This window comes from Mercenaria mercenaria, chromosome 19, assembly GCF_021730395.1.
Source record: "Mercenaria mercenaria strain notata chromosome 19, MADL_Memer_1, whole genome shotgun sequence".
Taxonomy (NCBI): Eukaryota; Metazoa; Mollusca; class Bivalvia; order Venerida; family Veneridae; genus Mercenaria; species Mercenaria mercenaria.
Window position 1 is genome coordinate 38,638,974 of NC_069379.1, and position 122,956 is coordinate 38,761,929.

Genomic DNA, 122,956 nt, shown 5'->3' on the forward strand with positions numbered 1-122,956 from the left:
ATCTCATTACAAAAATATATTTAATTTATTATGTGAAAGTTAACTCATGGAAAACAAAATCGGTATGAATACGCTAAAACAATTTATCTACAAATAAATGTTTAATGATTAATTCTCAGAAATTTTACCAAAAAAAAAAAATAAAAATGTAAGTAATTTCAGCATCATTAAATTATTAAAAGCGTTTTTACAGTGCTTTAGGGTATACCGGATAGAGAATATGTAGACAATTGTAGCATTTAGACTTATTATGTTTTAAACATTGTTATCTCGTTGATTTACTTGCAGGTAGACGACATACTGGCATACATACTAATTTTGTTTTTGTTGAGTTATTTTTCATATGTAAACGGATGAATATTGAACGCCGCACCTGTATAAAGTTTGAATATTAAAATAGAAAAAGTGGAAACTCCACAGGTCGCTCAAACAAAAACGAAAACGTTGCAGGCTCAGTTTGATTGCGCATGTTCAAACATAGATAATAAACAAGTGAAGGGCTGAAAGAACACAGTTAAGTGATAACGTTATATAGCTTAAGTGTTAAAAGAATATTATTTACGCATCTTACCCTGCTAAATTTCTATTTATGTTTTATCATTTGAATATTCCCTTTTCAAGTATGTTCTCTACATCTTAACGACTATCATATAACTCAGAAGGAAAAAAGTACTTATATCCAGTTCAAATACCTTTAAATGCTAATACCAATTATCAAACTATTTATTATACAAATAATTATGACATTTTCTTTCCAAATAAATATAAATATTTAAATTTAATTTTAAGTAAAAAATAAATGTTGAAACTTCCAAAACATTGCATTCGCATTCAAGCAAATGATTTATTATAGCCTTTTATCCTAGTTGATTTTTACTAGTAATAAATATATTTCTGTTTGGCAATAACACAAAACCGCGTTATAGTATTCATAGATACAGCCAATACTGACAATCAAACTCAACTTGAATAAGCTAAAAATTGTACATACCACAATTTAACTATGATATAAATTAGACTTGTGTATTACATTAGTCGTATATGGAACGATCTTTCCTCAAAAAATTGATAAATGTACATGCAAAACGGGAGGAAGGTAAGTAAAATCCGCAGAATTAAAAAACTATTAATAACTAGAGTATTTATTCAAAACGTTTCTATACACATTTTGTATATATTCAATCACGCTGGATGTAGAGAACACACTCGAAAATACCAAAAAACTCGTCAAGTTATTGCTGTTCATGTAGATAGGTTTGAAGAAGAAACATCCAAAATCAATTTGTTACATTTTTAGGTGTTTAAACACGTTAAAACATCCGTTTTGTACTGACATTATCAACCAAAAGATCCTTAAAACCTGCTCTTACAAGGAAGTATATGTAATAGTACTGACCTAGAAAAATGGTTTGGACAGAAATCAGCATCTGATCAGTCAGGTAGTCCAGATAATCATAATTACCTTATTATAATTACAATAAGAATTCTGGACTATCAAAGTGTAAAATATATAAATGTTCAAGGTTGAGATAACAATAAAGTGTTGAAAACTGTCATAAAAACATAAATAATTCCATTAGACAAATTCCTCCGATGAAATATACCTTTCATTTATAATTGATTTTACAGAAAATAATTGTGTTGCTGATCTTTTAGAAATATCATGATCTTTTTAAAAAGCACAACACAATTCCTAAACTAACATTGGACTACGTTAAGCAACAGATCATAGAATAATGGAAAGAGCAATACAACTGATGTAGTTACTATGCGATAGCGTTGTTGTTCTCTTCGAATTACATACTTAATCTTTGAAAGAGGTAGTTACAACATTAAATTGGTGAGTTCCTCTATGTTGTGTAAGAGTGAAGTATATATCCACAGAAAATGTTGTGTTGGTCTACTTTTTTAAACTTAACCTTAGTGGTAGGCAGATACCCTGAAAAATAGGTATAGATCATTTGACCTAAGACAAACGTATATAGACATTATGCGATATTTCTGGGTTGCTCTGTGATCTGTATACTGAACAATAGCGTGGAATAGATAACCAATAACATTTGTGCGCTCCTTTTTATATGAAGCCTAACATTGGGGATTAAATCAGTCGAAACTATTGTGTTCCTTTGTGTTTTGTATACGTAACCTAGGAACCAGGTATATACTGTGCGAAATTGTATCATTACTCTATGTTTCTTATACATAACCTAAAACCGAGGTTCTAATCGTGCAATATTTGTTTCTCTTTGCTTTGTATACTAAACTTTAGGCGAAGGTAGTCATGAGGTAACATTGTTTTGTTGCTATATTTTTTTGGCTCTGTCAAAGAGCAAAGTACATACCTTTAATACTTTTCGCTATAAGTGTTGCATTGCTCTTGTTAAGTATACTTAACAAAAACCCTTGGTAGAAACCACACACAACTATTGTGTTGCATCAGGTTTGAAAACAATATAGTTAACCTAAGAGCATATTTGATATCATGCGGTAGTGTTCTATTGCTGTTTACGTTTTATAATAAACATAAGGGTGAGGACGACCCCTGTGAAATTGTTGGGTTGCTCTAGACTTTGCACACATTACCTAAAAGCAAGACATATACTCTGTGCTATTAGTTCAAGAATTTGTTATACAATACGATCAGTGTGCAAGATGCAGTTAATTTCATATACAGAAACAATAACGGATGAAGGAAAGTAGGATATATATTCAATCTCGCTGAAGCAGTTTCGTCTGGTGTAGAGAGCACACCAAAAAATTTTGTTTGTTTGTTTTGGGTTTAACACCGTTTTTCAACAGTATTTCAGTCATGTAACAGCGGGCAGTTAACTTAACCAGTGTTCCTGGATTCTGTACCAGTACAAACCTGTTCTCCGCAAGTAACTTCCAACTTCCCCACATGAATCAGAGGTGGAGGACTAATGGTATCGGCCCGGTACAATTTCTTTTTCTTTGCTGTATAGTAAAACAAGCACTTTTGGACATGGATTGTGAATTTCACAACAAAATTGCAGCATTGACTGCTCTGTATTTCTGAAGAGTAATACTATCCCAGTCAATTTATCACAGAAAAACATCACCATCAACGATGAACTTTTTTGCTACACATCAAAGTATCTAGTCCATGTTTAAATTTCCCACTGACATCTGTCATGGCCACCAGTCTGGTGTAGTTTTTTTAATCCTTCCGCACAGAAATGTCATCCTAAAAAACACACATAAAACAACTGTTAAAGACATCAGAAATGACAAAAAAATGTACACAGTATCAACAAATACATTTTGAATATAACATGTCAAAGTAGGGATAGCGTTAAATTGGGAACTTCAAAATTTCAAAGAACTACTTTCTAGGATACAACGACCCGGAAGTACTTCTATACCGGGGTGACACCTAATGATTTCAGATACAATGTCGTTTATCAAATAGTCACGGAGAACATACGCCCAGCCCAAGGATCGAACTCGCGACCCCGCGATCCGTAGACCGACGCTCTACCTGCTGAGCTAAGCGGGCGGACGCACACCCAAAACTACTACGGCTCCCCATCTATTACAATATGTTCATGCTGTTTCTGTAGATGGGTTAGTGGAAAATATATTCAAAATCCATTTGCTAATTTTGTTATTGCTCAAATATTTTTAAACAGTCTTAACATAGCGTATTAATGACATTATCTGAGTGGCAAAAAGATCCCAATAAAACGTTATTTTATCAACTGTCTTTAACAAGGAAGTCTTTTTAGTAGTATGCAATTAGATATATAGACTACTTGTTTGTTTCAGTGTGAGTTTGAATCATCTTTCGCGAGCGATCACCATATGCAAAATTTCAAGAGTGACATAACAGCTTATTTTCAATGAGTGTCTATAAAGCGACTCGTTCACACAAAATTATAGCGAGCATTTTTCACAAAATGTTGGTGCTGTGAAAGAGACTAGTGGCACAAACCATTTGACATGATTTTTTAAAATGAACAATTAAATAACCAATAATATAGTGCAGACGGGAGTTCACAGTTTTAACGTTTCAACGCTTTTGAAACAATAGAGGAAATCAATACTCTTCCTGTTGTTGTTTGTTTGTTTGTTTTTGGGATTAACGCCGTTTTTCAGCAGTACATGTACAATTGTTACTCGGTATCTCAAACTCGCTTACCTCGAAATTCCGCTTAAGTCGAAGAAATTTTCAAGTCCCGTCAAATTTCCTTCTTTATATATGTAATTCAACTTCGGTTACGTCAAAATTTGACTTACCGAGACTCCGGATGTGTCGAAAGGGATTTTCAGTCCCGTCAATAACATTTAAGTGCATTGTAAACTCGGTAAGTCGAAGTGAGAAAAATATGCGATAAAATTTCGCACATGTCATTAAATGTGGTTGGTTTTTAACACATGGCTATGTTTATTGCCTAACCAGAAAGCCGTGATGTCGACATATTTAAGGTGCGGCGATTATCAAAGTGAGATGACGTCATCCTTGTTTGCACTTGCCATAATGATAATTGTTTGATGTAAACATTAGATTTCTTTAATCAGCAGACATTTATTTTTGAGACGTTGTGAAAATTGCTTTTAATTAAAACTAATGAATTGATTGGTTTGACCAGTTGGGATATTTAATGTGGATTAAGAGGTAATCGCGACTTAAAACAATTAAGTAAAGTAAGAACTGACTTTTAAGATCGGTCGTAGAAATCTAGCGGTGTGCCGTAACCATGGAAACGGCTACAGAAGCTGGTAACCGCGGAAACTCAAAAAAATTTCTTTTGTCATATTTCAAAAGGTAGTAGCACTAGAAACTTGATTTATTCAAATTTTCATTAAGTTATGAATACCTATTGTTTGCAGTGATTATTTTCTAAATATCTTACTTAATTTCTTAATTTTCGTCAGCACGTGCAATTTTAGTAATAAGCATGTGCATTCAGTTGTAAACTAACAAGGTGTCTTTTTTTAATCAGAAAATGTTTTCTGGACTTAATTACAACTATTGCTGATTTTTGGCTTGAAAGTGTTGTATAATACGCATGCAATTAAAATTCTAAAAATTTTGATACCGTAACGTCAGTTTAACAGCATTTTATATATTAATGCAGCGGATTGCATTCCATACAGGCTATTAATTTTTATACCATGCAAGTAAAATCAGAAACTAAGTACATGTAAGATCTTCCGAAAAGCTATGTTCGTGTTGGAGTTGTCAGTTTGCTATAGACATTGTCCCGTCAAATTTCCTTCTTTATATATGTAATTCAACTTCGGTTACGTCAAAATTTGACTTACCGAGACTCCGGATGTGTCGAAAGGGATTTTCAGTCCCGTCAATAACATTTAAGTGCATTGTAAACTCGGTAAGTCGAAGTGAGAAAAATATGCGATAAAATTTCGCACATGTCATTAAATGTGGTTGGTTTTTAACACATGGCTATGTTTATTGCCTAACCAGAAAGCCGTGATGTCGACATATTTAAGGTGCGGCGATTATCAAAGTGAGATGACGTCATCCTTGTTTGCACTTGCCATAATGATAATTGTTTGATGTAAACATTAGATTTCTTTAATCAGCAGACATTTATTTTTGAGACGTTGTGAAAATTGCTTTTAATTAAAACTAATGAATTGATTGGTTTGACCAGTTGGGATATTTAATGTGGATTAAGAGGTAATCGCGATGAGACTGTATAAAAATTAACTTCTTAGGGGAAAGCATCATTCGTTCAGAATGTCAGATCGAAATGCTGTCAGTCCTCTGGGAAAGAATTATAGTACAATAAAGAAACTTGACTAAAAACATTTGAAAAACTTAAAAGTTTAATAAACACAAACTGTACGGAATCATGTACGCGTAAATTGCCGACAGCGTATACACGGCATCAAGGAAACAGTTCTGATTTTTCATTAAATCTGTTCGTAATGTGTACTCATTTCGTCCGTATACGTCCCTTCTCATAACTCGAATTTCGGTTATCTCGAAATAAAAAGCATGGTCCCTTGAAATTCGAGATACCGAGTTTCGACTGTACTTCTATTTTCCGAACGACTCTTTGTAGATTAATTATACGAGGAATCTTTCAAAATATATGCCATACTTAATTTACCCATCATACAAAACATTTTTACTATGATAAAACAACTAAGTAAAGTAAGAACTGACTTTTAAGATCGGTCGTAGAAATCTAGCGGTGTGCCGTAACCATGGAAACGGCTACAGAAGCTGGTAACCGCGGAAACTCAAAAAATTTTCTTTTGTCATATTTCAAAAGGTAGTAGCACTAGAAACTTGATTTTTTCAAATTTTCATTAAGTTATGAATACCTATTGTTTGCAGTGATTATTTTCTAAATATCTTACTTAATTTCTTAATTTTCGTCAGCACGTGCAATTTTAGTAATAAGCATGTGCATTCAGTTGTAAACTAACAAGGTGTCTTTTTTTAATCAGAAAATGTTTTCTGGACTTAATTACAACTATTGCTGATTTTTGGCTTGAAAGTGTTGTATAATACGCATGCAATTAAAATTCTAAAAATTTTGATACCGTAACGTCAGTTTAACAGCATTTTATATATTAATGCAGCGGATTGCATTCCATATAGGCTATTAATTTTTATACCATGCAAGTAAAATCAGAAACTAAGTACATGTAAGATCTTCCGAAAAGCTATGTTCGTGTTGGAGTTGTCAGTTTGCTATAGACATTGTAAAATGTTTAATGCAATAAATTTATTGTTGTTGTTATTAATTCGCTTCCTTTTTCAATACATATGGACAATGAAGTTAATTAATAATGCGTTAAATATCGGCTTGGAATATTTAATAGATATTATATGAAAAACAACAAAGTTTATTTAATTAAAGTTTATTTAATTAATTGTTGGAAAACATGCGGATAAATTGTTTTTGTGACATTGCCTTTTGTTAGCTGTCAGTATTGTATCGATACGCTTAACATATTATAATGCAAGCATAAAATTGTTCCCTTTTTCGTTGATATTTTTACTATTACTGTTACGAAATCAAGTATTTTAGTTTTGATACTTCTATTTCTTTAATAACTAACCATATTACCGGACTTCTCTCCATAATTCAGCGGAACCATTATGGGAGTAAACTAGGCTTAGAGTAAAGGCTTCCAGTGTGTGTTGAGCGGTTCTACCAAAGTGATGCTAATGTACATGTAGAAAGAATGTGCGATGAAATTTGAGAAATAATAATAATGTTTTGCGTATTTCTTTTTTTCGGGGTGGGTCAGTTATTGTTACTCTGTTGAAATCTCGTATTATGCAATACACTTTCCGGAGATATCAACACCATCGGTATGTTATCAAGTACTATATATTTTGTATATAGACCGGATGGAAAAATAAAAGGAAAATACGATGTTTTTGAAAGAGTATGTCTGTATTTCCTTCGTGCACATTTGTAGTAGCAATATACATCCTCTTCGTGCGGTTACAAAGAAAAAATACATATGTTAAAGTGACAGTTTGCAATGTTATCTTTATACATTTTCATTCCGGCTCCGTTGCTTCAATAAGTCGCATATTTCTAGTTATTTTTATATACAAAACACTTTACAGTTCATTGACGAATTGAAAAACAAAATGAAATCCAAATGATCGTTTTACTATGATGACTTACATTCTAAACATTGAAAAACATACACATACCATAATCTCGTTTTAAAAAGCAAACAGAACGTAAGTATAGGACTATGTGTAAGGACGAATTTCAAGTGTTAATGAATAACTGCGGATGGCCAAACCCCTGACCCCCACCCCCACGCACTACCACTTACTGAAATTGAGCAACCTGAATAAATCCTATACGTCTCAGTGCTAGGATTTATTCTTTATTGCAGCTTTGTACGACTGTTCCGGTACTTATCGATATGCACACTATATTAGAATCAATTTGCTTATAGGGAAAATACCGAAATGGTACAAGGTTACATTCTTCATTTGTTTTATATAAACAATTAAATCTTGAGACCTCATTTTCAGTGCTTTACAGCGTTTCAATGATATAAAAACACATATATAGCCATTAAATACAACATGTCTTCTCACCAAAAATGAAAAATATACATATTGAGATGTTAGGTTACATATATTAAAGAAACATTATCTGTCTGAAAAACATCACCATCTGAAAATACTCCCATGAAATTTGTCATTTAGCGATAACCCGTATACATGTAGACATGGAAATTCACAATGAAACTGATCTAAATCGTTTCTCAATACTATACAATAAGCAATACAGCTAAGCCAAAGCTATAACTGTCACATCCTTATCTGACTCATATACAAGATCTCATCAACAACAGGAACTACATTTTGAATTGCAAAAACAGATCATCATGCATGGCGGACTTCTCTATTCGTAACACTGGGGCTCATTGTCCCTGCACAGTTAGTGGGGACCGATGCGCTATGCTAACTGCCAAATGCTAAATAAGAAGTTGTTAATGCTAAATGTCAATAGCTTAATGTTAATGTCACATACTTAATGCTAAATGCTACATACAAAATACTAAATGCCGTATACAAAATGCTAAATGTCATAAAAACTCTACATGCAGCCACAGGAAAACATTGCAGCAATTACAAGGCAGAGACTGAAGCACTCATAAAGGCCGTTGAAGACTCGACAGAAGAAAGCTCCTCAGTCGTCTTTCTCACATATGCACTGTCTGTTATGGAAGTTCTGATCAAAAGTAAAGCTCCTCACTAGCCTGGAGAATGCAGAGCCTGAGTATAACCTGCAAAGTAGCACTTAAGTGGATTACATCCATTGTGGACATGCAGGCAATGAAGAGGCAGACCAACTGGCGAAGCTAGAAGCTCAGTCAGAACAACCAACAAAACCTGTGAGTTACAAGAAGAAAGTCACCATCATCAAGGCACTAACGAGACTAAGGATAGAGAAAGCTGCTTTTCATCTCCTTGAACAAGTCATGTTGGTCAGGCTTCGCTCGGGGCACATCAAGCTCAATGCTCACGTGTACAAGAAATACAGACTGGCACCATCGCCAACTTGTTCATTTGGTGAGGAAGATCAGACTGCGGAGCATATACTTCGGAGATGTAAAAAGGCATGACCATGAGCGAGCTGCGACTTGACCGATAGATACCTCAATGCACCAGAAAATGTATTGGGGCATTGAGGATCTGCGAAACCAGAAGTTTCGTCAAGGCTTCTGGTCTGACAATGTAGTTGCGAACGAGAAGAAGAAGATAAAAACAAATTCTTGTTGTCAAATGATAAATGGTAATTTTCAAATTATCAATCTTCTTTATCTTTATCTCTTCAACTAATGAATGTAACTTTTACTCATTTGGAAAAAAAGTGTTGCCTGTCTAATTTAAAGCAATAACGTTGCAGATGTTACAGGGGCATGGAACCGAAACATTTTGCTGTAAAATGTTTATCATATAATAGACTAAGATATGTAACAGAGAAAAAAGTTATGTAACAAAGGGCAATGAATATTTAACTGATATATTCAGCACTTTATTTCAATGGAAACTTAGCAACGAGCATTTTTACATATGTTGTTTTATCAAAAAAGCATTTATCATTGACAATTACCGTTCGAATTCGAATATTTGAAGTTAAGCAGTTCGTAAATAGCATTTTCATTTTGCATTAACTTTTTTGCTGTTACCATTGCGCATTGACCTTCCATAAGCATATCGCATTTGGCATGTTGCATTTTATATAAGTATTTGGCATTTTGCATTAAGTGATTGACATTTAGCATTAAGTATTTGGGGTTTAGCATTAAATTATTGGCATTTTGCATTAAATAACTGTCATTTAACATTTGGCTATATTCATGGCGCACTGGCCTTCAATACATATCAAATGCCATATGCTATATCCTTTGTGCTAAATGCCTATAATTATTGCCAAATGACAAATACTACTCGTCAAATGCTTTAACTTTATGAGTTAATAATCTGTATCCCTTACACTAATGTGTTACTTTTAATCACGTGAAAACATATGGAGTTCTATCAGCCTGATCTGAAGCAATAACATGTTCGTAGTGTTATGAGATGACATGATCGAAACTTTTCACTCTAAAATATTAAGAAATAGTTTTAATAGAGACAAAGTTTTGTTACAAAGGCCAATGACTATTTACAGGATGCATTTATACACTGATATATTCAGTTCTTTATCTGAATAAGTACTTAGCAATACGCATTTGGCATTTATTGTTTCGTATTTGCAATTAACAATTATCATTTATTGTTTGACAATTACAAATGTACCATTTCATAGGCAATATTTGACATTAGGCATATAGCAAGTAGTGTTTTGCAATAACTGTTTGTCATTTAGCATTTGGCAATTAGCATTGCACACCGGCTTTTCATAGCCTTCCATGATAGTACTTAATAAATGTAATTTCGTTTTCAAAACATTTTGCATAAGGTGTTTGGCAGTCAGCATTGTTATCTAATATTTAGCAATTGACAAATTACATGGCGCACCAGGTTTCCATATAAGCATGTACGTTAGCATCACCTTGGTAGAACCGTTCTACACACACTGGAAGTCTTTACTCTGGGCCTAGTTAACTCCCAATATTGTACCCCTAAATTATGGAGAGAAGTCCGGTGATATGATTACTTATTAAAGTGATAGAAGTATAAAATCTAAAATACATGAGTTCGTTACAGTAATAGTAAAATTATCAACAAAAATAAGAACAATTTTATGCATGCATTATATGTTAAGCGTATCTATACAATACTGATAGGTAACAATGCCACAAAAAAAAAAAAAAAAAAAAAAAAAAAAGACAACAAGAATTTATTCACATGTTTTATATATGTTAAATATTCCAAGCCGAGTTTCAACGAGTTTTTCCCTAACTTCATTGTCTATGTGTATTGAAAAAGGAAGCGAATGAATAACGTATATGGCATGCATTTGCAATCCGCTGCATTGATATATGAAATGGTGTTAAACAGACGTATCAAAATTATTAGAATTTTTATTGCATGCGTATTATACAACATTTTCAAGCCAAAAATCAGCCATAGTTGTAATTAAGTCCAGACAACATTTTCTGATTAAAAGAGGCACCTTCTTGGTTTACAACTGAATGCACGTGCTTATTACTAAATTTGCACGTGCTGGCGATAATTAAGAAATTTAATAAGATATTTAGATTATAATCACTGCAAACAATAGGTATTCATAACTTAATAGAAATATGAAAAACTCAAGTTTCTAATACCAGTGCTTTTTGAAATATGACAAAAGAAAGTTTTTTAGTTTCCGCGATTATCAGCTTCTGTAGCCGTTTCCATGGTTACGGCACACCGCTAGATTTCTACGACCGATCTTAAAACCTCCATTTGTTGCCGAACTGTATTCTTATATAGGTTAAAAAGTTTTGTATGTTGGGTAAATTAAAATCCTTACGGAGGGCCCGTACACACGAAAGCTTCTTCAGATAAATCTAAATAATAATGCATGTGAATCTTTTATATTGTAAAAAATGGAAAATGTTCTCATGCTGATTATGTCTTTTGCAGGCCATTTAAAACCATACAAACATCTTAAAATATATGAAAAAGTCGTTACTTTGATGCTGGAACATTTTAATATCTAAATAGATACATGTAGTTTACTACATTCTGACAATAGTTTTGGTTATTCACTTTATGCATTTTGAGAGAAGGATCTGTTTCATACCGTAAGGTGAATTACATGAAATAATCTGCTTTGTACGTTTGCTAGTTTGTTTGTTTGTTTTTTTTTTTTTTTTTTTCGTTTTTTTTTGAAAAACATGATGCGGTGACATACCCGAAAAAATATTTATACTTCATGGTTTTACGACATGTTCAGGACATATCTAAAAACATACTTTTAATATTAATATTTAAGAACTTGCCTAAGTAATGAAAACCCGTGGTAATGCTCCTTTTTTCTTTGTTTGTCTTTATCCAACATACACAACGGACCTCAATTAAAGTCGAATGAAATGCACTATATATAGAGCAATATTACGTAATGAGCTAATAACAAGTTTTATCATTTGAATATTCTCTTTTCTATTAATCTATCTATATCTTACCAAGTGTTGTTATAACTTGGCATTCAAGAAATACTGACAGCAATTTCAAACACTTTTGACAGTTAAAACGCATGTTGCATAATTAAATTTGATATCAGATAACTTACTATATAAATAATCATGAGTTTTTGTTTCCTAGTTAATATCTAAATTTAGTTTTACGTTAAAAATAGATGTTGGAAATTCCAATACGTTGTATTATGTAAGGCGTAAACGTATAGCTTTTATACGTGAAAAATACTTGAATATCCTTCATGTTTTACTTTTTGTTCATGTATATCATACATATATTACTATTACACAACACCACATTTTTTTCTTTTCAGTGTTCTGAGATAACACAACCCGAGCTATTTCTTGGGTTGACCTTCTTATGTAGCTAGCTAGGAATATTAATGAGGTGGGCGTAGTCAGGTGAAGCGTTTCAAACCACTAATTCAGTTAATTGTTGACGAGCATATATATTTGTTTACATTAACCTCATAATTATACACAGGATCTCATTATAAAACATATTTACGTTATTATGTGAAAGTTCACTCTTGGAAAACAAAAATCGAAACTTGTACAGAACACAATTTATCTACAAAGAAATAGGTTTGTGTATTACCTAATGCGTATACATGTCTAAAGGTCATTTCTCAGAAATTTGACAAAGAAAAAGCTATCAAAATGTTAGTAATATCAGCATCATTAAATCTAATTATTAAATTTAAGCGTTTTGACAGTGCTTAAATGTATACCGGATAGAGAATATGTAGACAATTCTAGCTATGTTGTAGAAATTTGTATCTCGTTGATTTACATGCTTGCAGACTGACATACTGACATACATTTCAAATCTTTTTTTGTTCAGTTATTTTTCACATGTACGCGGATGAATACGGAACACCGCACCTGTCTTATATCGGAATATTTCATGTTATCATGTCAGATAAGATCACATGGTATTTTGACATGAGCGTGCTTATGTTAAAAATGATGTTATCTTGTCAAAGTTTTGTGCTAACTTGTCAAACCTGAGGCCTATTATGTTCATAAGCTATGTTATGTCAGAGAGTGATTTCAAATTGTATCTTATTATGTTAACTAGGCATGTTATCATGCCAAAGTGTGGTGTCAAATCAGTGATTTATTATGTTACAAAGCTATGTCATCTTGTTTTGTCTGCAGAGCAACACCCTTTGGGAGATGCAGATATGGACCTCTGCTGAGAGGTTTTGCTCTATAAAGGTTAAATTGATGATAAATTTCAGCTATGGGAAATTTTGATGATGCTGTTGTGGAGAGGTTTTTGTTATAGAGAGGGCCTCTCTGGAGAGGTTGCACTGTACTAGCCTTTTTAGCACAATAACACGCTCTCTAGATAATATCACAATGTACTTTGACATATTACATGTAACATAGCTTTTTGACATAATCTGACATCAAGTCGACGTCTCACTTTAACATAATATCATATATATATATATATATATATATATATATATATATATATATATATATATATATATATATATATATATATATAAATTAAAAAAGTCAGTAAAATCCTTGTGCAGTTATAAAACATATAAAAGTTCAATTTGCAAGGAATTAACAGCAGTAGACCTCTGCTGTTTTGTTTGTTTTTTTTTTCAATTATTTTAATTCTTCACTGCAAGCGCTTTCAAACTAATTGCCTAAACTAATAACGATGAACTACGTATTCTGAAAGTAAATAAACATATCCATGAATGCTCTGGTGGGAAGTTTAAAATATTCCCTCTTTACACAAATCTGACTAACAGTGATGAGAAGGAACCACTGGCACAAGATCAGAAAGAAAATGCCTCCGTACGTGTTATACCCTACCCCTAGGTATTCTATAAGAACGTACCATGGTCGTGAACGGGAAAATATTCTAACCCGTTTCAATCGCGTATTTCATACCTAAAACACGCAGTGGGGTAAATGTGTACTATGGATATCAAACAAGTGGTAATTTATCTTCCATTGTGTACCGGTCACATTTTTTCAATACATCTTATCTTAGAAAAACAAGACGTAGTTTATAGTAATTTCAACATTACACATAAAAAACTTGCTTGAACTTCCCTGGTGAAGTTCCTTTCTAGATTACTAAACCATTCTGATTGGCTGTTGTAGAAATGTATGTCAATTGTCATTTTACTACACGTGTTCGCTAAAATGTGAAAATGCAGCAAAATGTGCAAAATGAATAAAATATACAGAATAGATGCAGACCAATGTACGATTTCAAATTAAAGATCATATACAAGATGAATTTCATTCATCATTTCGAGTGTTAGTGTAAAATTGTGATTTTTTTTTTAAATCTGTTTTTGTTTGTTTACGTTTCGCCAAACATGTGCGCACTGCCGTGACTTCTAGACCGGATGTTCATTAGGGAAGTTCAAGCAAGTTTTTTCTGTAACGTTGACGAAAGCATAAAATATGTTGATAATCCCAGCAATATGGAATATTGAGACAATGTGACTGGTGCACGATGGAAGATAAATTATCGCTTGTTCAATATACTAGTTACCCATTCACCGAACTGCGCGTTTAAGTTGAGAAATGTACGATTGAAACGGGTTAGTGCACTTTCCTGTTCATGACCATGGTTCCTATAGAATACCTAGGGGTAGGGTATAACACGTACGGAGGCATTTTCTTTCTGATCTGGTGCCAGTGGAAGGAACTACATTTTATAAATATTTTGAAACCGGAACTTTATAGCATTTGTCAATAGTTGTTCAGGCCCGCTTGCATAGCGAGAATTCGAATCTCCTTTTTATATATGCTTGCTCATTTATCTTAACACAGAGAATAATACTGGTCATAATTGTTTAAAAATTAATATTATCAACTGTGTACACTTAACGTTCTACCACTGCTTTGTTCTTTGAATTAAATTTGTATCTCTTTTCTTTCCTGTAATACAGTTTTATCTTTAAATTTTAATACCTCCCTTTAATTTTTGATGCTATTTCTATAGTTGATTATACCACTTTTGTCATAAAGAACAAGTGGGTTATTAGAGTAATTCTTTCTTTTTACAGTATCCATAATTGATTTTGAAGCTATTATTACTTTTTAAGTAATCAACTTGATATTATTTCTTAACTTATATATCGAGCATAAATATATTTTAACAACAGTTATTAACTCCCCTTTTTAAATGGTACAATATCTGTTTCTGCCAAGTTTTGTGTGCATGTACACATGGTATTCTTGAGTGTATTATACATTTTTCTTGAAGTTTGCCTTCCCGTAATTTTTGTTATGACGTGACGTCATTGTATTATTTCAAAATGTAAACTGCCTGAAGATATGTGTACAATTGAAAGCGCTTGCTGTGAAGAATTAAAATAATTGAAAAAAAAACACAGAAGTCTACTGCTGTTACTTCCTTGCAAATTAAACTTATATATATGTATATACTATATATATATATATATATATATATAGTAGTGACAATTTATACGAACTAAATCACCACCACAATATACCAGACCAATTACGGCAAAGCACATAGCAGTACAAACGAACACGCACATGCCACAGCAAGTCCACTAACCCAATAAGATTAGTTTCGATGTTGTTTTATATACGAGCCCGAATTGTACTACACATTCGTACTGGTTCAACATTTGCAAATATATACTCAAATCTCTGTTTTCATGTCTCACAAATCAGTAATGACATTTTAGTCTTTATAACTGATTGGGACCAGAGAAGCTATATTTTCTCTCTCTGAAAGTTAACTGGATATTTATAATAAATCACGCTGAGACAATATTAACCAGAGCATACCTTCGAGTAATTATAAGTATCAGGGAAGTCAATATAGTAGTATTCAACTAGATATAAAGAATATTTGTTTATTTCTGTTGTAAAGGAGGCAGTAAACAGTTTTCTGTGCTTCTCGGCCTACAGTCGCCTACCCAAATTCAAAACCTCACACAAAAGTCTGTAACCACACACCTGAAATAAAGATATTGCAACATTAACATCACTGCATGTCTATCGTTACAAACCATCTGCAATACATCTCTAATATCTAGTTTTCTGTTTACAAGACCTGAATTTTGTGCTCTCTCGGTCGCGGAAACTGATGACGAAAAAAGCTAAATTTGCCAATTTTCAAATCGCTGTAGAAAATTCCCTGCAAATGATAGCCCCAACTGCTACACTGTTTCATACTTCGTAAACACTGTAAAATCTGAAAATAAGCTAAAATATATGTGCCATCCGTACCGTGTTTTCACTATTCCAATTTTCAGAGGCCCCTGCTAAAATGACAACCCCACTTTAAGCTAGCTTAGAGGAAGCATGTATACGCACCTGCAAGTCATTAAGTCATACTATTAAGATCAAGGCTACTCAACTGGTTTTATTTAAATAAGTGAAACTCAATTCTAGCCGCTGAAACTTCAATTCTAGCAATTATATTATTTTAAACTTCAAATATCCACTTCAATCCGTAAATTGCCCCTTATTTGTAAATTTAACCCTGGCCAATTCGACACTAACAGCTGAAAACTGTTTACTGCCTCCAAAGTAATAGTTTACACAAACGATATTGTGTTGTGAACCCCTGAGTAAGATGACAACAATAATGTGTTGTATTCTAACGTGTACTAGCATTCGGAACTCTTGGTCCTTATCGTTGGTTAAATGTCGATAGAAAATTCTGCCAAATAAAAGTGTAAATCTTGAGAATTTCTCTGCTTATTGTATTCCCAGAGGTGCATTTACAAAACCTGCAGTGTAAGATTAAAACATTTTTCACGAGTGAACACCAGATGTAATGTTTTCTTGACATAGCTACGAGTGAATATGTAAGATATGGAGAACATGAATGAAAGAAATTTTGATCTTACATGTAAAACAATCACATTTTCCTTTCATTTTATGTTTTGACTAGTTTCTTAACACTAAAAAACACATTTGATATTTTTCACTGCGAAAAGAGATAAGTCAGATAAATATCACTCTAATATTTCAACAATTCACTGGTAAAACATGAATAAAATGTATATAACATCAATCAAGACAATTAGTATATCATTGCTTGTGTGCATATCAATACATAGATAACGAACAAAAACAGGACTGAAAGAAGACAATTTAGTTAAAACGTTATACAAGTTCGGTTTTACAAGAATATTAACGTATTCTACTAGTTTTACAACATGGAATGATAAATCAACTTACTGTACTTTCAAAAGTTGCTTCTTATAATGAAAACAAGTATAATAACAAGATCTAACCCTACTAGTGTGCTTCAAAAGGAAAACAATTTAATAAAGATAATAGGGTTATTATAACAGTAGATTGATCTGGGATGCAGTATTCGGCTCGAGTGGATTTTGCCAGATCGGATCTCACGAGGCGCGCAAGCGCCGAGTGTGATCCGATCTTGCAAAATCCACGAGAGCCGAATACAAAGTCCCAGATGTAACTACTGTTATAATGACCCTTTTATTATATACCTTTATCATTTTGATTCTTGTTTTGTTCTTGAACGAAATCTTCAATGTTTATCGAAATTAAATGGAACTTAGTGAAGTTTTTATATGCACTATTTATTGAAATGTGTCGGGTCATGCATGTTTATGAAAATAGTCCGGCAGCATACAATACGGAAGGTACAATACGGAATTTAAAAGGTACAATGCGGAATTTTAGTCTGTCTGTTCATATTTAATTGTGAAATACTAGCCGCTTTTTTTACAGAATTGATATAGGTATATAATAACTACATTTATTATATACCTGTATCAATTCTGTAATAAATCTGCTTGTATTTCACAATAAATATGAACAGACAGACAAACATTCCGTATTGTACATTTCGTATTGTATGCTGCCGAACTATTTTTATTAATATGCATGACCTGATTCAGTTCTATCAATAGCGCACATAAAACTTCACTAAGTTCCATTTAATATCGATAAGCATTGAAGATTTCTTTCAAGAACAAAACAAGAATCAAAATGATAAAGGTATATAATAAAAGGGTCATTATAACAGTAGCTGGTTCTGGGACTTTGTACTCGGCTCGAGTGGATTTTGCAATGTCGGATCACGCTCGGCGCTTGCGCGCCTAGTGAGATCCAACCTGGCAAAATCCACTCGAGCCGAATACTGTATCCCAGATCAAGCTACTGCTATAATAACCCTATTATCCATTAGAATAACATTTATATGATATAAATATATACAATTATTTCTTTACATATTTATAGCAAGAATCGTTGTATTAGCATACAGACACTTCAAACCTTGTAAAATACTAAACATTAGTACTGAATACATGTTTAAAGACATTTAATACTAAGGATTAGATGCATTTAAACTAGGATATCCCATAACGCACAGAAGCTTATTAGTCGCCGGTTGGACCGGCTGGAACCGGCGACTATATTTGATACGCTTTAGGATTTTGCCACTGGTATAGAGAAGTTATTAAAATGTGACAGTGAAAAAATGATAATGTAAATTAAAAAAATATATATATATGGCAATTATTGAAATGCTTACATTAAGGAATTAGGAGCTGAAAACTGCAGAAGATTTTTATCATTTCAAAAGGTACCAGTTTTAGGAAAATAGGAAAAATGTATAAAGAACTTATCCCTATGAATAAATCAACGACTGCTCTAGAGGTTTCAAGCAAGCAATGATTGGCTGAGTCTTAACCTGTGTCTACGTCACGCTCATATCATGTTGGGCGAGTAGCTTTAATGACAAATAAAGTGCAATAATAAAACTGAATTGAAAAAAAGGTATAAAAATAAAATTTTGAAGCTATTAGATTCAAAACGTTTCTATTTCATATTTAGATCACAATTGATAAAATATATGTTTCTTCAATAACGATACAACTGATGGCATTGGAAGGGTAAATTTTCTTGTTTAGGGTAGGCAGTAGATAAAATTCCCTACCTAGAATGGATTGAAGTTATGTGCAAATAAAGTTTGTTCGGACAAAAACGTAAGGACATATTAAATAAGGTAAATGTCTACTTTAGTCAAAAAAGACATTGTAGCCAGGTCAGTGAACAAACTGTCTCCCGGATCGGCCCCAGCTACAGCCTCTATAAACCTGATAACAGATTTTTTTTTCAGCTATAAATTTCTTTTACACTTTTTGTTCATTTTTATTTCAATATTCTTTATTCGGGTTTTAGTATCCAGCATGTGCAACGGACCTATCCATCACTACTAGCATTCAAGTTTATATATTATCTTGCAAAGCGTAACGCAAAACACGAACTTTAATATTTAATATGAACTCAAGGAAGTAATGTTATGATATTTAGATATTAGCGTCTCTACCTGATGACATCGAACAAATTCATGATTAGTTATTAATTCTGGACATATAATAGATTATGTCAGTAAATTATTTGTCATATTTTAAATTCATATGACCTAAATGCTGTTGCAACAATTCATAATTATCAAATTTGTTGATCCATAACATTCTCATTGTACTTGCAGATGCAATGATTGGCTGTTTGTTTGTTCGTAAATTTATTTATACTATTAAGTGAAATTTAATACATGGATATAAATAGTTTTGAATATGTCAATACAAATAAAAGGCTATGCAAGATTTAATCAAGCCAAACGGGTAGTAATATATAGCGGATAGTTGTTTGTTTTAAATGAATTTGAATTATATATCTCTCTAAGAAAGCAGAAAATTTCAAATATTTTCTCGAGCGCGTAGCGCAAGTGAAAATGTAAAAAAAAATGTCCTCACTTTGAGGTGAGATATATTCCATATTCACTCAAAACAAACAAATTCTCTTTTTATTTTATGCATATTTAATTACGTTGAGATTTGCATTTTGCAATTAATTTTAACCTCAGGTTGGGAAACAGACGCGCGTAAACAGACATGACGTCAGACGTGCTGTGACGTTAGAAAGACGCACAAAACGTAAAGTTTTATTTCATTTTATCTTTTTGCTGAATATTGTTTTGAAATTCTCATTAAGTAAAATAATTTGAATCAAGAAATATACTATAAAGAACAAAATGCGGCTACAATTTTCATCCTGTTTTAAGCAAATGATTTAAGATTCCTACACAATGTAAATCGGCATTTACAGTGAGTGATGACTAAGAAGAAATATGTTTCACGACAATAAGGTCCCTGTTTAATAATCAGATTAATCGCATGAACAGTGTAAAATTAAATGTTACCATTTTACCATATGGTCGGTCTTAGGACAAATTTTAAGATATTAATATGTAAAAAAGATCCAGAATTTATATTTATAACAGGGCAAACTTGTGAACTGATAGTCTTATTAACCTTTTACAATGCACGTACTCATGTTTCGTTAAACGGCTTCACATTGGCTGTATGGCATCAAATGTTGATACGTTGTTCCCAATCACACAACACGGTTTCAGTATGCATTAGACGGCACCAAGCTTTAATCAAGTTTTTATACAACGCTTTTAATTACACAAAGCGGTTTCAGATAATTTTCTTTTACACTGCACGTACCCATAAAACGGCTGCACATTGAGCTGCATGGTATCATGTTTTGTTGGATGATTACATGAATCGTAAAAAGTTTTTCAATGCATCGTTCCATGTTTAGATCCATGATAGAAAGAAGTTTTGCATTAAATGGTTTCAATATACAATGCGTTGAATGCAAATATATTGGACAGGATGGAATTTTAGACTAGACGGCGTTGAAATGCACTGCACTGACTGACTTGTTTTTGAATGGATTGTATATTTACTACTTTTGGCGGATTCAGCCGCCGCCCATACAGAGTGATAGTACAGACGAACGATTATACCAATTGTTTGTGATTTCGTCGCCAGCCCAGTCGTGATTTCAACTTAAAGACTCCAAACAAGGTAAATAAAACTATTTTTATGTATCTTGATACGATAATAGTAAGTATTATATATAACATATTATTTGCATTAACATTAAGAGTAACAAACATCTACTAGTAGTTAGAAATTTACAGTGACTTGAATTTGGCAAAGGCGATGTGTCTGATTCCAAATAAATGTATCAGTTTGTACAGTACTTAATTACGATTAGATGGCATTAGCTCCAGAGCATCTATGACCCTAGGTTTCTTGCTACTCAACCTGTACACAATCACCAAGGAAACCAGACAAACTACCTACTCAATACTTTTGGTCCCAACTTTTCAAAACTTTGATGCAGACTGGAAAAGCACGCATCCGTTTTGAGCGGATCTGGCGTAAAATTAAGAGAAAGGTTTGTCACAGACAATTACCATCGCCGAACATTAGGCAGTGTTACAAAAATCATACGAGAACACCAGTGATTTCCAGTCACCGGGAGACGCAGGCAGCATCGTCTCATCTTGCTGTTAAGACCCAGAATGGTTTGACTAACTTTGAAAAGGTCGCCTATATCTTCTAGTCATTGTCATTACGTACATAGTGTTTACGTTTTTACTTGAGCTTTTACCAGTTTTTGAAGATGGGTAGCAGTCACATCATTACCACTTGTTGAAGTCAGCAATACAGTCTACAAGACTCCTGACGTTTAGACAACACTTTGTTTCTACAGTGTAAGGTAGTCGATTTGTATTATATATATATATATATATATATATATATATATATATATATATATATATATATATATATATATATATATATATATATAATATATTTTTATATATAATAATACAAATCGACTACCTTACAAGACTCCTGACGTTTAGACAAAACTTTGTTTCTACAGTGTAAGGTAGTCGATTTGTATTATATATATATATATATATATATATATATATAATATATTTTTATATATAATAATACAAATCGACTACCTTACACTGTAGAAACAAAGTGTTGTCTAAACGTCAGGAGTCTTGTAGACCGTATTGCTGACTTCAACAAGTGGTAATGATGTGACTGCTACCCATCTTCAAAAACTGACGTTGAATTCTTCATGTGAGGAAGCCATCCAGCTGGCTTACGGAAGGCCGGTGGTTCTACCCGGTGCGACGTTAAATCCAACAACAACAAAAAACAACAAAAGATGTTCATGCAGTTAACACGCGAGAGATAAATCAATAGGATGTGACGGTTCTTTAAAGGAAAAAGTACGAAAAGACAAAATCCACTCAGCGTAACTACACATGTTTTCCACAAGTAAAGTTGTAATAGCAATTAATGTTATAGTTATGTGCATTATAACAACTACTGTTATTATTAAGGGCCAAATCAGTTTTATATTAATGCTACAAGTTTTCAATTACTTATTTTATTGAAAGAAACTATGTTAAAGTAGGATTATATAAAGATACAATTTCATACGATATGACATCAAATATTAATTCTTGAATAGTTCTTAATTGTACGGATAAAATTTTTCCCTATATTCAGATTATTGTGTCTCAGGTGTAAAACTTTAGCGAAAATTTCTGATTACGTAAAGACTAAAGCTAGTTTATTTTATATTTTAAGTATGACACTATTCTGGAAAGTACAGCAGACGCGTACTACTGTCATGATATACTCCGGATACACGTACACATACATGTATCGAAAATCAACCTTCCACACAGCGTATGAAATGCTACATGATAAAGACCAATATGATCACTAAAAAGGTCAATGGCACGTATGTAGACATTGCGGCCGAAGCCGCACTCGCCCTTCGTATTTTGAGCTTTCAGCTTTGTTCTTTAACGGGATATTTGCCCAACATACAAACTTACGTAGATAAGCGCATTATATAGAGCACTGATCCACTTAAAACAGTTTGTAAACCTATATTTATGAATTTTGTTTTTGTTCTTAATCAAAATATCTTACCAATATTGAAGGAATTTATATTCATATTTACATTTATACATGCACATTATAGCGATAAATTCAGTATCAATAATTATTTTGACGTTATTTAAGAAATTACACTCGCGGTGATTAAATATGCATGAAGCATATTGTTTCCTTATTGAATTTAATTTCATTGATCTGTAATATAATTAGAACTAGGTCGATTACGGTTATTGCTAGTTGTGTGTAAAATATAAGCTTAAAGCCCTGCTCCGCGGCTATTCAAATTCTTTTGTGTGTATGCAACCCATGATTACAATAGTTAACGGCCACGTGCCACACTTTAGCACGCAAAACCACAGATATTTCATATAGAATTTTATATAAAATAGACACTATTTAACAGGCGTCACTGTTTCATAGTCAGGATTTTCATGTTTTTTAGCGGCAATTCAAGGTTAAAAGGTAGGACGGGAGCAGGCTTTTAATGCTTTTACATGTAGCTCATGGATACTGTGTTAAAGCCGCTGAGAAGAGCGCTTATTTACAAAGTATTCACAGGACATAAAAGTCATTTCGAGTAAATGGATAGTACAATGATACAAAAGACGATACAGTTCCAGTTATGCTAAACAGCGGACAGTGATGTAAATTTGCGTATAGTTAATTCTTTCATGGTTCGGGTTTAAATTACTAGTAAGCTAATTAGATAAATTTTATTGAACGTCGGAAAAACGTATAAACTTGTAACATTTACGCTCAAACCAGTAGAAAAGCTCTGCTGATCGAATACTCTTACGTTTTGAAGAAGATTCTCATCTTTATCAATTCTAACCAAAATTTTACGTTAAGCATAATTCCGAATATGCTTTAGATAGAGATACATAATTTGTTAAGGTAATATATAAATGTTTTGCATTATTAGGAGGTACTGCAAATTTCCATAGAATATCTTTAGTAAATAAGGAAGAATATTTTGGACTTTATAAAAATATTTACTGACGAAAACGTAAACGCTGGTGCTGGGATGAGTGCAATAGTCCTTCTTATCATTCGACTATTTGAGCTAAAAATAAAAAAGATTAATATTTTCGTAAAGACGAAATCAATGGGAAAATATCAATTTCTTACAGTAAAAGAGCGGAGTTAAGGTGATCATTCACGTTTGAGGAACATTTTCGGACATTTTTCAGTTTTCATATATATTCTATTCCACTTTTCTGTAAGGGACAAAAAGAAATGTGTGATTTATCATTTCCTATGAATAATCTGTAATAATCTGTTCTTGTGACATTTTTCAGTTTTCATATACTCTGTTAGAGATTTATTTAAGGAACAAAAAGACCCATTACATAGAGTTAGATCCCCCCAATTGGAAATGTATGATTTATACTGTTTATGGAATTTTGTCCCTAATATATCCGTATAATATAAAAGTGTTTAAAAAAGTGCATTAAAAAAAAAAACATTATAATTTCTAGTTTTATATTTGCATTGATATTTTATTGGAGTATTTCAAGTAACTTAAACAAAAGGCAAGTTTTGAAACAAATTGTAGCTCCGGAATTAATTTCTTTTACTTCAATCTTAGTTGCGCAACCACGCTAGACAAAGGGAGATAATAATAATTTTATAAGCTTGCGTTTCTAATGAATTTTGGCAAAATATGTTCTTGTCAAAGCAACTTAGAAATTTACATTCGTATTCACGTAATCAAATTTACAACAAAAATTGCGACCATTTCTTAAATACGAATTATGATTGTAATAATTAAATACATATGAAAAACCACCCCATATTTAACTAGTTCTAACTTTATACATAGTATGTATACAATTAGAACTAGGTTACAGCAGGTGCAGTGTGTTTTCTCACTATTCATGCGACTTAACATAGGTATGGGACATTAAAAGTATCATTTCTAGACAAATGTTTGCATGAAGTTAGTTATATCTTATTATGGACGATAATATCAATGAAGTAGTATAGGCCGTAATCGTTTCGTCTAAGCAAAAACATAAAGGGGGGGGGGGGGGGGGGGGGGGGGGGGGGGGGGGGGGGGGGGGGCGGGGGAAGAGAGAGAAATGAAAAAAAAAAAATAACAAAAAGAAAAAAGATGTCTGTTTCGCTGAGACGGTACAATCAGTTGATCTATCTACATGTGGCAACACGAAATAATCATATTATTTTAAATGTATTTGTATATATTCAATCACATTAAAACTGTATTATCTGATCTAGATAGCACCCCCGAACGTCTTTTACAATATGTAGATGCTGATTTTGTAGACTGTCTAGAGGAAGATATAATAAAAATCCATTTTCGTGTTTAATTAGTGCATAAATACTATATGGATAATACACGTTTTTGTATTAACGTATGCAGAAGCGCAAGGACTTTGTTGTTGACCGAGACTGAAGATCGAGGTCACCAATCAAGGGCTTCTGCAGACGTTAATACACGAAACAAATGTTTATATAGCGGGTGTTTTTGCATAACAAAATATAATATGCCCCAAAAAAAAGGCTAAATTATTGTTTTCACAGTAGCATGATGACTTTACGACTGGATAATTTTCAATTACAATTTTGTTGCTTTTAGAAATGGTCAACATTATAAACATACAAAACCCGGTGCGCATAAATCAGCAACAATGCCAAAAGAATGTATTCGACATTAAAACTTTTGATATTTAAAAATACACTTCTTTTTCTCTTTATTTAACATGACATCAACCACATTTTTGCGTATCACTTTAAAATCGGTAAAATATTTTTACATATGGGTTATGTTTAGTACAAAGAGTTATTTGAGTACTGATAAATATGATGCGTTTGACATGCCATAAGTCTCAGTCACACTACATCGCGTAGGGTTAACGGACGTCCAACGTATAACAAAATTTTCAATCTGTTCGTGTCAGTTTGCATGCGTTTCTTTTCCGTTTCTCATGCGGTGCCTGCGCTCCTTGTCCGGCGATGTTCGTTCCATCCGGTGGAAGGTTCTGAGCATGTTCAAAATGTAGAACGTACACCACCGAACAAAATTGTCCGTTAGATGTGCGGTAGCAATGCGCTGATATGCGCTTTGTTCGTTACTCGTGCTCACCCTGTTCTGTACTTGACCGCTTCGCATCCGTTCTTGTCAGGTTTGCATTCGTTCTTGTCCGGTGGACCTGATTTACGGCTGGACTACTACCGAACATGCAACGGATGTAACGTATGTTCAACGGACGATAAATGACAACGTTTTGTCAGTTTCTCATGCGTTGTGCTTACGTTACGTTTTACGCGGTACAAGTCCGTTACAAGTACGGTGAAATGCGTTAATTGAACGTTCTTCGTCCTTTATATATGCGTTAATCTTGCGGTCATTGTGCGTTTTATGCGCCCCTTACACCGATCGCGAGAGTACCGAGCAGCACGGGGGATTCCTTTCGTCACCGGATAACTTTCTGCCAATTTTTCTATTCGTTTGGCGTCCGTTAACGCATACGGTGTAGTGTGACTGATATATTAAGGACGTATGCTAGAATTTGGTGCGAAAATTTTCCCAATAACAGAATTTCTTTAAACTTTGGATATTGAAGGACAATCATCTAAGAAACCAAAAAATGCAATAAAAATCATAGGTCACCGGATTCGAAAAAGAGTTATCTGCCCTTGAAAACGGCATTTCCCCCAAAAATGACGTTTTCAAGGGCAGATAACTCTTTTTCGAATCCGGTGACCTATGATTTTTATTGCATTTTTTTGGTTTCTTAGATGATTGTCCTTCAATATCCAAAGTTTAAAGAAATTCTGTTATTGGGAAAATTTTCCTCCATCTCATATACAGGGAATTCTAACGTACGCCTTTAAGAGTCTAAATAGTGAATTATATCCTTCGCGTGTGTCGATGCTATACATCGGGCACGTTAAAGATCCAGACTGCCAATTCGTAAGGAGCTAGGCTAAGTTAGCCGGATAGGTCTGTATCTAAAAAGGATTTCTCTCTATCTGTTCTGGGGGCTTTATCTCACTCTGTCCCTCTGGTCAGATCGCTCTGTACTAGTAGATGATAAATGTCGCGCTCTGTGTGGCTGCGTTTGATATATGAAAGCCGCCTTTGAACGTGTTTATCATGAAGAGGGCGCTTTATAAATAATAATAATACATTGTAATGATAATAAAAAAATAATGATAATAACAATAATGATAATAATAACGATAATAATAATAATAATAATAATAATTAATAATGATAATAATAAGGTTACTGCTGATACTTCCAAACATCGTTGATATGAATTCTAAAAAAAATTAAAAAATAACCACACAACGTACATTTCGCGATTCAATACATTCATGGTTATCAGCCAGAATTGAACCGACTCTTATTTTCAAAAAAGGGTGTGGTTTGAAATAATTACATATAGATAATGATTTTGAATTGCCGAAACGTTTCGCAAACAGAGGGCATGGTCGTTTTACGTTAAGAGTATAATGTGGAAACCTTTAAAAATATCTTTTTGTCAGACCGTATTTGTCCGGAAAAAAAAGATTTTACACAAACGTTATTGTGATTCGTCAAACAATATATTACATCAAAAGCTAAAAAAATATCATGATCTTCATATACATTCTTCCTTTAAACCGCTGGCCATATATTTTAATAAAATCATAGAGTTTTTTGTTGGGTGACCCTCTATCGAGTTTGTTAAAACCTGTTGTGATTTGTGGCTGCTGTTGAGGTAAAAACTTCCTGAAAGGCATTATGGAAACCTTTGTAAAACAGATGATTTTTTAAAAGCATTGTTTCTTCTTATAACAGGGTGCACGGTATTTAACCGGTGAATCCAGGACGTTTCAAGTAATGATCCCGCTTATGTTTCACATGCATACTTCAAAATCTGTCATGTAGATATGTTGGGTTTTATTTTTTCTCTACTTCGTCTTGTAATATAGTAATTTAGGAAGCACAAAAAGCATTATATCAACCTGATTGATATTACTTACTGAATATAATCCCTCCCTCCCCCTAACTTTGGCAGTATCATACATAAATACCGGGATTTATTTAAACTATCGCCAAATGTCTCAGTCCAACAGTTGCATTCCTCTACACCCATGTAAGCATATAAACGTGGTAAAAATCGTAAAGACCTTCTTGTAAAGTCTAGATATTCTGCAATGCCCCCTACCCCAATCAGCGCCCGTTCCAGCAAATGCTACCGATCTAGATGTACACATTGTAGCAAGATAGTAGAAACTGATGAATTCGTTAGTTCTCCAAATTCTTCTATGTATAAACTTTGATTTACACAGACTGCTCATCATCAAATGTCATAACTTGTAAAAAGTGTAACATGCAAAGTGTAGGTCAAACACGACAACTGGTTTCTTAATTAAGGTATAAACAGTTATAAATTTGACATTAACAATTACAGCGATCCTGCATATGTTAATAGTTTAACTACACATTTCAACAGTACTGATCATGTCGTAGGGTAAAATAACGGTACATGTAAATCTCTTTAAAGTTTTGGTTATTTTATTTAAATGCTTATACAAAATGGTATTTTTCATTTTGTATGATTAAATGTCGGGACGCCATTTTCGAAGCAGGGGGAGTATGTCGTAGGGTAAAATAACGGTACATGTAAATCTCTTTAAAGTTTTGGTTATTTTATTTCATTTTCCTGTTTATGTCCCGTCTGGTGTTCCATACTTTTGCCAAAATACTCCAATACTTATGAATGGTCCAAGGGAAATAAATCATGACCTCCTATATTAATCTTCCCAATATTTTGGCATGTGACTTATTTTAACCAATCACGATCTGGTCACTTCAAAGGTCAATCTTTTGAAACATATATATTTACATACTCTGCAAAATAAACCAAGTATCTTTGGATATATTACATATATATTCAGGTAAATACCATTTTTGTACTTTGCAATTATATTTCTAGTTGTGTCTAATATATTGTATTGATATGTAATGTATTTAATACATTATTACGAGTTTAAATTTACTGTGTCGAAAGCGGTCAGTTACGCGCCACCACACCTTTTGTAACACTCGTTTGTTTACAGTTTTGACAGCTGTCATCTGTCAAATGACGTTTCACTATTTCTCGCTTATGTTTACTATTTGTTGTTTTATATTTTCAGATTACAGTTAATTCTTGGTAATAAAACAACATCATGTAATTATCACCAATAAACCCATTATTGAACTGATTAAATTGTTTTGTCATCCGACCCACCCTCAATGAAATTGCCACATCATGTAGCCGAGTCAACTATATAAGTGTATAGAAAGAAACTGAGCTGGTTGAGGCGAAGGGGTGACAAGTGGCGCCCAACGGGTTATAATTATGGGTTGCCTTGGAATATAGCAGTGAAGTTAATGTGAAAGCTATAGGAGATTTACCTCCTTAGTATTAATGACCTACTTATATAATGGATAGCACAGACACTTTGGATTAACCGGAACATTATTCAACAGGGCCCTGCCTGCTACTTTATAAGGAATTATCGGTGCACCGCAGATACATTACAACAGGATACGAGAACTTAAACAGGATGCGAGAACTTCAACAGGATACCAGAACTGAACTTCAACAGGATACAAGAACTTCAACAGGATTCCGAGCACAGGATAGGATGAATTCGTTTCGTGTTTGTGGACATAACATTAACTAAACAAATTTGTGATATATATACTGTGTATGGTGATTAGTGATATTGTGATAGACCTATAAGGATTTATATTGTGAAAGAAAGGATTTATATTGTGAAAGATGTACAAGGTGTGGTGAGTGACTTTATTATTTACCCATGTCTTTATTATTTTATGTATTTTTTCAACAAGTTTAAGGTGTAAAATTTCATAGACGTTGTCGTGTGACTTTCTGATACATTAGTTTTCATTGATATAGATTTTTTTCATCTGAGCACATTCACATTGTTTAAAGCCTTGTTGATTAATATCAAATTAATCAGTCCTATATCTAATATATGAATTATACCCTATAATATTGAGAAATAAGTAAAGACCATAGTTGAACTTCTCTGTACAGCGCTGTATATTCATTTTTATATCAGTGTACAAACGGATTTCGTCTGTTTCTACAAAGATATAAATTTTTCCCCATATTAAAGTGTCCATTCTTTTGTGTATTCAGTAGTTAGTTAAAAACTGTTTGTTAATTACCGGTAATACATCGGTTTTGATCAGACAGTGACTTAGCCGTTCTGCGTTAAATTTTTGATCAGCCGTAAAATCGATATTCGTTGTTCCGATACACAGCTTATTTTTAATCCGGTCGATATTTGACACTGTATTAAATAACTGCCTCGGTGGCTCAGTGCGTTAGGCAGCGGCCTTCAAATCTCACGATCCCGGATCGATTCTTGACAGCGGAACATTTTTTTGCTCTTTTTTTTCTTTTTTTTTTCTTTTTTCTCACCGAATACTATATTATATATACACACAATCAAATACATGTATATATTTTACCACACACATAAAATAATACCAAAATGAAATAAACTATACATAAACAAATATTACATACACATACAAAAGTGAAAGGCAGCTGAAGTACTTAGAGTTATAAAGAGACAGAATCTTTTCTGAAATATCTGAAATATACAATATTTCATTTCAAGAGCTTGAATCATTGATATTTGAAATGAAAGAATAGAAGTGTGGTTGAAACGTAAAATTTTGAGGAGAATTGAAAATAAAATAGTTGATACGTGTTGAGAACTGAAAATAAAATAGTTGATACGTTTTGAGAACTGAAAATACGATAATTGATACGTATTGATAACTGAATATATCTGAAAGAGAAATAAGTTGTAAAGGTTAACTTGTGGTGAAATATAATGGAAGAAAAGTGGAACTAAAATAAAGAATAACAGAAGTGAACACGAATTGAAATAGAACTATAGTGAAGCAGGAGTGAAGTGAAATATACATATATTGTAGTAGAATTGAAGTGAAATAAAGTGAAATAGAGGTGAAATGAAATAGAACTAAAAGTGAAGCATAATAGAAAACTGAAGTAAAAGATAAGTAAATAGAAGTAAATGTGAAGCACAATAGAAAAGTGCAGCAGAGGTGAAATGAAATAAAACTAAAAGTGAAGCATAATAGAAAAGTGAAGTGAATAGAAGTAAATGTGAAGCACAAGAGAAAAGTGCAGTAGAGGTGAAATGAAATAGAACTAAAAGTGAAGCATAATAGAAAAGTGAAGTAAAGTTGAAGTAAATAGAAGTAAAAGTGAAGCACAAGAGAAAATTGCAGTAAAAGATAAGTGAAATAAAACTAGAAGTAAAGCACGAGTGAAAAGTGAAGTAGAACTTAAGGTGAAGCAGAACTGATACGTGAAGTAAATGCAAAGTGAAATAGAACTGAAGTGAAATAAAGGTGAAGTGAAGTATAACAGAAGTACTGAAAAACTGAAGTGAAGTACAGCAGATATGAATTGAAGCTTAATGTGAAGTATTACTGAATATATGGTGTACATAAAGACACATAGTTCTGTGTGAATAAAGAGTAAAGTATTTGTCTGTGGAAAATAGAAATTTAGGAAGTTATAGTTAGTGAAATGACACTGAAAATTATAGGAGCAAATAAAAATTGAATACTATGGTGAATAATAGGAGCCATCTGTAGAGTTTATACATACTTGATATAAATCGTAATTACTGCATCGACTGAATAATAGAAATAAAGTGTTGCAACATTGTGATATTGTTTCAAATTCAAGTGCTGTATAGAATTATTTGAATTCGAAATGGCTGAATATTTATCAGAACGGGAAAGGAGAAAGATAGAAAGACAAAGAAGGAAAGAGGAGGAAGAAGAAAGGAAGTTGTTAGAAGAACTAGATAGAGAGTTGAACGAAAATCAGGAGAAAGCAATAAGAGATTTGAAATTACAACAAGAGAGAATAAGGAGAGAAAAACGTGAAAAGTTAGAACGGAGGAGACAAATTTTACAAAAACAAAGTCAGTTGAAAGAACTGGAAGAACAGAAAACACTGATGGAAGAGAGACTCACATTAATGGATGAACATCCAGTTATCAATGAGGATGTCGAAGGAAGCCATATTGATAATATATTACCACAAAGTATGGTGCATGATTATGCCCATAGGGATGAAGATTCAAGTGATGAAAGGAGTGAAGAAAGTAATCAGAGTGACTCTTCATATACTACCCTAGATGAATTAGATAATGAACAATTAGTTAACCTAGGTATTCCAAAAGACACCAGTTCCTTCATTGATAGTCACGAGACTAAATTAAGGACAATAGAAAGAGAAATACAGTGGTTAGAAAGCAAAGAAAAAGAATGCGAACAACAAAACATAGAACAAGTTCAACATACAGATAAAATCGCATCGGGTAACAGACAAAAAGATGAGAGTTTAGAAATGAGTCATAGAAACTTAACACTCAGAAAACAGATTGAGGTCAGAGATAAACCGATAGAGAACAGCAAGCACCATATATATGATAAAGACTTAAAAAGAGAAGATGTTACATATAAAGAAGATATGGAGTTCAATGGAGAACCTGATTATGATAAAGACTTAAAAAAATGAAGATGTTATATATAAAGAAGATATGGAGTTCAATGGAGAACCTGATTATGGTGAAAGACCCGAAGAACATAAACTGAAAGAACAGATTGAACAGCTACAAACACAGAAGATAAAGGTTGAAAATGAGATAAAGCAGAACAAATTATTAAAAGACAAACAAAGAAAAGAAATGGAAAGGAAAAGGCTTGAAGAGTTAAAGATAAAACAGGAGATGGAAAGGAAAAAGGAAGAAAGGTTAAGAAAACTGAAAGCTGAAAAGGATAGGTTAGCAAAGGAATTGAATCAACAAGAGAATACTCTTCGTAGTCTGAAGGAAGAAACCGAGTATGAACGAAAGAGAAAAACAGAAAGGCAAAGCAAAGATAAGACAGAAATTCAAGAGGTTTTGAAAGAAAAAGATCATTGGAAAGGGAAATTACTGAAACCTACGATACCCAACCTTACAGAAGATACATTTGACGACTGGAAAATTGAAGTAGAAGTGATCATGAATTCAGGCCTATATGAAGAAAGTATGTTAAGACAAGCAGTAAGGAACTCCCTTTGTGGCCAAACAAGAAAGATCTTACTCACAATACCACCGTCAACTACTACAAAGGAAATCATAAGCAAGTTGGAAAATGTTTATGGCAATGTAAGATCAGGTGAATCAGTGTTAGCAGAGTTTTATATGTGTAGACAAGGAAGAGATGAAGGAATAGCAGAATGGGGAATCAGGTTAGAAAGCATTATCCAAAAAGCAATAGTGAAAGGACACATAAAAGAAAGCCAAAAGGAAGAAATGCTAAAAACAAGATTTTGGAGACAGCTTTACAGTGAAGAAATTAAGAATGCAACAAGAATGTATTTTGAAACTGCACAAACATTTGAAGAATTGAGAAAGAAGGTAAGGGTAGAAGAGAATGAAATGAAAATTGCCCGAGATGAACCTATGATAGATGAGAAATCATACACCATTAAAGAACAAGCACAGACTAAGGAACAGAGGAATGTACTAGAGGACTTAGTTGATAGAATGAAACATCTAGAAACAGAAATTAGTAAGGCGAAAATAACAGATAACGAGAACAGAAGTAGATACAGAGACTACCATAGAACAGACAGAGGATATAACAGAAAAGACGACACGTATGATAGAGAGAGGAGATACTATAGAAGGGATAGATACGACGACAGATATAATAAAGAATATGCAAGAGAAAGAAGAAGTGACGACACATACTACAGAGATAATAGAAGAAGAAACAACGATAGATATAACAGAGGCAACGGAATAGATAGAAGATACGGCGACAGATATAGTGATTATAGAGAAAGGAGAAGATACAGCCCACGAGATAGGAGAAATGATAGAACTGATTATTTGGACCAAGACAACGAAAGAAGATACTACAGAGATTACAGGCAAACAAGTGAGAAAGAAAATAGAGATAGAAGACGACTAGACAATGAAAGAGAACACAAATATTATGAGGATAACAGATCACCAAGTCATCGAGATAGTGGATACAGGAGAGAACCAGGAGAAGAAGGAGGCTATAGATATAACAGAGAAGAAAGAAGACAGACTACAAACAATGAAGACAAAAGTAATAGTAATGTAAATGCTGAAAGGAAAGATAGGGATAATAGAGAAGAAAAACACAGGAATTATGAGAAACAGGATAAGAAGAGTTCTTTAAACTCAAGGACGTCTCTGTCGGGGAGCAGATAGGAGACAGTGCGAAGAATGAATGCTCCAAGAAAACATTATTATATGAAAGGATTGTTGGTAGCAACAACGTTGGAGAAATTGAAATAGAAGGAACATACAATAAAGGAATTGTAGATACAGGTTCCATGATAACGACAATGTCTATAGATTTTTACCATTCTTTAGAAGAAAAACCACCACTTCTTCCATTAGATCAGTTCAATCTCCAAATAAATGCTGCAAATGGTGAAACAGTGCCTTATTTAGGTTATGTAGAGGCTAGAATGACTGTGCCATTTTTAAAAAATAAACGGTTTGATGTACCAGTGCTAGTTGTTCCAATGACAGATAACAATAGAGATATACCGATAATTATTGGAACAAATTTTATTCGCCTATGTGGAAAAGAACTAGACAGTACAAACACAAATGCAGATCTTCCTGAGGCATGGAATATGGCAATACACAGTTTGACAGATGATTCAGCAGGTATTGTGAAATCCACTCAAAGATATACGCTACATCCATATCAAACCAGAACCATTACTGGCATTATTCGGAAAACAAAAATAGTAGAGTCCGCTGTTACTGAACCATGTTCAGATGATCATTGTTCTAGCCGAGTCAGTGTTTGTCCTCGAGTAGTAACGTTAGCTAAGCCTGGTAAAACAGCAAGAATACCAGTACGAATGTTTAACCTCTCTGCAAAACCAATATCTATCGCAGCGAAATCCAACTTATGCCAGCTACATGAAGTAACAGTATTACGTGAAGCACCAATAGTTAACAAGTCAGACGCTATAAATCCGGATAATGTTACTGCTTATCAGCAAAATGTCAATGAGGAAGACAAAGAAGAGCCATATGGAGTAAAACTGAGTAATACCAACCTATCTACAGAAGAGAAAAACAGAGTATATGCTATGTTTTCAAAATGGCAACATATCTTCTCTAAAGGTCCAACAGATTTAGGACATACTGATTTGATAGAACACGAAATCCATCTATCTGATGAAAAACCATTTAAACAACCACATAGAAACATCCCACCTGGTTTACTTGAAGAAGTTCGTGAACACCTAAAAGAAATGATAGAATGTGGGGCAATACGTCAATCCAGCAGTCCATTTTCATCCAATGTGGTTATTGTAAGGAAGAAGGACGGCAGCATTCGCTTTTGTATCAACTTTAGAAAATTAAATGAACGTACAATTAAAGATGCTTATTCCATTCCTCGGATTGAAAATACACTTCATCTTCTCTCTGGGTCCAAATACTTCACAAAACTTGATCTAAAGGCAGGATATTGGCAAGTGTCCGTCAAAGAAGAAGACAAACCAAAGACTGCTTTCACGGTAGGACCGTTAGGTTTCTATGAGTGTAATAGAATGCCTTTCGGACTTACAAACGCACCAGCAACATTTCAGAGACTGATGGAAAGATGTATGGGTGATCTAAATTTACGTGATTGTTTGATTTATCTGGATGACGTCATTATCTTTTCTTCAACCATTGAACAACACCTTGAAAGGATTGAAGCTGTTTTCTCTCGACTTGCTGAACACAATTTAAAGTTAAAACCAAGCAAATGTGAATTCTTCCAATCTTCCGTAACTTACCTCGGACATGTTGTCTCTAACCAAGGAATACATGCAGATCCTGAAAAGATTGAAGCCGTCAAATCATGGCCAAAACCTAAAACAACAAAAGATGTTAGAAAATTTCTTGGCTTCACGGGATACTACAGGCGATTCATTAAAGGATATGCCTCCATTGTTAGACCACTCAATGACCTTCTCATCGGACATTCTACCAAAAAGAAGGAAAAATCAACAAAGAAAAAAGTACCTTTCCAATGGAATCAAGAACAAGAGGAAGCATTTCATACTATCATTCATAGACTTACTCACCCTCCCATACTTGCTTATGCCAATTACCAATTACCATTCATGATACACACAGATGCTTCGTCTACAGGGCTAGGAGCAGTATTATATCAGCGTCAAGGAGGAGTTGACAGAGTTGTTGCTTACGCGAGTAGAAGTCTGAAGCCATCAGAAAAACATTATCCGGCGCACAAAATGGAATTTCTTGCTCTGAAATGGGCAGTGACAGAAAAGTTTAATGATTACCTCTACGGTAACGAATTCATTGTGCTGACGGATAACAATCCCCTCACATACGTTCAGACAACGGCAAAACTAGATGCCACAGGACATCGCTGGATGGCTGCCCTCGCAGGTTACAACTTTACAATAAAGTACAAATGTGGAACACAGAACGCAGATGCAGATGGTCTCTCTCGAAAGTATGAACATGAGCTTGATAGTTATAATACTACAATTGAAAAAGATGTTATAAATGCACTTACCTTTTCTGCAACCGTCAGTAGCCAACAAGCTCCTCTTGCCTACAGTATTCTAACACCTGAAAAATTACCTGAAGTAGAATCGACAACATCTGTTGAAATCCCTGAAGATTTGGTTGCGTCAGAATCTCTATCTTCTAAAGACTGGAGAAAAGCACAACATGACGACAATGTAATATCACAAGTATATACTCACCTGAAGGAAGGAACTAGGCCATTCGCTAAGCGAACCTCGTCAACAGATCCTGGTGTCATCAAATACTTACGTGATTGGGACAAACTAGTACTTCGAGACAATGTCCTTTATCGTCGTGGAATCCTTAACGGTCAGGAATACATGCAGCTCGTCTTACCTGCAAATCTTAGGGAAGAAATTTTCATGGCACTCCATGATGACCTAGGTCATCAAGGTCGAGATCGGACGACTTCTTCATTTCGTCAACGATTTTACTGGCCAGGAATGGATACTTGGATTCAAGATAAAGTTAGCCAGTGCCCTAGATGCATAAGAAGAAAAACATTACCCAGTACAGCATCTCTCGTCAACATCAGGTCTTCTGCACCAATGGAAATACTCTGTGTCGACTTCCTTAGTTTGGAAAGGTCCAAAGGTGGGTTTGAAAATATCTTGGTAGTTACTGATCACTTCACCAGATATGCTCAAGCCTACCCTACAAAGAATCAGACAGCAAAGACAACGGCCAGAATCCTATTCGACCAGTTTGTTGTACACTACGGCTTTCCACTACGAATCCACAGCGACCAAGGAGCCAACTTCGAATCTTCTCTCATCAAAGATTTATGTGACCTAGCAGGAATAGCAAAGAGCCATACAACCCCGTACCACCCAATCGGTAACGGAAAAGTTGAAAGATTTAATTCTACATTGCTAAAAATGCTAGGGACACTAGAAAACCACGAGAAAGCAGATTGGAAGTCTCATGTTGCTCCACTTGTCCACGCCTACAACGTGACTATCCATGACAGCACTGGATACTCGCCATATTTTCTCATGTTTGGACGTCACCCAGAACTAGCTCTTGATGCCTTTCTTGGATTATCATCAGATGACGTCAACAGCAAAACACAGAACGAGTACGTCAGGAAGCTTAAGGAACGTCTATCCAACGCATACAGAAAAGCAGAGGAAACTGCTAGGCATGCAGCAGAGAAAAACAAACGGCGGTATGACATGAGAGCCAAATCAAGTACCATAGTTCCTGGAGATCTCGTTTTGGTTCGAAATGTTACACTTCGTGGCAAAAACAAACTCGCCGACAAATGGGAAGAGACGCCATATATCGTGGTAGAACAGCCAAATCCAGATATTCCAGTTTTTGTAGTTCGTAAAGATTGTCCACGAGCCAGGAAGACCAGGACACTTCATCGAAATCTGCTGCTACCTTTAACAAAGAAAGTAAACCATACTTACCTGCAACATGAAAATAACAAGAATCAACATGAAGAGGTTAAAAACGATACTTACCAGAGCAATACAACAGAAAATACTTACCTCAATGACAGCGGCAACGATACTCGTCCAGCTCAACTTCCAGTGAAGGACATAACTCCTCCAACCGCCATCAAAGGAGTTGAAAAATATATTATACCTGCTAGAAGGCACTCTCCGAAGGTTAATGAACATTCTGAAAGTCGTCATTCATCCGGTGACAAAACAAACAGACGACCAATGCGCGCAAGAAAAACACCAAGATGGCAACGCTCAAACGACTGGGTTTTTAATTAAGTGAATCTAAGTGTGATATAAACAGTTGTAAATATGATAGACATACATATAAGTTGGAAATATGAGTGTATGACTAGACAAGCCTTGATAGAAGTGGAAGAGATGTGTTTAAGAACATAATCAAGGACTTCATATTTTTATCAAGTATAAGCATGTGTGATTGAAATTGAATGTTGACTGAACTGTGAACATGTACTTATAAGTTGTGAAATATCTAACAAATATGGGATTACATTTGAAGCGAGGATTGTATTAAAAAGTGTCACGTTGGATTAGGTCCACTTGAAACACACATACTTACCTCAAACACACACTATGCCTCACACATGTAATTTTAAATGATATATACATTTTCATTTATACACCATATAATATTATGTATTCTAAAGTTTTATCTTTTGTTATATTATTTGACATCCCATATGATGTTATTCGTGAATTAATTTATTTAATTCATTTGGTTAATTTATTTAAATGCTTATACAAATTGGTACTTTTCATTTTGTATGATTAAATGTCGGGACGCCATTTTCGAAGCAGGGGGAGTATGTCGTAGGGTAAAATAACGGTACATGTAAATCTCTTTAAAGTTTTGGTTATTTTATTTCATTTTCCTGTTTATGTCCCGTCTGGTGTTCCATACTTTTGCCAAAATACTCCAATACTTATGAATGGTCCAAGGGAAATAAATCATGACCTCCTATATTAATCTTCCCAATATTTTGGCATGTGACTTATTTTAACCAATCACGATCTGGTCACTTCAAAGGTCAATCTTTTGAAACATATATATTTACATACTCTGCAAAATAAACCAAGTATCTTTGGATATATTACATATATATTCAGGTAAATACCATTTTTGTACTTTGCAGTTATATTTCTAGTTGTGTCTAATATATTGTATTGATAGGTAATGTATTTAATACATTATTACGAGTTTAAATTTACTGTGTCGAAAGCGGTCAGTTACGCGCCACCACACCTTTTGTAACACTCGTTTGTTTACAGTTTTGACAGCTGTCATCTGTCAAATGACGTTTCACTATTTCTCGCTTATGTTTACTATTTGTTGTTTTATGTTAATTCTTGGTATATTTAAGTGAGATAATTATACTTGAATATAAATCATTAAAAGTATGTAAGATGGATTGATCTGTATCAAGCAAATTGCGCACAACATGATGCGATAACGAACTTGCTAGAATATAAACGAAATTTTCACGTTTCTGTCTTGAGTAAGGATTTATTCCATTTGGTTTTCGCCATAATTAGAAATTTTCAGAATGCCTAGCTATTTTAAATTACTATGACCTGAAATTTTAGTTATAACTTTACTGAAGCATTAAAAAAAAAAGGTCAATATCGTACATGTGGATAGTATGCCACTTTTTTGCGACATACGAGCCAGCCCTTGGATGTGGCTTCAATGAGCCCCCCTTTTAGGTGTAGAATGAGGAATCTCTCTGGCGAAGTAGCCCTTAGTTGAGACTAAGACTCATACCCAACATATACACCGGACCTCAATAGTGTGATGACGGAAACATACTATATATAGAGCAATGTAATGTATTGTGCAGTTAACATGTTTTATAAATTGAATATTCTCTTTTCAATTAAATGCTCTATATCTTGACAAATGTTGCGTAACTCGGTATGAATGAAATATTGACAACCATTTCATATACTTTTAATGCTTACAAAACATGCTGCATAATTCTATCAAATATTAAGTTACAAATCAAATTAAAAATCATGAGGTTTTGTTTATCGTTTAACATCTAAATTTAGCTTTACGTTAAAAATAGATGTTGGAAACAAATTGTACATACACTAAAATAAAGTCCCGCGGAGGCTGTGCAATTTTCAGAATTAACTTATTTTTTGCAAGTTATTACAAGAAATATGATGAATTGTGATTACTTAAACTTTTTTAAACCGTTATCGTTCTCTGACCCGTGTCATATAATTTTTTTTTGACAAAAAGGAAAATCTACTTTCACTTTCCTATACTATAGTATTGCAACGCAATATGGTATACATATTAAATATGGATTGGAAGACTTGGATATCACAAAATCAATGTCCTAAACGTCTAAATGATGCACAAATAATAAAAATTTCACGCGTTTCGATAGTAATAGCGTGAAATTATTGTCTGTCGCGTTACGTATTCAACAGGGTGAAATTGGTCAGTCGTGTTTATTGAATCGAGACATTATGAAAATGTGTAGAATATAATTTGTAAGTGGTCATTCTACCAGACGATTTCACACAGAGACGTGGCAGCCGGAGAGAGTAATGGAGGCAGAAAGTAGAATTTTGTCAAAGTTAGAGACTTTAAGGTAGCAGTTGGTAGTTTCCAGCCACAGATTCGAATTGGCCAGGGTCAAAATCTGTCATTAGAGATAAAACCTTGATGTGAAGGCTGTTTTGATGTTTGAAATATTTGTTGATGTGAGTTTGTGATTAACAAGTTTAAGAATGGTATGTTGCAGAAATTCTGGCAGATGCGAATGTAAGCTTGATGGCATCATTTTCATATAACTGCTTGAAATGCATATATACCACTATCAGCATTGAGCGTCTCGTGAACTGTCAAATGTCATATAGGCCTCACACAGTTGAAAATAGTGAAAAAAGTAATCGGTTGACAGGTATTTTTGTCCAGCTCTGCAAGTAATACTTGAAACTGAGTACAGAATGCAAGTGGCCATTTGGCTCTATCATTTCTCCTTACATTTTAAGGCCAGTTGGAGATATGGCTAATTTGGGCTGAAATGTCATGTATTTTTCGCGGGCTGAAATTGTCTTTCAGGTGGCTTGTGGATTTAAAAATCTATGCTTTGTATGAAGTTTACTATGTATTTTATTTCTTCTTCAAGTAAGATGTAAACCGGTATCTTTTTATTTTCAGGTCTGCATCTCGTAAGATATCGGAAGCCGTCTGACTTGGCCACATCGCTCGGAAGCTGCATCATTTTGAACAGAAAATTAACAATATTTCGCAGAATCAGATTTCGGCGTGTTCCAAGCTTGGAAATTACAGTTTCAAGAAGAAAGGTCACGAGCAGCAGTTTATGGTAAACGCTAAAGTAATGGACAAGCTAAGACAAGCAGATAGTTCCTTGGCTGATATCGGCGACGAAGATTCTAACTCGGCTGCTCGCCCGCCCGCTTAGCTCAGTAGGTAGAGCGTTGGTCTACGGATCGCGGGGTCGTGAGTTCGATCCTCGGGCGGGGCGTATGTTCTCCGTGACTATTTGATAAACGACATTGTGTCTGAAATCATTAGTCCTCCACCTCTGATCCATGTGGGGAAGTTGGCAGTTACTTGCGGAGAACAGGTTTGTACTGGTACAGAATCCAGGAACACTGGTTAGGTTAACTGCCCGCCGTTACATGACTGAAATACTGTTGAAAAACGGCGTTAACCACCCCCTCCCCCCCCCCCCCCCCCCCCCCCCCCCCCCAAAAAAAAAAAAAAAAAAAACTCGGCTGCTCAAAACGCTAGAGAAAAAAATTCAAAAGGTATGGACATTTTATTACACCGTCAAAAATGTATAAAGTTGGCCGATTCGTCAGAGCACGGAAGGTCGTCCAAGAATATGAGGCGCATCCTTTAGCGGAAAATTCCGACGACGAGAAGGAAAATTATCGGGCGCAGGTTCAGGCAGACCGTAAAGTAGGCTACATCAGGAACGTAGAGTAAGGTCTAGACGTTACGCACCGTACACAACGATAAAAACATCATCTGCAAGCGCAACCGAAACCCGTCCTCAGAATCAGCAGACGACAAACAGAAAACCAGGTCTATGCTTCAAGTGCGGGAGAGCAGGACATTGGCGTGCAGAGTGCCGCGCGGAGGCGCAGACAGATAAAAATATGCAGATAAGTACACGTTTTTGTTCATCTGTGAAACATGATATTGATTCTTTTGAAAAGATTGATGTCCCGAAATTGGGACTATATGACAAATGTCAAAATAATTTGAGTGAAAATGTTATTTCTGAAAATAAGAATACTTTAGATATAGAAGCGTCTCCGTGTGGGAGATTAAAGTCTTGCATTGGACACTGGCGAGAGGCTGAGCCAGGAACCTATATTTTAACGGTAGTTTCGGAAGGCTACAAGTTGCATTTAAAACTTTGCCAAAGTCCGTCGAACTTGAAAATAACAGGACCGCCAGAGAAAATATTCAATTTGTTTCGAGTGAGATTCGAACCCTTTTATCTAAAGGTTGCATAGAAGAAGTTACAAATGTGCCATATGTAGTAAACCCTTTAACTGTGGCATATAACAGACGTGGTAAGCCAAGATTGGTTTTGGATTGCATGCATATCAATCCATCACTGTTTAAGTTTTGCTATGAAAATCATGATTTAGCGAGTCAGATTTTTTCAAAAGGTGATTTTCTCTATACTTTTGATATTAAAGGGGCATATCACCATATTATGATTTTTCCAGAGCATACTACTAATTTAGGTTTTTCATGGACAGAGTCCGGGCAAAAAGAAATGATACTATGTTTTCAGAGTTTTGCTTTTCGGTATATCTGCTGCTGGATATATTTTTACTAAAATATTAAGAGCAGTCATCAAGAAATGGAGGGATTTGGGAATGAAGATTGTTATGTTTTTAGACGACGGTCTAGGTGGAGCCAGTACTTTTGATACAGCGAAAGAATATAGTATTTTTACAAGACAAAATTTAATCAAGTTTGGTTTTTTAATAGCGGAAGAAAAATGTCAGTGGGAACCTACACACAATCCGTTTGGGTAGGATATTTTTGGCACACAAGGGATGGTATTTTGAAAGTTACAGAAAATCGAATATGTAGAACAGAGCTGTTTCTAGGGAGCTTGATTAAATCAGTATGCAAGGGTGTAGTCGTATTTCCTGTAAAAAAATAGCATGCTTAACGGGACAGTTGATATCGATGATGTTTGTTTTTGGGTCTGTTGCAAGGCTGAGAACCAGATATTTATATGATTGTGTCAATAGTAGAGCAAGCTGGTGCGCTCCTGTTAAATTAAGCATTGGTTCTTTTGACGATTTTGACGAACTGATTTTTTGGAGGGAAAATCTAAGAAATTTAAATAAGAGCCCGTTAAAGTCTGAATAAGGTGATACGGCATACGTCTGTGTTGACGCCAGTGGATCTGGAAATTGTAACTATGCCAACGTCTTTGTTGACGCAAGTAATTTGGGTTTCGGTGGTTATATACAAGGTAGCACAGAAAGCGACGTAGTAGGTTCTTGGTTAGAATCCGAGAGCAATTTAAGTTCTACATGGCGTGGGCTTGAGTCAGTGTACAGGGTAGTACGTTCATCTATTCCCGAGCTGCAAGGGAAAAAAGTCTTGATTAACACAGATAATAAAAATGTATGTACAGTGTTAAAATCAGGTAGTAACAAGCCTCATTTACAGCAGATTGCTTTAAAGGTAGATAAATTGTGCACTGATAATAACATAAGGTTACATTCACGATGGTTGCCAAGGAAATATAATACTGATGCCGATTTTCTCAGCAGGTGTAACAGACAGCGATGATTGGTCAGTTGTTGAGTGGGTTTTCAAAGTTTTAGACGACACATGGGGAACTCATACGTACGATCGCTTTGCATGTCATTATAATGCCAAATGTAAGAAATTCAATTCCAGATACTGGTGTCCTGGAACTTCCGGAATAGACGCTTTTGAACACAATTTCGTAGGCGAAAACAATTGGTTGGTTCCACCTCCAAGATTGATTGTGCGGTGCATCAGTAATATAAAGCAGATCAAATGCAGTGGCACTTTAATTGTACCTTGTTGGCATTCAGCCCCTTTCTGGCCCTTCCTGTTTCCTTCGGGAACACGAGCAAGTTTCATTAAAGATGTTTTTGAATTTCAGCCCGGAGTTCTTACAAAGCGGGGTTGTGGCAGAAACGGCATTTTTTTCGATGGGAGGCCGTTGTGTTTTAGTCTGATTGCTATAAGATTTGAATAAGATTTGCATATTGCTATATTTGTGATGTTTTCTTCAGGCTTAAATCTGGCACAATGCATAGAGACGGAAGTGCAGAAGAGAGGCATAGAGACGGAAGATGGCAGATTTTCTTGTAAACTCTAAAAGTGACAGTGCTGTGAAAAAGTATTATTCTTATTTTATTAAATGGGAGAATTATATCAAATCAAAGGGAGGTAATAGTGTTCCAGCCTCACCAATTCTTATTTCCATGTATTTAACTGAGTTATTAGATAAAAAGAGTTCCTATGCCGTTGTTTCATCTACGGTTTACGCAATTCAATGGGCTCATACACTTCGAAATCTACCGGATCCTACGGACAATATGTTTATAAAAAATCTTGCTGGAAACTTCAAAGCGTCTTCATTCTAAACCAGTCAACAAAAAGGAATCCGTTTCCTCAGAAATAATAACTGAACTATGTGTAAAGTATGCAAGTAGTGATGACATTTTGTTATTAGAGATCTTTGCATGATTGTTCTGGGTTACGCCGCATTTTTAAGGTATGACGAGATAAGAAATCTTCGTTGTAATGACATTACTTTTCATGAAGATTATTTTTCATTAAAATATGAAAGAAGCAAGACTGACCAATATCGCATAGGCAAAGAAGTAGTAATTGCCAAAGGGGTGTCTTTAGTATGTCCTTATGTTATGCTACGGAGATATTTAAGCGTATCGAAACAAACTGTTAAAAGTTCGAAATTTTTATTTCGGCCAGGCGTAAGGGCAAAAAGTATTAGTTTTTTAATTTACAAAGACAAATGTTTAAGTTACACACGGGCAAGAGAAACATTGATTCGCAGATTGAAAGAAGTTGCCGGAGATTTCAATTTGGGCTTACATTCTTTAAGGTCCGGAGGCTTAACTACCGATGCTAACGCAGGTGTAAATGATCGTTGTTTGAAACGACACGGTCGTTGGAAAGCAGATAGCAGTAAAGATGGCTATGTTGCCGATTCTTTAGACAGAAGGCTAGAAGTGTCCAAACAGTTGGGATTATAATTCCATCAGTTTTGTTTGCACAATCACGAGCAAGCCCGTACTTTTCGGTATTCGCCTGCATTTTTTTCTGTGATAATTAGTTTTACTTATATAAATTCATAAGACTGTAGAACACTGAAAGTGATCAAAGGCACAAACTTGTTGACATATCCTTATGAATAACCAGATAATGTGCAGAAGCTTGTAAAATTTTTGCTACATTTTTTTTAAATAATGCATAAATTGTATATTCTCTTTGTAATGTTACCAATATCTAACATTTATTATTTTTCGTGTTATACATATTTCTACACCAAATTTGTTGACAATGAACATGTTGGAAAAGTTCATCTTAACTTTAATAATTTGGGCATGTATATTTGATGTGTGTTTTTTACATGATTTATGCATGGTAGCATACGTCCGCGCAAATAAAATGAGGTCCAACATTAGCAAACTGGCACTGACAAACGGACACAGGTTTCCAGTAAGCTGGTTTTTCCTGGGCGAGCCGGGTTGCAATGCGAGACAAATTTAAGCGGATTTTTTTTTGCGCAAAATTGATTAGAATTATAACTGGTACACATATTAAAACATTTTATCAGAACAGTAAGAAGTAAAAGGGTAATACAGTCGTAACTTAAATGAAAATAATAACTAGAATGTTAACGATAATATATATATATATATCACCACCACAATATACCAGACCAATTCCGGCAAAGCGCCTAGCAGTACAAACGAACACGTACATGCCACAGTAAGTCCACTAACCTGTTAAGATTAGTTTCGATGCTGCTTTATATACGTGCCCGAATTGTACTACACATTCGTACTGGTTCAACATTTGCATATATATATACTCAAATCTCTGTTTCATGTCTCACAAATCAGTAGTGACATTTTAGTCTTTTTAACTGATTGGGACCAGAGAAGCTATATTTTTTCTCCTTGAAAGTTAACTGGATCTCGAGGATACATTGAATATATATATAGTTTATTTAACGTATTCACAACCATCAAAATTACTTCACAAACGTTATCACGTTCAATGACAAAGCATGCAAAATTTCCGGCAATTTCAGTCACGCCAAAAGAATTAATTTTCCTAAAGGTACTGTTTGTTTGAAAATATATTACAAATTACATACACTTTTTCGTCATTTTTTTCACGCAATTGATGTTATCTTTTCATATAACTGTGACTAAACGTGTGATTAAACTGTGATTTTCATATAACTGTGATTAGCTTTTATAATACTTTACTACAGCCTAATTATAGCTGTATATCTTGTTACCTTTTTCAAGAAAATAGGATGAACAGTCATTAAAAACTTTACATTTATTTTTGTCACAAAAATTCAAAGAATTTTAACATTGGTCGCAACTTTTGACGTTACGTCATAGCATTCGTGTTCTTTTTGGTCAGTTCCTCATATTTTGTGACTAATACAGTTTTTGTATACCACCTTAATGTCACAAATCGTTATATCTTGTGACTAATACAATTGAATACCACCTAAATGTCGCATATCCTCTTATCGTGCGACTAATACAATTGGACACCACCTTAATGTCACAAATCGTTATATCTTGTGACTAATACAGTTGTATACCACCTCAATGTTGCAAATCGTTAAATCTTGTGACATATACAGTTGTATTCCATCTTTATATCACAAATCGTTGTATCTTGTGACTAATACAATTGAACACCACATTAATGTCACAAATCGTTATATCTTATGACTTATACAGTCGTTTCCCACCTATATGTCACAATTCGTTGTATCGTGTGACTTATACAGTTGAATACCACCTTAATGTCACAAATCGTTACATCTTGTGACTTATACAGTTGAATACCAACTAAATGTCGCAAATCGTTATATCTTGTGACGATTCAGTAGCATATCGCCTTAATGTCGCAAATCGTTATATCTTCTGACAAATACAGTTGTATACCACCTTAATGCCGCAGATCTTATATCTTGCGACTAATACAGTTGAGTACCACCTTAATGTCTCAAATCGTTATATCTTGTGACTAATACAAGTGAATATCAAGTAAATGCCACAAAGCTCCATGCTTTTGTGGCTGATATAGTTCAATACCACGTAAATATCGCAAACCGTCATTAATTGTGACAAATGCGGTTGAAAACTTCATTTATGTACTTAATGTAAAAATGCCAAAGGTTAATCATATCTTGTGACTAATGCGTCTAGGTTATAGAACGTTCATTGATTTTTAACCCTTATAATGCTGGACACGAGTCTACCTTTGCGACCAGTGTAGATCATGATCAGCCTGCACATCCGTGCAGTCTGATCATGATCCATGCAGTCCGATCATGATCTGCACTGTTCGCCATTCAGTCGGTATCTTTTTGGTAAGCAGCCGTATTAACAGTTAATGGTAGCTGTACTGTCCAAATTGAAAGATGTATAGGTTCATTATAGAAATATAGCAGGGTAAGGGTAATAGGTTAATTACTACAACCACCGATTATTACAAGTTCTCTTACTTTCCGAGAACTGTGTACCATTGGAACCAACTTTCCCCACTCCCTCCCCCCTTGAACATGTCTCTCCCTAGTTATCCTGCTAACTCAAGTTTTAACCTTTTTATTTCACCAAAGTTATTTTTTAGTTTCTTCCACTCTGAATTTTTATCACTATATTCTTTCTCTTTATGATTTTGACGCGCAAAACGACTACGTCCCCGCAAGGGGTTCGACGGTTACGGAGGATAGATAGAAGGGTTAATGAAGTTAAGTTTTGCACTGACATAGCTAAGCGGGATGATAGCAATACTGACATGATACATAAAAGCCAAAAAACAAAAGAAAAAAAGGAAAAAGAAAAAAGTAAGTTATCTATAAAATATAAACAGCTACTTTAACTATAATGGATTCATTTAACAGGTTCTGGTTTACCTGGCATAATAAGTCGAAATTTCAAAAACACTGAGATCGCTGATAGATTTTAAACTGGTTTAGACTATAAGGTCGAATTTGACAAGCCTGGTGAAAAACAATATTTCATTGCTTTTGTAACAGAATTATTCTTTTAGCAATAAATGTAAAGTATACTTTTAAATACAAGTAGTTTTGAAGCTCAGGACTATTTAGCGATAGAAAATCCCTTACAACCTGGAATAAAAAGTTTGAGGTCAAATTCGCGCATACGGGCATTACGGATGACGGCAACGACCGTTTCAGCAGTCACCAACTATACTACTGCTGTAAGTGTACAGAAATGTGTTTGCCGTAACTACAGGTTTCTGAAAATACAAGGAAACACTACAGCTAGTCGCTGAATGTGAATCAGTCGACAGGCAATCTGCTGATTAAAGTAACCTAAACGAGATATTTACCCAATATTTGCACCAGACCTCGATAAACCCTTGTAGTTTAGCGCACTTATATACTGTATTGATCCGCTAAACGCATTTTATAAGTTACGTTTTATGTAAATTCATAACTGTAATATATTTGATTATACTGAAGATATTCCATATCGTTATTACACCTATACATAGAAAATATAGTGATAAATTTTATTACAACAGATTCTTTCCATCGATATATAACAAATTACACTTGCCGGTTAAATATACACGAGAAACATCTGCATTGTAAGTTTAATTACCATGGGATAAAATTAGAACCAGGAAAGGAAAACAATATAATCGATAATCAATGATCAGTAATGTACTGAGGGAATGAGTAAATCAGAGCGAACCAGTTATCTTATTTCAATTTTATTTTAAGGCAAAAATTTCTCAAATTCTGAATCTAATTTTACTGCCCTATTTCTTATGATTTACTTCTATTTAAGATGGTTGACCCGTAATGCCACTCGGCAATTTCTGTGTGATTCCGTGTTCCCGTCAGGCAACTCGGCATTCTTCGGATGTAAAAGCAGCTAAATGCCGGAAAATACCGCAATCACGTACGGAAAATACGACGTTCGGTGAATACCATTACGGGAATTAATCTCTGCCTTAAATTAATTCTTAATGTAAGTCGTCCAAAGTGGAGATGTGACAAGACTTTTAGTGTGTAACTGATGTTTATAGTTTTCACAAATTAGATAAAGGTGGGTTGTTGGAGGTCCTTTCACAATTTTAAGTAACTCAAAGGACATAATTCAAGAGTGACCGTATGTATCCATATCTGAGATATTATGCATATGTCACGGTTTAGAACTCAATATCCGTTCCAATGCTCTACCAACTGAGCTACCCGGCCGCCTACACACTTTCTCCCCGTTTTGATATTCAAGTTCTAAACCGTGACACATACACAAATTGTGACTACGTTTAGTGGACTCAAGTAAATCCTGAGAGAGAAAATACCAAGGTCCCTACTGGGGCTCGAACCCTGGACCTCAAGATCTGTAGGCGGACACTCAACCACGTCACTAAAGGGTTAACCCAACAGCAAGGCTGTTGGAAGTGGCCTATTAACCTACTGTCACTACACTTCTCCCCTTTACTTTTCAGAGCTTACCAGCTCTCCAGAATGACATTCCATGCTCATGGCATGAGTCCGTCAAACACTTCTGACATCATTAAAGTAAATCCTGAGAGAGAAAATACCAAGGTCCCTACTGGGGCAGAGCCCCGGACCTCGAGATCTGTAGGCGGACACTCAACCACGTCGCTAAAGGGTTAACCAAACAGCAAGGCTGTTGGAAGTGGTCTATTAACCTACTATCACTACAGGACATTGGGTAAGGACCGCTCAAGTTAGAGAGCGAAAAAGGTCAGTTTTCACAATTCAAAGTAATTCCAGGATGATAACTCCAGAAATGTTTTATATGATTCAGCTTGTCATCAAACCTGGTACATATATTAGGCCCATTTCGCATTGTGAACAAGTTTGAGGTAGACTAGATAAGAACTTCTCAAGTTCTAGAGCGGACACTGTAACGTTTCGCAAATGTAAGTATTTCAAGGACCATAACTCTTTAGTCACTGTGACCATCCAGCTAGTTATCAAACTTAGCCAAGGCATTTTGCCCGAAAACATTGTGACCAAGTCTGTTTGACATTGGATAGGAACAGTAATTCAACAATTCTTCTATGTTCTACGATATATATGTTATCGTGGTGATGGGGCCTAACAAACCTTACTTCTGCTACAATGCAGTTCAGATTAAAGTCATGAAGAAGACAGCAGACTCTGCAAAAATGTCTGAACTAAAAAGGGGCATAATTCGCGAAATGTTGCAGATATAGTTACACAACTTCTCACACTAATGAACATTGTCCCTTTGAGCAAGTACAGCAAGTTTCAATTTATATCCTAAGTTGTAAGATATTGGACATTCACAAAAAATAATCACCATGGTAAAATATTACTTCCTTTAATTACAAGAGCGGAGTTATATATAATAACACTAGGCATTTATATAGTTAGTGACACATCTTTCGTTAAAGTTGATTACTTTGATCGGTCAACTATCCTTTTAATTTGTTCGCGATCTCCATGATATTTTCATAATTTAAGCGAAATGAATAAATAAGATCGAGACATAAGCCGAGAAATTAATCCACGTGTGACAAACACGGACATTGTGGCCAAGCCACAGTCGCCCTTGGGATGTAAGGGTTAAAGTTGTGATACTACCAGTCGAATAGAAATGTACCAACCCTTACTACCGTACATCACTATTTAATGTAACTGGAAGTACCACGAACGGTGTGTTTGTCCATTTCTCACACGTGCACAATTTCTCCATTAGTGTCGTTATATAAGGCATTAATATATATCGACTTCCTTCATTGCATACATAGTTTAAGGTAAGGTATTTGAATAATAATTGATATATTAAAGCATAGAAAATGACAGTTTGTATAAAAGAAATATCATTTAGAAGCGTTAACTAATGTACCTAATTATGTTAGCAATTGGTAATTTCATCACTATACCAAAACAAAGCCTCTGGTATTTAATATTAAATGTTAACTCTTTCATATTTTAAACTATTAATACCGTGTTCACACTAGCAGATCGGTTTTATTTTTATCAGGCACTAATTGGCTATAATTGGTATTTGACATTTAAAACCCATCAAAAATATAATCTAGTTTGTGTCCACACTAGGCAACGAAATGTGGTTTAAATATATACATGCAATGTTGGAAGTTAACAAATATCTTGCAATAAGCAAAAAAGGTTACAAAGAATTGAGGCTAACAGAAACAAGAAGGGGTCATCAATATTTAAACTTCTGTGTTCATCTAAGAATTTCTGTTCATTCCATCTATTGTCCATTTTGAGCGTCAGCATGACTCCACATCGCAATTTAATGTTTTTGTTTCAACAACAGTCCAATTACTTTTGCCAGCCACAGCATTAATTGTTTGATACAAAAGAGAAACACATGGTATTCTTCCTCCAAAAGGTAAGATCTGTGGATTTGGGATTGTAAAACCAGTTATAACCCGCATTTGCGTTCACATTTGTAAAATAATGTAGCATTACTTTTTAATGTAGTATTAAAACCACCTCCCGATGTAGTTTTAATGCTACATTACAGAAACCACTTGACCTTTACAAAATTCACGTTTTACACCACATACAGTGTGGACGCAAACGAGTTTAAAAAATAAACCAAAGTTAATGTAGGATTAAAAACGTAGTCTGAACACGGTATAAGTTGAGCTATTTTAAGCAAGAGTGGATAAAAATAGAATATATTAGATAAGCAATAAAAACTAGAACATAGGATAAAGACAAAGGTATGATTTGAAAAAATTAACTTTGACCTGGACTGTTAGACGGAGCTCATCTACACAACCGAAACTCAGAAAGAACAGTTAAAACAATGAGAACATAGACATTACTTTGCACAACAGGAATGTCATAAAGTTCACCGTGAGTTCCAAGGTTTGTTTGAAAAATTTTGGTAGAAGCTAAGAAAGCGGTGTATTTGATTATTTTGAAATCGGTTCAGCGATTTCTCTGAAAAACATGAGCAACGCTCGACTATTCAACATCCTTGTCAGTTGAATGAATACAAAAGTTTTAAAAGGTGAGCGGTGGTCTAGTGCCGCTCAATCCAGGGGTCGTGGGTTCGAGTCCCACAGGGGTCACGACCATGACTTCTCATATGACACCAGTACTGGTTTTTCCAGGCTTTTCTAGGATGACTCGAGAGTGGCTGAAATAAGCTTGAAGCTTTCTTCACAGTCGAGATAAAACGGATTAGTATAAACTAGAAGTTGAACAAGAGCTGTCCGTAAGACAGAGCGCTCCACTATTTGGTGATTTATGTCTCAATAAGAGACGTTTACTTTAAAAGGAAGATACACCAAGATATAACAAGAGCACCGCCTTGCGGGTGCAGACGCTCCTCTGATTTATTTTTTGTCTCTGTATAATAGAAATATTGTCCTACCCATGATTTTCTAAGTCCAAAAAGGGCCATAATTCTTGCAACAAGAGGGCCATAATGGCCCTTTATCGCTCACCTGAGTTGATCTGGCCTACTGACCTAATTTTTGACCCCAAATAACACAGTTTCGAATTTACCCTAGAGATCATGAAGACAAACATTCTGACCAAGTTTCATATAGATCGAGTCACAACTGTTGCCTTTAGAGTGTTCACAAACTTTTTCTTTGATTTGACCATGTGACCTAGTTTTTGACCCCAAATGACCCATATTAAAACTGGACCTAGAGATCATCAGGACAACCATTTTGACCAAGTTTCATAAAGATTGAGTCAAAATTGTGGCCTCTAGTGTTCACAAGCTTTTCCCTTGATTTAGCCTACTGACCTAGTTTTTGACCCCACATAACCAAAGTTATAACTTGGCATAGAAATCATCAAGACAATCATTCTGACCAAGTTTCATAAATATTTGGCCACAACTGTGGCCTCAAGAATGTTCACAAGCTTTCCCTTTGATCTGGCCTACTGACCTAGTTCTTGACCCCAAATGGCCCAGTTTCGAACTTGACCTAGAGATCATCAAAACTAACATTGTGACCAAGTTTCATAACAAGAGGGCCATGAAGGCCCTGTATCGCTCACCTGACCTATTGACCTGAAGATCATCAAGATAGTTTCATTAAGATATGGTCATAGATGTGGCCTCTAGAGTGTTAACAAGCTATTCCTTTTATTTGACCCGGTGACCTAGTTTTTGACCCCACCTGACCCAGATTTGAGAATGATCTATAGATCATCAAGATTAACATTCTGACCAAGTTTCATTAAGATATGGTCATAAATGTGGCTTCTAGAGTGTTAACTAGCTTTTCCTTTGATTTGACCTGGTGACCTAGTTTTTGACCCTACATGACCCAGATTCAAACTGGACTTCGAGATCATCATGAGTAACATTTTGACCAAGTTTCATGAAGTTACAGTCATAAATGTGGCCTCTACAGTGTTAACAAGCTGTTCCTTTGATTTGACCTGGTGACCTAGTTTTTGACCCCAGATGACCCAATATCGAAGTCATTCAAGATTTTATTGAGGGTAACATTCTGACCAAGTTTCATTAATATTGGGCCATAATTGTGACCTCTAGAGTGTTAACAAGCTTTTCCTTTGATCTGACTTGGTGACCTAGTTTTTGACCCCAGATGACCCAATATCAAACTCATCCAAGATTTTATTGAGGGTAACATTCTGACCAAGTTTCATTAAGATTGGGCCTAAAATGTGACTTCTAGAATGTTAACAAGCTTTTCCTTTGATTTGACTTGGTGACCTAGTTTTTGAACCAAGATGACCCAATATCGAACTCGTCCAATATTTTTATGAGGGTAACATTCTGACCAAGTTTCATTAAGATTAGGCCAAAATTGTGACCTCTAGAGTGTTAACAGTCAAATTGTTGACGACGGACGGACGACGACGCACACAGGGCGATCACAAAAGCTCACCTTGAGCACTTCATGCTCAGGTGAGCTAAAAATTTGGTCACAAATGTGGCCTCTAGAGTGTACACAAGGCAAATGTTGACGGACGATGCACGGCGTATGCCGGACAATGACTGGTCACAATAGCTCAACATGAGCACTTTGTGCTCTGGTGAGCTAAAAAGCAAAATGGAGTTATTGACCCTGTGCAATGTAAGACAGTTTATGTCAGTGAATAAGTGTGTGGATTTCCAATCCTTTCCCAGAAGTGGTTGCTGAGATACCAGCTTATATACAAGAGGGCCAAGATGGCCAAAGGTCGCTCACCGGAGTAACGCACCGTAACAGTGTAAACATACAGTGTAAACATCTTTTACCTAGTGACTTCATGGAGACAAATATTCTGACCAATTTTCATTAAGATTGGGCCAAAAAACGTAGCCTCTTGAATGCAAACAAGCATTTTTTGATTTGTCCTAGTGACCTAGTTTTTTTAACCCATATGAATCAAGATTCGAACTTGTCCAATTCATGAAAACAAACATTCTGACAGTTTAGGGAAGACTGTATAAAGCTTTCTCTTTGATTTGACCTCATGTAACCCCCGATTGGAAATCCTTGGCTCAAGTGTTCTTGAGTTATCATCCAGAAACTAACTGGTCTACACCGACTGACATCTGCATAATAATATACCTCCCCTTCTTCAAAGCGGGGTGGGGGGGGGGGGCACATAATAAAGTGGGTGGACATAAAAGCTAGACACTGGTAAAAATGCATTAAGAATGTAAATTTTCCACATTATTTCGTAACAGTTGCAAAGGTTTACTACCTTCTACACATTATTTTCGGTTATTTATAAGAATGTGTGGCAAATGTCTTAGTTAAAAATATAATTATAATAAACTCAAAGGCAGCTTTGAACTGAATGTAATAGAAGAGGAAAAACAACACAGTTTGTATCTATTCCAATAATATTCAAAGTTTATTCTATGACATAAGAACATGAAGACAAAAATTTCATTATTGAATGAATTTCTCTGTCGACGTAAGGCTATAATATTATAGAGAAATTGCATTCGGCATGAAAACATACACAGAAACTTAACAACTGTCAAAACATATGGATGATTATGATGATGATAATTATCATGTATTTTCGCTTATAAGACACACTCGATTATAAGACGCACCCCGACAATGGACATGCAATCTGGCGTTTCTTTTTCTTTTAATTTCCTTATAGTACACGCTTATGAGATGTTCCCCACTCTTTGAACTTAAAATACGACTCGTAATAATGCGTCTTATAAGCGAAAATATACGGTATGAAAATGAAAATGAGTTTTGTATACAATGGCGAATAAAACTTAATTTCATCATCACTTCATTTTGGAAAAAGTAATAATTTACAGAAGTGGGATTTACACAAAATCGTAATATACGAGCTGTTCTATAGATAATTTGTTCCCAATTTTACAAGTATGAAAACAAGAAAATGGATACAATAACACCAGGAATGGGATTCAGTTAAAAATGAGAAACCTGAAAATCAACTTTTCTAAAGCCTGAAAATGTCAACTCCCATTTGAGCTATAAACGGCAATTCTGGCAATTAAAGGCCTGAAATCGGGGACCATTCCTGAGAAATCCCAGACCTGTAAAAACACTTGTAACTCGAGGTCACAAGGTGTTTAGCAAAATGCTCGAGTTATCGAAAATGTATCCAGCACATTATTTACAGAGAAACAGGTTTTTCCTCAAGTGAATCTGTGTGAACAAGCAATCCATAATCTAGCTAGCATTATAAGTGTATCTTTTTTCCAACTTCTTACATTTAACAAATACATAGTCATTGCAAAAAAGTGGCATCAATTCTGGACAGTTTTCTTTAAAATAGTACTGTTACAATCAACATATTAAATCAAAACTTCTTAAGACAAATTTTGAAATTCTTATATTAAAAATCAAATTCATATTAACTTCTGTGACTTTTTCTAATAAAATAAATATACAAACAACAGAAACAAACACTTCCAAAGTCTTTATGATTTCAATATAAACAAGTCTTCAACCTGTGTTTTTTGGAACCTCGTTTTCTTACACTAAAGTACATACTATCTGATCAGGCTCTTTTACAAGACAATTTCATTATTTTGTCTACTATATACAATGAACAGTCTCACATGTTTTCTGTCCACCATGAAAGCTAACCACAAATTCATTGACAAGGAATTTTATTAACCTTTACCCTGTTAAATTTCTAAAATGGACTGGTCCATCATTCAATTTGGTCAGTACCATTTCTTATTCAAAGTGGTATTCAATGAAAATTTACTGACTGAATAGCCAACAGTGCAGACCATGATCAGCCTACATGTGAACACCCCTTTGGTTAATAAATGGTATTGCCCAAATTGAATGATGGACCTGTTCTTTATCTTAAACCCCTTTTCAGCAATCCCCAAAAATAGATGGTCAAATTAAGCAGACCTTTCTTTCATCATTTTGGGAATGCCACCAGCACCAGGGGAATTGGGAAAATACTTCCCAAAGCCGTCGTACATTGTAATCGGGAAGAATTGAAAGTTAATTTAATGTCTGTAAAGATTTTTATCTGTGCTACCGGTATGTTTACAGATGTGGGATGACATTTTAAAAGTTGTTCAACAGTGTATCATAAATGTTGATAATAAAAATAATAAAGATCAACATACAAAGTATCAAAATGGATCAAGTTAACAATCATTTGGAAATTTTAAGTTCAGAATTCGGGGGAAAAAAAACAAAAAACATACTGTTTTGCTTTGGGACTGCCTCCATTTACCAGAGGTAGATTTATAAGGGGAAAAGCCCTGCTCAAGTGTTTTGCATGTAAATTCTACTGACACCTGTAAATTGTCAGTGCACTATCTACACAAATATTAAAAATTTATTACTGAATTTCTTGTATCAGAAATGTATTATTAAAGTAGTTCTGCATTTTCATTACATCAGATGATATAACCTCGTGTTATTTATTTTTATTGCCCAGAATGAAGTTGGTGTCTCAACATATGAAAACATACAAAATGCCATGTATTGCTAAAACGTAATCACTAGGTCACATGGTAACCTTCCATCTGATGATGGAGGAAGGCCCCATGGCTTCCTCACTTGAAAATAGTTCTACATCCCATGCAGTGAGGAGCAAGAGATTCAAGTCTGGGACCCCAACAGCCAAGGAGGCCCTTTCTTACATTTAAAGACTTCAAAAATTAACCATGTCATAAGTTTCTGACTGTTTATGTTCTTCTTTTGTTTTGCAGTTTTAATTCACACCAATACTATTCAAGACTTGTGTCATGCTTTCAGCTTTGGGATGGGGGTGGGGGAGGGGGTGGCGAGAGAAGAGACCAAACTGAAGTAGTGCTCACATAGCATTACCTTAAAATTAAAGTGAAAGTTGGTATCCTTTACACTTGGCTACACATGCACCAAATCAAAACAGGTTGTGGAGTAGTAATTAAATTTAGTACAGTACACCACCTGACAACAACAAATACCTATACAATTAAAAATGATATGTACATTACCAGGACTCACAGAATATCCATGTTCAATGATCAAATAAAATGGGTTTTTTTTTACAAAATGAATGGGAAATAAATATCTAGAGCTAATTTACATGATAATATTTGCACATATTATGGTACACAAATCAAAACATTTACCGTATTTGTTTCAGTAAATGGCAAGCATAATGCACACTACCATAAACTGGGTAAAATTCGCAATTATTAAATCATGCAGCACATCTTAATACACAAAAACAAAATGTTTTGCTTTTTTTAACAGCATGAATAAGACATATAATCTTGAATTTACTTTTATTTATTTGGGTTTTACGGCGCACCAACACAGTATAGGTTATATGGCGCCAAACAGGACTACAAATTTTGGTTTCACATCTCATAAAAATATAATCTTGAAATCACAAAATAAATCCTCTGCAAAATATGGCCTAGTCTATGGTATTTTTTTTCCTTATTATCTTTCTAAATCTATCAATGGAATGTCAAAATCCTCTATTTGCATATACTAGTATTTAATGGAATAAATACGGTAAGACAGATATAGTGAAACAGAACACAGTTCCTTCTTTCGAATGAAAAACTGGACAGAATACAACAGTCGTGGAACACATCTTGCTTGACATGTTTGAGAAACAGGTAAATAAGATACTTTATCTCAAGAATCAATCCCTGTAACTCTTGTCACATGTTTTTCCAGTCAGATAATCTTCTAAAATGTCACCTTTAGTCATCGCACAAACAGAGACTGATTTTCCTACTGGTTAGATCGTTGACCTAATTGCAGTAAGAGACCCTGGCTCCTGAATGTCAGAAAATCTCCACTTCTGATGTCACAGTATCACACAAAGTACACTTTCAACATTTACTCCTACAAATTCCGTCACAATCTTTGACACATGTTCTCAATAACAGTGAATCATTTCGGAGAGAACTTCTATTAGCAAGACCATTAACTCATCCAAGTTCTTCACTCCATATCCACCGCTATAACCAAATGACTATTACCATCGACATCAAACTTTAAAACCATACAGCTTTTATTCCCCCGATCAGATATACTTCATTCATTTACTCCATACTCCAGTCAGTTTTACTAGTAAGTCCATAGATTAACAATGTCATAATGATAAATCACTCCTCAATCTTGGTCCGGGTCGGGTGCATCTTTCAAGAACTGCACCTTGTATTTATAATATTTATAGTACGGCGATTTCTCCGGGATATCTATTTCCCTCTTGGACGTTTCACAAGGTCGATTATTGTCCGTCTCCCCCATTAACCATTTGTTGCATTTCGCCTCCATTTCTTTCGTCACATTTCCTGGAAAATTAGGGAGAATTAATTGTAATATACATGTACAGTACTACCCCAGATCAGAGAGAATATATGACATATATAATTGTAAAACGAACAAAACAATACCAAACATATCTATCTGTCCAACAGATTAAAAATCGAAAAGTATAGAGCTTTTCAAAACTCTTCTCTTGATAGTTTCAACAATGATTGGAGAAATTTCATACCAGTGTTGAATATGTAATATGTACAAACGATGTTTTCTACCAAGGCCGTTACCTTTTTTTCTTTACATTATTCCTTTTCATACTCTTATTTTTTTCCCTTTTTTTCTAGCTATAGTGCATTCAAAATTATAATATTGTATAAATATCTGTATATGATGTATTGATGTACTTACGAAATAAACGTGCCTTAAACGTGGTTCAAAAAACAAAAAACAAAAAAAAACAACTAGAAATTGCATTTGTAAAAAAAGCGCATGTCTCCCCCAATGCAAAGTCCTATAGGCAAGAAGTCAATAGGGGTCAGGAGCGAAAGTCAAAGAGACACTGATGGTTGGCTGCAATAGGGATCATCTACTTGGCATGTCCAATCATCCCGCTAAGTTTCAACACTCTTGGCTTAGTGGTTCTCAAGTCACTGTTCAGGCTCCTGTGACCTTGACCTTTGATCAAGTGACCCCAAAATAAATAGGGGTCATCTACTCTGCATGTCCAATCATCCTATTAAGTTTCAACATTCTAGGTCAAGTGGTTCTCAAGTTAATTTCCGGAAATGATTTTACATGACCAGGCCCCTATGACCTTGACCTTTAATAGACTGACCCAAAAATCAATAGGGGTAATCTACTCTGCATGTTCAATCATCCTATGAAGTTTCAACATTCTGCGTCAAGTGGTTCTCAAGTTATTGATCGAAAATTGTTTTCCATGTTCAGGCTCCTGTGACCTTGACCTTTAACAGAGTGACCCCAAAATCAATAGGGGTCATCTACTCTGCATGTTCAATCATCCTATGAAGTTTCAACATTCTGGATCAAGAGGTTCTCAAGTTATTGATCGGAAATGGTTATCAATGTTCAGGCCCCTGTGACCTTGACCTTTAACGGAGTGACCCCAAAAACAATAGGGGTCATTTACTCTGCATGAACAATCATCCTATGAAGTTTCAACATTCTGGGTCGAGTGGTTCTCGAGTTACTGACCGGAAACGGTTTTCAATGTTCAGGCCCCTGTGACCTTGACCTTTAATAGAGTGACCCCAAAATTAATTGGGGTCATTTACTCTGCATGTCCAATTATCCTATGATGTTTTAACATTCTGGGTCAAGAGGTTCTCGAGTTATTGATCGGAAACGGTTTTCCATGTTCAGGCCCCTGTGACCTTGACCTTTAACAGAGTGACCCCAAAATCGATAGGGGTCATCTACTCTGCATGAACAATCATCCCATTAAGTTTCAACATTCTAGGTCAAGTGGTTCTCAAGTTACTGACCGGAAACGGTTTTCAATGTTCAGGCCCCTGTGACCTTGACCTTTAACGGAGTGACCCCAAAATCAATAGGGGTCATCTACTTTGCATGACCAATCATCCTATGAAGTTTCAACATTCTGGGTCAAGTGGTACTCAAGTTATTGATCGGAAATGGTTTTCAATGTTCAGGCCCCTGTGACCTTGACCTTTGACGGAGTGACCCCAAAAACATTAGGGGTCATCTACTCTACATGACCAATCATCCTATGAAGTTTCAACATTCTGGGTCAAGTGTTTCTCGAGGTATTGATCGGAAATGGTTTTCAATGTTCAGGCCCCTGTGACCTTGACCTTTGACGGAGTGACCCCAAAAACAATAGGGGTTGTCTACTCCAGCAGCCCTACAAACCTATGAAGTTTGAAGGTTCTAGATCAAATGGTTCTCCAGTTATAGATCGGAAATGAAGTGTGATGTACGGACGGACGGACAGGGCAAAAACAATATGTCTCCCCCAGAGGGGGGGGGGGGAGACATAACTACGGTCTACCCCAGATCAGAAGTGTTCCAGGGTTGCCACTTAGTTGAAGAAATTAAATTTCCTGACTTTTCCCTGACTAAACCATACTTTTCACTGACTAATACCAATATCTTTTTTCAACCTCCTCCTCCCCTACTGCCGTCTAATCCACTCATTTTTGGGTTGCAAAGTCTTTCAGTCTTCACAATTCCCAAGTTAGATAAGGACGAAATTAATTCAAACACATTTAAATAATGTGTAAAAAATGACAGCATGAATAAGACATAATCTTATGAAATAAAATGATTTCACAGATTATTTTAAGAAATATTCAAACAGACAGAGATGAGGTCTTAAAAACCCCCACATCATTTGCTTTTTTAAATTAATTAATAATTAAAATATTATACCAACAATTATTCCTTTTGATGAAACTTATTTTATTAATCTTAAACAAGTAAAATTCATTGACATTTAAAGCCTCAATTTCACCTGTTAGAAAATAAAATCAACAAGAGCTGTCGGAGGAGACAGTGCTTGACTATCTTGATGCAGCATAGTGAAAAAGGAAGGGCATATCTCAGGAAACTTGAGCTATCGCTAGAGTGATTAATGCCTCAAATGGGAACGGGGATGTTGGACAATTGTTGCATCAAAACTTTAACCGAAGTGTAGAAGCTGTGGCAAGTAAGAAAGCTCTCGATATACACACCAAGCTAAAATCTAGAAATTCCTAAAAAAAAAAACTATCCCTTTTTCTTTTCTTATGTTTGGTTTAACATCTCATCAAGTTTGTTTGTTTTGGGTTTAACGCCGTTTTTCAACAGTATTTCAGTCATGTAACGGCGGGCAGTTAACCTAACCAGTGTTCCTGGATTCTGTACCAGTACAAACCTGTTCTCCGCAAGTAACTGCCAACTTCCCCACACGAATCAGAGGTGGAGGACTAATGATTTCAGATACAATGTCGTTTATCAAATCGTCACGGAGAACATACGCCCCATCCGAGGATCATCTCATCAAGATAGTTATAGTCAAATGGTGACTTTCTTGCATTTCATGATGAAAGGGACTAGGGTGTTCCTCTGAACATCCATACCAGGCACACATAGTTACCTGGGTAAAACCCTCAACCTTCAGAAAACAAGCTGGATTGATTCCTTACACGCAAGACTTCAAACAAAAATATCTAAAACTTTTTTTTTAAACATAAACATTACCTTTTCTCCACTTCTCCACCCAGGAACTGAACTTGTTGTGCAATTTTAGTGACACCTTCTGATGAGACTGCAACAGAAAGACATTGACATCAAACATTTCTTTCCAATAGTATTTTGTATAAAACACCTAAAACAAGTCAAGTGTTCAAATTTGAACAAATTTGAGAAAGAACCTTACATGGAAGCTTGGACCTATTTTAATGATGACTGATCAAGCATTTGTATGAGAGAAAAAGGCAATTTAAAGATTTTAGGGCTAGTGTTATATAATAAGGGCCAAGTGCCAGCCCACTGACAAGAGTTGTAGAAAAGCCATTTGGGCATGAAGCTGACAGGTGCCAAGGTGGGCGCATTATTTGATAAGGGCAGTTTAAATTGTTTCATGGAGCCAGCCACGTGCAAGATCCAAATTTCGTATCATGAAGATTTATTATTCAGAGTTTGTAAAACGTTTCATGCAAATCTGCAAATTTCTTTACTAAAACATGCATTTTAATGTTAAAACTTGTTTACCTCTCGTGCCCTCTTTAATGCCATTCTTTTATAGAGGTAACTTTCACTGTTCACAACGTAGACCAGTTTAAACGAGTTGACATTAAATTTACACTCTGTATTGTCTATAATATCAACATCGTCTGGCGGTTTCAGTTCACTCTCCTCTTTTGCACTATCCCCAGCATTATTATTGTTTGCATTTTCACTAGATTCAGTGTCCATTTTCTCCCCTCCTTCGTTCTTCTGTATTCTTTCTTTATCATCAGTTTCATTTTCATCTTTCTTTTCGGATTTTGTTTCTTCCGATTTATCTGCTGAAGGCTCGTCAGATTTCTTGTCCTTAACTTCAGTGAGCTCTCTGAGGCTAGTTTCTATTTCTACTCTGTCAGTTTGTTCTTTATTTCTCTGTCTCCACTGCCGTACATTTCTGTGATAAAAATTAAAGAAATGTTTTAAGCCGTTTTTCAAAGTACGTAAAACGGTGTTGTTTTTTTAAACAAGAGGGCCATGAAGGCCCTGTATCGCTCACCTGACCTACTGACCTAAAGATCATTAAGATTAACATTCTGACCAAGTTTCATAAAGATATGGTCATAAATGTGGCCTCTAAAGTGTTAACTAGCCATTCCTTTAATTTGACCCCGTGACCTAGTTTCTGGCCCGACATGACCCAGATCTGAACTTGACCTAAAGATCATCAAGTTTAACATTCTGACTAAGTTTCATGAAGATACAGTCATAAATGTGGCCTCTTGAGTGTTAACAAGGTTTTCCTTTGATATGACATAGTGACCTAGTTTTTGACACCACCTGACCCAGATTTAAACTTGACCTAAAGATCATCAAGATTAACATTCTGACCAAGTTTCATTAAGATATGGTTATAAATGTGGCCTCTAAAGTGTTAACTAGCTTTTCCTTTGATTTGACCTGGTGACCTAGTTTTTGACCCGACATGACCCAGATTCGAACTTGTCCTAAAGACATCAAGTTTAACATTCTGACTAAGTTTCATGAAGATATAGTCATAAATATGGCCTCTAGAGTGTTAACAAGCTTTTCCTTTGATTTGACCTAGTGACCTAGTTTTTGACCCCACCTGACCCAGATTTAAACTTGACCTAAAGATCATCAAGATTAACATTCTGACCAAGTTTCATTAGGATAAGGTCATAAATCTGGCCTCTACAGTGTAAACTAGCTTTTCCTTTGATTTGACCTGGTGAGCTAGTTTTTGATCCTACATGACCCAGATTCAAAATGGACCTTAAGATCATCAATATTAACATTCTGACCAAGTTTCATGACGATACAGTCATAAATGCGGCCTCTACAGTGTTAACAAGCTTTTCCTTTGATTTGACCTGGTGACCTAGTTTTTGATCCAAGATGACCCAATATCAAACTCGTCCAAGACTTTATTGAGGATAACATTCTGATCAAGTTTCATTAAGATTGGGCCAAAATTGTGACCTCTAGAGTGTTAACAAGCTTTTCTTTGATTTGACTGGTGACCTAGTTTTTGACCCAGATGACCCAAATTAACGAAACTCGTCCAAGATTTATTAAGGGTAACATTCTGACCAAGTTTCATTAAGATTGGGCCAAAAATGTGACCTCTAGAGTGTTAACAGTCAAATTGTTGACGACGGACACAGGGCGATCACTAAAGCTCACCTTTGAGCACTTTGTGCTCAGGTGAGCAAAAAAAAAAAACCAACCTATTAATACAAGGCTTCTTTGTAGGTTGATAAAGTTTATTGAAGTTGCCCCTCTCACAATAGTATTATCTTTTCATAAAAACAACTTGTTAAAACAAGAGGGTCATGATGACCCTGGATCGCTCACCAGAGTAATATGAGCTACATGTTTCAAATGTCAAACTGATCATTTTTAGAAACTTTTTGGAAGATTTTCCAATGTACAATCAAGTAACCCCTGGGGCGGGGCCAATTTTACCCCAGGGTCATAATTTGAACAAAGTTTGTAGAAGTTTACTAGGCAATGTTACATATCAAATATCTAAGATCTAGGCCTTCTGGTTTATTTTTAGCAAATTTATGAAGATTTCCCTATGTACAATCAAGTAACCCCTGGGCCTGTGTCAATTTGACCCTGGGGGGTCAAGATTTGAACAAATTTTGTAGAGGTCCACTAGGCAATGCTACATGTCAAATATCTAAGATCTAGGCCTTCTGGTTTATTTTTAGAAATTTTTTGAAGATTTTCCCATGTAAAATCAAGTGACCCTTGGGGCGGAGTCAATTTGACCCTGGGGGTCATGATTTGAACAAAGTTGGTAGAAGTCTACTAGGCAATGCTACATGTCAAATATCTAAGATCTAGGCCTTCTGGTTTATTTTTAGCAAATTTATGAAGATTTCCCTATGTACAATCAAGTAACCCCTGGGGCGGGGTCAATTTTGACCCCAGGGGTCATGATTTGAACACATTTTGTAGAGGTCCACTAGGCAATGCTACATGTCAAATATCTAAGCTCTAGGCCTTCTGGTTTATTTTTAGAAAATTTTTCTATGTACAATCAAGGTCACAAGGTTTTTTCATTATTTGACCTACTGACCTAGTTATTGATGGCACGTGACCCAGTTTCAAACTTGACCTAGATATCATCAAGATGAACATTCTGACCAATTTTCATGAAGATCCATTCAAAAGTATGGCCTCTAGAGAGGTCACAAGGTTTTTCTATTTTTAGACCTAATGACCTAGTTTTTGACCGCAGCTGACCCAGTTTCGAAACTGATCTAGATATCATCAAGATGAACATTCAGACCAACTTTCATACAGATCCCATGAAAAATATGGCCTCTAGAAAGGTCACAAGGTTTTTCTATTATTTGACCTACTGACCTAGTTTTTGATGGCACATGACCCAGTTTCGACCTTGACCTAGATATCATCAAGGTGAACATTCTGACCAATTTTCATGAAGATCTTGTGAAAAATATGGCCTCTACAGAGGTCACAAGGTTTTTCTATTTTTAGACCTACTGATCTAGTTTTTAACCACAGTTGACCCAGTTTCGAACTTGGCCTAGATATCATCAAGATGAACATTCAGACCAACCTTCATACAGTTCCCATGAAAAATATGGCCTCTAGAGAGGTCACAAGGTTTTTTTATTATTTGACCTACTGACCTAGTTACTGAAGGCACGTGATCCAGTTTCGAACTTGACCTAGATATCATCAAGGTGAACATTCTGACCAACTTTCATGAAGATCCATTCAAAAGTATGACCTCTAGAGAGGTCACAAGGTTTTTCTATTTTTAGACCTAATGACCTAGTTTTTGAACGTAGCTGACCCAGTTTCGAACTTGACCTAGATATCATCAAGATGAACATTCAGACCAACTTTCATACAGATCCCATGAAAAATATGGCCTCTAGAGAAGTCACAAGGTTTTTCTATTTTTAGACCTACTGACCTAGTTTTTGACCGCAGCTGACCCAGTTTCGAACTTGACCTAGATATCATCAAGGTGAACATTCTGACCAATTTTCATGAATATCTTGTGAAAAATATGGCCTCTAGAGAGGTCACAAGGTTTTTCTATTTTTAGACCTACTGACCTAGTTTTTGACCGCACGTGACCCAGTTTCGAACTTGACCTAGATATCATCAAGGTGAACATTCTGACCAACTTTCATAAAGATCCCATGAAAAATGTGACCTCTAGAGATGTCACAAGCAAAAGTTTACGCACAGACGGACGGACGATGCGCGATCACAAAAGCTCACCTTGTCACTATGTGACAGGTGAGCTAATAAAAAATCATACAAGAGCCTATTACCTCCTTCATCTACTACATAATAGTAATACACCGATATATACTAGAAAGTATCCATCGCACACTAGAATGCCTGCCTCATCATGAGGAAGCCTCGGGACGGAGGGGGAGGGCTCTTGGAGAGTCTTCTTCCACCTAGAAAGATGTCTCATGATCTGCACTGTGAGCAACTTAGAACCCAACTTAACCCTTACCCTGCTAAATTTCTATAATGAACTTGTCCATCTTTCGATTTGGATGTACAAGTACCATTAACTGTTAAAAGGGGTGCTTACCAAAAAGATACTTACTGAATGGAGGACAGTGCAGACCATTATCAGACTGAACAGACTGCAAAGGCAGAATCACCTGCCACCAGCAGGCTAAGGGTATTACATTTGTTCTAACAAAAACTTGCAAAAATGAACTCCAGCAAACAGGACTCCTTCCAAAATGCCATTCAATAAGCACATTTAAACATCACGGAAAACACGAGGCATAAAATAACTTCTATATGATTCTCACCTTGGTAAGAACACAGGCTTCCTTGACAAAACTTCTTTCAATTCTTCTTCAACTGTATCCTCATTATTTACATATTTTTCCACATACTCAGACCAACGTTCCACCTCAACTGGGTCCTCCATAGCCTCATGGTCCGTGTCCAATAATTCTAGAGTCAATTTACACTCTTTCTTGAACTGAAAATAAAGTCGAAGTTTAAAGACATTATAAACTATATTGTTTCTCTATATTAAATGGATAACTTGTATACGTAACTCACTCAATTTAAAGAAAAGTACAATAGTTCTCCATTCAACCCTTGGTATGCAACTGATATTAAAATGTTTTCCCTGATCAAATTCTTATTTTTTTTACTTAATACATAGAGACCATCCAGTTGCTGTTAACGAAACTTCAAAGCCATAACAAGACAGCTTTCCTTGACGGCATACTAATTTCTGTCCATCAGTGGTTCAATTTTCCTGTAAGATGGAGGGAAAGGTATTCCATTTGAAATTCACTAACTTGAATGAAGATAATTCAAGAATATCAAAGTTTAGAACAATACAACGTAACCATGGTAACAAGAATTCAAATTCAACACCTTCAATTTCATGACCAACCTTACATTTTAAATGTTTTATTTTTAAATTGAAGTTTTTTCGTTACCGATGTTAGACATTTCATAGACATCCTGACATGAAGAAACCTGTTTTTAAAGATTTTCAAATCAATACATCTGTTCATACATACCACAACTATTTTAAAGCAGTTTTCTTCTGTAAGCAGCTGCTCTGTACGTTTCTGGTAGGAGTTCTCTGCCATTTGTCGTTGTTGGAAAGTGGCTATACGTCCTCCTGTTGCTTTGTTCTTCTTTTCTTCATGAAACATCTCGGTCACTTTTACACAGTTGTCATCGGATACAATGTGCTGCAACTGCACCAAAAAAATTAAATGTTAGTACGACTCACAAGAGACAAATTCCTGACCAACTATTTTAAGACTAAACATTATCCTGTGTACACATAATATCTATCGTAAATCTTGGGTTAAGCACCATCTTATAACCCTTACCCTGCTAAATTTCTATCATTGTCCATCTCCCAATTTGGACAGTACCATTAACTGTTAAAAGGGGTGTTTACCAAAAAGATACTGGCTGAACAGCGAACAGTGCAGACCATGATCAGACTGCACGGATGTGCATGCTGATTTTGGTCTGCACTGGTCGCAAAGGAAAAATTGGGAAAATACATAGATTTTTCCAATTGGGATGGGGCCCATATTAGGCCCCAAAATCAATGTAAACAAGAGCTGTCTCCATAGGATGACACATGCCCCCGATGGCACTTTGAATGAATAGTTATGGCCGATGTTAGAGTTTAGGACCTTTGACCTATGGAGCTGGGACTTGCGCGCGACACGTCGTCTTACTGTGTCACACATTCATGCGTAGTTATTTTAAAATCCATGCATGAATGACAAAGATATGGACCGGACACGCCCATCAATGCACTATCATGAAAAATGACCTTTAACGTCTAAGTGTGCCCTTGACCTTTGAGCTACGGACCTGGGTCTTGCGCACGACACGTCGTCTTACTGTGGTACACATTCATGCCAAGTTATTTGAAAATCCATCCATCGATGACAAAGATATGGACCGGACACGCCCATCAATGCACTATCCTTTAAAGTCTAAGTGTGACCTTGACCTTTGAGCTACGGACCTGGGTCTTGCGCGCGACATGTCGTCTTACTGTGGTACATATTCATGCCAAGTTATTTGAAAATCCATCCATCGATGACAAAGATATGGACCGGACACGCCCATCAATGCACTATCCTTTAATGTCTAAGTGTGACCTTGACCTTTGAGCTACGGACCTGGGTCTTGCGCGCGACACGTCGTCTTACTGTGGTACACATTCATGCCAAGTTATTTGAAAATCCATCCATCGATGACAAAGATATGGACCGGACACGCCCATCAATGCACTATCCTTTAATGTCTAAGTGTGACCTTGACCTTTGAGCTACGGACCTGGGTCTTGCGCGCGACACGTCGTCTTACTGTGGTACACACTCATGCCAAGTTATTTTAAAATCCATCCATCGATGACAAAGATATGGACCGGACACGAAAATTGCGGACAGACTGACAGACCGACAGACGGACAGACGGTTCAAAAACTATATGCCTCCCTTCGGGGGCATAAAAAATCCCTGTGACTGTCGCTTTTAAAATCCATTACAAGTATGTAAATATCTCGATTTAGCTATAAACTTTTAAGCTGTCATTATTTCAGTATTTCTGCTAGTTTTACGAGCTTTCTCTATAATTATATTGCAGTTAATACATAAATTCAGCATAAATTTGTGCTACTTTTATTTTTTGTATATATTTGTGAATAATGCCGACAACGAATTCAAAATGTTCATGAAGATTAATCTGTCAAGCCCTAAAGCACATACACCCACATTTTGCAAATGAAACTACAACATACAAAATATGTAATCCATACCATTTAAAACTTAATAAGACAATGTGCTTTTAAGTAATGTTTTTTTTTTTAAAATAAAAATACTGTTTTTATCACAACATTACTTTTTCACTTATTCTAGTTGTTATGGTGCAATTTTCCCCTGGTAATATGCCCTGCCACCATTTTCCCAAAAATTGAAAAAAAAAAAACTAATTCAATTCTTACCTGGCGTACAATATTCTGCACTAATTTATCCATTGTGAAGGCAATGTATGCATGAATGCCGTACATCTCTCGTAGCTGATCTTCGTATGAGGAGCTCTCTAGATTTCCATCTAGTACATTCTTAATCATATCAAGAAAATATGGGAAATACTCATCTGGCTCGATCTCACCTAAAATTAGTAAACTTTGGAATAAAAAAAAAAAGAACAACAGACTTCCAGCACATTCAAAAACAATTCCTTAAGTTGCTTTATTTCCTTAAAAACTTTATTTCACACTAAAACAACTTATCCAGGTTTTTTTCTAGCTAATTTGGGAACATAGCCTATACCCCCAAAATTGGGAATTTTGACACGTAAATGTTCCAAACTGGGAAATATTTAGTCCCATAGGATACAGTAAAGATGTGTTTAAGCACTTTCTCATGCACTTGTTTTACATTGTACAACCTCTTTAACATACTTCCATTACAAAATTGTCCATAATTTGGTCAATGTTCGTGCAATTTTGATGAATTTTTGCACTCATTTTGGGAAAAATACATACTTTTTGACATTGGTAATATAGCCAAATAATGGCTATAAAAATGGCCGAAAAAAAACCCCCTGTATCCAAATAGTGGAACATACAATGTTTTGAAATTTATAAACTACCTACCATTCATGAGTTAATGACATTTTTAAAGCAATTCGAGAGAAAACCTTAAATCAATAAATTATGGGCATTAAGTTCCTTAACCACACTGATGTACGCAGTCTGAACATCATTCCGTCTTCAGACCTCAAAATATCATTTTTTACCAAAGGTAGAAGTTTTAAGTCAAATGAATATGAAATGGGCTTGAAAGACTTAAAATATATATGCAAATCTTTTCTTAAACTTGAGCTAGAAACTGGGTTTTCAACTCTTTAAACATCCCCTAAGGCAGTGATTTTTTCATCATTTTGACATGCAATGGGCTGCAGACCTCTATTTTTCTCTCTTAAAATTGAGCTAAAAGCAAGCAAATTGTATAAACTGATTGCTATCTTACTAGGAGCCTTCAATCGTAAAGCTACGGCTGTGGATTCTTTCCTATCCTTCCTGCAGAGAGCCTCTTCCTCGGCCACTTTCTGAGAGTGACAGTACACTGTATGTAACCTCTCACACAGAAGTTGATGTAGCCGGAAGAACAGGTACCAGTTATTGTTGACAAAGAACACTGAATATAGATCATCCTGTAAAATAACAGACTGACCATGCTGACATATATAAGAAGACATTTTCAAGTCTCGTCACAAAAACAGTGCACAAAATTTAATTTTAAGTTGACTTTCAGCTATCTCGTAGTAAAATGCTTCATCCCTTCGAAGTTGAGATACAAAGTTTCAACTGCATTTTTAGGGGACAAATGAAAACTTTCATAGGACTTTTCACTGGGAAATTGAGGCATTGGCTTTTCAAACTTGAGAAAAGCATTCAATTAAAACAGGGTGCTGCCTTTTCTCCTACTTCATAACGTCTGTAACAGTTAATGAAATTTAGTGGTTTCCTAATTCTAAATGAGCTCATTTTTTTCCTTATTTATGTAATAATTATACTTTCCACGTTTTTGTAATTTATATTTTATTTCTAGAGACCTCATTTTACAGATATATCATGAATAAATCAGTAAAGAGTTAACAGCAGGCACGCATACAAATTCTGGCCCTTTAAGGGACAATAACTCTAGAATCCATGATGGGATCTGGCCAGTTTTTGAAAGGAACCGAGTTATCGTGCCAATACAAGTTTTGTACAAGTTTTATCAAAATTGCTTGCAAAATGTGGTCTCTTATCGTGTTCACAAGAAATTGTGGACGGACGGACGACGGACGAAGGGCGATCACAAAAGCTCACCCTGTCACTATGTGACAGGTGAGCTAAAAACATAATATTTGGTTGTTTTCATTCTTTTAAAATTTTAATTTACCTTAATAAAATAACCTTTCTTATTATTGATAACAGTTTGGTCTTGCCTGTTCTGATTAAACAAATTCCATTCTAAAACTATAAATACAATACAAATTACAAAAAAAAAGTTTTTTTTCCTTTCTGGGAAGTTTCTTAGCCACCAATGGGGGGAAAAACTCTCTTTTTTATTCGGACGTGGCCAAATATCTGCCTCTACTATATACAGTCAGGGGTGTAACTGTTTTAAGTTATGTGACCTTTTTCAAGCATGTTTCAACCTGTATCAGTTATAAAATATAGTTAACTCTGGTAAGTTATTAAAAAAAAGTCTTTTGCTGTCCTCACAAAGTGACCTTTAAAGTGAAATTAGTAGCAAACTGTGGTTAATCAAATTCTCTTTTAGTCTGATCATGACCTGATAAGCAAAATGGGATGTTAAGAGTTTTATAGCTTTAAAACTTTTGCATAAAACTTTATCAACCTTGCATAAAAATTTTTACTGCAAAGCTGGAAAGATAAAAGTTCAAGGATTCAGGAAATAATTGCATTAGTCTCATTCAAAATGAGGAATTGACACAGGATGGCTTTGTAATATTTTATGATAACTGAAACAAGTTATCATGGTTCATACAGACCTTCCCAAAAAAAATTCAAGTAGTTTTCAAGGAGTTTTCAAGTAGTTTTCCTCCATTTTCAAGGACTAAAATGGGCGCAATGTCACTGTTGCTGAGATATGAAATAACCAATTTAAATCCAATTTAGGACAAAATTAAACAATGTAACACAAAATTTACCTTCAATGCATCGCGGATAAATTACACAGTGTGAAAATTACTTGAAAGAGCATAAAACCCGTAAAGTACAGTACCGTACCATACTATCGCCGACTCCGTGGCAGGCCCTAATGGCGGTACCGGTTGTGTTTTTTTCGTCGTTTTTTAGTTTATTTTGGTCCGTTTATAATGTTTCTCTGTTTTCACTTCGCACCCGATGAATTTAAGGACTATTTGCCATCTTTTGTACGTTTTTTCCTAAATTCAAGTAGTTTTCAAGTAGTTTCTGACTGTTACAAAATTCAAGTAGTTTTCAAGGAGTAGGCATCAAATTCAAGGACTTTTCATGGCCTGTGCGAACCATGGTTATGAAAGTATAAGCACTAACCCAGATGGGTTATAAACTGCAATAACTTGAAACAGTTACACCCCTGACTGGTATAAGGATAAAAAGCCCTGGAAAATAAATCTGTAAGTGGATTCTACTTACATCAGCTAAATCATTATCATCATCTTCCTCCTCTTTCACATCATCCATTTCTTCCTTCACTTCTTCCTTGATGTCTTCATCCACATCCATCTTTTCTTCTTTCACTTCCACAGTTTTACTATCACCTTTATCAGTATTAGAGTCAGTTTTCTCCTGTTTGACTTTAACAGTGTCTGATGTTTTACCATTGTCAGATTTTTCGTTATCAGATTTTTCTTTTATCTTTGTCTTTGTCAGTTCCCCCACCACCATCATCTGAATCCATTTCATCTAAATAAAAGGAAAAACTATATAGAAATGAAGTTACATTTAAACAAGAGGCTACTTTTGGCTCAGGTGAGCTAAAAATGCTATTGACCTTTGACCTCTAAGTGTGACCTTTTTAATGTGAAAGCAGTATACCTCTTATTCTCCATTCGTATTTTTTCTTCCATCTTATAAAGCTATTGTGAAACTCATACAAAATACTTTTGAATTTTTTATATTACATCAGTGTATTTTTGTTGGTAAACAAAGAAAATTTACTTTTCATACAAGGGACATGACTAGTATGGAGAAATACATAAACAGTCAACGTCACATACTATTACAGTTACCAAAGAATGGCTGCATTACTTGGTAATTTGCCAGTATTAACTGTACATTTTCACACATGTATATGAAACTAATATATCTTTGGTTGCACAATTATGGAAGCAATTTTCTATTTAACTAAACCAATTCATTACACTGGATTTAAAAGGGTGTGTAGGTGTCGGCTTATTTATAGCCATCAGTAACCCACAAAGGCAGCTCCCCCAGGAAGATCAATGTTAGCTGGAGGATAGTATAAGATATAGAAAACACTTCAATTCTGATCCTTCAGCATACAAGGTGTGTGTATTTTTTTTGTTTGGATTTAACATTCCATTCACACAATTATAGGTCATAATGGTGACTTTCCAGCTTTGATGGTGGAAGACCCAGATGCACATCCATGCATTAATGCATCATGGGCGGACACATCTATGGTACAACCACCGACCTTCCATAAGCCAGCTGGATGGCTTCCTCACAAGAAGAATTCAACACCCCAAAAGAGGTTCGAACCAATCGGTGAGGGGCAAGTGATTCGAAGTCGGCAACCTTATCCGCTCAGCCACAGAGGCCCTAAATGCAAGGTGCAAATCACCTACAAATGGAACTCATATATCAATATTAATAATATTTGGTTCCATATAAAGAGTAACTACCGCCACACTGCTTCTGCTCTCAGACTGAAAGCCAATCTAAACCTTTCTATGCATTGGAGACTATTCTAATAGCCAAAACTACTCCAATGGGGAGAGACTACTTCTACCATTTGTCCAAGGGAGAAAACTTACCATCATCTTTGTCCATTTCATCATCACTGAGATCCTGGCGTGGAGTGAAGAATAAATCAGGGATGAAATGTTTCAGTAATACTTTAATTCTCTGTTTGTCCTCTTTATGTATACCTGCAATGGGAATTAAAAAAGGATTACTGAACACTGTAAACCATGGACTACTTCACTTAATGTTTGACCAACCTAATCTACAAGAGGGTTTTCCATTAAATAAAGTTTCATTTTTTAAGATCCGGATATAAATAATATCATGCCAAAGTCCTCCGCAATAGCAAGTAGGATTTTTTCTGAATTTTTAAAATATCTTTAGTAATATTAATTTTTTTTTTGTCAAAAATGTACTATTTTCACTGTACGAATTAGGCAAAATTACAATTTAAAAATTTTAGCATGTAAATGATTTTATGCTAACTATAAATGAAATTTTTCAACAATCTATACCCCAATAAAGACGGATCAAACAGTGATTTAGCCGATGTGAAATTGGAATATTTCCGGTTAATCTCTTTTCTTCCCTCTATAAAATGGCAAATGAACAGTCTGCAAACTTAACTTTCTAGGTCAAGTAAAGGTTTATTACCTGCCAGAATAACAGTTCTCACAAATTGAAATGGAATCTTATGACAGATCAAGATTTATTTTCAGAAGCTCTTGTCCAGAGACCCTTGTTCTGATTTGCACCTGGAGACTTTCTCATCAGTTTTCAACATTTTTATGTAGTCATCTTAATGATATAAGATCTTGTTATGTGCAGATAATATTTTTTCAGAGTTTAAAGAAATCTTTAATTAAGGCACCAATCACCCAAACAAACATAATGTTTATGTTAACTTTTGGTTATAACTGAATACCTGCAGCATGTTAGCCTGCAAATACTAACATCCCCGGGGGTATTGATTTGGGAATATATGGTATACAGATTTTTATGTGTACAGAAGATAGCTTTGTTTCTGAAACAGAAGTTGCATGTAAATGTTCCACACATAAAATCCACTTACTTGTCTGTCTTTTCATGTGATGAATGATTAAACCAGCTGCATCTTCTATGATAGATTTATCTTTGAACACAAAACTGAGATGTGGTGAACCGAAGTCGGAACCACCATCCTGAAGTTGCTCCTGCCGCTGAAAAATAGGGATATCATTTTATACACACTATCATACAAGTACATGTCACTCTTGGAAACTGTTCATTAAAACCCATTTAATCACCAAAGAGCCCATTTCACCATATAACACAATAAAGAAGACGAAATCCGATTTAACAAGAGGGTTTCGTCTTTCCTTTTTTACAATTTTTTTAAATAAAGGGAGACAACTTTTTAAGTCTATACAAAGAAGTTAACATCATCAAATGCTCTTAATAGTTATTTCTCAGAAATTCAAAGAGTCTTAAGTCGAAATTTGTATGATGCCTGAATAATGGCAGACTCAGGAATTCCGAAAACCGTTTCCATCAACATACTGTAATACTTTTTACTTCATTTCCTAAGGACCTCGTTTATAATCTCTTATTTTTTTGTTGGGTTTAACGTCGCACAGACACAACTAGAGCTATCACTAAAGGTGATGAATGTACCCCGCGCATGCACTGACACAGTACATTGCAATTTGACGCACACAAGATTGCATAATTATGTGGACTGTATGTATATAGACTGTATGTATACAGTATAGTAACAAAAAACAAAGTCCCATAACTATGCAGAATATTTATCTAAAAGAACGCAACATGCACCATGCACAACTAGGGTTGGTACTGATCACTTGTGTGAAGTTTCATTAAATTGTGTGCAAGGGTTCGGAAGATTAGACGTGCACAAGACTGCATATGCACACTGTATGTACATAGTATGTTTACAAGAAACAAAGTCCCATAACTGCAATTTTTGTTGTTGAAAGAACCTAACATGCCCCATGCACAACTACTGTTGTTACAGATCACTTGTGTGAAGTTTCATTAAATCGTGTCAAGGGGATGAGGAGAGATGGTGCGCACAAGATTGTGTCTATGTATATAGTATAGTAACAAAAAAAACGGTCCCGTAACTCTGCAAATTTTTTTTCTAAAAGAACCTAACATGCCCCATGCACAACTACTGTTGTTACTGATCACTTGTGTTAAGTTTCATTAAATTGTGTCAAGGGGATGAGGAGAGATGGTGCGCACAAGATTGTGTCTATGGACAGACAGACAGACAAACAGACGGACAGACAGACAACCTGATACCAGTATACCCCCCCTTACAACTTTGTTGTCGGGGGGTACAATAATAGGTCATATGGTGACTTTCCAGCTTTGATGGTGGAGGAAGACTCCAGGTGCCCCTCTGTGCTTTATTTCATCACGAGCAGGCACCTGGGTAGAACCACCAACCTTCCATAAGCCAACTGGATGGTTTCCTCACATGAAGAATTCAACACCCTGAGTGAGGCCTAAACCCAAATCAATGCTATCAAAACTATGAGAAAACGTAAACCAACAAAATAAATTACCTCATCATAAATAGTTTCTATTTCATTCAGTAAGGCCTTGGATCGTATTGCTTTAATATCATTCTGCTTAAAATTGATTCCCTGATGGTCCAGCGACTTGAGATAGTATTTTTCGTTTTGTTCACGCCAGATTCGGTTGAAATTCCTCTGTGCTTCTCTCCATTCCTCCTCCTTAGCTTTTAATCTAACAGAAAAAATAATGAAAACATTTATAAACACAACTTCTAAAAGTGAGAAATGTAAGCAAATTCTAGACTTTGAAGTTTACTACCCCTTTTTTTTTGAAGAATGATGTGCTCTTAGTCAAGTTTCTTTAGAAATTTCCAAGTCTAAGCTAAATTGCTACATATTACAGCCAAACCTTTGTTAAAGACCACCTCTGAACAGAGACCACCTGGCTCTAAAGACCACAATTTTTGTTTCCCATTTTAACATTTACAGTGTATTTTAACCTTTAAATAAAGACCACCTCCCAATAAAGACCACATTTTGGCTCTCCTAAGGGTGGTCTTTTTAGACAGGTTTGACTGTATTTTGAAACTTAGTCAGCTACACCTGTTTCAGATCAGTCTAAGGTAATTATATTTGCCGGGCTCAAATCAACACCAACATTCTGGCAGTGCCCAGCATTAACACATCGGAACATTTTGCAGAGTATTATCGCCCATACACGATATTAAAGGAAACTATACAAATGACATAATCTTCAAATGTGCCGCATCTACAAAGAATGTATATTAACACCATATATAGATGCTAGGAGTTGTTTTTGATGTTTAGATGTTCTTAGTGGATTTGTTCACTCAAGCAAGACAGTTTCAGTTCCTCTGTGTGTGTGTGTGTGTGTTTGGGTTTAACGTCTTTTTCAACAATTTTTCAATCATATAAACGACAGTGTTTACTTGTAGCAGTGAGCACAATGCCCAACTTTATAGTGCTGCCTCACTGGAATATCATGCTGTAGACACATGGCATGATACTCCACCCAGTCACATTAAACTGACACCGGGCTGACCAGTCCTAGCACTATCCTCTTAACGGTGAGCGCCAAGCGAGGACTACAGAACTGAAGGTACTGCTTCTTACAGAATAGAGGATACTGCTTCTTAAAGAATTCAGGGTATTACTTCTTACAGATTTAAGGGCATTGCTTGTTACAGATCAGAGAATATTGCTTTTTACAGAACCCACGGTACTGCTTCTTACCTTCTTAGCACTAATGGAACAGCAACAACAGGATTTTTCTTTAAGCCATCTACAATGTCCGGGGCTTTATCACCATATATTCTGTAACAGTTTTAAACAAGTATTATAACATGTTTATTTGTTTTACGAGGTCATCAACCATATTAACTCAGTCTTTGATGCTCCATCACTCTATTAAAGTATTATATAGTATAACCTATCAGAACATTGATCTTTTTTCAGTTCAACTAATGCATAAACCTTCTTCCCACAATAAATATCTGAAATAATGAACTATTAAGCAAGGACATGTCTAAATGAGCCGCGCCATGAGAAAACCAACATAGTGGGTTTACGACCAGCATGGATCCAGACCAGCCTGCGCATCCGCGCAGTCTGGTCAGGATCCATGCTGTTCACTAACAGTTTCTCTAATTCCAATAGGCTTTGACAGCGAACAGCATGGATCCTGACCAGAATGCGCGGATGCGCAGGCTGGTCTGGATCCATGCTGGTCGCAAACCCACTACGTTGGTTTTCTAATGGCACGGCTCAAATGTTGTCATTGCAATTGCACACCATTGAAATCATAGCACAAAACATGAGACTGCATGTCATAATACTTGCTTGTATCCGTGTGTTCATGTTTAATGTCTTTTTCAACAATTTTTCAGTAATATAAACCAAGGTGTCTATTTGTTGCAGTGACACGATACCCCACCCAGTCACATTATACTGACAACGGACTGACCAGTCTTAGCACTACCCAATTAATGCCAAGTTCAAAGCGAGGATGCTACTACTACAATTTTTCCTTCTTTGGAATGACTCGACCAGGGATTGAACCCACAACATCCCACACACGAAGAGCGTGTTCCACCACTGCGCTACCCAAGGCGGTACTAATACTTTCTTGAGATTTCCTGTTACCATGTACATAATTTTCATTTTTCCACACTATAACAATGTGTTGTATCAAACCCAATACAGATACATGAAATGAAATATCCTTCAGCATCAACAAATATGACATTTTCTAAGTTCCAGACAAAACCATAGAGACAAGCTATGAACTTTCCCATATTTTACCTTTGAATTGCCTTTCTATGCAGAACTTCTGACGTTCCACCGAGACAGTTATCTAACTTGAATTTAGCGGCATCTTCTGGTGCCATCCTAGTTAACTTCTTCTGAACTGATTCTAGCACTCTTATAGTTGACAAGTTCGTTTCTATGACAACATCCAGCTGAAAATGAAAATAACATTGAACTGAAACACGTATACATACCTCCATACTGAAATCAAAACAATCTTACACTTTGCCAATTTTCCCCTGTAAGTATTTCCAGTCTTTTAATCATGCTTTAAGACTTTCCAAGAAAACTTCTTACATTCAAGTTAAAAGGTCCACTATTCAATAACAGTGTTGTTCCACGATTTTTAAAACTTATTCAGATAATGGAAGGGAAGTAATTCAACTCTTATTCATCTTATCTACCTTGTAATTTTCACTTTCGGACAAGCATGATTTAAAAGGCGACAATTGATACTGTTTGTTGAAATGATGTTTTTTACATAACATATAGCTGTACATTTCTCTTGAAGATATGAAATTATATGTGTTCCATTTTATTTAAGATACAATTTTACTACTTGCATTACTATGTATGATTGTATTTATAACGATTTATTTATTGTAAGGCCGATGATCGGCGTCCCGACCTCTATCACGCCATCGACGGGGAAAATAAATGGGGTAACCCCTTTCGAGGGTGCCTGAAAAAAAAAAATAACGAACAGAAAACTTCACTTCACTTGTATTAATTTACTTTCTTATTAAGTTTGCTTTATTCCAGAAATCAGCTTGTAACAAACATACCTCAAACCTTTCATCTTCACATCTGTATATATGTTCCTCAAACTGAGTTTTCCGTGATGTAACAAACGTTGAATCTTCTGACCAGGAGGGGAAGGAGACCCAGGTGTCGTTTAAAACCTCTTTACATAGCGAAGTTCTTCCTGAGCACTTGGGTTGGATGTAGGATTTTGGCAACGCCCTGTAACTCGCACCATACTTCTTACAAGTGGCATAATCTGTTAAAGAATGTATTAAGAAATAAAAACCTTGATTTTCAAGCTATCTTGATGTATGCTGCAATTCAAACATATGATGAACAAATAATCATCAGATTTAAACACCTATTGTGAATTTATTTCATTTCATGGGCATGAAATTTTGCAGTTTGGGTCAAAACGGTAATTTCCTTACAAATATGAATTTATGGATTTTTTTATTTATAAAATCTATTGGAATTTTACTAATTCATTGTGATTGAACCATTTATTTTAGTGGATTGACTCAACCACTAATTTATAAGTATAAGCACCCTCTCCCCGCCCCACCCCTCACACTAAATTTTATGTTTTCACTGTGATGGAACCCAAATTTTTGTGGATCAACTCAACCACTAATCTGTAAATATTAGCCCCCCACCCCTCCCCACCAAATATTAATGATTTCATCATATAAATCAGTTTTGCTTATTTAAATATTTATCAAAACATGCATTACTCATAATCAAGGCAGTGCAAACATTTTCAGTCAGTAAATATTTACACAAATTAATCTTTCTGATAAATCAAGATAAATTTCTGTTAAAACTAGACATCTGATTTCCATGACTTTAAAGAGTATTTAGAGAAATATTGCACTGCTCACTTATCTTTCATAGTCAAATAACACAGAGTTTACATACCAATTTCCATGGCTAGTTCTCCACTAATCCTCTCCTTGCCTGTAGAACTTTGCGGTACGGACTCCACCGTCCCACCCGACTCCTTGTAGCCAAGGAAGTCTTTGAACCACTTAAATAACTCTGGAAATTTCCTGAAAGTGACATACCATGAAATTCTTATTACGAAATATTTCAATTGCTAAATACATAATAACAGCTCTTTCAATAGATGTACCAGTTCTCAACTGAAATTTCCAATGATCATTATTGCAGTAAGGTAAATTTTGCTACTTATCATAACAGGCTTGTTTGTTTTAGTGTACCATTTTTTAACAGTATTTCAACTATATAACAACTGGCAGTTCACCAAACTAGAGTTCCTGGATTCTGTATCAGATGTAACCTGTTATCTGCAAGTAATGATCAACTTCTCCACATGAATCAAAGGAGGGGCAGAATGATTTCTGACATAAGCTCTGCTAACAACTTGTCATAGAAAAATATAACTCATACCTGGATCACATCCCAAACTGCAAAGATCTATCTTAACATCTTTCGACTATTTTTCGAAGAATTTAAAAGAATCAGGTTAAAAAGAGAGTGGAAAAACAGTACTAGGAAACAGCGTAAATGTACCCTAAAAATGTCTGCACTAATTGTACAAGCTCAGATCTAGATATGACTTCTTGGTTGAATAAGACCAAACATCGTAGAAAGTTCTCATAAACTTCTTGATGCCGCAGTGCTTTCCTCACCTGAAAAATACATATCATTACTTACGAGCTAATTCATAAATTTATAACATTTATGAATAATCTTGTTTCTGACTGGTCGGGTTTTATGACACCCAAATACAACTTACATTATTTTGCGACTTCCAGCTTTTTAATCGTGGAGGAAGACACAAAGTGTATCTCCAGGCATTAGTTTCAGGCAGAGGCAGGCACCTGTGAGGAGCCTTTGACCTTATGACAGCCAGCTGGGTGCAGAATTATATGCCTCAAACAAGATTCAAACCCTCATCTGTCTGAGGAAAGTGATCTGAAGACAACGACCTTAGCCACTTGGCCACTGTTAGGTTTTAAGACACAACTGTGATACAATTTACATCTATTAATGACTTTCCAATTTTTAGCGATGGTGGAAGACACAAGGTGTACCTCCAGGCAATTTTTTCAGGCACAGTCGGGCAAAGTCAGCTTAGTGGCTTCCAAACAAGGAAGAATTCTGCATCCAAAGCAAGATTCAAACATACAGCAATGATGGGGCAAGTGATATCACTTTGTAAGTAATGCTAAACATTTTACCTTGTCAAAGAAAGCATATTCGTTCAATGTTCCCCACTTTCCAGCTTCGGCCAGGGAGATATCTTTTAGTGTTCCCATTCTTGGCTTCTAGAAACGAAGTAAAACCAACAATAAACATAAGTTATGTCAACAATTTCTGACACTGTCAAAATGACAGACTCAATACAAACAAGAAGGTTTATAGTACATCATTCATTTCATTACAGCAGATGTAGCTGTGCAAAATAAATGCTATACTTTGTCAAGAATTAGCTTTAAATACCTGTTATCATTTAGAAGATGCACAATTAATACGACAATTTAATACTTTTGCAATAATATGCTTTCAATCTATGACAAAAGGGCTCACAGTAAAATATTACTCCCATTTATTGCAAAAGGAGCAACAGATTTTCTAGAACATTAATTAACCCTTACCCTGCTAAATTTCTATAATGAACTTGTCCATCTTTCAATTTGGACAAGTACCATGAACTGTTACAAGGGGTGCTTACCAAAAATACACTGACTGAATGGCAACAGTGCAGATCATGATCAGAATGCACGAATGTGGAGGCTGATCATAATCTACACTGGTCACAAAGGCAGAATCAATCGTGTTTAGCATGGTAAGGGTAAAGGATCAATTTGAGTCCATTCTTTTACAATCAATTTGAATTAAATTTTCATCCTTCTGGGTTCCCTTCACCTCTCTCTGACAACCCGTACCTATCAAATTTGGGTGCAAAATGTATTGCACAGAAAATACCATTAGATTGTTTACAAAGTTACCTTTATAATAGGCTGTTGAGCGCTAGAAGAGATGGACCTTCGCAGCTGATTGGCTGCTTTGGCGGTCTGGTTCTTGCTGGGAAAGCCTGGTTTCTTCACAGTTGAGGAATGATCATTTCTTACACCCAACACAGAGTCTGCTCCAAACAGTGACTGAAAGTTGAGAAGAGAATGCTTTTATTTCTTCAACACTTTGTATGAATTCACAGAAGTTAAAAAACTCCTGAAAGTGTTGTCCACAGCATAGATCATTACTAGATAAAACCAAAATTATCTCTCAAAATAGCTACGATGGGATCAAGAATTCCATGTGAAAACATTTAGAATACTAGCATATTGTAAAAAAAAACCTGATTTATGTGGAGTTGGCAGAACTTTAATTGTGGAGAATAGATTAATACTGGTACAGAATCCAGGAAAACGGCTTTTGAAGGTTTACTACTAACATTTATGTAACTAAAATACAGTTGAAAAACAACACTGAACCTAAAACAAACTAATCAAAATAACAACTGAGCCACACCATGAGAAAACCAACACAGTGCATTTGTAACTAGCATGGATCCAGACCATCTGCTCAGTCTGGTCAGGAATCATACTGGCCGCTAACATTTTCTCCAATAATTGCAATAGAGTTTGAAAGCGAACAGTATGGATCCTGAGTAGACTGTGTGGATGCGAAGGCTGGATCAATGCTGGTCGCAAATGCACTATGTTGGTTTTCTCATGGTGCAGCTCAAATACACTTACGCTAACATAGCCTTGGTATGATGAGGAACCATTAGCATCCGGGAGAAACTGTCCGAACTCCGCCAACAGGTCTTCCTGATTCTGGAAAAGCTTGGCAACTTGTGCATAAACTTCTGCTTCAGTGAGAGGCTTGTGTCCCGGAGGACAGACTGACGCCTGAAATGGAAAATGCGGCACCACCTACAAAATTAACTAACTGAAATGGACTCCTATACTGTATATATGGTTTTTAAGTGACTCAGTTATGCATAATAAACCCTGACCTCTTAATTCAACAATGATGCACCCAAGCTGCCAAAATGCATAACTGTACACAATATTTAAATACATAATAATAACATTACATACGGTGCCCAGATTACAAAGTCAGATTTTTTTTTCAATAATCTTTCTAAGATCCTGGCTTAATAATTCATACTACTGAATATAGTACAAAAGGAAATTAAATGCTTAAAATGGAGACAGGGATATAAATTAGCAGGGGCTGAGGCCCTAGATTTTGGACTGAGCCCCTAAATTGTTGAAGAAACTGCCCATATACCTAATGTTCAACATTAATTTTGACAGTCTGGGTCCCTAAATAGAAATACTAGTTTATATCCCCAAGAGGCCCAACATACTGTAAAGGTAATATCCAAAAATAAAATGTAGAATAGATCTAATATTTACCAGCCCTCCTTCCTTTATAGTTCTTTGTTCCTTCTGATAGGTGTGAAGTATCTCTAGGAAAGCCTTGTATATCTCTGGTTGCCCTTGGAAACGATTCTGTAATTCACATTTATGAATTTCAACAGTCAATTTATCTAGAAGAGATTTTCATCACTTATACATTACTGTCAAGACCTTATTTATCACAGAGATCAGAGAACACGACAAAAGCCCTTATTTGTTTTCATGTGTGAACGATTTCAATAGAAATTATATGTAACAGGTTTAGGGCTAATACCAGGAGAAATCTGCCACAGGCAAGTAAAAATTCTATATTATTATTCTAGGCAGCTCATTCTGCAGGACAAGTTGCCTTCAAAGAATAAGTCAAGCAGATGATGCATATTATCAAATGTTGTCAAAAATATTACATAAGCTTTAAATATTACCAATAATTTTTGGCAACATGCCCAGAAGAGTTGCATTTTTAACATGTTTAAAGCTGTTGAAAATGTATTTTTAATGTACACATTTCTTAACTTATAAAAAAAAAAAAAAACTGTCAAAACCTTTAAAAATGTATTTTCAACATATTTACTTTTCATTAGCCATTTCTTACGAATGGAACAAAATTAAAATATTTAAAACAAGAGCTGTCTGTAAGACGCACGTTCGACTTTTCTGAGTGCTTGACTCTGAATTAGATCTTTGCCAGTAAAAGGGGCTTAACTCAATCAAATATATAATCAGAGTAATGGGGATTGTTACTTCTGGTGTAGCCTTTGATAGCAAATAAACATTTTAAGTTTCAAGTCAGTAGCTTTGAAAGTAACATAGATATTTGACATTATACAAACCTTAACCAAAAAATTCTAAGTTAAAAAGGGGCAAAATTAAAAAATCATAGTTAGGCCAGAGAAAATAAATGTTTAGATTCTCATCCGAATTTTGAGAAAAAAATGGGTGGGCACTTACTTTTTATTTTTTAATTTGAAAATATGATAGTCCAGAGGTCAATTTGATAAATTATATTTAAGATATCACTGAACTGATATTCTAGTGTGTGTTGCTGTGTCTTTGAAATGCTTGTATATGTAAAACCTATTTTGAAATACAGATATATATATATATATATATATATATGAAAAAAATAATTTTATGTCATAAACTTTAATCTTGTTTATAATGTGATAGTAAATCATTTTGTCTGATGGTTGATTGTATCTTGTACACAAACAAGAGCTGTCACAGGAGACAGCGCTCGACTATTTCGATGCTGGATAGTGAAACTGGGCACATCTGAGGAAACTAGAGCTGTCACTGGAGTGTTTAATGACTCCAATTGTGGATGAAGATATTGCACAATAGCCTGATTCTCAAAAATATCAACTTAAAGTAATAAGAGAGGTAAAGATAAAATGTATCAAAACACTATATAAGTATATCCTAAGCAAAAAGGGGCAGAATTCATTAAATACTGGTGCCAGAGTTATGCAGCTTGTGTCATATAGTGTGGGTGATGATGCTGAACAACTATTTTAAGTCTGAATCAAATCCATTCAGTAATAATAGAGACAGAGTGAAAGTGCATCAAAACTTTAACCTAAAATTCTAAGTAAAAAGGGGGAATAATTAAGAAAAATTGGTGCCAGAGTTAAGCACCTTGGGTCATATGGTGTGGGTGATGATGTTGAACAACTATTTTAAGTTTGAATCAAATCCATTCAGTAATAACAGAGACAGAGTGAAAGTGCATCAAAACTTTAACCTAAAATTCTAAGTAAAAAGGGGAAATAAATCATGAAAAATTGGTCCCAGAGTTATGCACCTTGTGTCATATGATAAGGGTAATGATGTTGAACAATTGTTTAAGTTTGAATCAGATCCATTCAGTAATAACAGAGATAGAGTGAAAGTGCATAAAACTTTAACCTGAAATTCTAAGTAAAAAGGGGAATAATTCATGAAATATTGGTGCCAGAGTTATGCATCTTGTGTCATATGATGTGAGTGATGATGCTGAACAACTATTTCAAGTTTGAGTCAAATCCATTCAGTAATAACAGAGGTAGAGTGAAAGTGCACCAAAACTTTAACCTGAAATTCTAAGTAAAAAGGGGGAATAATTCATGAAAAAATCGTGCCAGAGTTATGCACCTTGTGTCATATGATGTGGGTGATGATGTTAAACAACTATTTTAAGTTTGAATCAAATCCATTCAGTAATAACAGAGAAAGAGTGAAAGTGCATCAAAACTTTAACCTGAAAATCTAAGTGAAAAGGGGGGATAATTCATGAAATATTGGTGCCAGAGTTATGGCCCTTATGTCAGATGATGTGGATGATGATGAGGAATAAGTATTTCAAGTTTGAATCAAAGTAATTACAGAGATAAGTTGAAAAAAGGGAAAGTGCACCAAAACTTTAACCAAGGTGGGGACGCGGAAAGACGCCGACACCGACGCTGACGCCGGGGCGAGTAGGATAGCTCTCCTTATACTTCGTATAGTCGAGCTAAAAAGTAAATCGACAACAAAGGCCAAGTAATATTTGTCTGTTCAGTTATTTGCAAATTCAAAATATTTAGTTCTGTCAAAGTACATGATTTTTAAAGAAAACAATCAATCTGTCATTCCTGCTTTGCATGTGCTAAAAGCTATATACCCTTGGAACTGATGATTAATATGCTATTGACTTTCGAGCTTAATGTATAAAATACGAGGAATCTACACTTGAAAAAAATTCAGACGTTTCTTATTTAGACGCACTTGCACACATAGCATATTTCAATCCTATTTCCAGATCTATGAAACAAATAGCCCGGCCAGTAGTTCAGTTCTATACTTTGCACGTGAAAATGGCATGTCGGGCTTCCCCACGAAGCAAATGTCCATGTTAAACACAATTGAAATCCATACAACAGATACTTATTTCTAATCAATAACAAGAGCACCGCCTTGTGGGTGCTGACGCTCATCTGATTTTTTTTTTGTATAGTAGAAATATTGTCCTACCCATGATTTTCTAAGTCTAAAAAGGGCCATCATTCTTGCAAAAAGCAGGATAGAACTATGTTTCTTGATGTACAGCGTCTGCTTATGATGGTGAACAAGTGTTGCAAGTTTTAAAGCAAAAGCTTTGATAATTTAAGAGAAAAAGTTGACCTAAACATAAAACTTAACCAAGAAATCTGATATTTTTTAAGTCAAAATGGGCCATAAATCTTGCAAAAAGCAGGATGGAGTTATGTTTCTTGCTGTACAGGGTCAGCTTATGATGGTGAACAAGTGTTGCAAGTTTTAAAGCAATAGCTTTGATAGTTTAGGAGAAAAGCTGACTTAAACATAAAACTTACCCAATAAAACTGATTTTCTAAGTACAAAAGAGGCAATAATTCTTGCAAAAAGCAGGATGGAGTTATGTTTCTTGATGTACAGGGTCAGCTTTATGATGGTGAACAAGTGTTGCAAGTTTCAAAGCAATAGCTTTGATAGTTTAGGAGAAAAAGTTGACCTAAACATAAAACTTAACCAAGAAATCTGATATTTTCCAAGTCCAAAAGGGGCCATAAATCTTGCAAAAAGCAGGATGGGGTTATGTTTCTTGCTGTACAGGGTCAGCTTATGATGGTGAACAAGTGTTGCAAGTTTCAAAGCCATAACTTTGATAGTTTAGGAGAAAAGCGGACTTAAGCATAAAACTTAACCAGGCAACGCCGACGCAGACGCGGACACCAATCAAGTGATGACAATAACTCATCATTTTTTTTCCAAAAAATCAGATGAGCTAAAAATCAATAACAATCAAATTAGGGTAAGAAAATACACTGGCTTTAGGTTTTTCTAAAAGTTTTTAAAATCACAATTAGGTTGCCAGAATGTCTGCAAGTCGTGTGAATTGCCGATATTTTATGACTATTTCTCTTAATTTATTATAATAAGATGTAATGTCATGGTAAATTTTAATATCAGATACTGTCAAATGCTGTTAAATTGTCTTTGCATCACTACAATATGTCAAACATTAACTTTAAACTCAAGAATTATGCAATTTTTATGGAAGTGAACCAGTATCCGGACATAACATTTTGGCTATCCAGATTTTGACCAATAAAAAATTTCGAGGCAGAGAGTTTCAGATAGGAGTGGGCGGGGATGAGATATGAGAATCTAAAAACTAATTTTCTATTGCCTTAAAGGGACTGTTTCTCCTGGTGTAGACTTTGATAGTAAATAACTATTTAAAGTTTCAAGTCAAAAGCTTAATAGTAACAGAGATATTTGACTTCATCAAAAACTCTGAACAAAAAATACTAAATTAAAACTGGGCATAACTTTGTCAAAATTCAAATTAGAGTTACAGGAATTGCTTCTCCTGGTGTAGACTTTAAGAGTAAATGACTATTTAAAGCTTCAAGTCAATAGCTTTGATAGTAACAAAGATATATGACTTTATCAAGAACTTTAGCCAATGGCGATGCTGTCGCCAGGGCGAGTGCAATAGCTCTACATTTTCTTTGGAAAGTCAAGATAAAAATCTAACTTTCATTTTTTAACATACCTTTATTTTGTTCACATAATTAATAGCATGATTAAACTCAACTGGTTGCTGGCCTGGCTGGTTGCTGTTCTGAGCCCCATGACTGACACTAGTGTCGGGACCCGGCCTTGGTGGCTGGTGGTAGGTATGTGGAGATGCATGGGAATTATTGGCCGCTGTGTTGGTCACATGACTTTGAATGGGCTTTTGCTGAAACATGTAAAGTAACAAATATTATAACGTAACACACAATGAGAAAAAAAGACAACCCATTAAGAGTCCAGAGTATACCTGTGCTTACAACTATAAACATGTAAATAATAGGGGAAGCTTTTGGAATCAGAGTTCGAGTAACTTTTTGTATTTGTATTCTCCAATTAAAATCACTTAGCATGATTTTAAAGTTGCCCAACTGGAGGCGATTATTAGTGTAATACTGGCATCCACACGGACAGACACACACAAATCCCGTCGGTGAAAAGCTAGCTCATCACCAAAGGTGATTTATTGCACCTATATACTGTCATTTTACTCCAATGACAATTGACAGGTTTTACAAATTTGCATATTAATGGAATTACTTCCCTTTATGCATTCAGTAATCGTTACATTAGTAAAATTTAGAAATGTACATATAAAACATCAACAAGTAACAAATACGTTTAGCTATTAACTTACATTATGTTGCTGTGAATTAGCTGCGGCCTGGGCCATCTGATTTAATGTTGAGATGGACACGGTCTGCTGACCAGGCTGATGAACGTTAATTTCATTGGCCTGTACTTCTATTTTATACCCGGGTGGTAGAAACGTGTTGAATCCAACAATTAGTTCAGGGTGGCCCTTGAACAGGTTTGAGACTCTGTTGATCACACCAGGTGTGTCAATACTGTAAAAGAAAACAATGGTTGCAAAATATAGAAAATGTAACAGACATCTTAATTCATTCATTCACATAATTATAGTATATACTTATTGACTGCTATTCCAGTCAACAGCTAAATATTACTAACCGGAAAGCCATTCAATAACTGTTATAGAACATATGTAGAATGACATGAGTAATAAATTTTCATATTTTTTCTTCCAAGTTTAAAAAAGAGTAAAAAAAAAACTATAGACTGGACAAAAGCACAAACAATGGACTGACAATTTATATAAGGATGTAATAATATAACTGAAGATCTAGCTTGTTTTATGTATACAGTCGACATTGTACTTGCGACCACCTCTATTAAGCGATTTTTTTTATTAAACGACCAGTCAAAATCCCTCCCGAACGTTTTCAGTATATAAATTCATTCCATTAAACGACTTTTTTATTAAACGACTAGCGACCACATAAATGTAGTCCCGACAGGTAAAATATTCGACAAAAGTATCTATTAAGCGACAGGGTACCAAAATTCTACCGGGCATTTCTTCATATGTGTAATTAGCGAATACGTTTTGCACGTGACTGAATGCAATTAACCTTTGTATCAGTCGAACTGACAAACAATCTAGCCATAAATTTCACGGTTTGTGGCTCACGATGTTAAAACAGATTTTCAAACCAGACATTATGTTCATAATAAATACAGTTACATTAACAGTTAAAAGTAACTTTCCTTTTCGTCTGACTGAAGTTCATTAAGAGACAATTCCATTAAGAGACCACTTCTTAGCAGTCCCTTGGGTGGTCTCTTAATACAATGTCGACTGTATGTGTGATTGAGAACAGGCATTAATTTTGTCAAACAAGTATCCGTAAGACCAGAGCACATATATCCTTACTGAAAGTCAGGTGTACAAAAGAAGTTGAGCAATGAATATAGTATACAATAGACATGTATTAATATATATACATGTACATACATTTTTTAACTAGAACAAGAGCTGTCCCTGAGACAGCATGCTCAACTTTGTTTAGTGCTTGACTCTGACTGAATAAGTGCCAGTAAAAACTTTATAAAACTTCAACCAACAAGAAGCTGCATTCAGTAAAAGCTTAATGCCCCCGGTGGCATCCTTGTCGATACAAAGCAACCAAAGTCCAAAACGCGGTCAAGTTTAAGGTCAAACTGAGGTCAGGTGGTGTCTGAAGATGAGGAATGGTCACAGGTTACATATGCATTAGTCATTCTAGTAAGGGGTATTGATGCTAGATGAAACGGTCCCATTTGGTTCACCTCGTACGGACTGACAAACGGACGGACAGGACAATCACTATATGCCTCCCGCATCAGTAGATGCCGGGGGGCATAAAAAATTTAAGTTAAACAGGGGCATAACTCTGTCAAAATTCAAATCAGAGTTATGGGGACTGTTTCTCTTGGTGCAGACTTTGATAATAAATAAATGTTTTGAAGTTTCAAGTCAAAAGCTTTGATAGTAACAGACAGGGCTTCGGAAATTTGCCGGTTTGTCGGTTTTGGACCGATTTTTGACTTTTCAGACCGATTCGTGAAGTGAAAAAACGAAAAAAATCGGTCCCGTAAAAATGGAGAAAAGTATAAATTTCGGTCTGATATCGCAATACACGATCACCTGCCAAGTAGGAAATTGTTGGTCGCACCTTCAGATAATCAATAAACGTGTCAATCGGTCTGATTGTCACTTTGATAATCGGTCCGTAATTAGCGCGTGACGCAATCAGTGCTCGCGCGGCACATCCTTTAATGTTTGCAGACAGCCGACTGCGGTGTATTAAACATTTTTGACTGGTTTCGTAACGTTTCTGACTGGATCCAAATCATTTCGACGGGGATCCACTTCTTTTATTTAGAATCCGACGGATGGTTTAAGGGGGATGGTTTCAAAAGGCTATGTTTGATCACGGTAACAAACAAATGGTCGCTGCATTTAATCAAAGAGTTATAATTGTACATTATTGGTTCTTTGATTTAATGAGACATCACACGGAAAACCGATAAAAATAATTTTTATAATTACTTGATTTGAAAAAATTACATGATTCATTTGTTGGGGCTCCAGTTGAAACAAATGCAGAAAATCGTCTTTGCAACCCGACTGTACAAAAGAGAAAAAAAAATGGACGGGCAACCACGAATGATAAAGAAAACCGGAGTGGCACTGTTTATCAAATCGGTCTTTTAAAAAACGTTTCAAAATGAAATTTTGTTTACATCAGAAGAGAACATATAACTTTATAAAATGTAGTTGCTTATTGAAGTACAACATAAGTGAAATGAAATATCCGTGGCCAACCCGCGTGACGTTTTGGTACTATACATGCGGGAAATTCGATCTCGGCGTTCAAATAACGTACACATTCGGTCCACGGCAGAGTACTCTTTAAATACTGAGGCTGTTTAGCAGAGAATATGTGTCGTGTAACTCACTTTGACGCATTGTATTTTGTAGAATTCCGTCAAAGAATGAGGAAACATCACAAAGTATCTGCCGTGTATACGGTTTCGAAGTCACGTGCGTTGGCTTTTAGACTAGTTACGCACATGGTGTCAATGCCTCGTATTATCTCGGAAAAACATCGAAATTTAAACAAAGTAACGATCACACATAACACTGAATAACTGTCTTCATTGTATGGTAACGCGCGGTGACTGGTAACTCAGTTTTAATGCATGACATGCTTATTTCTTTAGGTTAAAGGTCAGTAATTCAAATCCTTCTTTGTTTCATATAAAAAACGACAACTTCATGTCGTCTTTACGTATCTTTAGAGAACATCACTTTTTCCTACACCAATTTTTCATGAAAGTTCTATCACATATTAACGAAAAAATGAAAAGAAAATAGGGGGTTGAATAGTTCCTAGTGAAATGCCAGTCAGTTGTGGTCTGCTACCCTAAAAATGGCGCATATTTGCTCTCCTCCGCGCAATAAACACCTACTTCCGGTTTCGATCTGCAAAACTTGCCATGTGGGTTGTATGAACATGAAAACCGTCTCATTTCATGCAGAATGTATTCTAGTAGCGAAAAAGTGTGATTAAAGCACTCGTTCTACACGAATTTGCGCAGAAAATGGGAAAATTAGGATCTATTTATTATGGACTTCTTTCGACTACACCACGGAAGCACATTTTCGACCGAATTACTGACCTTATTCCTTTACCCTAATATGTAATATTGGGAATGCGGTGGGTGGGGTAGCGCCGATGTCAGGATTTTCGTTTCGGACCGATTGAGTTATCAAAATTTCCGGAGCCCTGGTAACAGAGATATCTAACTTTATCAAAAACAAAAAAGGACGCTGCCCATACCGGGCCTAGTGCAATCTAGCTCTACTTTTTCTTTGAAAAATTGACCTAAAAAGTCAACTAAGTTTGTTTAGCAAGAAACTCTCACCAATGGTAATCTGTAAATAAATGACTTCAGGGAGGTACAAAAAGGCAAAACTTTCCTTTACAAATTTTGAACAAAATTTTAATACTCACGTCTGTGACTTAAATTCCTTCATGATGTCCAGGAAGTCATTATAAACTTGTGGCTGGTTCCCGAACTGTAGCTTCACTTGATCCAGGTAAGACAATGCATCCTCGACCTTTAACCTCTGAAACTGCTGCTGCTGACCTTGAACTTGTGCTGCATGTACCTAAGTGAAAAATATTTGACCTATGAAATACGATGACATTAATTTCACTTTAACAGTGACTTTTTTGTTTTGTCTTTTTTTGTAGGGCCAAATACTGGCTGTTTTCCCTAGCCATAAAAGCTTAATTTTCCCCCCAAAACTTTGTGTTTCCCCTTAATTAAGATCATATTTTCGCCTTAAGAAATGTTCCGTAATGAGCAATTAAGCATAGTGATAACTTTATGAATAAATGTCACAAAAAGTAAACATGGAGGGAGACAATTCAAAACCAGGTGTATTTTGTGTTGAAAATAACTGAATTTTCAATGTGAGGGCTTCTCCGGCTTCTAGGGGGCTTTGCCCTCCAGACCCCTCTCAAGGGACAACCGCCCCTTAGAACCCTAATCACACTCATGGCATTTGCAGAGCATTGACAGCTATGTATAATTTCTTGTGATCTCCTTCAATAAGCCACAGGTTCTTCCTCTGTGAGAAATAATAGTTGATTCTGATTAAGTTTATTCATCAGATAAAAGTAATAAATACATCATTTTTATACCTGAGATGGGGGCGGATGTCCTGCTGCCAGATGAGCAGTCGGTCCGCCAGGAGCCGCCCCTGTGATAGCTGATGGTAACTGAATAGGTGATGTATGCGGATGGCCTGGCTGACCTCCACTGAAAGGAAGATGAAAAGGGTAATAAAAATTTCTGCAAAAAGCTGATAAAACCACCCTGCTTCATGAGTTCCCAACCCAGGTTGAGGTTTTGGTCACATCAGTTCAAAATTTGGACGATCCCCAAGTTGTACGAGTTTTATACTCATTTAAAACCACTGAGGGTATCTATAGGATGTGGTCGATCTTCTCACTTATCTACCTGTAGACACTAACAGCATTAAAACGAATTGGTAGACAAATTAGAATTAACGGGATGGGGAAACATATTTGTTGTAGGGGAGAACGTTACAAGAATCACCCAAGTCTTACTAACATAAATTTATAAGGTGTAAACAATGAAATCTTGCTTAAAGCCCCAGTCAAATAAAGCAGTTCATTACCAACAAGATGTCATGAGCCTAAGAGATAGATTTCATCAAATTATGATAGCAACCCCAGCATAATCCAATAATCAATTAACTGATATTTAAACTGCCATAACTTTTTTCTGGTAGAGATATTTAGAACAAGAGGACCATGAAGGCCCTGTATCGCTCACCTGACCTATTGACCTAAAGATCAACAAGATTAACATTCTGACCAAGTTTCATTAAGATATGGTCATAAATGTGGCCTCTAAAGTGTTAACTAGCTATTCCTTTGATTTGACCCCGTGACCTAGTTTTTGACCCGACATGACCCAGATTCGAACTTGACCTAAAGATCATCAAGATTAACATTCTGACTAAGTTTCATGAAGATACAGTCATAAATGTGGCCTCTAGAGTGTTAACAAGCTTTTCCTTTGATATGACCTAGTGACCTAGTTTTTGACCCCGTCTAACCCAGATTTAAACTTGACCTAAAGATCATCAAGATTAACATTCTGACCAAGTTTCATTAAGATATGGTCATAAATGTGGCCTCTACAGTGTTAACTAGCTTTTCCTTTGATTTGACCTGGTGACCTAGTTTTTGACCCGACATGACCCAGATTCAAATTTATCCTAAAGATCATCAAGTTTAACATTCTGACTAAGTTTCGTGAAGATACAGTCATAAATATGGCCTCTACAGTGTTAACAAGCTTTTCCTTTGATTTGACCTGGTGACCTAGTTTTTGGCCCCACCTAACCCAGATTTGAACTTGAGCTATAGATCATCAAGATTAACATTTTGACAAAGTTTCATTAAGATAAGGTCATAAATGTGGCCTCTACAGTGTAAACTAGCTTTTCCTTTGATTTGACCTGGTGACCTAGTTTTTTATCCTACATGACCCAGATTCAAACTGGACCTTAAGATCATAAATATTAACATTCTGACCAAGTTTCATGAAGATACAGTCATAAATGCGGCCTCTACAGTGTTAACAAGCTTTTCCTTTGATTTGACCTGGTGACCTAGTTTTTGACCCCAGATAACCCGATATTGAACACGTCCAAGATTTTATTAAGGGTAACATTCTGACCAAGTTTCATTAAGATCGGGCCAAAAATGTGACCTCTAGAGTGTTAACAAGCTTTTCCTTTGATTTGACCTGATGACCTAGTTTTTGACCCCAGATGACCCAATATCAAACTCGTCCAAGATTTTATTGAGGGTAACATTCTGACCAAGTTTCATTAAGATTGGGCCAACATTGTGACCTCTAGAGTGTTAACAAGCTTTTCCTTTGATTTGATCCGGTGACCTAGTTTTTGACCCCAGATGACCCAATATCGAACTCGTCCAAGATTTTATTGAGGGTAACATTCTGACCAAGTTTCATAAAGATTGGGCCAAAATTGTGACTTCTAGAGTGTTAACAAGCTTTTCGTTTGATTTGACCTGATGACCTAGTTTTTGCCCCGAGATGACCCAATATCGAACTCGTCCAAGATTTTATTGAGGGTAACATTCTGACCAAGTTTCATTAAGATTGGGCCAAAAATGTGACCTCTAGAGTGTTAACAGTCAAATTGTTGACGACGGACGGATGGACGACGGACACAGGACGATCACTAAAGCTCACCTTTGAGCACTTCGTGCTCAGGTGAGCTAAAAAGTAAACTGTTCTGAGCTTGTCTAATCAAGATCTTTATTATGAAATAGGTTTTATTGATAAATAAGACATTTAAAAAATCAGCTGGGGTTGCTAATTATAATAATACTGTATTTTTATCAAGAATTACCCGCACAAAGGAAACAGGAGGATATATTTTCACTGTGAAGTCAACTTGGACTTTCCATACTATTCACATTTTGTAGCTTCATTTTAATCATAGACCAGGGGTGTGGAATTCCTATGTCCGACTTGGGAGTTTTTGATGGCGGACAAGTGAGTTTTCGCATTCCGTTTGTCCGCGGACAAGCACAAATTTTCTGGTTTGAAATAGGAAAGAATAATTTAGGAACGCTGAACAGTTACTGTACTTCAAGTTTATGGAGTTTATAAAAGAATTTGATGTATGAAACGGATGTTTCACCCGCCAAGGGCCTCTCGATTTCGCCAGTTTTGGGAAAACCATACTGTGTCTAAATTTAGCAGCTCTTTCTCTGCATTCTGATTGGTTCCCTGTCAAGATCTCGTGTGATTTTTGCACACGGAGCAGGGCTTTAAGCCAACACTGGAGAGTGTTAATAAAATTTGTACTCCTATAATAGCCCACATCACAAAGTTCTAATAATGTTTAGAAGAACGCTTCCTACTTACGGAAAATTTTGCAACGGATACTGAAGACCACCAGACATAGTTTCTGCTCCCTCAAACCTCTGTGCCGCACTTACTGGCCCACCAATCAAACGTCCCGCAGGAAATGATGGAGTTCCCTCCCCTTGCGCAACTCTCCTTACTGTTTCTTCAATATGAGGACGCTGCATTCTATTACATTGTGATTCAGATTAAAGATGAACAGTCTGAAATGAAAGTAATCCTTAAAATAAGAACTGCTATATATTGCTAAGCCAAATATTCTAAACAAGAGGGCCAAGATGGCCCTAGGTCGCTCACCTAAGAAACACTCCATAACAGTGTAAAACATGTTTGACCTAGTGATTTCATGGAAACAAATATTCTGACCAATTTTCTTTAAGATTGGACCAAAAAATTGGTCTCTTGCAATAAAAAAACCATTTTCTTAGATATGACCTAGTTTTTGACCCTAGATGACCCATGTTCAAACTCGACCTAGATTTTATCAAGGCAATCATTCTGACCAAAATTCATGAAGATCAACTGAAAAATACAGCCTCTATCACATACAGAAGTTTTTTCTTTGATTTGACCAAGTGACCTAGTTTTTGACCTCAGATGACCCATATTCAAATTCGACCTAGATTTCATTAAGGCAATCAACCTGACCAAATTTCATAAATATCAACTGAAAAAAACAGTCTCTATCGCATACACAAGATTTTTCTTTAATTTGACCTAGTGACCTAGCTTTTGACCTCAGATAATCCATATTCAAAACCGACCTAGTTTTCATCAAGGCAATCACTCTGACCAAATTTCATGAAGATCAATTGAAAAATACATCCTCTATTGCATACACAATGTTTTTTCTTCGATTTGACCTAGTGACCTAGTTTTTGACCCCAGATGACCCATTTTCGAAATCAGCCTAGATTTTATCAAGGTAATCATTCTGGCTAAATTTCATGAAGATCAGTTGAAAAATACAGCCTCTATTGCATACACAAGGTTTTTCTTTGATTTGACCTAGTGACCTAGTTTTTGAACCCAGATGACCCATTTTCCAACTTGGTCTAAATTTCATCAAGGCAATCATTCTGACCAAAATTCATGAAGATCAATTGAAAAATACAGCCTCTATCGCATACACAAGGTTTTTACGTGATATGACCTAGTGACCTAGTTTTTGACCCCAGATGACCCATTTTCGAACTCGGCCTAAATTTCATCAAGGCAATCATTCTGACCAAAATTCATGAAGATCAATTGAAAAATACCGCCTCTATCGCATACACAAGGTTTTTCTTTGATTTGACCTAGTGACCTATTTTTTGACCCGAGATGACCCATTTTCGAACTCGGCCTAGATTTCATCAAGGCAATCATTCTGACCAAAATTCATGAAGATCAATTGAAAAATACAGCCTCTATCGCATACACAAGGTTTTTCTTTGATTTGACCTAGTGACATAGTTTTTGACCCGAGATGACCCATTTTCGAACTCGGCCTAGATTTCATCAAGGCAATCATTCTGACCAAAATTCATGAAGATCAATTGAAAAATACAGCCTCTATCGCATACACAAGGTTTTTCTTTGATTTGACCTAGTGACCTAGTTTTTGACCAGAGATGACCCATTTTCGAACTCGGCCTAGATTTCATCAAGGTTATCATTCTGACCAATATTCATGAAGAAGAATTGAAAAATACAGCCTCTATTGCATACACAAGGTTTTTCTTTGATTTGACCTAGTGACCTAGTTTTTGACCCGAGATGACCCATTTTCGAACTCGGCTTAGATTTCATCAAGGTTATCATTCTGACCAATATTCATGAAGATTAATTGAAAAATACCACCTCTATCGCATACACAAGGTTTTTCTTTGATTTGACCTAGTGACCTAGTTTTTGACCCGAGATGACCCATTTTCGAACTCGGCCTAGATTTCATCAAGGTTTTCATTCTGACCAATATTCATGAAGAAGAATTGAAAAATACAGCCTCTATTGCATACACAAGGTTTTTCTTTGATTTGACCTAGTGACCTAGTTTTTGACCCCAGATGACCCATTTTCGAACTCGGCTTAGATTTCATCAAGGTTATCATTCTGACCAATATTTATGAAGATTAATTGAAAAATACCACCTCTATCGCATACACAAGGTTTTTCTTTGATTTGACCTAGTGACCTAGTTTTTGACCCGACATGACCCATTTTCGAACTCGGCCTAGATTTCATCAAAGTTATCATTCTGACCAATATTCATGAAGATTAAATGAAAAATACAGCCTCTATCGCATACACAAGGTTTTTCTTTGATTTGACCTAGTGACCTAGTTTTTGACCCGAGATGACCCATTTTCGAACTCGGCCTAGATTTCATCAAGGTTATCATTCTGACCAATATTCATGAAGATTAATTGAAAAATACAGCCTCTATCGCATACACAAGCTAAATGTTGACAGACGACAGACGACGGACGACGGACGCCGGACATCGAGCGATCAGAAAAACTCACCTGAGCATTGCTCAGGTGAGCTAAAAACACAAACTTGCTAATCATCACAAAAGTAACAATAACTGAAATATGACTTAGCCCTAAAACTGCAATGAACATTGATAAGGTATGAACGCCAAGCGCATATGATTCTTATGAATGCCAACTGTTTACATTATTTTATGTCGAAAGAGCAGAACTGACTACTAACAAGCCGTCACAAAGATATTTCCACAGCAAAGCTTGTAACCAGAGTCACAATTTCTGTTTACTTCAACTTATCCTGCGGCTTGGTAAAATTTATACGAGCTTTGAACATCACAAATTAATTTGGCAAGCATCCAAAACTTGTTAAGATTAAATCTGTTTGGAATTAACTTGTGTAAAAGTCTCCCCCCACTCCCCGAACTAGATCAAATGCAAGTTTTACACGAGCTTTAAAAATACTCATTTAATAGCATATGTTAAGTAAGTCAAATTATTTATCTAGAGCCTCTGGTGAAAATTTTCATGGCAGCATACTTCAACTTTTGCTACCGAAAAAAGTACTGTAGCGGTGCAATTGCATACAAATTACACAAACTCCTAAATATGTGGTTCCAAGCGGATTTTCCTTTTTAGCACTAGTTAACAGACAAAAACAAAACTCACTTTGTGCACTCAGGTACTCCACCTATGCCGTTAACAGCATTTTACATAAATTCTCCAAAAATACAATTATTCAATTATACTTCCAGTTCAGATCTGCACTCCCAGAGTCTAATAAAATGTCTTATGTAAAATAAATCGGAATCAGAGTGAGTTATTAACAAGAGAAACATTCAAGGGTTTGAATTTATATACAATCAACTTTACACACAAATGGCTGCGTAACTTTCGTTCTCTCGGAATGTAGAACAACCGTTACAAGGGGTGACAGGTTAATACACAAAAACACGGTATCCGGAAAAAATAACTACGGAATAAATCACGTTTAACTGAAGATGTATATTTTAGAATATGGTAATGAAGTTTATTGCATTCAAAATATTTTGCAAATTCAACGTTGCAGAATCAAAATATTGCAACATACAGTTAACAGTCGTTGTGTATTGATACTAACACCCCTGTCGCATATACAATGGACCCTCCCATTATATGCAAGTATGTCGCACTGGTTCCCGCTAAATTTTTACAAAATTGTATCATCTTATTTGTGAAAAACAAGAAAGTAAATAGCCTGTAATAGCCATAGACTTGAAAACTGAACATAGAGAAATCTTAGGGCCACAAACACATAACTTTTAACCCTTTATTATCCAATCTCTAAACAATTTCTGAAGGTCGGCTTTCCTAGTGACACACGGCATAAACACAGCGTCTACACACTGTGTAATCGCGGTTTTCAGTTCATGTCTTGGGTGTGGAATACATCTACAGCTTCCGAACCGAAATGTAGAAAATATACATTACCAGTTTCAAATTGAATCATGTGAATAATTTAATAGTCAAGAAGAAGCGCGTTCAGAAAGCTTTTGTTTGAGAATTGAGTTGTTGACAACTGAGGGATTCCCTTCCTCAGCTAACGTTCGTAAACAAATGGAATTTTTGCAACACATACACTTTAAATTAAAAAGGGGCAAACCATAATGTGACGAATGTGACTTAGAGATCAAATAAAGGAGACTTACCTAAATTTAATCCAAGATGACGAAGATTTTTACGGATTTTCCAACCAACCTTCGATTCAAAACATCAAAATGGGTTTGCCCTTTGACATTTATGTCGTCATAGCGAACCAGCCAATGATATTACTAGCCTCGTTTTGAATCTGACTAATATGCAAATTAGGTAATCAAGCTGTAGACATGGATGGAAAATAAATCACAAAAAGGCTCTGAAAATGCTCTCTAAAAAGACAAATAAAATCATTATTAAAGTAGGGGATACATATTTTTTTTATAATCAAGACCGTATTAGAAATACCTTATCATTCATAATCATTTTAAGAAATGATTCCCACTCTTTCATAAATTTATCTGTAGATCTATAATCATTCGTCGTGATGCTCTAACTCCATTTTGGTAATTTATGGGAAACTGACTTTAAAATTTTGGTCTTTTATTTTCTGTGATAAAAATGGAAAAATATACTCAATTTTAATAAAAATGGAGTAAGAGCATTGTAATAATGACACGACGAATTGTGAATTCCGTTTCCGTAGCAACTACTCACTCATCCGTGGAAATACAAAACCTGCAACTGATATGGACTTGGTCTGCACTGGTCACAAGTATGCCAACATCAGGTTAAAGGCTTTGTAAAGGTAAATTTAAAGGTAAATTTTATTTACCGTCGCTTTGTGAAACAATAGGCCTATAAGCTTTGTACATAGCTTTTGAGCGGCCCTATTTTAAGAACAGTTAATGTTCACCAGTTATATCAAAGAGCTATATATAAGAGTATGTATACGTTTTTGAGGCTATATAGGTCTACCAATAAAAGAAATCGTTCTTTGTTTCATATAAAATTTAGCTACTTCAGATCAATTTTGATACAGTTTCTAGATTTTCACTCCGTCGTAGACCTATTTTCCACAAGATATCCATACATTTGCTTCAAGAAAAAGAAAAGAAATAGGGGTGTTGAATAGTATGCAGTGAAATGCAAGTCAACTGTAGTTAGGTACTCTCATATTGCCGCATTTCACAAAGCGGCCCGCAGAGTAAACACCCTACTTTCGTTTTCACATAAACAACACGAAAACATGCGAATATAAGCATGAAAAGTGTCTTATTTCATGTAAAATTAATTCCACCAGTGAAATAATGCACATTTAGGTCCCGGTTTACGCGAAAAAGCGCGAAAAATGGAAAAAATAGGATCTATTTATTATGGACTTCTTTCGACTACCTACGGAAGCACATTTTTGACCGAATTACTGCTATATAAACTTGATTATACCTTAGATAACAGGGTACACTTAGATTCGAAAAATTTGGGCACGGCCGGGCTTACATGTAGCGAGTCGCAATATTGCACTTCCCTAATGAGCAGAATCAGGGTGGCCATTTTATAAATTGCGTGCATGTTTTATGCTTTTAAGTAATGGCAAAATCAGGACTAGCTCTCATACAAGAATACAGAAAGTGATCAAAACGAAAGTTTTACACAATCCATTAAATATAGCATGCCAAAATCATCAATTTTGCACATTTTGAACAGCCTGCAATGATCCCGCTGCAGGAACAATGCCCATTTTTTTTTTTGCATTTCTCAGTTTAATAGTGCCTACTGATCTTCAGGATATAAACGGACTGGGGGCCCATCCAGCTCGTTTTTTTTCACAAAATAGCGAAAAATTTCCTGAGTATCAATCAACAAGCACGGAACCCTTCCGTGATTTGAATTTCCCGCGCCAAGGTGACTCACCGATTATACAAAGCTAGCAGCAGTTAGTTTTACAACTTACAGCAGAATTGTACATGTATCAGCTGTTTAAATTTTCTAAAGAATTAACAATCATTATCTCTCACCTTAATTTACAGACATCCAAAATCACGAAGTTCTAATTATAAAAAATATTGACGGGGCCAAAATTTGTACCCTGCTACCATACTCTAAGCAATTTGCTGGTACCCATTTACAGCTAAGTCGACCGAGGCAATCATGATATTTAAAGTGCCTTGCCCAAGGACACACCGCAATGGGAGTAGCCAGGAATCGAACCCGGGAGTCTTCACCTCCGTAGGAAAGCATCTGAGCCCTCTCGCCCAATGCGTCCACTTGTGTCGGTCATAAAGCCGCCACGAACTTGGATATAGTGTTGTTATTTCTCATCCTTCAGGGTAAAACCGTTGCTAGGTAGACTAGCGCCAAGACGATGATGCATCTTGTTTTACATTTTTATGATATAATGTAGTGAACTGAGCCAGTCTATATTCTATGAGACAGAATGCTTTCATTTCTTCCTATCCTGTATTCTGTCAAGTCAAGTCCAAGTCAAGGTAAGTCAAGTCAATATATTTATTAATTGTCGGTAGATACTATAACATTATAAACATAAGCTATGTACATATAGCTATTGACCGACGTTATACATAGAAATCAACAGGCTAAATTACACATTTTACATATAATATCATAATTTGTCAACAGGCTAAATTACACATTTTACATATAATCTCATAATTTGTCAACAGGCTAAATTACACATTTTACATATTATGTCATAATTTGTCAACAGGCTAAATAACACATTTTACATATAATGTCATAATTTGTCAACAGGCTAAATTACACATTTTACATATAATGTCATAATTTGTCAACAGGCTAAATTACACATTTTACATATTATGTCATAATTTGTCAACAGGCTAAATTACACATTTTACATATAATATCATAATTTGTCAACAGGCTAAATAACACATTTTTCATATAATATCATAATTTGTCAACAGGCTAAATAACACATTTTTCATATAATATCATAATTTGTCAACAGGCTAAATAACACATTTTACATATAATATCATATATAATATCATAATTTGTCAACAGGCTAAATAACACATTTTACATATAATATCATAATTTGTCAACAGGCTAAATAACACATTTTACATATAATATCATAATTTGTCAACAGGCTAAATAACACATTTTACATATAATATCATAATTTGTCAACAGGCTAAATTACACATTTTACGAAAGACAAAGGTAATAAGTAGTGTTTGTTAAAAAGTTTGGAAATAAGAATAATTTAATACATAAATAGGTAAAATAAATAGATAAATATTCAATTAGATCTAAGTACATGCACATGCAATGACAGAAAATGGGTAAAAAGCTTAAAATAAAGTCAGTTACAAAGTCCTCGGCATTTCTGAATCTAATTATACACGTGCCACTTTCTTAGGAACTTCCAGCCTTGTACATAAGAAGGCACATTAGATTTAACATACTATTTTAAATCATCCCCAGTCCTCTCTGTACTGGCGATCAATTGATTTTAAATGCATGAACGTTATAAGAAGAAAATGCACATGGTGTAGTTGAATGGTAACAATTCTGTAGAAGTAAGTGCCCTAATATTTTCAAATTCAGTGAGGTACTGCCTCGGTGTTGTTTTTTTTTTGTTGTTGTTGTTGTTTTTTTAATAGCAAATTGCATTTTTAAAATACATTTTATACATTTAACTATCTCAGTTTTTTTTTCTATTTTCGCTCCGAGCCCCGAACAAAACACACAGATTTTACATAAATACTTGACATGATTTTTCTCCTACTTTTCTCTTCTCTGTGTTATCATTAATGCGAAGGTTATCATTGATGCAAAAGGCTTCTGGGTAGAACCACCGACCTTCCGTAAGCCAGCTGTATGGCCTCCTCGCATAAAGATTTCAACGCCCCAAGTGAGGCTCAAACCCACATGGCAAGTGATTTGAAGTCAGCGACGTAAACCACCCGGCCACGGAGATCCCCAAATCTTCTTTGTAGTTGTACATTTGTAATTTTTTTGCCTATCCTATCTGGTATAATAATATCCTAGGATGTCTGCGTTCTAAAAACTCGTTGTTAACGTGTGCCCTTCAGAAATGCCCAAATTACAAATATTCCCAGGAAATGATACACTTGTGTGCTTGATTTCTTTCACTGGCTCACGGTCTGACTTTAAGAATAGGGAGATAATCATAAAGTGAGTTTTGTTTGTTGTGTGGTGGTAGAGTCAACGGTAACTCGCAAAAGAAGTCACACATTTGAGCCGCGCCATGAGAAAACCAACATAGTGGTTTTGAGACCAACACGGATCCAGACCAGCCTGTGCATCCGCTCAGTCTGGTAAGGATCCATGCTGTTTGCTAACGGTTTCTCCAATTGCAACAGGCTTTGAAAGCGAACAGCATGGACCCTGACCAGACTGGTCGCAAACCCACAATGTTGGTTTTCTCATGGCGCGGCTCATTTGTTTTTCACAAGCACTTCTCATATATTTACCAAGGATGCTGTTTTGCTTATGAATTACATAACGTTTTGGATACACATACTATGTCTAAATTGCCTCAAAACACACCATTTTTCAGACAGAACTTCATGGTTTATGTGACCCTAGTCAACATGATTTACTCAGACTCGTTTGTCTCAAATGGTTTTAAACCGCACTATTTTGCGTAGTTAAAGTTCTTCATTCTGTAGGAAAGACCCCAGAACCTATTTTATTTTTTACTTGAACTCTAAATATGCAGACGAGAACTTTATACATTTCAACTTTATTTTCTCAGATATTTTGTCGGAGATGGCTCAAAATGCTTATAATTTTAAAAATTATTGGGGTGGACACCAAAACCCCATTCTCTACTTGTACTGAAATTAATTATTTACTATTATGCAGTTGAGTAGTGTATATTTTAACCTAATTTGCTCAGATTTGTTGTTAGCGATTACTTAAAATGCAACATTTTAGCACCGATCACCTATCTTTGTTTATATTCTTTTTATTTAGGGGAACAATTTCAGTTTGATTTGCTCATAGTTTTTGTTGGATATGACTTAAAATGCACCATTTTGTCTTGTATAATTTCAAAATTTCAAAATTTCTAGCAGAGGACCCCGAACCCCTAATGTCTACTTGTGTTCAATTTTGCATGCGAATAGTGGACACATTTCAACCTGATTTACTCAGATCTTTTTTTTTTGTCGGAGACGGCTTAAAATGAATCCTTTTGTTTTGTATAATTTCAAAATTTCTCGAGGAGCATGATTAATACCCATGCGTTCTTGTGCTCTATTTATACAAGAGAGAGACGTGTGTGTTCATTTTGGCCTGTTTAACTAAGATTTTTGTTTGAAATGGTTAAAATACATCGTATTGTATTGTATAATTCCATAATTTCTCGGTACATTTCAACATGATTTGTTCAAATCCTTTGGCGGAAAGCGATTCGTCGGAAAGGGTTTAAAATGCACCATTTTGCCTTGCATAATTTCAAAATTTCCCGGGAAATTCCCGAACCCCAGCCCTTTATGTATCCCAGTTACCCAAGTTGTCAACCAGATTTTCTCTGAAAACTGAAAATGGCCTTAAAACGCACCATTTTGTCGTTTAGAATTATATCTTAGGGAGAACCCCGGGATTTAACATAATTATGTCAGAATGAAGACAAATTTTCAAATTTTCAAATCCCACTGTGTACCTAGGCTCATTTATGCAACAATATTTCCAAAGTTCTTTTCAGGTCCTGTTACTGCAATTCCTACAAAATGTCAAAATAAATGATCTAGTAAGTAAACTCTTGAACAATATGAACTATGTTTTCAGTGCAGCAACTGCAAATTTCAAGAGTAGGGTATAAATAAGAAACTATGCTTCAGATCTTGTTTATAAAACTTTCTTTGTCATGAAACCTGACAATCTTGTAATCATTTTTTTTTTTAAATTAACTGCCTCAAATATAGTACAAATAGTTTAAATATGTACGTACTTATGCATGCCCCTTTTCAGCTCTGTTAGATAATCAAATATTAAGTTGCTTAATCCATAATGGTTAAAATTCAAGTATTAGTATTTTAGATGATGTGATGTCTCTGTGAATTTCAGTTATATCCCGCCAAAATGCATTAAAGAAAGCTGATAATACTCGTGTTTCCCTCCAAAAAAGTTACAACCGAACTATTTTTTTACAGCTGTATTTTTGAGACCTGCATGCGTTACATCTGGTATTTCAACTGTATTTCTAGTAATTTTCCACTTACAAGCATTTTACAACTAAAATTTCAAAATATAGGTCTTTTACAGACGTTTTACAGCTGTAAAACGGGTCTTAATTTCGTACTTAATCTCGGAAAAGGAAATCCCTGGCTCCGTGGGAACGTCAAACGCAACAAGTGCCACACACCGAAACCTATATGCGCAACGCAATGAATACCAGAGTTACTGTGTCACTGGTGACAATGGATGAATCGTGGAAACCAGCAAACAGAGGTATGTCATGCTTGACTTTCTGTAAGTGGAATCATTACATCATCGTGGATGTATCAAAACGTGCGACATTAAGTGTTTGCTTTTTACCGGTGACATTGAATATTCTTAAAAAGTAAGAAAGAAAAATCCCTCTTATAGAAGGTCCATGTCTGATATTTTTGTCTTAACTTACTTATTTTTAAGATATCTCTTTTAAAGAAAGTTAGTAATTGCAAACGAAGTACCTTTTGCATGGTTACTTGAACTTCAATCAAAGAAAGGTCACAAAATGTAATATATGTCTAGGATTTACAATATATCATAAGAACAAAATATCTTCCTTATCCTGTCAAATCTTGAAAGCAAGTTTGAATATTGTTTGATATTTGACAATATACATGTATCAGTGGCAGTTCAATATCTACAACTCTGTATTTGCTATAAATCATATCTACTCAAATAAAAACAAACATGCATCTGTATTTTTGAGACTAGGGGTAGTAATATAAATGAAATGGTATTTTTGCATTACTTGATTCTGTCGACATTTTCACATGTACTTCACAACATATTTGTCCGGATGTCTGAGAATTTTCATAAATGGGTACTGCTAGAATTACAAAAGATAATACAGCCGTTAAAGATTTTGCTAAGTATATCTTCTGACCTTATAGGACCATCAAGTCCTTTCAATGTTCCAAAATGATAGAGGTCCGCTTAATCCAGTGCTGGAGGGCATGTGAGGTGTTGCATATCCTGTCTGCCTAAATTTGCTTCAATTCGTTCTTTACTTCCAAAGGACCTTCTTATAGGTTTTATGACCTATCAAAACAATATTCTTTTAAAGTTTCCGCATAGATTCAGTGTTATTGTATTTTTTTGGGGGGGGGGGGGGGGGGGGGGGGGGGGGGGGGGGGGAAGAATCATGGTGTATAGTCCATATTTCCTTACATGAAGTTTTTAACCATTGCTTGTATTAGAAATTCGCCGGGCGGGAAAATATATACGGTGTCCTTTAACAAAGAGGATGGCGTAGGTTTGGTTCCACAGTGTACAGTATTTGACACTGACCATTCCAAGGCGGTTCATCACTGTGTTATCTTTTGTCTATTTTGTGTGTATGTCAACCATTTGCACATCCTTACATATACTGCCTGTATGACAGGCCCGTTATATATGACAGAGGCTAGTGGCGTATGGAGCATGCCTTTTGACAATTGATATTAGAATTCACTTCTCTGCATCTGGAAGCACGGGGTACCATCAGTTCGTTTCCACATGCCGTATAAATCTATGTGATCCGGATAAATGACGAAAAAATGACGATACGCCATGATTTCCGATTTATAATTATTATTATTATTATTATACCAGATTTATATAGCGTCCTTTTCATGATTAATTTTACGTTCAAAGGCGCTTTACATAGTTCAAATGCAGCCACACAGGGCGCATAATTCATCCTCTACTAGTACAGACACAGAGCGATCTATCAGAGGGACAGAGTGAGACAAAGCCCCCACGGAAGAGAGATCAGAAATCAGATACAGGCTTGTCCGGCTAACTTAGCCTAGCTCGTTGCGAATAGACAGCCTGGTTCTTTAACGTGCCCAGTGTACAGCACTGATACACGCAAGGATTGCCTGGGTTCCTGACCAGTACACCTCTAGTTGGGTGGGAAACACTGAAAAGCGTTTCTGAAAATTCCCGAGTAGCTGCCGGGGATCGAACCCCCGACCTCAGGATTGGAAGGCCAGTGTGCAAACCACGGAGCTATCCGTCCACCTATAAAACATAGAACAACCTAAAAAGAATTACACTGAAAAGATTTTTATTTCAAGTAAAAATAAAAAAAAAGAACTACAGAAATTTCAGTGTAGTTTTGGGCCAGTAGAGTTTCAATTTAGAGAGGCTCCGTTCTCAGAATGTGATTTTTCGTAATTGTCTCTAGCATCTTTGAAGTGAAGAACAGTTTTTTAATAACATGTTTGACGCCTTAGGAAAGAAATAAAGCTAGACAATTACACAATTTTGGTGTTTTACTAGTGTAATACAGCTTTGAAAATGACGTAGTTTTAGGTATGGGAGACGTTGGTAAAATTGAATTAGTCTGTTACAGGAAAAGAAAGAAAACAAGAGGGTCATGAAGGTCCTGCATCACTAACCTGACCTATTGACCTAAAGATCAAATCATCAAGATTAACCAAGTTTTATTAAGATATGGTCATAAATGTTGCCTCTAGAGTGTTAACTGGCTTTTCTTTTGATTTGACCTGGTGATCTAGTTTTTGACCCCATCTGGCCTAGATTTAAAATCATCAATAATAACATTCTTACTAAGTTTCATGTAAGTAAAGTTATAAAGGTGGCCTCTACAATGTTAAGAAGCTTTTCCTTTGATTTGACTTGGTGACCTAGTTTTTGACTCCAGATGATCCAATATCGAACTCGTCTAAGATTTTTTTTTTTTGATTAAGGGTAACATTCTAAACAAGTTTCATCAAGATTGAGCCAAAACTGTGACCTCTAGAGTGTTAACAAGCCTTTCCTTCGATTTAACCTGGAGACCTAGATTTTGACCCCAGATAACCTAATATCGAACTCGTCCAAAATTTTATTGCGGGTCAAATTCTGACCAAGTTTCATTAAGATTGAACTAAAATTGTGACCTCTAGGGTGTCAACAGTCAAATTGTTGACGACGGACGACGACGACGGATGACGACGGACAAAGGGCGATTACAAAAGCTCACATTGAGCATTCCGTGCTCAGGTGAGCTAAAAAATAATGTTTCAGTACTAACATTTGTGTCAGGTCATATTGAAGTAATAAAACAAATTGAACAAAATGATAAAACTTTCCGCAGATCCTCGCATTTTATCGTTTTACTCAGCTCGTTATCAAATTCAATATTAAAAGACCGCTGTGTTTACTCCATTCGTTAAATCGAATGACGTCCTATTTTTCACTTCCTCGAAATGGCATGGTGGATGGTCTAATAAGGGATTTATATAACTTTCTTATATATCGGGGCCTCCATGGTCGAGTGGTTATGGTCGCTGACATCAAATAACTTGCCCCTCATCGATGTGGGTTCGAGCCTCACACGGGCCGTTGAATTCTTCATGTGAGCAATCCATCCAGCTGGCTTACAGAAGGTCGGTGGTTCTTCCCAGGTGCCCGCTCGTGATAAAATAATGCACGGAGGGGCACCTGGGGTCTTCCTCCAATATCAAAGCTGGAAAGTAGCCATATGACCTGCAGTTGTGTCGGTGCGACGTTAACCCAACTAAATGAAAAAAAAATCATCTAACTCAAAGGCACTTCATTATACCAGAAAGGGAAACTTTGCATCTTATCATAAACCCTTGAAACAAATATTGAGAATTGAATTTGTTGATATTGTAAAGATAAAAGAGTATAATCTCATATTGATTAAGCGCATATTCAGTTCTATTCAACAATAATGATAAAGATGATTCTTCAAATGTTTTATTATTTTTGAACAGTAATATATTTATAATGGTACTTTTATTTACATGTATAATTATGAAAACCTACGGAGGGGCACCTGGGGTCTTCCTCCACCATTAAAGCTGGAAGTCGCCATATGACCTATCATGTGTCGGTGCGACGTTAAATAAAAAAAAAAAGAAGAAAACCTACGCATAATTTTTGAAATCTATTACATTGTTAAATAGAATCATATTTTTTACAATTCTAGTTTTGATATGGAATTATCACATGATCGAGCGGTTGTATGTCAAACATCATTTTACGCCTGACGATAATGTATGCTTGATTCTTCTACTTCAGTTTGTGAAAATTACCAAATCTAAAAAGCTTTCAAACCGCCTCAAAAGCAAACATTTCCTTTTCGTCTTTCATTGAAGACGAAATCTCCGCCTACAACATTATTTTCATAGGTATGGTTTGAGATGTATTTGAACACTTCGCAAGAGCTTATGAAAATATTTTAAGCTATTTTCTCTCTTGCGTCTTACCAGCACAAATGGTTTGTTTCATAAAAACATATATTGTGTTTTATGTGCACCTCTAAAAAAACAAATAATATTTTCTCGACTGATTATGTTCAGAATCAAGTAATAAGTAGCGGTTTACACGTTTTTCAACATACGGTTAATATCTATACGCAAATTATTGTCAAACAGAACTTAAAGTCGGCATAGTAGTCTTGTGCTGTTCTAGAATTGAAGTGTGATCAATTTGCGATTAACCTGTACATTCTTATCTTCATGCTAATCCCGTCCCTGCTGCTGATGCAACCATAGTTTATAAACAAAGTATCACTCGTTTGATCAAGGCACAGTGCTGAAGTGAAAATCAAATCATTCTCAATCAATATTTTAATTTTTTTACAGTCGGAACTTTCTTTTCAAATGCATGCATTCTTTCTATAAGCATGGCGCGTTCATTTTTACTGTGGGAATCTCCAATTATTTCTGGAATATAGTCTATTTCACAGTTCTTATGCCCAAGAACTATACAATCATTACAACCCACTATATCGTGCTGTTTACAGAAAAATTTCACCAGCTCAGAAGTGTGTTTCTGACAAGTTTCTGTACAAACATTTAAAGTTTTCTGTGGTTTTCTTTCTTTCTGCATTTCCAACATATCCAGTACTATATGCCGCCTGCTCTGCGTAGCTTTTCTGTGGTATCGTAAGCACGAGCCACATAAATATTCCTGACAATTTTGACAAAACCCTTCCGCTTCAACTTTGTTTCCTTCAAAATGACACGATTGGCATGCGTGTTCGAAATATACTTTATTTAATTTCTTGTTGGTACCAATTAACATACTAGTTTTCTTATTTGGATGGAGAGCCATATTGTTAGATGTGAACCAATTATTAACTTTCATAATATCAATTTGCAATTTTCTTTCGATATCAGATACGTTATGGTCGCTAACATGCATTGTAGAATCATCGGCATACATATCAATGTTAGAGTTTTCAACAACCAATGGAAGATCGTTTATATATATCAAAAAGAGCAAGGGGCCAAGTATAGATCCTTGAGGAACGCCAGTTTTTATATACGATAAAGAAGATTTAATACCATTCATTTGGACATACTGTGTTCGATTCTTCAGGTACGACTCAAACCAGCACAATGAAAGTTCACTAAAATGATACAGTTTCATTTTGTATAGGAGAATGTTATAATCCTCTAGGTCAAAAGCTTTACGGAGGTCTAGGAACACACTACCGACTATTTTTCCTGAGTCAATGTCTTTAGCCCATTTATCAATTAATACAGTAAGGGCCGTTTGGCAAGAATGCATTTTTCTGAAGCCAGACTGGGTGGTGTGTAGTATGTCCGTTCTATTGAAGAAATTATGCAGCTGAGTAGCAATATGTCTTTCAACTACCTTGGAAATGGTTGATAATATGGATATGGGTCTATAATTGTTCATTTCCTCCTTTGAACCAGATTTAAAAATTTGAAATACTTTAGCTTCTTTAAGTTTGTCTTGGAAAACTCCATACTGAATGCTGCTATTTATGATGTTAGCTATTGCAACAGTTACAGTGTCAGAGCAAAGTTTGATAATCCTGGGACCAATACTATCTGAGCCGGTAGCTTTGTTACTGTTCAGAGAATCGATTATCTTTTTCACTTCAAATGGCGTAATGTAATCAATAGTAAATTGAGAATCTTTTAATTTGTTATTTAACATAGTTTCCAACGGCTTAAAAATCTGATGGTTTAGAGGTACTTTAGAAACAATATTTGCAATGTTTATGAAATGATCATTCAAAGCATTTACTATCTCTAGTTGATTATTTAATGTGATGCCATCTTTCGAAATTATGTTACAAGGAAAAGATACAACTTTGTCTTTATCATTCATCGAAATATCTTTTATTTGCTTCCATAAAGTGTTTGAGTTTGTTCCAACTGAAATAGCGTTGTTATAGAAATTTAATTTAGCATGGTGAATAAGTGAATTTACCTTGTTGCGCCAGAGCTTATAATTTGTGAAGTCGTTAGAAGATTTATATTTGTCCCTTAATATCCTAGTTTCTTTTATGTCATCATTATACCACTGCGGTTGAATTTGTCTTTTTATACGTTTAGTCTTGTGAGGCGCATGGTTTGCAAGAATATGATTTAGAGTATTATAGAATATATCAAGGGTACTGATTGGGTCGAGATTGCTGGTTAAAAAGTCCAGTCTGCAACTGATTAAGTCCATTTTAAAAGCTTCCTCATCAAAATGTTTAAAAGACCTATACCTGATTGAAGTATGACCTGATGAAGCTTTTAAAGTACCGGATTTAGAACTTCTAGAGAAACAAACCGGAAAGTGATCGCTTACACAAATGGTCGGTACACTTACTGTATTTATTTTATCTGGACAAGTTGTGTAAATATGATCAATTAGGGAATTACTTGACTTCGTGATTCTTGTTGGGGTTTTAACCATTTGTTTTAAACCTAAGGAATCAATTACAGCCGACCATTTTGCATTATTAAAACCCGCATCTGGAGAAAAATCAAAGTTAAAATCACCAAGGGAATGCACTTCTTGAATTTTGCAAATTGCATTATTCATTTGTATTTCATATGAATCAATCCAATTTTGTAACGAATTTGGGGGGCCTGTATGTGAAGTTAAGTAAAAAGGGCTTACTGTTTTGTAAAGACACTTTTATATAAATAGACTCCAAATTATCGATTTCAAGGTCTGATAAACAAGAAAAAGGTACATTTTCCTTTATATACACTAATAACCCACCACCTAGTTTACTTAATCTGTCTTTACGTTCAATAGTGTAGCCGTCAATGAGAAGCTCTTTAGTATTAACATCATTTGTGAGGAATGTTTCACACAATCCTAGAACATGTATGGAATTTTCATTAAGAATCATTTTTATTTCATCAAGTTTAGGAATGATGTGATGAATATTAAGTGACACCACATTAAAACCTTTGCTATGAAAACTAAAGGAATTCAGTTTATTGGTAGAAAGAGTACCTTTATCAGAGGGTTGATGATGGCTTTTATCTGTTTGAATAGAGTTTGCATAACATAAATTATATGAACTATCAGATGTAAGTAAATGTTTCTTACAAGGTGAATTACACACGTCTAGGGTAGCTCGACTTAGATTGTTAAATTCACAATTGCAAGGCAAATTAAAGCAATTTATGCACAGTATATTCGAGTTTTTCGATACGTCAAATTTGGAGGTAGAACTAGAAGAATTTTCTATAAAGTCAGAACAAGTACAAGACATGTTATTACACTCATCGCATATCCGTGTCAGATAATCAAAACTGTTTTTTTTGTATCAAAGAGATCCAATGTATAAGCACTGCTCGCAAGCTCCTAGTATTCGAAATTATGATATCTGCATATAATTATTACTCGGTCTTATACCGTATTGATGTTGTATAACAGAGTACGTGTACCGTTTTGGTTAAGGTGAACACCGTCCCGCTGGTAATGATGTTGTGCCGTGCGTCCGTCCCCGAAAACAAACGAACAGTAATTTTCAATGTATTTAATGTTGAGTTTTTCACACAACTGCTTGAGCGCGTCATTTAGAATCTCAACATCAACATCACTCCTTGGGCTTACTGTGCAGATGTAAACTTTGCATTGGTAACTTTGAAGTGAAGAGACAATTTCACTTAGTTTTTCAGAGGTTGCCTCGAGAGATTTCCCGTTCGCAACGTCATTTCCGCCAACGTATAAAACAATGTTTTTATATCGATTTAAGTCAATAGTTTTTAGTTTTTCTGACAGAAGAAATGTTGTTGCACCTCTTATCGTGTAGACATCAACATCTTTACAGTCCTCGTTTTCTTATCCCTTTCAGAACTGAGTCTCCAATAATGAGCGTCCGATCTCCTTGTTTCCTTAAGAGTAAATCATGCTTCTGAACAGGAGCTTCATGGTGAACTGAAATCTCATCATTTTATGAAAGTATATTTTCTTCCATATCTGTTGATTTCTGTTTCTCTGATTTTGATTTTATAACATCAGCAAACGATTAAAGTCTACGTTGAAACATATCCGTTGAAGTGCTGATTTCATTTTCTAATTCTCTTGTGTTACCAAGTAATATTTAATTCCTGTTTTGCATGACAAATTCTCTTGTGTTACCAAGTAATATTTAATTCCTGTTTTGCATGACAAATTCTCTTGTGTTACCAAGTAATATTTAATTCCTGTTTTGCATGACAAAGTAATGGACCGGACAGGCAAAAAACATATTGACCTTTGATCTTCAAGTGTGACCTTGACCTTTGAGCTAGGGTTCTGGGTGTTGCGCATGACACGTTGTCTGATTATGGGAAACATTTATGCCAAGCAATATTGTTATCCTTTGACGGATGACGGAGTTCTGGACCGGACACGAAAACGACCCTGTTCATGCCATGTAATATATGACAACCAAGTGTGACCTTGACATTTTAGCTAGAGGTCTGAAAGTTAAGCATGACATATCGTCTTGGTATGGAGTAAATTTATGCCAAGTAATATAAAAATCCCTTCATGAATTGTTGAGTTACAGACCGAACAGGAAAAAAAAACATGTTGACATTTGAGCTCTAATCTAGGGGTATGGGTTGTGCGCAAGTCATGTGGTCTCATCATGGGAAACATTTATGCCAAAAAATAATCAAATCCCTTCACGGAAGCCAGATGGACCGGACACGAAACTGAGGATCGACGGACGAAATTACGGACGGACGGAAAAAACGCAATCCCATAATCTCCGAAATAGGTTTTCAACCAGTAGGAGACAAAATAAAGTGACTCATGACCGATTTATGATTTATGACATGTAACTACACATACTAATATCAGAATATATATGAAGGAGTGAATGCGAAAGAATGAATGCTAAAGGCTTCTTTATTTATTTGTACTTAGACCTCTTTCGTATTCACCCTTAGTAACATACATGTAACAAATAAAAAGATAAGTGCACATGAAGCTAAAGAGGCTTTGTTTTGCCATTGATAACAAAAATCTTAGCAGCTCAATCTCGGAAGTTCAGCAGTTAGTTATAAATGCCTCCTTAACATATGTATGAAAGAATAACGTTGAACTAAGGACATCAGATTATCAATAAATTTCGAAGAGTTTCTCAGAAATGACATACACACTTTTAAAACACCTCAGTGGCTTACAAAAGAAGTCAAAAATCGAGTTCTTCCTAAACTACATTTTACATTTTTTTATTGTACATGTACTGAAACAATTTCACTTCTGAGACTCTTACTTCCTAAAGAAATATGTTTATCGCAAAACCATTATAAACATAAAGATTTTTTTTTTCAAAATAAAGTTTGAAATCTTATACATGTATATCGATGGTAGTCTAAATGTTTATACATTGTAATAAATTTAGTTTGTACTGTACTTTCCTCCCATATTTTTATGAAATGGGTTTGTTAAAAGCAAGTATTTGATTCTCCGTAAGTTGAACTAAACAGGGCCACTTGACTAACTGAACAAGTAAAATATTCTCTTTTTAGCTACTTTCTGCGAATATAACTGATATTGAAAAACTGATATTGGGAAGTTAACATGAAACTTGACATCACTCTAAACATTTGTACATGTTGCTTATAATCTAAATGTTTATTAATGTGTTCACAAGTAGATAAATGTACACAACATGTGTAACAAACAGCTAATTTACGGTTTAATATAGAAACCTTTCTCATCTGAAAACCCCTCTTATCCGAACTTATTTACTGGTACGAGCATGTTCAAATTAAAGAGGTTCCACTGTAGCAGAAAGCAAAATTATATATTCCAAAAAAGTAAATTCTGTCAAAAGTCTCTTGTAGTCGTTTGGAACAATCCGGAAATGAAAATTCACTTGGGGATGTAACACAAAAACCTAACATAAACCTAAAAAGAAATTCTGACATAATTCACTTCCAAAATATTTAGCAATGATTGAATAAGGATATAGCATTGAATTTTATAGAATTTCAAAAAAACATTTTGGATTTGGTTTGAAACTTGAAGCTTTGACCGGCGAATATTTAAAGGAGAGACCGTTGTGACCATATTTACTAGAATAAGGTTAAACAGACAGCAAGTGTTTTCAATTATTTGACCTACTCATCTAGTTCTGTTATATTTGATTGTCACACAAAATCACACCAAAACTGTTCCGAAAGAAGTTATTTCACTTTTTATGACATGCACATTGTGTTTACAAATGTACCTTGTATCATAGCTCGGTGTTTTTTCTTAACAAATTTGGTGCAGATAATTCGTATACACTGAGTACAGGGTGCGGTAACTAAAAGTGTGCAGGTATTTAATACCCGCACGCTAGTTACCGCACTGTTGGATAGGAAAGTATGCCAGCGTGTCTGAAACAGTAGACAGCGAAGTGTATTTTATTGATTTTCTGCTCTAGCATTGGTTTAATTTTACCTGGGCTTTACACATTTGTACTTTACTACCATATATGGATGGCTATGATGAAAAACAGAAGGATCATTAAAACTCTCGGGTAAACGATTTATACTCGGGGGCTACGCCTCCTCGTACAAATCGTTTACCCTCAAGATTCAATGCTCTTTCTATTACTAAATTACATACTGATCGAGGCCTGCGGCATCGCACTTACGCATTTACGATGCTTTATCTGCCGTTACAGAAAATTCTGTTAATGTAATGTAGACATTATGTAGTATTTATAAATAAAATGGTTGTGTTACTTGAAAAGAAATGACAATCACCCAACCAACACAACAAAGCTGATGTCGCTGTCAGAATTCCCATACTTATTGCACGGTGCTAAGTTAAAATATTGCTAGTGTGAGATAAGCGATATGCAGTTTTGCATTTGATTTGTTGTTGCTGTCTCTGAATACGTAGCCTTCTCTACATTCTGATCGAGTCTCATGAAGATCAGGCAGAAAACCTGGCCTCTAGAGAGTTAGTATGCTTTTTCATTGATTTGACCTTGTGGCCTAGTTTTAAACTTGACCGAAACTTCATGACAAGAAACAGTGTGACAAGGTTATATCAGTTTTATTACGATCGACTGAAATGTGGCCTCTTAAGTTTTAACAAGGTATTTCTATGAATGTCTGTGATTTCACCTAGTGATCTGTTTTTGATCTCAGGTACTGTGTAACATAACTGTGATCTTGACAAAGATTTAAGAGACAAACAATGTCTCTAATCTGAAAAAAATATCTGTGTTGATAAAGCAGTAAATATGGCATCCAGTGTTAACATGGTCAAAATATAAACTAACTAGTGGCCTACTTTAAGACCCTAGGCAACCTGGTTTTCAAATATGAACTAGATTTTATGGAGAAATTCACGATCAAGTAGAAAATATGGAATCTTAAGCATTAAGAATATTTTACTATGATTTGACCCACTGACCTTAAAGCCCCAGTTTTGAATATGATCGACGATTTATGGAATCACACAAAATATATTCTGCCCAAAATATACAAATATAAAGTAGAAACTGTGGTTTATAGAGTGTAAACACGTTTTCTTCTATGATTTGACCTAATAATCTATTTTATGACCTCAAGTACACCAGTTCTAAACTTTACCTACATTTCATAGAGAGAAGCATTTTGATAGTATTTTATGTAAATTAAATGGAAAATGTTGCCTCATATTTTAACACCTTTTTCCAACCATTGACCTAGTGACCTAGATTTTCACCTCATGTAGCCCCCAATGTTGAAACCGACAAAGATTTCATGATATTCATTCTGACAAAGTAGAAATTGTGGACTCTGAGTGAAAATAATGCGTTTATACAATCGGACCAAGTTAGTTAGTTTAATACCTCATGTAAGGCAGCGTTCTACTTGACATACATCAAATATTCTGATGAAGTTTTATGAAGATCATTTCAAAATGTTGCTTCTACAGAGTTGTGAAGCTTTTTCTATGATTTGACATGGCGACTTAGCTTTTGACCCAGAATGACCTAGTAAAGTAACCGTCCAAGATTTTGTACAGAAATATAGGGTAGAATTCTAGCATTAAGACAAAATTGTTATCTCCATTGTGACACAGGGCTGTCACAATAGCTCACAATGAATACCTTGTGTTTAGGTGAGCTAATATAAACTTACAAAATCCTAAGCACAATGTGTTCAAATAGCAATTCATTTTATCATGATGCATTAGAAATAACATACAACAGAAGATATGTAACAGGAGCTGTCACAGGAGACAGCGCGCTCGACTATTTCGATGGTGGATAGTGAAACTTGGCACATATGAGGAAGCTGGTTTGTTTAATTACTTCAATGTAGATGTAAATATTGGACAATAGCTTAAGTCTGTGTCTAATGTATATAGGAACTAGAGCTGCTTTTGAAAAAAGCGCATGCCTCATACAACTGCCTAATCTTTTAAATAGTAAGTCAGTCTTTATATACTGTTTACTCACTATAAATATACCTTTTAAGAGTAAAAAGACTGACTTTGGCAAATTAAGGTCCATAACTCTGAAGTGCCTGGAGCAAATTTGGCTAATTAATGTACTTGGCCGAGGAGTTATGGTCAAAACATTTAACTTTGGTGAAGATCGGATGAGAACTGTAAGACTAAGAGCACGGACAAGAGCAAAAAGAGCAAAAGGCCGATTTTCGGTAATTCATGGGCCATAATTCGAAAGTGCCTGGACTGATTTTGGCTAGTTATCGATCTTGGCCGAGGACGTATGGTCGAACATATTTTGTTCAAGTTTCGTGAAAATTGGATGAGAAACGGTCGACTCAGAGTGCAGACAAGATTTGTGACACACGCACACGCACACACACACACACGCATACACACACACAAAGGATAAATCAATATGTCTCCGAAACCACTGTGTGGTGGGAGACATAATAACCGAGATAGAGAAGTGTGTTAAAACATTAAATAAGTATAAAAGGGATATACTTTATGGAACATTTATGCAAAAGTAACGCACCATGACATTTTGTCATATCATGTGGCTAGTAATGTGGAGCAACTATTTAAAGTTTGAATCAAATAAGTAAGCAGAAGTGCATCACAACATGGAACTGAAATTCTAGTAAAAAGGAGGCATAACTCATGGCATTTTCGTGCAACAATAATGAGCATTGTGACATATGGTGTGGGTGACCATGCAGAACAAGCATTTTTAAAGTTCGAATAAAAGCCATTTAACAACAGAGAAATAGTAAAAAAGCATCAAAATTAAACCGAAAGTCTAAGTAACAAGAGGGCCAAAATGGCCCTAGGTCGCTTACCTGAGAAACACAGCATAACAGTGTAAATATGTTTGACGTAGTGATTTCATGGAAAAAAGTATTCTGGCCAATTTTCATTAGGATTGGACCAAATATGTGGTCTCGCGTAATGACCTTGCGTTTGACCCAGATGACCCATATTTAAACTTAGCCTAGATGTCATCAAGGCAATCATTCTGACCAAATTTTATAAAGATCAATTTGAAAAAAACAGCCTCTACCGCAAACACAAGTTTTATAGTGACCTAGTTTTTTACCCCAGATAACCCATATTCAAACTAGACCTAGATTTTATCAAGGCAATCATTCTGACGGTATTTCATTAAGATCAATTGAAAAATACAGCCTCTATTGCATAATCAAGATTTTTTCTTTCATCTGACCTAGTGATCTACTTTTTGTCCCCGTATGACCCATATCCAAACTCGACCTTGATTTTATCAAGGCAATCATTCTGAAAAAAGATCATGAAGATCAGTAGAAAAATACAGCCTCTATTGCATACACAAGTTTTTTTTTTATCTGATTTGACTTAGTGACCTTCTTTTTGACACCAAATAACCTATATTCAAACTCTGCCCAGATTTCATCAAGGAAATCATTCTGACTAAATTTCATGAAGATCAATTGAAAAATACAGCCTCTATAACATACACAACATTTGTCTTTGATTTGATATAATGACCAAGTTTTTAACCCCATATAAACCATATTCAAACTTGGCATAGATGTCATCAGGGCAATCATTCTGACAAATTTTCATGAAGATCTATAGAAAAATGCAGCCTTTATCACATACACAAGGTTTTTCTTTGATTTGACCTAATGACCTAGTTTTTGAACCCAGATGACCCATTTTCAAACTTAGCTGAGATTTTATGAAGGTTACCATTCTGACAAAATGTCATGAAGATCAATTGAAAAATACAGCCTCTATCGCATACACAATGTTTTTCTTTGATTTGACCTTGTGACCTTCTTTTTTACCCTAGATGACCCCTTTTAAACCGACCTAGATTTCATCAATGTAATCATTTTTACAAAATCTCATGAAAATCAATTGAAAAATACAGCCTCTATCGCATACACAATCTAAGTGTTGACAGACGACAGACAGACAGACGCCGGAAATCGAGCGATCACAAAATCTCACCTGAGCATTGCTCAGTTGAGCTAAAACAGGGACATAAGCTACATAAACATATGTGGCAGAATTAAGGACCTTGTGTCATATGATGAGAACGATAGAAGAACTATCTTAAGTTTGAATCAAATGCATTAAGAAATGACAAAGATAAAGAGAAAGTGCACCAACATTAACCTGACAAGAAATAAGGGGCATAATTCAGGAAGTTATGGTCCTTGTGTATTATGATGTGGGTGATGATGTGCTACGACTATTTAAAGTTTGAATATAATCCGTTTGGTAATAACAGATATAGAATGAAAGTGCATGAAAACTTTAACCTGAAATTCTAAATAAAAAAGGGGGATACTTTATGAAATATTGGTGTAAGAGTTGTGGCCCTTGTGCCAGATGATGTAGGTGATAATGAGGAATAGCTATTTTAAGTTTGGAGAAAATCCGTCAAGTACTTAAGAGAGATAAAGGGAAAAAAAGGGAAAGTGCATAAAAACTTTAACCAAGGTGTACGCGGAAGGACGCCGACGCCAGGGCGGATAGGGTAGTTTTCCATATACTTCATATAGTCGAGCTAAAATACATGCATTGCAAAGTACAATATATAACATATGATATTATAACTACATGTGTATTCTTAACACGAACAATGATAAAAATCGTACTATAAAATAGTAACAAAAAGCCGTTGAATTATCCCGAATGGTGCATTTTGCCTCACGGTTATAATCATAATGGGCCCGTGTATCTAAAGCGCCAGCATGTTCTGACGTCGACGTCATGTGGCAACGTCTTTATGGCGTATGAAAGGGTGCTGAATCGTTTGCAGATCGATTTCAAAATACTGATGACATTAGGTTGCCGATGGAATAAAACAATACAAAGTGTACTTACATGTATGTTAGTGGAAAGTATGAAAAAAGAAAATACCATGACAAATATACAGAGTTATACATATACAACTTTCTGTCTATGAATGACACATAAATGCAAAATACTGTCCTCTCTTAAAGGCATTGATTATATATTCTAATATGTTTGTCTCTGTTAAAACACTCTTACGCTAGAATGACGTCAAGTTAACGTGCGGTGACGTCATTTTTTTTTGCGACTTTGAAAGAGCGTTTCTATATATTATCTACTGTTTTAAATAAACGGCATATAACAGTCGAAATAATTTATAGCAAAAGAGTGTTTTAACACTATTTATGTACTCGGGCAGTAATACGTCGTACAAATGATTTCACGAGGGCGCATTACGCCCAGTGTATAACCGCCCATCGTGCACAAATAGTGTTAAATCACTCTTTTGCTATAAATTATTTCTTAAATATATAAATTTTATCTTTGAATTACATTTTTGAATATGGCAAGGAAGGAAAACATTTTTTCACTGGCTGTGGGTACTGACGAC

General features: G+C 35.4%; 2 protein-coding genes across 2 annotated transcripts; one reads left to right on the top strand and one right to left on the bottom strand.

Moving 5' to 3' along the window:
• The first annotated feature begins 32,546 nt into the window (after positions 1-32,546).
• On the top strand, positions 32,547-34,238 carry LOC128551031 (trichohyalin-like). The gene has a single exon (XM_053531302.1). The coding sequence runs from the start codon at positions 32,547-32,549 to the stop codon at positions 34,236-34,238; it is 1,692 nt and encodes a 563-aa protein (XP_053387277.1).
• Positions 34,239-55,171: 20,933 nt separating this feature from the next.
• On the bottom strand, positions 55,172-100,063 carry LOC123541683 (paired amphipathic helix protein Sin3a-like). Its single transcript, XM_053530949.1, is given in 27 exon segments — positions 55,172-59,110; positions 62,301-62,367; positions 62,814-63,222; positions 67,115-67,290; positions 67,847-68,029; positions 69,805-69,974; positions 70,838-71,021; positions 73,000-73,249; positions 73,251-73,269; positions 74,364-74,477; positions 75,365-75,491; positions 76,863-77,046; positions 78,069-78,149; positions 79,137-79,294; positions 79,928-80,142; positions 80,805-80,935; positions 81,420-81,538; positions 82,091-82,177; positions 82,862-83,014; positions 83,612-83,767; positions 84,281-84,376; positions 88,821-89,009; positions 89,478-89,688; positions 93,202-93,359; positions 93,898-94,015; positions 96,692-96,894; positions 99,829-100,063. Coding segments are annotated over 26 exon segments (4,104 nt in total). The 5' UTR covers positions 96,859-96,894; positions 99,829-100,063; the 3' UTR covers positions 55,172-58,928.
• Between the last annotated feature and the right edge of the window lie 22,893 nt (positions 100,064-122,956).

Excerpts from the sequence above, each read along its gene's own strand:
- LOC128551031 (XM_053531302.1), top strand. The coding sequence starts at position 32,547 with ATGGAGTTCAATGGAGAACCTGATTATGGTGAAAGACCCGAAGAACAT.